Raw genomic sequence first — 124,749 nt, forward strand, 5'->3', positions numbered from 1 at the left:
GGCTGCCGGTGGACGGAGCCTACTGTTTGGAGTGTCTTCGAAATGCTGGGGAGAGCTGTCCTTCAGGACAGGTGTGGTGATCGGGTGGCGTAGGTACACGTGTGGTGGTGTCGGTTCTTAAGACGTGGCTTTTATGAAGAGGCCTGTGGAAGGAGTTAAGGACTGTGTGTGTGTCTTGGAGAAGGAGAGGGGCAGAAAGTTGTAATTTTCTTGCTGGGGTAGAGAGATCAGTCGGGAAGGGGCTTGGAGGATTTCGTAAGAATGGGAGACTCCCTCACCTGCTCCTTTCCAGACCTGCTTTCCCCTTGTTTATAGGAAGTAGGATTTTTGCGATGGAAGGGTGACCGCCCCGTCCTCGGGGCTTGGGTCTCGTTCCTTTTTCCCCCTGTCTGCCCTGGCCCGAAGTCCAAAGCCAGCTCCTTGTAGCTGGGGTGTGCCTCTCCCCTGGCGCTTCCATGCTTCCTGGCCCCTTGGAAAGCGAGTTCTAGAAAGCAGGCTCCCCGGGGAGCTAGGGGGTGGTCCTGCTAGCTGTCCTGTCACCGTGCCCCTACTCACACTCACGAGCTAGTCCCCGCCGAGTGAAGTCTGCGCCCGGCTGGCCCCGACTTTCTGCTGCTGCTGCAAGGTCTCCTGCTCTCTGCCAGAGGTTGGTGGCGAAGAGTGGGCGTGGGGCTAGTTCCCAGCAGGGGGCCTTGCCCGTTGACTCTGACCTGAAGTTGTAGTTGCGTCGAGGGAGCGCGCGCCTCACCTTGCTTCTTCTCTTTTGCCTGTGCAGCGACTCGGAAGAGGCAAAATGGAACAAGAAGACAGAGTCAGTGAAGAGAAGGCAGGAAAGGGGAGCTGGAAGCAGAAGCCGGAGGAAAAGGAAGCACACCTTGCACAGGAGGGCCTCCGTGTAGTGGGGAGACGGGACTCCCAGATAAGCTTCGTTCCCCCTTGTGGTGGCGGTAAAAAGGACCTCCCTGTAAACAGGGCTCAAGGTCCGCCCGTTGCTAAGCCAAATGCCTTTGGGCTCCTGTAGGGAGCTGTGGCTTGGAGACCCCCTCTTTAAGAAGGGTAGCGGTGTCCCTGAAGGTTTTGGCTCTTGAAAGGCCCGGTGCCGTTGACCTGTCCCCGTAAGAGGGGCGCAGGTCTCCCCTTTTTAGCCGGTCTCGGCCCACTGGCACTTGCCGGGCGAGGAGACCACCCTCTCCCGAGGGAATGGAGGTCTGTCATTTGGTCCCCGCTGGGCTCTGGCCCGTGCTTAACGACCGCCCGCCCGCCCGCGTAAGGCCGGTTTGGGTCGGCTGCGCCCTGCTGCTTTAGGCGCAGCTCACTTTGCCACGTCAAGCAAAAGGACTGCCCTGTAAACAGGGTGTAAGGTCTTTTTCCCTCTCCCGCCTAAAGTGGCGGAGCGTTGCCGCGCCTGTGGCTGAAGGACCCCCCCCTTTAAGAAGGGTAGTGGTCTCCTAGGCTTCAAGATGGCGTGTGGCGTTGACCTCTCCCCGTAAGAAGGGTTCAGGTCTGCCCTTTGTAGGCTGTTTGGGGCCACTGGCGCTTGCCGGGCAAAGCACGCCCCCCTCTACCGAGGGGAGCGGAGGTGTCTCCCTTGAAGCGCTTTTGTGTCTGGTCATGGGGCGGCTCAAGGAGCACCCTGTAAGAAGGGTTTGGGTCTCCTTTGCCAGGCCGGTTTAGCCACAGGTGACTTTGCGTTGGCAGGCAAAATAAGCACCCCGTCACCTGGGTGGAAGGCGCTCCCCCTCTGAAAGTAGCGGGCCCTTCACGGGCCTGTGGCCGAGGACCCCCCCGCTTTGGGAGGGGGCGAGAGTCTGCCTTTGCGTTAGCCCTGGGAAATGGCCCGAGGAATGAGTTGCACTTGGCTTTTTTGAAATTGGCGGTCCAATGGTATTGGTGAGCTCTTTGGCCGAAGCCGGGGTCTGATGCAATCTGGTGTGGCGCAGGGGCGGCTGTCAGGGGATTGGCGGAGGCCGTGCGAAATTCGACCCCTTTTCCGAAAAAGCCAGGAAGCCTCCCCAAAGGATGCAAAGGTTGCCAGGTCTGGAAAGGAGCGGGCGAGGCAGGGGGCTCCTTTCAGCTCCTCCCTTTCACGGCCTCCTTGCACAGTTCCTCATGCCCTGCCCAAGTGACACTGCCCCAGCAAGCAAAGCTTTGAGCCTTTGTTTTCTTGAGCGCAGCTGGAACCCCCGGCTGGCTGGAGTTGTGTGAATTGTGTGCACTGGGAAAGGTGCGTCGGTGGGGCCCCCGATCCAGGCCTTTTGTGTCTTGGCTGCCGGTGGACGGAGCCTACTGTTTGGAGTGTCTTTGAAATGCTGGGGAGAGCTGTCCTTCAGGACAGGTGTGGTGATCGGGTGGCGTAGGTACACGTGTGGTGGTGTCGGTTCTTAAGACGTGGCTTTTATGAAGAGGCCTGTGGAAGGAGTTAAGGACTGTGTGTGTGTCTTGGAGAAGGAGAGGGGCAGAAAGTTGTAATTTTCTTGCTGGGGTAGAGAGATCAGTCGGGAAGGGGCTTGGAGGATTTCGTAAGAATGGGAGACTCCCTCACCTGCTCCTTTCCAGACCTGCTTTCCCCTTGTTTATAGGAAGTAGGATTTTTGCGATGGAAGGGTGACCGCCCCGTCCTCGGGGCTTGGGTCTCGTTCCTTTTTCCCCCTGTCTGCCCTGGCCCGAAGTCCAAAGCCAGCTCCTTGTAGCTGGGGTGTGCCTCTCCCCTGGCGCTTCCATGCTTCCTGGCCCCTTGGAAAGCGAGTTCTAGAAAGCAGGCTCCCCGGGGAGCTAGGGGGTGGTCCTGCTAGCTGTCCTGTCACCGTGCCCCTACTCACACTCACGAGCTAGTCCCCGCCGAGTGAAGTCTGCGCCCGGCTGGCCCCGACTTTCTGCTGCTGCTGCAAGGTCTCCTGCTCTCTGCCAGAGGTTGGTGGCGAAGAGTGGGCGTGGGGCTAGTTCCCAGCAGGGGGCCTTGCCCGTTGACTCTGACCTGAAGTTGTAGTTGCGTCGAGGGAGCGCGCGCCTCACCTTGCTTCTTCTCTTTTGCCTGTGCAGTGACTTGGAAGAGGCAAAATGGAACAAGAAGACAGAGTCAGTGAAGAGAAGGCAGGAAAGGGGAGCTGGAAGCAGAAGCCGGAGGAAAAGGAAGCACACCTTGCACAGGAGGGCCTCCGTGTAGTCGGGAGACGGGACTCCCAGATAAGCTTCGTTCCCCCTTGTGGTGGCGGTAAAAAGGACCTCCCTGTAAACAGGGCTCAAGGTCCGCCCGTTGCTAAGCCAAATGCCTTTGGGCTCCTGTAGGGAGCTGTGGCTTGGAGACCCCCTCTTTAAGAAGGGTAGCGGTGTCCCTGAAGGTTTTGGCTCTTGAAAGGCCCGGTGCCGTTGACCTGTCCCCGTAAGAGGGGCGCAGGTCTCCCCTTTTTAGCCAGTCTCGGCCCACTGGCACTTGCCGGGCGAGGAGACCACCCTCTCCCGAGGGAATGGAGGTCTGTCGTTTGGTCCCCTCTGGGCTCTGGCCCGTGCTTAACGACCGACCGCCCGCCCGCCCGCGTAAGGCCGGTTTGGGTCGGCTGCGCCCTGCTGCTTTAGGCGCAGCTCACTTTGCCACGTCAAGCAAAAGGACTGCCCTGTAAACAGGGTGTAAGGTCTCTTTCCCTCTCCCGCCTAAAGTGGCGGAGCGTTGCCGCGCCTGTGGCTGAAGGACCCCCCCCTTTAAGAAGGGTAGTGGTCTCCTAGGCTTCAAGATGGCGTGTGGCGTTGACCTCTCCCCGTAAGAAGGGTTCAGGTCTGCCCTTTGTAGGCTGTTTGGGGCCACTGGCGCTTGCCGGGCAAAGCACGCCCCCCTCTACCGAGGGGAGCGGAGGTGTCTCCCTTGAAGCGCTTTTGTGTCTGGTCATGGGGCGGCTCAAGGAGCACCCTGTAAGAAGGGTTTGGGTCTCCTTTGCCAGGCCGGTTTAGCCACAGGTGACTTTGCGTTGGCAGGCAAAATAAGCACCCCGTCACCTGGGTGGAAGGCGCTCCCCCTCTGAAAGTAGCGGGCCCTTCATGGGCCTGCGGCCGAGGACCCCCCCGCTTTGGGAGGGGGCGAGAGTCTGCCTGTGCGTTAACCCTGGGAAATGGCCCGAGCAATAAGTTGCACTTGGCTTTTTTGAAATTGGCGGTCCAATGGTATTGGTGAGCTCTTTGGCCGAAGCCGGGGTCTGATGCAATCTGGTGTGGCGCAGGGGCGGCTGTCAGGGGATTGGCGGAGGCCGTGCGAAATTCGACCCCTTTTCCGAAAAAGCCAGGAAGCCTCCCCAAAGGATGCAAAGGTTGCCAGGTCTGGAAAGGAGCGGGCGAGGCAGGGGGCTCCTTTCAGCTCCTCCCTTTCACGGCCTCCTTGCACAGTTCCTCATGCCCTGCCCAAGTGACACTGCCCCAGCAAGCAAAGCTTTGAGCCTTTGTTTTCTTGAGCGCAGCTGGAACCCCCGGCTGGCTGGAGTTGCGTGAATTGTGTGCACTGGGAAAGGTGCGTCGGTGGGGCCCCCGATCCAGGCCTTTTGTGTCTTGGCTGCCGGTGGACGGAGCCTACTGTTTGGAGTGTCTTCGAAATGCTGGGGAGAGCTGTCCTTCAGGACAGGTGTGGTGATCGGGTGGCGTAGGTACACGTGTGGTGGTGTCGGTTCTTAAGACGTGGCTTTTATGAAGAGGCCTGTGGAAGGAGTTAAGGACTGTGTGTGTGTCTTGGAGAAGGAGAGGGGCAGAAAGTTGTAATTTTCTTGCTGGGGTAGAGAGATCAGTCGGGAAGGGGCTTGGAGGATTTCGTAAGAATGGGAGACTCCCTCACCTGCTCCTTTCCAGACCTGCTTTCCCCTTGTTTATAGGAAGTAGGATTTTTGCGATGGAAGGGTGACCGCCCCGTCCTCGGGGCTTGGGTCTCGTTCCTTTTTCCCCCTGTCTGCCCTGGCCCGAAGTCCAAAGCCAGCTCCTTGTAGCTGGGGTGTGCCTCTCCCCTGGCGCTTCCATGCTTCCTGGCCCCTTGGAAAGCGAGTTCTAGAAAGCAGGCTCCCCGGGGAGCTAGGGGGTGGTCCTGCTAGCTGTCCTGTCACCGTGCCCCTACTCACACTCACGAGCTAGTCCCCGCCGAGTGAAGTCTGCGCCCGGCTGGCCCCGACTTTCTGCTGCTGCTGCAAGGTCTCCTGCTCTCTGCCAGAGGTTGGTGGCAAAGAGTGGGCGTGGGGCTAGTTCCCAGCAGGGGGCCTTGCCCGTTGACTCTGACCTGAAGTTGTAGTTGCGTCGAGGGAGCGCGCGCCTCACCTTGCTTCTTCTCTTTTGCCTGTGCAGCGACTCGGAAGAGGCAAAATGGAACAAGAAGACAGAGTCAGTGAAGAGAAGGCAGGAAAGGGGAGCTGGAAGCAGAAGCCGGAGGAAAAGGAAGCACACCTTGCACAGGAGGGCCTCCGTGTAGTGGGGAGACAGGACTCCCAGATAAGCTTCGTTCCCCCTTGTGGTGGCGGTAAAAAGGACCTCCCTGTAAACAGGGCTCAAGGTCCGCCCGTTGCTAAGCCAAATGCCTTTGGGCTCCTGTAGGGAGCTGTGGCTTGGAGACCCCCTCTTTAAGAAGGGTAGCGGTGTCCCTGAAGGTTTTGGCTCTTGAAAGGCCCGGTGCCGTTGACCTGTCCCCGTAAGAGGGGCGCAGGTCTCCCCTTTTTAGCCGGTCTCGGCCCACTGGCACTTGCCGGGCGAGGAGACCACCCTCTCCCGAGGGAATGGAGGTCTGTCGTTTGGTCCCCGCTGGGCTCTGGCCCGTGCTTAACGACCGCCCGCCCGCCCGCGTAAGGCCGGTTTGGGTCGGCTGCGCCCTGCTGCTTTAGGCGCAGCTCACTTTGCCACGTCAAGCAAAAGGACTGCCCTGTAAACAGGGTGTAAGGTCTTTTTCCCTCTCCCGCCTAAAGTGGCGGAGCGTTGCCGCGCCTGTGGCTGAAGGACCCCCCCCTTTAAGAAGGGTAGTGGTCTCCTAGGCTTCAAGATGGCGTGTGGCGTTGACCTCTCCCCGTAAGAAGGGTTCAGGTCTGCCCTTTGTAGGCTGTTTGGGGCCACTGGCGCTTGCCGGGCAAAGCACGCCCCCCTCTACCGAGGGGAGCGGAGGTGTCTCCCTTGAAGCGCTTTTGTGTCTGGTCATGGGGCGGCTCAAGGAGCACCCTGTAAGAAGGGTTTGGGTCTCCTTTGCCAGGCCGGTTTAGCCACAGGTGACTTTGCGTTGGCAGGCAAAATAAGCACCCCGTCACCTGGGTGGAAGGCGCTCCCCCTCTGAAAGTAGCGGGCCCTTCACGGGCCTGCGGCCGAGGACCCCCCCGCTTTGGGAGGGGGCGAGAGTCTGCCTTTGCGTTAGCCCTGGGAAATGGCCCGAGGAATGAGTTGCACTTGGCTTTTTTGAAATTGGCGGTCCAATGGTATTGGTGAGCTCTTTGGCCGAAGCCGGGGTCTGATGCAATCTGGTGTGGCGCAGGGGCGGCTGTCAGGGGATTGGCGGAGGCCGTGCGAAATTCGACCCCTTTTCCGAAAAAGCCAGGAAGCCTCCCCAAAGGATGCAAAGGTTGCCAGGTCTGGAAAGGAGCGGGCGAGGCAGGGGGCTCCTTTCAGCTCCTCCCTTTCACGGCCTCCTTGCACAGTTCCTCATGCCCTGCCCAAGTGACACTGCCCCAGCAAGCAAAGCTTTGAGCCTTTGTTTTCTTGAGCGCAGCTGGAACCCCCGGCTGGCTGGAGTTGCGTGAATTGTGTGCACTGGGAAAGGTGCGTCGGTGGGGCCCCCGATCCAGGCCTTTTGTGTCTTGGCTGCCGGTGGACGGAGCCTACTGTTTGGAGTGTCTTTGAAATGCTGGGGAGAGCTGTCCTTCAGGACAGGTGTGGTGATCGGGTGGCGTAGGTACACGTGTGGTGGTGTCGGTTCTTAAGACGTGGCTTTTATGAAGAGGCCTGTGGAAGGAGTTAAGGACTGTGTGTGTGTCTTGGAGAAGGAGAGGGGCAGAAAGTTGTAATTTTCTTGCTGGGGTAGAGAGATCAGTCGGGAAGGGGCTTGGAGGATTTCGTAAGAATGGGAGACTCCCTCACCTGCTCCTTTCCAGACCTGCTTTCCCCTTGTTTATAGGAAGTAGGATTTTTGCGATGGAAGGGTGACCGCCCCGTCCTCGGGGCTTGGGTCTCGTTCCTTTTTCCCCCTGTCTGCCCTGGCCCGAAGTCCAAAGCCAGCTCCTTGTAGCTGGGGTGTGCCTCTCCCCTGGCGCTTCCATGCTTCCTGGCCCCTTGGAAAGCGAGTTCTAGAAAGCAGGCTCCCCGGGGAGCTAGGGGGTGGTCCTGCTAGCTGTCCTGTCACCGTGCCCCTACTCTCACTCACGAGCTAGTCCCCGCCGAGTGAAGTCTGCGCCCGGCTGGCCCCGACTTTCTGCTGCTGCTGCAAGGTCTCCTGCTCTCTGCCAGAGGTTGGTGGCGAAGAGTGGGCGTGGGGCTAGTTCCCAGCAGGGGGCCTTGCCCGTTGACTCTGACCTGAAGTTGTAGTTGCGTCGAGGGAGCGCGCGCCTCACCTTGCTTCTTCTCTTTTGCCTGTGCAGCGACTCGGAAGAGGCAAAATGGAACAAGAAGACAGAGTCAGTGAAGAGAAGGCAGGAAAGGGGAGCTGGAAGCAGAAGCCGGAGGAAAAGGAAGCACACCTTGCACAGGAGGGCCTCCGTGTAGTGGGGAGACGGGACTCCCAGATAAGCTTCGTTCCCCCTTGTGGTGGCGGTAAAAAGGACCTCCCTGTAAACAGGGCTCAAGGTCCGCCCGTTGCTAAGCCAAATGCCTTTGGGCTCCTGTAGGGAGCTGTGGCTTGGAGACCCCCTCTTTAAGAAGGGTAGCGGTGTCCCTGAAGGTTTTGGCTCTTGAAAGGCCCGGTGCCGTTGACCTGTCCCCGTAAGAGGGGCGCAGGTCTCCCCTTTTTAGCCGGTCTCGGCCCACTGGCACTTGCCGGGCGAGGAGACCACCCTCTCCCGAGGGAATGGAGGTCTGTCGTTTGGTCCCCGCTGGGCTCTGGCCCGTGCTTAACGACCGCCCGCCCGCCCGCGTAAGGCCGGTTTGGGTCGGCTGCGCCCTGCTGCTTTAGGCGCAGCTCACTTTGCCACGTCAAGCAAAAGGACTGCCCTGTAAACAGGGTGTAAGGTCTTTTTCCCTCTCCCGCCTAAAGTGGCGGAGCGTTGCCGCGCCTGTGGCTGAAGGACCCCCCCCTTTAAGAAGGGTAGTGGTCTCCTAGGCTTCAAGATGGCATGTGGCGTTGACCTCTCCCCGTAAGAAGGGTTCAGGTCTGCCCTTTGTAGGCTGTTTGGGGCCACTGGCGCTTGCCGGGCAAAGCACGCCCCCCTCTACCGAGGGGAGCGGAGGTGTCTCCCTTGAAGCGCTTTTGTGTCTGGTCATGGGGCGGCTCAAGGAGCACCCTGTAAGAAGGGTTTGGGTCTCCTTTGCCAGGCCGGTTTAGCCACAGGTGACTTTGCGTTGGCAGGCAAAATAAGCACCCCGTCACCTGGGTGGAAGGCGCTCCCCCTCTGAAAGTAGCGGGCCCTTCACGGGCCTGCGGCCGAGGACCCCCCCGCTTTGGGAGGGGGCGAGAGTCTGCCTTTGCGTTAGCCCTGGGAAATGGCCCGAGCAATGAGTTGCACTTGGCTTTTTTGAAATTGGCGGTCCAATGGTATTGGTGAGCTCTTTGGCCGAAGCCGGGGTCTGATGCAATCTGGTGTGGCGCAGGGGCGGCTGTCAGGGGATTGGCGGAGGCCGTGCGAAATTCGACCCCTTTTCCGAAAAAGCCAGGAAGCCTCCCCAAAGGATGCAAAGGTTGCCAGGTCTGGAAAGGAGCGGGCGAGGCAGGGGGCTCCTTTCAGCTCCTCCCTTTCACGGCCTCCTTGCACAGTTCCTCATGCCCTGCCCAAGTGACACTGCCCCAGCAAGCAAAGCTTTGAGCCTTTGTTTTCTTGAGCGCAGCTGGAACCCCCGGCTGGCTGGAGTTGCGTGAATTGTGTGCACTGGGAAAGGTGCGTCGGTGGGGCCCCCGATCCAGGCCTTTTGTGTCTTGGCTGCCGGTGGACGGAGCCTACTGTTTGGAGTGTCTTTGAAATGCTGGGGAGAGCTGTCCTTCAGGACAGGTGTGGTGATCGGGTGGCGTAGGTACACGTGTGGTGGTGTCGGTTCTTAAGACGTGGCTTTTATGAAGAGGCCTGTGGAAGGAGTTAAGGACTGTGTGTGTGTCTTGGAGAAGGAGAGGGGCAGAAAGTTGTAATTTTCTTGCTGGGGTAGAGAGATCAGTCGGGAAGGGGCTTGGAGGATTTCGTAAGAATGGGAGACTCCCTCACCTGCTCCTTTCCAGACCTGCTTTCCCCTTGTTTATAGGAAGTAGGATTTTTGCGATGGAAGGGTGACCGCCCCGTCCTCGGGGCTTGGGTCTCGTTCCTTTTTCCCCCTGTCTGCCCTGGCCCGAAGTCCAAAGCCAGCTCCTTGTAGCTGGGGTGTGCCTCTCCCCTGGCGCTTCCATGCTTCCTGGCCCCTTGGAAAGCGAGTTCTAGAAAGCAGGCTCCCCGGGGAGCTAGGGGGTGGTCCTGCTAGCTGTCCTGTCACCGTGCCCCTACTCTCACTCACGAGCTAGTCCCCGCCGAGTGAAGTCTGCGCCCGGCTGGCCCCGACTTTCTGCTGCTGCTGCAAGGTCTCCTGCTCTCTGCCAGAGGTTGGTGGCGAAGAGTGGGCGTGGGGCTAGTTCCCAGCAGGGGGCCTTGCCCGTTGACTCTGACCTGAAGTTGTAGTTGCGTCGAGGGAGCGCGCGCCTCACCTTGCTTCTTCTCTTTTGCCTGTGCAGCGACTCGGAAGAGGCAAAATGGAACAAGAAGACAGAGTCAGTGAAGAGAAGGCAGGAAAGGGGAGCTGGAAGCAGAAGCCGGAGGAAAAGGAAGCACACCTTGCACAGGAGGGCCTCCGTGTAGTGGGGAGACGGGACTCCCAGATAAGCTTCGTTCCCCCTTGTGGTGGCGGTAAAAAGGACCTCCCTGTAAACAGGGCTCAAGGTCCGCCCGTTGCTAAGCCAAATGCCTTTGGGCTCCTGTAGGGAGCTGTGGCTTGGAGACCCCCTCTTTAAGAAGGGTAGCGGTGTCCCTGAAGGTTTTGGCTCTTGAAAGGCCCGGTGCCGTTGACCTGTCCCCGTAAGAGGGGCGCAGGTCTCCCCTTTTTAGCCGGTCTCGGCCCACTGGCACTTGCCGGGCGAGGAGACCACCCTCTCCCGAGGGAATGGAGGTCTGTCGTTTGGTCCCCTCTGGGCTCTGGCCCGTGCTTAACGACCGACCGCCCGCCCGCCCGCCCGCCCGCATAAGGCCGGTTTGGGTCGGCTGCGCCCTGCTGCTTTAGGCGCAGCTCACTTTGCCACGTCAAGCAAAAGGACTGCCCTGTAAACAGGGTGTAAGGTCTTTTTCCCTCTCCCGCCTAAAGTGGCGGAGCGTTGCCGCGCCTGTGGCTGAAGGACCCCCCCCTTTAAGAAGGGTAGTGGTCTCCTAGGCTTCAAGATGGCGTGTGGCGTTGACCTCTCCCCGTAAGAAGGGTTCAGGTCTGCCCTTTGTAGGCTGTTGGGGGCCACTGGCGCTTGCCGGGCAAAGCACGCCCCCCTCTACCGAGGGGAGCGGAGGTGTCTCCCTTGAAGCGCTTTTGTGTCTGGTCATGGGGCGGCTCAAGGAGCACCCTGTAAGAAGGGTTTGGGTCTCCTTTGCCAGGCCGGTTTAGCCACAGGTGACTTTGCGTTGGCAGGCAAAATAAGCACCCCGTCACCTGGGTGGAAGGCGCTCCCCCTCTGAAAGTAGCGGGCCCTTCACGGGCCTGCGGCCGAGGACCCCCCCGCTTTGGGAGGGGGCGAGAGTCTGCCTGTGCGTTAGCCCTGGGAAATGGCCCGAGCAATGAGTTGCACTTGGCTTTTTTGAAATTGGCGGTCCAATGGTATTGGTGAGCTCTTTGGCCGAAGCCGGGGTCTGATGCAATCTGGTGTGGCGCAGGGGCGGCTGTCAGGGGATTGGCGGAGGCCGTGCGAAATTCGACCCCTTTTCCGAAAAAGCCAGGAAGCCTCCCCAAAGGATGCAAAGGTTGCCAGGTCTGGAAAGGAGCGGGCGAGGCAGGGGGCTCCTTTCAGCTCCTCCCTTTCACGGCCTCCTTGCACAGTTCCTCATGCCCTGCCCAAGTGACACTGCCCCAGCAAGCAAAGCTTTGAGCCTTTGTTTTCTTGAGCGCAGCTGGAACCCCCGGCTGGCTGGAGTTGCGTGAATTGTGTGCACTGGGAAAGGTGCGTCGGTGGGGCCCCCGATCCAGGCCTTTTGTGTCTTGGCTGCCGGTGGACGGAGCCTACTGTTTGGAGTGTCTTTGAAATGCTGGGGAGAGCTGTCCTTCAGGACAGGTGTGGTGATCGGGTGGCGTAGGTACACGTGTGGTGGTGTCGGTTCTTAAGACGTGGCTTTTATGAAGAGGCCTGTGGAAGGAGTTAAGGACTGTGTGTGTGTCTTGGAGAAGGAGAGGGGCAGAAAGTTGTAATTTTCTTGCTGGGGTAGAGAGATCAGTCGGGAAGGGGCTTGGAGGATTTCGTAAGAATGGGAGACTCCCTCACCTGCTCCTTTCCAGACCTGCTTTCCCCTTGTTTATAGGAAGTAGGATTTTTGCGATGGAAGGGTGACCGCCCCGTCCTCGGGGCTTGGGTCTCATTCCTTTTTCCCCCTGTCTGCCCTGGCCCGAAGTCCAAAGCCAGCTCCTTGTAGCTGGGGTGTGCCTCTCCCCTGGCGCTTCCATGCTTCCTGGCCCCTTGGAAAGCGAGTTCTAGAAAGCAGGCTCCCCGGGGAGCTAGGGGGTGGTCCTGCTAGCTGTCCTGTCACCGTGCCCCTACTCACACTCACGAGCTAGTCCCCGCCGAGTGAAGTCTGCGCCCGGCTGGCCCCGACTTTCTGCTGCTGCTGCAAGGTCTCCTGCTCTCTGCCAGAGGTTGGTGGCGAAGAGTGGGCGTGGGGCTAGTTCCCAGCAGGGGGCCTTGCCTGTTGACTCTGACCTGAAGTTGTAGTTGCGTCGAGGGAGCGCGCGCCTCACCTTGCTTCTTCTCTTTTGCCTGTGCAGCGACTCGGAAGAGGCAAAATGGAACAAGAAGACAGAGTCAGTGAAGAGAAGGCAGGAAAGGGGAGCTGGAAGCAGAAGCCGGAGGAAAAGGAAGCACACCTTGCACAGGAGGGCCTCCGTGTAGTGGGGAGACGGGACTCCCAGATAAGCTTCGTTCCCCCTTGTGGTGGCGGTAAAAAGGACCTCCCTGTAAACAGGGCTCAAGGTCCGCCCGTTGCTAAGCCAAATGCCTTTGGGCTCCTGTAGGGAGCTGTGGCTTGGAGACCCCCTCTTTAAGAAGGGTAGCGGTGTCCCTGAAGGTTTTGGCTCTTGAAAGGCCCGGTGCCGTTGACCTGTCCCCGTAAGAGGGGCGCAGGTCTCCCCTTTTTAGCCGGTCTCGGCCCACTGGCACTTGCCGGGCGAGGAGACCACCCTCTCCCGAGGGAATGGAGGTCTGTCGTTTGGTCCCCTCTGGGCTCTGGCCCGTGCTTAACGACCGACCGCCCGCCCGCCCGCCCGCATAAGGCCGGTTTGGGTCGGCTGCGCCCTGCTGCTTTAGGCGCAGCTCACTTTGCCACGTCAAGCAAAAGGACTGCCCTGTAAACAGGGTGTAAGGTCTCTTTCCCTCTCCCGCCTAAAGTGGCGGAGCGTTGCCGCGCCTGTGGCTGAAGGACCCCCCCCTTTAAGAAGGGTAGTGGTCTCCTAGGCTTCAAGATGGCGTGTGGCGTTGACCTCTCCCCGTAAGAAGGGTTCAGGTCTGCCCTTTGTAGGCTGTTTGGGGCCACTGGCGCTTGCCGGGCAAAGCACGCCCCCCTCTACCGAGGGGAGCGGAGGTGTCTCCCTTGAAGCGCTTTTGTGTCTGGTCATGGGGCGGCTCAAGGAGCACCCTGTAAGAAGGGTTTGGGTCTCCTTTGCCAGGCCGGTTTAGCCACAGGTGACTTTGCGTTGGCAGGCAAAATAAGCACCCCGTCACCTGGGTGGAAGGCGCTCCCCCTCTGAAAGTAGCGGGCCCTTCACGGGCCTGCGGCCGAGGACCCCCCCGCTTTGGGAGGGGGCGAGAGTCTGCCTGTGCGTTAGCCCTGGGAAATGGCCCGAGCAATGAGTTGCACTTGGCTTTTTTGAAATTGGCGGTCCAATGGTATTGGTGAGCTCTTTGGCCGAAGCCGGGGTCTGATGCAATCTGGTGTGGCGCAGGGGCGGCTGTCAGGGGATTGGCGGAGGCCGTGCGAAATTCGACCCCTTTTCCGAAAAAGCCAGGAAGCCTCCCCAAAGGATGCAAAGGTTGCCAGGTCTGGAAAGGAGCGGGCGAGGCAGGGGGCTCCTTTCAGCTCCTCCCTTTCACGGCCTCCTTGCACAGTTCCTCATGCCCTGCCCAAGTGACACTGCCCCAGCAAGCAAAGCTTTGAGCCTTTGTTTTCTTGAGCGCAGCTGGAACCCCCGGCTGGCTGGAGTTGCGTGAATTGTGTGCACTGGGAAAGGTGCGTCGGTGGGGCCCCCGATCCAGGCCTTTTGTGTCTTGGCTGCCGGTGGACGGAGCCTACTGTTTGGAGTGTCTTTGAAATGCTGGGGAGAGCTGTCCTTCAGGACAGGTGTGGTGATCGGGTGGCGTAGGTACACGTGTGGTGGTGTCGGTTCTTAAGACGTGGCTTTTATGAAGAGGCCTGTGGAAGGAGTTAAGGACTGTGTGTGTGTCTTGGAGAAGGAGAGGGGCAGAAAGTTGTAATTTTCTTGCTGGGGTAGAGAGATCAGTCGGGAAGGGGCTTGGAGGATTTCGTAAGAATGGGAGACTCCCTCACCTGCTCCTTTCCAGACCTGCTTTCCCCTTGTTTATAGGAAGTAGGATTTTTGCGATGGAAGGGTGACCGCCCCGTCCTCGGGGCTTGGGTCTCGTTCCTTTTTCCCCCTGTCTGCCCTGGCCCGAAGTCCAAAGCCAGCTCCTTGTAGCTGGGGTGTGCCTCTCCCCTGGCGCTTCCATGCTTCCTGGCCCCTTGGAAAGCGAGTTCTAGAAAGCAGGCTCCCCGGGGAGCTAGGGGGTGGTCCTGCTAGCTGTCCTGTCACCGTGCCCCTACTCACACTCACGAGCTAGTCCCCGCCGAGTGAAGTCTGCGCCCGGCTGGCCCCGACTTTCTGCTGCTGCTGCAAGGTCTCCTGCTCTCTGCCAGAGGTTGGTGGCGAAGAGTGGGCGTGGGGCTAGTTCCCAGCAGGGGGCCTTGCCTGTTGACTCTGACCTGAAGTTGTAGTTGCGTCGAGGGAGCGCGCGCCTCACCTTGCTTCTTCTCTTTTGCCTGTGCAGCGACTCGGAAGAGGCAAAATGGAACAAGAAGACAGAGTCAGTGAAGAGAAGGCAGGAAAGGGGAGCTGGAAGCAGAAGCCGGAGGAAAAGGAAGCACACCTTGCACAGGAGGGCCTCCGTGTAGTGGGGAGACGGGACTCCCAGATAAGCTTCGTTCCCCCTTGTGGTGGCGGTAAAAAGGACCTCCCTGTAAACAGGGCTCAAGGTCCGCCCGTTGCTAAGCCAAATGCCTTTGGGCTCCTGTAGGGAGCTGTGGCTTGGAGACCCCCTCTTTAAGAAGGGTAGCGGTGTCCCTGAAGGTTTTGGCTCTTGAAAGGCCCGGTGCCGTTGACCTGTCCCCGTAAGAGGGGCGCAGGTCTCCCCTTTTTAGCCGGTCTCGGCCCACTGGCACTTGCCGGGCGAGGAGACCACCCTCTCCCGAGGGAATGGAGGTCTGTCGTTTGGTCCCCTCTGGGCTCTGGCCCGTGCTTAACGACCGACCGCCCGCCCGCATAAGGCCGGTTTGGGTCGGCTGCGCCCTGCTGCTTTAGGCGCAGCTCACTTTGCCACGTCAAGCAAAAGGACTGCCCTGTAAACAGGGTGTAAGGTCTCTTTCCCTCTCCCGCCTAAAGTGGCGGAGCGTTGCCGCGCCTGTGGCTGAAGGACCCCCCCCTTTAAGAAGGGTAGTGGTCTCCTAGGCTTCAAGATGGCGTGTGGCGTTGACCTCTCCCCGTAAGAAGGGTTCAGGTCTGCCCTTTGTAGGCTGTTGGGGGCCACTGGCGCTTGCCGGGCAAAGCACGCCCCCCTCTACCGAGGGGAGCGGAGGTGTCTCCCTTGAAGCGCTTTTGTGTCTGGTCATGGGGCGGCTCAAGGAGCACCCTGTAAGAAGGGTTTGGGTCTCCTTTGCCAGGCCGGTTTAGCCACAGGTGACTTTGCGTTGGCAGGCAAAATAAGCACCCCGTCACCTGGGTGGAAGGCGCTCCCCCTCTGAAAGTAGCGGGCCCTTCACGGGCCTGCGGCCGAGGACCCCCCCGCTTTGGGAGGGGGCGAGAGTCTGCCTGTGCGTTAGCCCTGGGAAATGGCCCGAGCAATGAGTTGCACTTGGCTTTTTTGAAATTGGCGGTCCAATGGTATTGGTGAGCTCTTTGGCCGAAGCCGGGGTCTGATGCAATCTGGTGTGGCGCAGGGGCGGCTGTCAGGGGATTGGCGGAGGCCGTGCGAAATTCGACCCCTTTTCCGAAAAAGCCAGGAAGCCTCCCCAAAGGATGCAAAGGTTGCCAGGTCTGGAAAGGAGCGGGCGAGGCAGGGGGCTCCTTTCAGCTCCTCCCTTTCACGGCCTCCTTGCACAGTTCCTCATGCCCTGCCCAAGTGACACTGCCCCAGGAAGCAAAGCTTTGAGCCTTTGTTTTCTTGAGCGCAGCTGGAACCCCCGGCTGGCTGGAGTTGCGTGAATTGTGTGCACTGGGAAAGGTGCGTCGGTGGGGCCCCCGATCCAGGCCTTTTGTGTCTTGGCTGCCGGTGGACGGAGCCTACTGTTTGGAGTGTCTTTGAAATGCTGGGGAGAGCTGTCCTTCAGGACAGGTGTGGTGATCGGGTGGCGTAGGTACACGTGTGGTGGTGTCGGTTCTTAAGACGTGGCTTTTATGAAGAGGCCTGTGGAAGGAGTTAAGGACTGTGTGTGTGTCTTGGAGAAGGAGAGGGGCAGAAAGTTGTAATTTTCTTGCTGGGGTAGAGAGATCAGTCGGGAAGGGGCTTGGAGGATTTCGTAAGAATGGGAGACTCCCTCACCTGCTCCTTTCCAGACCTGCTTTCCCCTTGTTTATAGGAAGTAGGATTTTTGCGATGGAAGGGTGACCGCCCCGTCCTCGGGGCTTGGGTCTCATTCCTTTTTCCCCCTGTCTGCCCTGGCCCGAAGTCCAAAGCCAGCTCCTTGTAGCTGGGGTGTGCCTCTCCCCTGGCGCTTCCATGCTTCCTGGCCCCTTGGAAAGCGAGTTCTAGAAAGCAGGCTCCCCGGGGAGCTAGGGGGTGGTCCTGCTAGCTGTCCTGTCACCGTGCCCCTACTCACACTCACGAGCTAGTCCCCGCCGAGTGAAGTCTGCGCCCGGCTGGCCCCGACTTTCTGCTGCTGCTGCAAGGTCTCCTGCTCTCTGCCAGAGGTTGGTGGCGAAGAGTGGGCGTGGGGCTAGTTCCCAGCAGGGGGCCTTGCCCGTTGACTCTGACCTGAAGTTGTAGTTGCGTCGAGGGAGCGCGCGCCTCACCTTGCTTCTTCTCTTTTGCCTGTGCAGCGACTCGGAAGAGGCAAAATGGAACAAGAAGACAGAGTCAGTGAAGAGAAGGCAGGAAAGGGGAGCTGGAAGCAGAAGCCGGAGGAAAAGGAAGCACACCTTGCACAGGAGGGCCTCCGTGTAGTGGGGAGACGGGACTCCCAGATAAGCTTCGTTCCCCCTTGTGGTGGCGGTAAAAAGGACCTCCCTGTAAACAGGGCTCAAGGTCCGCCCGTTGCTAAGCCAAATGCCTTTGGGCTCCTGTAGGGAGCTGTGGCTTGGAGACCCCCTCTTTAAGAAGGGTAGCGGTGTCCCTGAAGGTTTTGGCTCTTGAAAGGCCCGGTGCCGTTGACCTGTCCCCGTAAGAGGGGCGCAGGTCTCCCCTTTTTAGCCGGTCTCGGCCCACTGGCACTTGCCGGGCGAGGAGACCACCCTCTCCCGAGGGAATGGAGGTCTGTCGTTTGGTCCCCTCTGGGCTCTGGCCCGTGCTTAACGACCGACCGCCCGCCCGCCCGCCCGCATAAGGCCGGTTTGGGTCGGCTGCGCCCTGCTGCTTTAGGCGCAGCTCACTTTGCCACGTCAAGCAAAAGGACTGCCCTGTAAACAGGGTGTAAGGTCTCTTTCCCTCTCCCGCCTAAAGTGGCGGAGCGTTGCCGCGCCTGTGGCTGAAGGACCCCCCCACTTTAAGAAGGGTAGTGGTCTCCTAGGCTTCAAGATGGCGTGTGGCGTTGACCTCTCCCCGTAAGAAGGGTTCAGGTCTGCCCTTTGTAGGCTGTTGGGGGCCACTGGCGCTTGCCGGGCAAAGCACGCCCCCCTCTACCGAGGGGAGCGGAGGTGTCTCCCTTGAAGCGCTTTTGTGTCTGGTCATGGGGCGGCTCAAGGAGCACCCTGTAAGAAGGGTTTGGGTCTCCTTTGCCAGGCCGGTTTAGCCACAGGTGACTTTGCGTTGGCAGGCAAAATAAGCACCCCGTCACCTGGGTGGAAGGCGCTCCCCCTCTGAAAGTAGCGGGCCCTTCACGGGCCTGCGGCCGAGGACCCCCCCGCTTTGGGAGGGGGCGAGAGTCTGCCTGTGCGTTAGCCCTGGGAAATGGCCCGAGCAATGAGTTGCACTTGGCTTTTTTGAAATTGGCGGTCCAATGGTATTGGTGAGCTCTTTGGCCGAAGCCGGGGTCTGATGCAATCTGGTGTGGCGCAGGGGCGGCTGTCAGGGGATTGGCGGAGGCCGTGCGAAATTCGACCCCTTTTCCGAAAAAGCCAGGAAGCCTCCCCAAAGGATGCAAAGGTTGCCAGGTCTGGAAAGGAGCGGGCGAGGCAGGGGGCTCCTTTCAGCTCCTCCCTTTCACGGCCTCCTTGCACAGTTCCTCATGCCCTGCCCAAGTGACACTGCCCCAGCAAGCAAAGCTTTGAGCCTTTGTTTTCTTGAGCGCAGCTGGAACCCCCGGCTGGCTGGAGTTGCGTGAATTGTGTGCACTGGGAAAGGTGCGTCGGTGGGGCCCCCGATCCAGGCCTTTTGTGTCTTGGCTGCCGGTGGACGGAGCCTACTGTTTGGAGTGTCTTTGAAATGCTGGGGAGAGCTGTCCTTCAGGACAGGTGTGGTGATCGGGTGGCGTAGGTACACGTGTGGTGGTGTCGGTTCTTAAGACGTGGCTTTTATGAAGAGGCCTGTGGAAGGAGTTAAGGACTGTGTGTGTGTCTTGGAGAAGGAGAGGGGCAGAAAGTTGTAATTTTCTTGCTGGGGTAGAGAGATCAGTCGGGAAGGGGCTTGGAGGATTTCGTAAGAATGGGAGACTCCCTCACCTGCTCCTTTCCAGACCTGCTTTCCCCTTGTTTATAGGAAGTAGGATTTTTGCGATGGAAGGGTGACCGCCCCGTCCTCGGGGCTTGGGTCTCATTCCTTTTTCCCCCTGTCTGCCCTGGCCCGAAGTCCAAAGCCAGCTCCTTGTAGCTGGGGTGTGCCTCTCCCCTGGCGCTTCCATGCTTCCTGGCCCCTTGGAAAGCGAGTTCTAGAAAGCAGGCTCCCCGGGGAGCTAGGGGGTGGTCCTGCTAGCTGTCCTGTCACCGTGCCCCTACTCACACTCACGAGCTAGTCCCCGCCGAGTGAAGTCTGCGCCCGGCTGGCCCCGACTTTCTGCTGCTGCTGCAAGGTCTCCTGCTCTCTGCCAGAGGTTGGTGGCGAAGAGTGGGCGTGGGGCTAGTTCCCAGCAGGGGGCCTTGCCTGTTGACTCTGACCTGAAGTTGTAGTTGCGTCGAGGGAGCGCGCGCCTCACCTTGCTTCTTCTCTTTTGCCTGTGCAGCGACTCGGAAGAGGCAAAATGGAACAAGAAGACAGAGTCAGTGAAGAGAAGGCAGGAAAGGGGAGCTGGAAGCAGAAGCCGGAGGAAAAGGAAGCACACCTTGCACAGGAGGGCCTCCGTGTAGTGGGGAGACGGGACTCCCAGATAAGCTTCGTTCCCCCTTGTGGTGGCGGTAAAAAGGACCTCCCTGTAAACAGGGCTCAAGGTCCGCCCGTTGCTAAGCCAAATGCCTTTGGGCTCCTGTAGGGAGCTGTGGCTTGGAGACCCCCTCTTTAAGAAGGGTAGCGGTGTCCCTGAAGGTTTTGGCTCTTGAAAGGCCCGGTGCCGTTGACCTGTCCCCGTAAGAGGGGCGCAGGTCTCCCCTTTTTAGCCGGTCTCGGCCCACTGGCACTTGCCGGGCGAGGAGACCACCCTCTCCCGAGGGAATGGAGGTCTGTCGTTTGGTCCCCTCTGGGCTCTGGCCCGTGCTTAACGACCGACCGCCCGCCCGCCCGCCCGCATAAGGCCGGTTTGGGTCGGCTGCGCCCTGCTGCTTTAGGCGCAGCTCACTTTGCCACGTCAAGCAAAAGGACTGCCCTGTAAACAGGGTGTAAGGTCTCTTTCCCTCTCCCGCCTAAAGTGGCGGAGCGTTGCCGCGCCTGTGGCTGAAGGACCCCCCCCTTTAAGAAGGGTAGTGGTCTCCTAGGCTTCAAGATGGCGTGTGGCGTTGACCTCTCCCCGTAAGAAGGGTTCAGGTCTGCCCTTTGTAGGCTGTTTGGGGCCACTGGCGCTTGCCGGGCAAAGCACGCCCCCCTCTACCGAGGGGAGCGGAGGTGTCTCCCTTGAAGCGCTTTTGTGTCTGGTCATGGGGCGGCTCAAGGAGCACCCTGTAAGAAGGGTTTGGGTCTCCTTTGCCAGGCCGGTTTAGCCACAGGTGACTTTGCGTTGGCAGGCAAAATAAGCACCCCGTCACCTGGGTGGAAGGCGCTCCCCCTCTGAAAGTAGCGGGCCCTTCACGGGCCTGCGGCCGAGGACCCCCCCGCTTTGGGAGGGGGCGAGAGTCTGCCTGTGCGTTAGCCCTGGGAAATGGCCCGAGCAATGAGTTGCACTTGGCTTTTTTGAAATTGGCGGTCCAATGGTATTGGTGAGCTCTTTGGCCGAAGCCGGGGTCTGATGCAATCTGGTGTGGCGCAGGGGCGGCTGTCAGGGGATTGGCGGAGGCCGTGCGAAATTCGACCCCTTTTCCGAAAAAGCCAGGAAGCCTCCCCAAAGGATGCAAAGGTTGCCAGGTCTGGAAAGGAGCGGGCGAGGCAGGGGGCTCCTTTCAGCTCCTCCCTTTCACGGCCTCCTTGCACAGTTCCTCATGCCCTGCCCAAGTGACACTGCCCCAGCAAGCAAAGCTTTGAGCCTTTGTTTTCTTGAGCGCAGCTGGAACCCCCGGCTGGCTGGAGTTGCGTGAATTGTGTGCACTGGGAAAGGTGCGTCGGTGGGGCCCCCGATCCAGGCCTTTTGTGTCTTGGCTGCCGGTGGACGGAGCCTACTGTTTGGAGTGTCTTTGAAATGCTGGGGAGAGCTGTCCTTCAGGACAGGTGTGGTGATCGGGTGGCGTAGGTACACGTGTGGTGGTGTCGGTTCTTAAGACGTGGCTTTTATGAAGAGGCCTGTGGAAGGAGTTAAGGACTGTGTGTGTGTCTTGGAGAAGGAGAGGGGCAGAAAGTTGTAATTTTCTTGCTGGGGTAGAGAGATCAGTCGGGAAGGGGCTTGGAGGATTTCGTAAGAATGGGAGACTCCCTCACCTGCTCCTTTCCAGACCTGCTTTCCCCTTGTTTATAGGAAGTAGGATTTTTGCGATGGAAGGGTGACCGCCCCGTCCTCGGGGCTTGGGTCTCGTTCCTTTTTCCCCCTGTCTGCCCTGGCCCGAAGTCCAAAGCCAGCTCCTTGTAGCTGGGGTGTGCCTCTCCCCTGGCGCTTCCATGCTTCCTGGCCCCTTGGAAAGCGAGTTCTAGAAAGCAGGCTCCCCGGGGAGCTAGGGGGTGGTCCTGCTAGCTGTCCTGTCACCGTGCCCCTACTCACACTCACGAGCTAGTCCCCGCCGAGTGAAGTCTGCGCCCGGCTGGCCCCGACTTTCTGCTGCTGCTGCAAGGTCTCCTGCTCTCTGCCAGAGGTTGGTGGCGAAGAGTGGGCGTGGGGCTAGTTCCCAGCAGGGGGCCTTGCCTGTTGACTCTGACCTGAAGTTGTAGTTGCGTCGAGGGAGCGCGCGCCTCACCTTGCTTCTTCTCTTTTGCCTGTGCAGCGACTCGGAAGAGGCAAAATGGAACAAGAAGACAGAGTCAGTGAAGAGAAGGCAGGAAAGGGGAGCTGGAAGCAGAAGCCGGAGGAAAAGGAAGCACACCTTGCACAGGAGGGCCTCCGTGTAGTGGGGAGACGGGACTCCCAGATAAGCTTCGTTCCCCCTTGTGGTGGCGGTAAAAAGGACCTCCCTGTAAACAGGGCTCAAGGTCCGCCCGTTGCTAAGCCAAATGCCTTTGGGCTCCTGTAGGGAGCTGTGGCTTGGAGACCCCCTCTTTAAGAAGGGTAGCGGTGTCCCTGAAGGTTTTGGCTCTTGAAAGGCCCGGTGCCGTTGACCTGTCCCCGTAAGAGGGGCGCAGGTCTCCCCTTTTTAGCCGGTCTCGGCCCACTGGCACTTGCCGGGCGAGGAGACCACCCTCTCCCGAGGGAATGGAGGTCTGTCGTTTGGTCCCCTCTGGGCTCTGGCCCGTGCTTAACGACCGACCGCCCGCCCGCATAAGGCCGGTTTGGGTCGGCTGCGCCCTGCTGCTTTAGGCGCAGCTCACTTTGCCACGTCAAGCAAAAGGACTGCCCTGTAAACAGGGTGTAAGGTCTCTTTCCCTCTCCCGCCTAAAGTGGCGGAGCGTTGCCGCGCCTGTGGCTGAAGGACCCCCCCCTTTAAGAAGGGTAGTGGTCTCCTAGGCTTCAAGATGGCGTGTGGCGTTGACCTCTCCCCGTAAGAAGGGTTCAGGTCTGCCCTTTGTAGGCTGTTGGGGGCCACTGGCGCTTGCCGGGCAAAGCACGCCCCCCTCTACCGAGGGGAGCGGAGGTGTCTCCCTTGAAGCGCTTTTGTGTCTGGTCATGGGGCGGCTCAAGGAGCACCCTGTAAGAAGGGTTTGGGTCTCCTTTGCCAGGCCGGTTTAGCCACAGGTGACTTTGCGTTGGCAGGCAAAATAAGCACCCCGTCACCTGGGTGGAAGGCGCTCCCCCTCTGAAAGTAGCGGGCCCTTCACGGGCCTGCGGCCGAGGACCCCCCCGCTTTGGGAGGGGGCGAGAGTCTGCCTGTGCGTTAGCCCTGGGAAATGGCCCGAGCAATGAGTTGCACTTGGCTTTTTTGAAATTGGCGGTCCAATGGTATTGGTGAGCTCTTTGGCCGAAGCCGGGGTCTGATGCAATCTGGTGTGGCGCAGGGGCGGCTGTCAGGGGATTGGCGGAGGCCGTGCGAAATTCGACCCCTTTTCCGAAAAAGCCAGGAAGCCTCCCCAAAGGATGCAAAGGTTGCCAGGTCTGGAAAGGAGCGGGCGAGGCAGGGGGCTCCTTTCAGCTCCTCCCTTTCACGGCCTCCTTGCACAGTTCCTCATGCCCTGCCCAAGTGACACTGCCCCAGGAAGCAAAGCTTTGAGCCTTTGTTTTCTTGAGCGCAGCTGGAACCCCCGGCTGGCTGGAGTTGCGTGAATTGTGTGCACTGGGAAAGGTGCGTCGGTGGGGCCCCCGATCCAGGCCTTTTGTGTCTTGGCTGCCGGTGGACGGAGCCTACTGTTTGGAGTGTCTTTGAAATGCTGGGGAGAGCTGTCCTTCAGGACAGGTGTGGTGATCGGGTGGCGTAGGTACACGTGTGGTGGTGTCGGTTCTTAAGACGTGGCTTTTATGAAGAGGCCTGTGGAAGGAGTTAAGGACTGTGTGTGTGTCTTGGAGAAGGAGAGGGGCAGAAAGTTGTAATTTTCTTGCTGGGGTAGAGAGATCAGTCGGGAAGGGGCTTGGAGGATTTCGTAAGAATGGGAGACTCCCTCACCTGCTCCTTTCCAGACCTGCTTTCCCCTTGTTTATAGGAAGTAGGATTTTTGCGATGGAAGGGTGACCGCCCCGTCCTCGGGGCTTGGGTCTCATTCCTTTTTCCCCCTGTCTGCCCTGGCCCGAAGTCCAAAGCCAGCTCCTTGTAGCTGGGGTGTGCCTCTCCCCTGGCGCTTCCATGCTTCCTGGCCCCTTGGAAAGCGAGTTCTAGAAAGCAGGCTCCCCGGGGAGCTAGGGGGTGGTCCTGCTAGCTGTCCTGTCACCGTGCCCCTACTCACACTCACGAGCTAGTCCCCGCCGAGTGAAGTCTGCGCCCGGCTGGCCCCGACTTTCTGCTGCTGCTGCAAGGTCTCCTGCTCTCTGCCAGAGGTTGGTGGCGAAGAGTGGGCGTGGGGCTAGTTCCCAGCAGGGGGCCTTGCCCGTTGACTCTGACCTGAAGTTGTAGTTGCGTCGAGGGAGCGCGCGCCTCACCTTGCTTCTTCTCTTTTGCCTGTGCAGCGACTCGGAAGAGGCAAAATGGAACAAGAAGACAGAGTCAGTGAAGAGAAGGCAGGAAAGGGGAGCTGGAAGCAGAAGCCGGAGGAAAAGGAAGCACACCTTGCACAGGAGGGCCTCCGTGTAGTGGGGAGACGGGACTCCCAGATAAGCTTCGTTCCCCCTTGTGGTGGCGGTAAAAAGGACCTCCCTGTAAACAGGGCTCAAGGTCCGCCCGTTGCTAAGCCAAATGCCTTTGGGCTCCTGTAGGGAGCTGTGGCTTGGAGACCCCCTCTTTAAGAAGGGTAGCGGTGTCCCTGAAGGTTTTGGCTCTTGAAAGGCCCGGTGCCGTTGACCTGTCCCCGTAAGAGGGGCGCAGGTCTCCCCTTTTTAGCCGGTCTCGGCCCACTGGCACTTGCCGGGCGAGGAGACCACCCTCTCCCGAGGGAATGGAGGTCTGTCGTTTGGTCCCCTCTGGGCTCTGGCCCGTGCTTAACGACCGACCGCCCGCCCGCCCGCCCGCATAAGGCCGGTTTGGGTCGGCTGCGCCCTGCTGCTTTAGGCGCAGCTCACTTTGCCACGTCAAGCAAAAGGACTGCCCTGTAAACAGGGTGTAAGGTCTCTTTCCCTCTCCCGCCTAAAGTGGCGGAGCGTTGCCGCGCCTGTGGCTGAAGGACCCCCCCACTTTAAGAAGGGTAGTGGTCTCCTAGGCTTCAAGATGGCGTGTGGCGTTGACCTCTCCCCGTAAGAAGGGTTCAGGTCTGCCCTTTGTAGGCTGTTGGGGGCCACTGGCGCTTGCCGGGCAAAGCACGCCCCCCTCTACCGAGGGGAGCGGAGGTGTCTCCCTTGAAGCGCTTTTGTGTCTGGTCATGGGGCGGCTCAAGGAGCACCCTGTAAGAAGGGTTTGGGTCTCCTTTGCCAGGCCGGTTTAGCCACAGGTGACTTTGCGTTGGCAGGCAAAATAAGCACCCCGTCACCTGGGTGGAAGGCGCTCCCCCTCTGAAAGTAGCGGGCCCTTCACGGGCCTGCGGCCGAGGACCCCCCCGCTTTGGGAGGGGGCGAGAGTCTGCCTGTGCGTTAGCCCTGGGAAATGGCCCGAGCAATGAGTTGCACTTGGCTTTTTTGAAATTGGCGGTCCAATGGTATTGGTGAGCTCTTTGGCCGAAGCCGGGGTCTGATGCAATCTGGTGTGGCGCAGGGGCGGCTGTCAGGGGATTGGCGGAGGCCGTGCGAAATTCGACCCCTTTTCCGAAAAAGCCAGGAAGCCTCCCCAAAGGATGCAAAGGTTGCCAGGTCTGGAAAGGAGCGGGCGAGGCAGGGGGCTCCTTTCAGCTCCTCCCTTTCACGGCCTCCTTGCACAGTTCCTCATGCCCTGCCCAAGTGACACTGCCCCAGCAAGCAAAGCTTTGAGCCTTTGTTTTCTTGAGCGCAGCTGGAACCCCCGGCTGGCTGGAGTTGCGTGAATTGTGTGCACTGGGAAAGGTGCGTCGGTGGGGCCCCCGATCCAGGCCTTTTGTGTCTTGGCTGCCGGTGGACGGAGCCTACTGTTTGGAGTGTCTTTGAAATGCTGGGGAGAGCTGTCCTTCAGGACAGGTGTGGTGATCGGGTGGCGTAGGTACACGTGTGGTGGTGTCGGTTCTTAAGACGTGGCTTTTATGAAGAGGCCTGTGGAAGGAGTTAAGGACTGTGTGTGTGTCTTGGAGAAGGAGAGGGGCAGAAAGTTGTAATTTTCTTGCTGGGGTAGAGAGATCAGTCGGGAAGGGGCTTGGAGGATTTCGTAAGAATGGGAGACTCCCTCACCTGCTCCTTTCCAGACCTGCTTTCCCCTTGTTTATAGGAAGTAGGATTTTTGCGATGGAAGGGTGACCGCCCCGTCCTCGGGGCTTGGGTCTCATTCCTTTTTCCCCCTGTCTGCCCTGGCCCGAAGTCCAAAGCCAGCTCCTTGTAGCTGGGGTGTGCCTCTCCCCTGGCGCTTCCATGCTTCCTGGCCCCTTGGAAAGCGAGTTCTAGAAAGCAGGCTCCCCGGGGAGCTAGGGGGTGGTCCTGCTAGCTGTCCTGTCACCGTGCCCCTACTCACACTCACGAGCTAGTCCCCGCCGAGTGAAGTCTGCGCCCGGCTGGCCCCGACTTTCTGCTGCTGCTGCAAGGTCTCCTGCTCTCTGCCAGAGGTTGGTGGCGAAGAGTGGGCGTGGGGCTAGTTCCCAGCAGGGGGCCTTGCCCGTTGACTCTGACCTGAAGTTGTAGTTGCGTCGAGGGAGCGCGCGCCTCACCTTGCTTCTTCTCTTTTGCCTGTGCAGCGACTCGGAAGAGGCAAAATGGAACAAGAAGACAGAGTCAGTGAAGAGAAGGCAGGAAAGGGAAGCTGGAAGCAGAAGCCGGAGGAAAAGGAAGCACACCTTGCACAGGAGGGCCTCCGTGTAGTGGGGAGACGGGACTCCCAGATAAGCTTCGTTCCCCCTTGTGGTGGCGGTAAAAAGGACCTCCCTGTAAACAGGGCTCAAGGTCCGCCCGTTGCTAAGCCAAATGCCTTTGGGCTCCTGTAGGGAGCTGTGGCTTGGAGACCCCCTCTTTAAGAAGGGTAGCGGTGTCCCTGAAGGTTTTGGCTCTTGAAAGGCCCGGTGCCGTTGACCTGTCCCCGTAAGAGGGGCGCAGGTCTCCCCTTTTTAGCCGGTCTCGGCCCACTGGCACTTGCCGGGCGAGGAGACCACCCTCTCCCGAGGGAATGGAGGTCTGTCGTTTGGTCCCCTCTGGGCTCTGGCCCGTGCTTAACGACCGACCGCCCGCCCGCCCGCCCGCCCGCATAAGGCCGGTTTGGGTCGGCTGCGCCCTGCTGCTTTAGGCGCAGCTCACTTTGCCACGTCAAGCAAAAGGACTGCCCTGTAAACAGGGTGTAAGGTCTTTTTCCCTCTCCCGCCTAAAGTGGCGGAGCGTTGCCGCGCCTGTGGCTGAAGGACCCCCCCCTTTAAGAAGGGTAGTGGTCTCCTAGGCTTCAAGATGGCGTGTGGCGTTGACCTCTCCCCGTAAGAAGGGTTCAGGTCTGCCCTTTGTAGGCTGTTTGGGGCCACTGGCGCTTGCCGGGCAAAGCACGCCCCCCTCTACCGAGGGGAGCGGAGGTGTCTCCCTTGAAGCGCTTTTGTGTCTGGTCATGGGGCGGCTCAAGGAGCACCCTGTAAGAAGGGTTTGGGTCTCCTTTGCCAGGCCGGTTTAGCCACAGGTGACTTTGCGTTGGCAGGCAAAATAAGCACCCCGTCACCTGGGTGGAAGGCGCTCCCCCTCTGAAAGTAGCGGGCCCTTCACGGGCCTGCGGCCGAGGACCCCCCCGCTTTGGGAGGGGGCGAGAGTCTGCCTGTGCGTTAGCCCTGGGAAATGGCCCGAGCAATGAGTTGCACTTGGCTTTTTTGAAATTGGCGGTCCAATGGTATTGGTGAGCTCTTTGGCCGAAGCCGGGGTCTGATGCAATCTGGTGTGGCGCAGGGGCGGCTGTCAGGGGATTGGCGGAGGCCGTGCGAAATTCGACCCCTTTTCCGAAAAAGCCAGGAAGCCTCCCCAAAGGATGCAAAGGTTGCCAGGTCTGGAAAGGAGCGGGCGAGGCAGGGGGCTCCTTTCAGCTCCTCCCTTTCACGGCCTCCTTGCACAGTTCCTCATGCCCTGCCCAAGTGACACTGCCCCAGCAAGCAAAGCTTTGAGCCTTTGTTTTCTTGAGCGCAGCTGGAACCCCCGGCTGGCTGGAGTTGCGTGAATTGTGTGCACTGGGAAAGGTGCGTCGGTGGGGCCCCCGATCCAGGCCTTTTGTGTCTTGGCTGCCGGTGGACGGAGCCTACTGTTTGGAGTGTCTTTGAAATGCTGGGGAGAGCTGTCCTTCAGGACAGGTGTGGTGATCGGGTGGCGTAGGTACACGTGTGGTGGTGTCGGTTCTTAAGACGTGGCATTTATGAAGAGGCCTGTGGAAGGAGTTAAGGACTGTGTGTGTGTCTTGGAGAAGGAGAGGGGCAGAAAGTTGTAATTTTCTTGCTGGGGTAGAGAGATCAGTCGGGAAGGGGCTTGGAGGATTTCGTAAGAATGGGAGACTCCCTCACCTGCTCCTTTCCAGACCTGCTTTCCCCTTGTTTATAGGAAGTAGGATTTTTGCGATGGAAGGGTGACCGCCCCGTCCTCGGGGCTTGGGTCTCATTCCTTTTTCCCCCTGTCTGCCCTGGCCCGAAGTCCAAAGCCAGCTCCTTGTAGCTGGGGTGTGCCTCTCCCCTGGCGCTTCCATGCTTCCTGGCCCCTTGGAAAGCGAGTTCTAGAAAGCAGGCTCCCCGGGGAGCTAGGGGGTGGTCCTGCTAGCTGTCCTGTCACCGTGCCCCTACTCACACTCACGAGCTAGTCCCCGCCGAGTGAAGTCTGCGCCCGGCTGGCCCCGACTTTCTGCTGCTGCTGCAAGGTCTCCTGCTCTCTGCCAGAGGTTGGTGGCGAAGAGTGGGCGTGGGGCTAGTTCCCAGCAGGGGGCCTTGCCCGTTGACTCTGACCTGAAGTTGTAGTTGCGTCGAGGGAGCGCGCGCCTCACCTTGCTTCTTCTCTTTTGCCTGTGCAGCGACTCGGAAGAGGCAAAATGGAACAAGAAGACAGAGTCAGTGAAGAGAAGGCAGGAAAGGGGAGCTGGAAGCAGAAGCCGGAGGAAAAGGAAGCACACCTTGCACAGGAGGGCCTCCGTGTAGTGGGGAGACGGGACTCCCAGATAAGCTTCGTTCCCCCTTGTGGTGGCGGTAAAAAGGACCTCCCTGTAAACAGGGCTCAAGGTCCGCCCGTTGCTAAGCCAAATGCCTTTGGGCTCCTGTAGGGAGCTGTGGCTTGGAGACCCCCTCTTTAAGAAGGGTAGCGGTGTCCCTGAAGGTTTTGGCTCTTGAAAGGCCCGGTGCCGTTGACCTGTCCCCGTAAGAGGGGCGCAGGTCTCCCCTTTTTAGCCGGTCTCGGCCCACTGGCACTTGCCGGGCAAGGAGACCACCCTCTCCCGAGGGAATGGAGGTCTGTCGTTTGGTCCCCTCTGGGCTCTGGCCCGTGCTTAACGACCGACCGCCCGCCCGCCCGCCCGCATAAGGCCGGTTTGGGTCGGCTGCGCCCTGCTGCTTTAGGCGCAGCTCACTTTGCCACGTCAAGCAAAAGGACTGCCCTGTAAACAGGGTGTAAGGTCTCTTTCCCTCTCCCGCCTAAAGTGGCGGAGCGTTGCCGCGCCTGTGGCTGAAGGACCCCCCCCTTTAAGAAGGGTAGTGGTCTCCTAGGCTTCAAGATGGCGTGTGGCGTTGACCTCTCCCCGTAAGAAGGGTTCAGGTCTGCCCTTTGTAGGCTGTTGGGGGCCACTGGCGCTTGCCGGGCAAAGCACGCCCCCCTCTACCGAGGGGAGCGGAGGTGTCTCCCTTGAAGCGCTTTTGTGTCTGGTCATGGGGCGGCTCAAGGAGCACCCTGTAAGAAGGGTTTGGGTCTCCTTTGCCAGGCCGGTTTAGCCACAGGTGACTTTGCGTTGGCAGGCAAAATAAGCACCCCGTCACCTGGGTGGAAGGCGCTCCCCCTCTGAAAGTAGCGGGCCCTTCACGGGCCTGCGGCCGAGGACCCCCCCGCTTTGGGAGGGGGCGAGAGTCTGCCTGTGCGTTAGCCCTGGGAAATGGCCCGAGCAATGAGTTGCACTTGGCTTTTTTGAAATTGGCGGTCCAATGGTATTGGTGAGCTCTTTGGCCGAAGCCGGGGTCTGATGCAATCTGGTGTGGCGCAGGGGCGGCTGTCAGGGGATTGGCGGAGGCCGTGCGAAATTCGACCCCTTTTCCGAAAAAGCCAGGAAGCCTCCCCAAAGGATGCAAAGGTTGCCAGGTCTGGAAAGGAGCGGGCGAGGCAGGGGGCTCCTTTCAGCTCCTCCCTTTCACGGCCTCCTTGCACAGTTCCTCATGCCCTGCCCAAGTGACACTGCCCCAGCAAGCAAAGCTTTGAGCCTTTGTTTTCTTGAGCGCAGCTGGAACCCCCGGCTGGCTGGAGTTGCGTGAATTGTGTGCACTGGGAAAGGTGCGTCGGTGGGGCCCCCGATCCAGGCCTTTTGTGTCTTGGCTGCCGGTGGACGGAGCCTACTGTTTGGAGTGTCTTTGAAATGCTGGGGAGAGCTGTCCTTCAGGACAGGTGTGGTGATCGGGTGGCGTAGGTACACGTGTGGTGGTGTCGGTTCTTAAGACGTGGCTTTTATGAAGAGGCCTGTGGAAGGAGTTAAGGACTGTGTGTGTGTCTTGGAGAAGGAGAGGGGCAGAAAGTTGTAATTTTCTTGCTGGGGTAGAGAGATCAGTCGGGAAGGGGCTTGGAGGATTTCGTAAGAATGGGAGACTCCCTCACCTGCTCCTTTCCAGACCTGCTTTCCCCTTGTTTATAGGAAGTAGGATTTTTGCGATGGAAGGGTGACCGCCCCGTCCTCGGGGCTTGGGTCTCGTTCCTTTTTCCCCCTGTCTGCCCTGGCCCGAAGTCCAAAGCCAGCTCCTTGTAGCTGGGGTGTGCCTCTCCCCTGGCGCTTCCATGCTTCCTGGCCCCTTGGAAAGCGAGTTCTAGAAAGCAGGCTCCCCGGGGAGCTAGGGGGTGGTCCTGCTAGCTGTCCTGTCACCGTGCCCCTACTCACACTCACGAGCTAGTCCCCGCCGAGTGAAGTCTGCGCCCGGCTGGCCCCGACTTTCTGCTGCTGCTGCAAGGTCTCCTGCTCTCTGCCAGAGGTTGGTGGCGAAGAGTGGGCGTGGGGCTAGTTCCCAGCAGGGGGCCTTGCCCGTTGACTCTGACCTGAAGTTGTAGTTGCGTCGAGGGAGCGCGCGCCTCACCTTGCTTCTTCTCTTTTGCCTGTGCAGCGACTCGGAAGAGGCAAAATGGAACAAGAAGACAGAGTCAGTGAAGAGAAGGCAGGAAAGGGGAGCTGGAAGCAGAAGCCGGAGGAAAAGGAAGCACACCTTGCACAGGAGGGCCTCCGTGTAGTGGGGAGACGGGACTCCCAGATAAGCTTCGTTCCCCCTTGTGGTGGCGGTAAAAAGGACCTCCCTGTAAACAGGGCTCAAGGTCCGCCCGTTGCTAAGCCAAATGCCTTTGGGCTCCTGTAGGGAGCTGTGGCTTGGAGACCCCCTCTTTAAGAAGGGTAGCGGTGTCCCTGAAGGTTTTGGCTCTTGAAAGGCCCGGTGCCGTTGACCTGTCCCCGTAAGAGGGGCGCAGGTCTCCCCTTTTTAGCCGGTCTCGGCCCACTGGCACTTGCCGGGTGAGGAGACCACCCTCTCCCGAGGGAATGGAGGTCTGTCGTTTGGTCCCCTCTGGGCTCTGGCCCGTGCTTAACGACCGACCGCCCGCCCGCCCGCCCGCATAAGGCCGGTTTGGGTCGGCTGCGCCCTGCTGCTTTAGGCGCAGCTCACTTTGCCACGTCAAGCAAAAGGACTGCCCTGTAAACAGGGTGTAAGGTCTTTTTCCCTCTCCCGCCTAAAGTGGCGGAGCGTTGCCGCGCCTGTGGCTGAAGGACCCCCCCCTTTAAGAAGGGTAGTGGTCTCCTAGGCTTCAAGACGGCGTGTGGCGTTGACCTCTCCCCGTAAGAAGGGTTCAGGTCTGCCCTTTGTAGGCTGTTTGGGGCCACTGGCGCTTGCCGGGCAAAGCACGCCCCCCTCTACCGAGGGGAGCGGAGGTGTCTCCCTTGAAGCGCTTTTGTGTCTGGTCATGGGGCGGCTCAAGGAGCACCCTGTAAGAAGGGTTTGGGTCTCCTTTGCCAGGCCGGTTTAGCCACAGGTGACTTTGCGTTGGCAGGCAAAATAAGCACCCCGTCACCTGGGTGGAAGGCGCTCCCCCTCTGAAAGTAGCGGGCCCTTCACGGGCCTGCGGCCGAGGACCCCCCCGCTTTGGGAGGGGGCGAGAGTCTGCCTTTGCGTTAGCCCTGGGAAATGGCCCGAGGAATGAGTTGCACTTGGCTTTTTTGAAACTGGCGGTCCAATGGTATTGGTGAGCTCTTTGGCCGAAGCCGGGGTCTGATGCAATCTGGTGTGGCGCAGGGGCGGCTGTCAGGGGATTGGCGGAGGCCGTGCGAAATTCGACCCCTTTTCCGAAAAAGCCAGGAACCCTCCCCAAAGGATGCAAAGGTTGCCAGGTCTGGAAAGGAGCGGGCGAGGCAGGGGGCTCCTTTCAGCTCCTCCCTTTCACGGCCTCCTTGCACAGTTCCTCATGCCCTGCCCAAGTGACACTGCCCCAGCAAGCAAAGCTTTGAGCCTTTGTTTTCTTGAGCGCAGCTGGAACCCCCGGCTGGCTGGAGTTGCGTGAATTGTGTGCACTGGGAAAGGTGCGTCGGTGGGGCCCCCGATCCAGGCCTTTTGTGTCTTGGCTGCCGGTGGACGGAGCCTACTGTTTGGAGTGTCTTTGAAATGCTGGGGAGAGCTGTCCTTCAGGACAGGTGTGGTGATCGGGTGGCGTAGGTACACGTGTGGTGGTGTCGGTTCTTAAGACGTGGCTTTTATGAAGAGGCCTGTGGAAGGAGTTAAGGACTGTGTGTGTGTCTTGGAGAAGGAGAGGGGCAGAAAGTTGTAATTTTCTTGCTGGGGTAGAGAGATCAGTCGGGAAGGGGCTTGGAGGATTTCGTAAGAATGGGAGACTCCCTCACCTGCTCCTTGCCAGACCTGCTTTCCCCTTGTTTATAGGAAGTAGGATTTTTGCGATGGAAGGGTGACCGCCCCGTCCTCGGGGCTTGGGTCTCGTTCCTTTTTCCCCCTGTCTGCCCTGGCCCGAAGTCCAAAGCCAGCTCCTTGTAGCTGGGGTGTGCCTCTCCCCTGGCGCTTCCATGCTTCCTGGCCCCTTGGAAAGCGAGTTCTAGAAAGCAGGCTCCCCGGGGAGCTAGGGGGTGGTCCTGCTAGCTGTCCTGTCACCGTGCCCCTACTCACACTCACGAGCTAGTCCCCGCCGAGTGAAGTCTGCGCCCGGCTGGCCCCGACTTTCTGCTGCTGCTGCAAGGTCTCCTGCTCTCTGCCAGAGGTTGGTGGCGAAGAGTGGGCGTGGGGCTAGTTCCCAGCAGGGGGCCTTGCCCGTTGACTCTGACCTGAAGTTGTAGTTGCGTCGAGGGAGCGCGCGCCTCACCTTGCTTCTTCTCTTTTGCCTGTGCAGCGACTCGGAAGAGGCAAAATGGAACAAGAAGACAGAGTCAGTGAAGAGAAGGCAGGAAAGGGGAGCTGGAAGCAGAAGCCGGAGGAAAAGGAAGCACACCTTGCACAGGAGGGCCTCCGTGTAGTGGGGAGACGGGACTCCCAGATAAGCTTCGTTCCCCCTTGTGGTGGCGGTAAAAAGGACCTCCCTGTAAACAGGGCTCAAGGTCCGCCCGTTGCTAAGCCAAATGCCTTTGGGCTCCTGTAGGGAGCTGTGGCTTGGAGACCCCCTCTTTAAGAAGGGTAGCGGTGTCCCTGAAGGTTTTGGCTCTTGAAAGGCCCGGTGCCGTTGACCTGTCCCCGTAAGAGGGGCGCAGGTCTCCCCTTTTTAGCCGGTCTCGGCCCACTGGCACTTGCCGGGCGAGGAGACCACCCTCTCCCGAGGGAATGGAGGTCTGTCGTTTGGTCCCCTCTGGGCTCTGGCCCGTGCTTAACGACCGACCGCCCGCCCGCCCGCCCGCATAAGGCCGGTTTGGGTCGGCTGCGCCCTGCTGCTTTAGGCGCAGCTCACTTTGCCACGTCAAGCAAAAGGACTGCCCTGTAAACAGGGTGTAAGGTCTTTTTCCCTCTCCCGCCTAAAGTGGCGGAGCGTTGCCGCGCCTGTGGCTGAAGGACCCCCCCCTTTAAGAAGGGTAGTGGTCTCCTAGGCTTCAAGATGGCGTGTGGCGTTGACCTCTCCCCGTAAGAAGGGTTCAGGTCTGCCCTTTGTAGGCTGTTGGGGGCCACTGGCGCTTGCCGGGCAAAGCACGCCCCCCTCTACCGAGGGGAGCGGAGGTGTCTCCCTTGAAGCGCTTTTGTGTCTGGTCATGGGGCGGCTCAAGGAGCACCCTGTAAGAAGGGTTTGGGTCTCCTTTGCCAGGCCGGTTTAGCCACAGGTGACTTTGCGTTGGCAGGCAAAATAAGCACCCCGTCACCTGGGTGGAAGGCGCTCCCCCTCTGAAAGTAGCGGGCCCTTCACGGGCCTGCGGCCGAGGACCCCCCCGCTTTGGGAGGGGGCGAGAGTCTGCCTGTGCGTTAGCCCTGGGAAATGGCCCGAGCAATGAGTTGCACTTGGCTTTTTTGAAATTGGCGGTCCAATGGTATTGGTGAGCTCTTTGGCCGAAGCCGGGGTCTGATGCAATCTGGTGTGGCGCAGGGGCGGCTGTCAGGGGATTGGCGGAGGCCGTGCGAAATTCGACCCCTTTTCCGAAAAAGCCAGGAAGCCTCCCCAAAGGATGCAAAGGTTGCCAGGTCTGGAAAGGAGCGGGCGAGGCAGGGGGCTCCTTTCAGCTCCTCCCTTTCACGGCCTCCTTGCACAGTTCCTCATGCCCTGCCCAAGTGACACTGCCCCAGCAAGCAAAGCTTTGAGCCTTTGTTTTCTTGAGCGCAGCTGGAACCCCCGGCTGGCTGGAGTTGCGTGAATTGTGTGCACTGGGAAAGGTGCGTCGGTGGGGCCCCCGATCCAGGCCTTTTGTGTCTTGGCTGCCGGTGGACGGAGCCTACTGTTTGGAGTGTCTTTGAAATGCTGGGGAGAGCTGTCCTTCAGGACAGGTGTGGTGATCGGGTGGCGTAGGTACACGTGTGGTGGTGTCGGTTCTTTAAACATGGCTGTTATGGCAGTGAGTCTTACCCAGTGGTTCAGCAATATTCACTTCTGTTGTTGACTCATGTGAAATGTGGAAATGTGCACTCTTGATAGGGTATGAATTTCCATAAAAGTGTGTTGTACTCTCAGGTGCTGGTTTTCCGTCTCACTAATGTTGTACGTAAGAATATTTTAACATATTTCACTCTTTGTATTATGTGTATTCACATGTATATACCAATTAATAACTTTTTTATGTACAACATTCTTTTTTTTTTCATGTACTCAATAGTTTTTTTTGTGAACCTAACCGAAATTTCCATTTATTTGGAGTGAACTGAGTCGGTTGTGGGGGTGTTGGTAATTTGAGGGATGGAAAATGGGGCCTGATTTTAAAAGTTTGCTCACCCTGAGTTCTAGGACTGTGTGCTCTCCGCTGCACTCATTAAGAGTTTCAAGTCTCATGAAGCTGACACCTGATTCTCTTTAGTCCTTCTCCTCAGGATGGAAGCAGTTAAAGTGACAAAGTGGTGTCACACCTGAGCTCCCTTTAAAGGAGATGATCTCACTGAGACCCCAAGACATTGTCTCTGTGTTTTAAGTTAAAAGTGTAAAATAGTTAAATGACAATGCAAATCATTTATTTTTAAACAGCCACCTTGTGTTTAGCACTGTATATAGCACAGTTAAGGACTCAGTTGCTGATCTGAAATAGATAGAAGTGGGAGAATTAAGAGGAGGAAATGTTTGGTATAGAAAGAGAGTTGGATGAGATTAATAATAAGTAAAGGCCAAATACTACTTCCTTCTTCTCAAACAACCATTCAAACGTGTATTGTGAGCAGCATAGTCACCTTGAATATATTTTCCTGAGAAAGAGGAATGATACTAAAACTTGTCATGTCATGAGCTATGATTGAGTAGATAGTATTAGAACTGTAACCCTTCTGCTGGAAGGAGTTGGCAGCAATCAGGGCCAGGTTCAACATCTAGGGGTTCCTTTTCATCCATCTCACACAGAACCAGCTCAAGCCCCCACACAGTAGCCTGCATAAGTCGCACACCCTTGGGTGCCTTGGAGAGGCGGTGCTTCTCCACTCGCTAGCACAGAGTCTGAGTGTAGAAAAGAACATTTTGTAAACGAGGCAGAAAGGTGAATTAGCATAAGCTTGGGAAAATACCACACCCACAGTTCATAACCAATCCTCAAGTAATTCTCCCAGCTCAAATGTATTGAGCAATGTCCTTTGCCTCTCAGACTCACCAGTCCAATATTGTAAACAGCCAATCCACACACCCAACTTCTTCCGCACCCCCAGTTCAAATGCCCCACTTACAACTTGGCCCAGTCTGTGTGGACACTGATACTTCATGCTGATGAACTCCCTCATGCAACCTTAGACAATGCCATGTTTGTGGTGGTTCGGCATTCTACTTGCTCCTACCCGCTGTCTGCCAGTCACGCCATCCAGCCGGCCAGCCGCTGGTTGCACCATCCGTCCGCTGCTGCTCCTTCTACAAGCCATCCACTGGTCGCGCCACCCGCTGCTCCTTCTTCCTGCCGTCCACTGGTCATGGTGTCTGTCCACTGCTGCTCCTTCTACCGGCCGTCCACTGGTTGTGCCATCTGTCCGCCACTGCTCCTCCTACTTGCCGTCCACCGGTCGCACCATCCGTCCATCTGCTGTGGGTTTGGCCCGAGGTAAAACCCTGTGATTTCAACTCTTAGCAGCCGCTTTGTGGCCTCAGCTGCCACCCTGTGATTTCAGCTCTTAATATCCACCAAAGTGGAGTCTCATAAAAACCACTAGTATCCAGCTCTATCTTTTAACAGATGGGGGAGGGCTAGTCAAACCCGGTTTATCGCTATATGGCCAAGGCTTAGGCAGGGCCAAGCACTCACCTAGCTGGTTCAACCTCTTTCCCCGCCTTTCTCTTTACAATGCTTTAAACCAGGGAGCCCTGTGTAATCCATGTTTTATGCACTTATCATGATTGCCCTGTCCCCCACAATGACTTGGAGCATTGGTGAGATTTCACAATTCTTATATTGAGTGTCAGCATAAATTGTGATTTTACAACAGTGTGTTTACAATAAACAAAATCTCATTGCTTCCTTTCTACCTATCAGTCTTTGTTTGCAAGGTATCACATATGCACACCTTTGCATTCTCATGCAGATGATCTCTGGGGGAGACATTCCTCCCTGGGTTCAGCAGCATTGAGTTCCTGCTGGCACATTCCTTACAGAACCATTAAAATATTGGTTGGCCTGATATGCATTATATGTTTGAAGTTGCAGGAAAATAGGGAAGTCTCTGCAAAAATCTATGCCATAACCACATCTCTGTGTCCCTGATCGGTATGGACTCTGATTTTAACGTTCAAAGCGTCCTGTTTTTCTGCAACCTTATATTGTTCTTTGTGAAAGAGAGGAGAGTAAAATGTGATCTATTCATTTTTTAAAAAATTAAACAAACAATGAAGAAAGCATCTGAACAGATGAGAGAGACAACATGTTTTAGAATGCTCAGGTGTAAGGATCAGGAAGTTGAATGGGATATGATCAAAGGGTCCACTAGAGAAAGGGAAGTGAGGGCTCTTGGGTGTTTTGTGGCTGGCAGGGAAAGCACTGCTGCCAGCAGAGTTACTCCTGCAGCTCAGCATGCCTGCAGCAAAAGCATGTTACTGCATCGCTGACAATAATCTGCAGAGGCCGCTGACTGGAGGCAGGTTGAGAGCAAGGGAGTGGGGGATACACAAGAAAGCCTTTATATAATCTCTTTTGACATAGACCATCTTTCTTGTCCATTACCATTGATTTTTGTTTAAAAGTATTTAAAAATATTTTAAATGTATTTAATACAAATCCACTTTTCAAGTTTTCATCGGTGTGGAGCTGTGTGGATGAATACACACCAGACACACAAGCTTGAAATCTTTGAATAGCTGTGTGTGTTGGACCTGTGATCTGCATATCTCCTCTTTGCAGATTAGGGTTTAAACCATACATCAATTCCCTTCTCCTAGGAGCAAGTCAGAACCAGGCTGTGTCTGCTTACTATCCTTAACACATTCTCCAAACCTAATTTTATCTAGTTAGGAAAAAATGCTCGATTTCTCTCACGCACCCTTTCACATCCCCCTTTTTAACAAAACACTCACCATATTTTCTCTCAGAACTCTGCACCAAAATCCATTAAATATAGACTTAAGGTAGGGGTGGCCAACCAGTTAGAGACCAAAAGCCAAACTAGCTGTGGCTTGAGTACGAAGAGCCATGCATTATATATTTATTTTTATATCTATATAGATATTTTAGATATAGTACACAAAATATCGTGATAAACATTACTGGACACGAACATGGAGAGGAACCCTTCAGCCTGGTCACCATCTGGAATTAGGCTGCCCTTCCTCCCACCTTCTCTGTGCGTGCTCCTGCACCTGCCTGTGCAGGGACTCATTCAGTCATCCTGTCCACCAGTCCTGCCAGAGGCGCCCTGCTAGCCATGCCCTGGGCCCACGTAGCATCACTCCCTCTCCCAAAACCCCCCATGCTGCTGCTCCTTCACTGGTGGGGTAAGAAGTGATGGGAAAGGATGGGACAGCAATTTCTGCATCCTAGGCACGTGACCCACCCAACATCTCTCCAGCCCAGACCACCCTGAGGCCTAACATAGTCATCCTCCGGAAGCAGGAGCCAGGACGGGTCCAGCCTCCCACTCCACACCTTCCACCTCTCCCAACCTCATCCCAGTAGCTTAGGGGAAGTGGAGACCTTCCCCCAGTAACAGCACCGGTACCACTGCAGCCCCGGAGGCAAGGGAGAAGCAGGGACTTGGATTCCAGTCTGCAGCCCAGCCTGGAGTCCTGACTCTTCTGTGGCAGCACAACCCACAGCTGCTTCAGCCCCCGTGTCCCGGTGGAAGGGATTGATGGTGGAGAGAGAGAAATCTGAGAGCCCTAGGGTTGGACCTGGAGTTCACCGCATCTGCACCAGGTACTGTCCACAATGCAAGTTTGATTGTGCACTCACTGAATTCACTCGCAAAGTTTCCCTTTTCTTCAGTGAAAGTAAGGTCTAGTGGTGTCAAAGTTTCAATCTGAATGGACGATTCAGTCCTTGGCTTTTCCTGAAGTTGCCAACTGTGTTAACTAGAAGTGTGAGAAGGTGAACAATTTAATTAATTATTCATCCATTTTATTTCACCTGTTTTCAGCACTTCATAATTTGGAGACATGCTTTGCTCCAGACACACCTTCATATCATATTCCACACGCTGTGTCAGAAATTCTGTTCAGGTTTCTTATGTTCTTTCACCTTGGGTCAGCAGCTAAGGGAGAGCCCACTCACTGACTAGGAAACTACCCTGTACATTCAGATGTGCCACATACTTTACACTGCCAATGGCATGTTGGTAAACAATTGATTACTTTCTAAATAAAGAACATTGGAAATAGAACTATAATTTTAAACCCTTACAATTTGACCAATCAAAGTGGGTTTTCACAAGGTCCCCCCATGCATGTGTGTTATTTAAGAACATTTTCCTGCCAATATTTCATGTTTGCACCACAAAGCAATGAGGTGCTAAACTTTATAAAAATGCTTACAAACAATTTTTATATCTATACAGATATGTGTATTTTTGTCATAATATCTCTTGCAATTTGAAAATAAATTGGTTATTATTTTTAAAGCATCCTCAGAAAGACAGCAGACAGGAGAATTTCAGTCCCAAAGGGAAAGCAGATAACTAAAACAGAATGGAAACTCAACCCTTAATTAAGAAAGGAAAAAAAAAAAGCAATTTTTGCCTTTTATGATCTGAGATATGTTACTTTAGCTCCTTAGTTCTGGTGTTTCCACAAAGTTAAGAGTTCACCACTTATTTCATTTCTCTTTTAATTTTGTGGAGAAGGCAGAGTCAGTGATAATTCTTTCAAAATTGTTAACCAAGCAATTAATGCTGAAGAATCTCATCAAGGTGCTGATATGTATATGCCTATATACTGTAATGTTTGTTCTGCAATGTACTGTCCTTACTTTGATAGTTCTTTGGGGAAGGAAAACTTAATTTTATCATATAGTGATCACAATGCATACCCACATCAACCTAAAAGTAAGAATGCAAATTCAGGTTTATCGAACATTTCCCAATCTCTAGGTATGGTATCATTGTCCTATGAACAACTGAAATTTATGGCCACATCCTGTTTACTTCCATGTTCAGAGCTTCCAGTATTGATGGTGGAAAGGCAAGGTGCAGAATAATAGATCCAGGGGACAATAAGGTAGCTGATTATATTCTCCTGTGGACATGTATATATAAATCTGCACAGAAGGAGGGAAAAGACATCCTTAATGTATGTAAGTTCTCCACGTATTGGGAATATCCATTTGATGCAGTTGATTTTACCCTGAGCACACATTAGCCTTCTATATTTGCTGCTGGAGAGCTGAGGATCCTCCTATTTTAAATCATTCCCACTTCAGATGCTGAGTTGAAGCCAAGCACACTACAGTACCTTTAGCACATTTCCAGCACCTCCTCAGCCCCAGGTTAAGAAATGAAATAAGCCTATTTCTAAAACAGCTTTGTAAAACTGGATAAACAAATACCACTGCCTACAGAAAGTCTTGCCTACCTTTTCCAATAGTTATCGATCCAACTACAGTAATAGCATCTTATTTGCCCATCCAAAGCTCTCCTTGGTGAGTAGAATTTGCAACAATGTTCTAAGGCAATCATTCTACCATAGTTTGGTGCAGATTCTTATTCCTGACTTTTTTTCTTAAAAAAGTCAAAGAACCCTGGTAGAATAATACAACCTCCCTTTATAATGACATATACTTCAAACTTTGGTTGCCCTTGCACTTCTGGTGACTGAGATCGAATACTGACATAGGTCACCAGTGACAAGGACATACATGATTTGTTGTGGGTATCTGCCAACCACAAAATATCATCCCAGTCTAGCACATATAAGTTATCATCAGTGGTTTCTGTTCAGGTATGCCAAATGGAAATGCAGTTCAGAAGCAGAACCGTGTGTGTAAGAGTGCATAGCCAGTGGGATTGTTTCTCTGATAAGGTTCTCTGCTACATTATGGCCCTGTGTCACCCTAGTGTTGAGACCTAAAGTAATTCCAATTAAGGTAGATCTATATTGCTGTAAAAACAGTGAGAAATATGAATCATGTTCTTGGTCTTAGATTTTCTTGTGTGGCAAATGTAACTTCTGCTACCAAAAAATAAGGGGAAATTTTGATGGCAAATCATTAATTCATTTGTTGTTTATTTCAATGAGTTGAGCAGAAATAATTATTTTTAGTATCAATGTGAAGTCTGCTTTCAGTAAGGCTGGGTCTACACGTGACCCTTCCTTTTGAAAGGGGCATGTTAATGAGCTTTCGAAAACTTGGGGGGGGGTCCTTTCGGAAGGTCCCATCTCTACGGGCAGCGCATGATTTGAAAAGCCACACTTTCAAATCACTGTGGCTGCCATTATGCTAATGAGGCACTGCATATTCATTGCAGTGCCTCATTAGCATCTTTCGAACCCGCTCATTAACGTGCCCCTTTCGAAAGGAAGGGGCACGTGTAGACGCAGGGTAAGTGTATTATTATTTCGATGTGCTATCTATGAAAGATGATCCTATTAAGACTCATTTTCATGTGTCTTTCTCATGGCAATCCAACAGGTCTCCACAAAAACAAACACAGGTTGAATCTCTCCCATCTGGCATCCTTGGGATCTGACCAGTGCCAGACAAGAGAATTTTCCAGACCACGGGAGGCCATATTGTCTAACAGCATTACCAACATTTCCACTGCTTACTGGGCTCTTAGAAGACATTTAGAGCTAAATAACAGCACAGAACATAGAGATCCAGGACTGATGGCTGGAAACAAACTTTATGGGACCACAGGAAACATAGCCACACCCATGATAAGTGGTCATCCAGCTAACTAAAATCTTGCTGGATTACAGAGTTTGCGAAAGAGAGTTCAGGATTAGAGTGGTTCAGCCAGTATCCTTCTTTCTACATGAACCTGATGTCACCGATGTTTCCCTTTCCTCAGAATCGTGGAATGGTATCATGGGACTGTACCCATACACCAAGCAGGAAGATGTCAGTGGGTAAATAAACAGTTCAGAGATTTCTAATGTGTAAATAAACTACTGTCTCAGTGAATTGTGCAATTTTATGATATTACATTAAGAAAGTAAACAGGTAAGGGGCCATTTAATGCCAACAGTTTTTATACTGAACTCCAGAATCAGTGCAGAGTAAAATTGATGGGATGATGTTCTCTGCTAAATACAAAATCTAATTTTGGCTCTTCGAATACTGCATTCCTGAATTCCCACCAACTAAACTCTGCAAAGAATACAAAATTATTTATTTTCCTCCTGGGCTTTGTTTTGCTGTCATCACTGTATCTAGTTCTTCATAAATATTAAGAAATTCATCTTCACAGCTGTCCGATGAGATGACATTTATGGCAAACATTGCAATGCCATGCAGTATCTTTGGGGATTAACGTATTAAAATGTACGTGTGCATGACTGTGTTCTGCTCCCTGGGGAAGGATTATTATGGCTTCTCCAGGAATTAAAAACAGGGGAGGATAATAATGGAGAAACCAAGCCTAAAAAACTTCAGAGAGCTAACCAGCCCCTGTGGTACTTTGCATATACTGGTTCAAAGAGGGTTGCCGTAGACCAAGAGACAAAGAAAGAACTTGGAATATGAAAAAGTTGACGTTAAACAGATTTTGGGCCCTCATTTGGAGAGAGAAAACAGGAATGATGTTTTGTCCCAGAAGTGGAGACCACCACTCTTGCTCGCTGGGTGGAATGACTTTGGACAAAAGGGCCGACAGTTCAGATGAGCATCTTTTGTTTCTAAAAAATGTAAGTGTATAGGTCCTTTTTTGGAGATAAGTATATCTCATAGAGCTGGAAGGTATCTCAAGAGGTCATCAAGTCCCCTGCCCTTCTGGTAGGATCAAGCACCATCTCTGACATTTAAAAAAAAAAAAAACAACTGCTTGCCTCACACCCTTAAAATGGCTTCCTAAAAGGATTGAAGTCACAACCCTAGGTTTAAAAGACCAATGCACAAACCACTGAACTAGGTTCGAGAATAACAAGAAGTTGGGTGGCACCTTATAGACTAACAGATATTTTCAAGCATAGGTTTTCACAGGCAAAGACCAGGTCTTTGCCCACGAAAGCCTATGCTCCAGAATATCTATTAGTCAACAAGGTGCCACAAGACTTCTTGTTGTTCTCAAAGATACAAACGAACACAGCTACCTTTCTGAACTCGGTTCTATGATTGTTTATAGTATTTTCTCTACATAATTTTTAATCCTGAATAAATGCATTTTGTTGAAAAAGAACTGTGTGGTAAGCTGTTAGATACGGACTTGCTAAACTTGGCTCATGATCACACTTACTCAATCCTGACTAGACAAATGTGGTTAAACAAGTCTATCCTAAACAAATGAATGTGTGTTTACCTCAAATTACATATAAATAGTAAGCAAAGTTCTTGAGACAGCAAGAGGGAGACAAGGCAAATCTGCATTTTCGCATACAGTATGAAACCTCTTTCACCACAGGACTTCTCTGTCCTCCCAGTGGAGGACAAATGGAAACTGGGGTAAAATGCGGGGGAGATGGGAGTTGAAAACATCCCAAGGGAGATCTCCCTAACCCTATCTCTTGCTTTCACTTAAGGCGGGGTGGTGGAAGAAAAGAAAATTAAAATGTGCTATTGGACTTAAAGAGCAAATCCTGGCCTGAGACTTTGGTCAGCAATGTAACTGGGAACATGGGAAGGGATTTTGGGTTGAATCAAGTCCAGTTTAAGCTGTAGCCCTAGGAAGCATTTTAAGATTAAAGTATAGTATATGTATACATATTATTGTGCTAGTCTTTTTGTAAGCACATGAACACCAACCTTTTACAGTCACAACTTTCATACAACCTGTTTAGTCTGTAATATCTTTGGGATAGAACCGCTGTCCTACTAAATACAGTAAACCCTCGTGTTACGTGGGGGTTGTGTTTCTGCAATCCCAACATAACTCGAATTTTCGTGCAACTCAAGGGAAGACGGGAACCAGGCTGCTGCCTGGTTCTCGGCTGTCCTGGGATTGCAGGAGCCAGGAAACTGACCAAGGCTACTGCCCTGCTCAGTTTCCTGGCTCTGCAAGCGGAGGGGATCCAGGATTCCGCCTGATTCCCAGCTGTCTGCCACTGTTGGGACTGGGAAACTGCTCCTGTCAGGGATGGCAGCCTGGCTTGCAGCTGCTGTCCATTACAGGAGCAGGAAACCTCTTCTGCCAGGAGCGGCAAGGGTCAGGTTTCCTTACTATTGTCAGGGTTGGCAGTCTGACTCTTGGCTGCCGTCCCTGACAAGACTGGTTTCCAGCTCCTGTCACATAGCTGGACTTTTATATTGGGTCTGGAAACCATTTATTTGCCTAGTGTGGCTATTTACCCCACCTATTGTGCTGTGGGGGCCATGTGAGGTGTCAAATGACAGCTGAGGATGCCCTCAATCTATGTTTGCTACTTGTGTGTTTGTATCAGTATGTATGTAAAGCTATAGATTTTTAGCTCTGCAGCTGCATGAGAAATGTTTTAGGCTGAGGTTCATCTCTCTACCCCAGCCAGGACAATAGACTGAGCAAAGGTCCAGATGGCCAACACCCATTTTGTGATGGCGGGGTTTTCTTATTGGGACTGCAACAAATGGAAAGTCAGCACAGTGACCCACCTGGTCAGGTGGTAATCCAAGGCCTATGGGGAAGAATGGAATTTTCCCTCCACATTTGAAAAGCTATAAGATGGGCCCTGGCAGGTACTTTCTTTAGTCTTCAGTCCTCATGAGGTAAGCCTGTCTGGATTGGGGCCCATCCCGCATAGGGATGAAGTGGATTAGCAGTGTCCATATTGGATCTTTTGTCTCGTGGTTTCTGAGGGTCCATGTCCCAACATGTGGACGCCAGTGGGCTGGATCTACAATGCTCCAATACCTGAATCTATGTAACCTGAGATGAACTTTCAGAAACTTTCAAGAATCAGCAAATAACATCGCTGGCCTGCAGCAGTAGTTATGACTGATGTATCTGAAGTATTGCTTTAAAAATTCTTCTTTCTAATGCTGCTCTTTCTTTTGTATTAATACATCTTTAGGTATGAGATGTAAAGAATTGGTGATCATGTTATTTGGGTAATATCCAAATAATTATTGTCCAGGGGCTGGGGGTGTGCCCTCTGGGGTATGGAAGAATCTGTGTGATGTTTAGTGAACTCGGCTTAAAAGCTTCTCACCTGAAGTTGGGGGTTGTTAGTCTGGGCTGGTAGAGCAGCTGAGAAGTCTGTGGGTTTGCTTGTGTGCCTTCTGCCTGGCCAATGGGGCTGGCAGAGGTGCTGTTTGTGGCTGGTTGGATCTGGCTTAGTGAGAGGGAAATCCCAGCCTGGGGCTGTCCAGTGGCTCAGATTTTAAGTAAAGGTACTCAGGATGGGGTTTCTGGGCACAGCTAGAGAAATCAATCGAATTACAGAGTATCTCGAGGGTTTACTGTATCTCAGATTTAGTCTGCAGCTTCACAAAGAAGTCTTTAAGGTGCTACAGGACTGCTTATTATTTACTAACCAATCTAGCACATAGGATGTGCAGTCCCTTAGTCCTATTACAATTATAATCGTGGAACTATTTGTTGCAACTCCACAGTTCAGCGTGTATTTTGCACTTAAATCAAGGAGTCACTCTTTTTTCTTTTATATGAACAATATACATCTTTCCCAAACTTACAGCACTTACTCTTTCAACAAATCCCAACTCTAGAGTAAACCCAACCTCTTTTCAGTTGTGACTCTGAAAAAAGATCTGTGGGTTGTGGTGAATGACCAGCTGAACGTGAGCTCTCAGTACAACACACTGGCCAAAACAGTTAATGAGCTCTTGGGCTACGTAAACAGGAAATCTGAAATGAGAATAGAGGAGTTCATTATCTCTGTAATTGGAACTGAACTGAATGGCTGTGGGCACACTAGCACTGAATTTTGAAAGGGGAAACCCTAACTAACAATTTCGAAATGTTACCTTTCGAAACGGAGCGACTACACACAAAAAGCGGATTGATATTGTGATCCGCAGTTTCGACAGGGATCCCCATCCTTTCAAAAGGGAACAACGACACAGCCCAGAGCTTCCTTTTCGAAATAAAGGGGCAGAAAGGGTTGACTGGCCGACAAGCCCTTCTGGGAGCACATGCCAGCTGCTCCCGTATGGGGCCCCTTCTAAACACCCTCCCCATACACCTGTTGAGGGCTCAGGCTGCATGCAGCATGTGTCCTCCAGCCCAGCAACAGCAGAGCCCTGCTCAGCCCTGACACTGCACCGCACCATGGATCTGCAGCAGCTCCAGGACGAGAACGTTCTGCGGCTCGTGGACAGCCTGTTGGATGTATACGCAGCTGTCCAGCCACAGCTCCAGGCGGCCTACTATGTGTCTGGCTTCTTGCGGGCCACTCCCATGATGCAACTGGAGCACTTCCTTCCCTGGGTCTGCCATAGCCTCTGGTGGTTCCTCAGCCCCCCGCGGGAATGGTGGAACCACATAGTTATGCAGGAGTAGGACGATGAGTGGTGGCTCCACAGTTTTTGGATGATGATAGGCCACCTTTCTGGAGCTGTGCCAGTGGCTGGCACTCAGCCTGAAGCACCAGGATATGCAAATGCAGCCTGCGCTGCCTCTCAAGAAAAGGGTGGCCATTGCGTTGTGGAAGCTGGCCACCCAGGACAGCAACCGTTTGGTCGGCCACAAATTCGGGCTGGGGAAGGCCACTGTTGGGGTTGTCCTCCTTGAAGTAAGTCACCCTGGGTCATCCACCCACTACAGGTCTGGGAAAAGGGAAACAGGGAGGGGTCCTGGGTGTCCCTATGCATCCTGCCACATGCTCAGGGGCACTTCTGCCCTCCATCTCCTGCTGGTCATCGCTGCTATCAACAGCATCCTCCTGCACTGGCTCATCTGCGTGGGGGATCTGGATGCTGCCATGACCAGCTTTTCAGCAGCTGGTGTTCCCCAATTGTTTTGGTGCCTTGGATGGAACAACGCTTTCGAAATGTCCACCTTGTTGTTTGGAAATTAATTTCAAAAGGAGCAATTTGTGTGTAGTTGGTCTGCTGCGAATTTCAAAATGTTCCCTCATTTGCAAATTAATTTCAAAATTAAATCCTAGTGTCGTCAGAGCCAATGAGTTGAAGTAACTGCATGATTCACTGGGAGTATTATGGTTTGCAGTGGAGCTAACACAGGACTTAGGAGCCTAAACCTCAACCATAGACACCTAAGTCTAGGGTTTAGGCTCACAAACTACCTTTGTAGATCCTACCTTATTCCAATTAGTTTCAATTCAGCAAAGCCCTTACCTAATATGGTTACATACCACAGTCTGATACTAATGCAAACATAACTAACCTCCTAATTGAAAGACTAATCTGAGAGAGAGCTTTGGGAGCAGGAAGAAAAAGAGAGAAACCTTGTTTGACCTGTGAAGCCTGATGACATGAGAAACAAATGTAGCAGTACAAGTGATGAATGAAGTAAAATTAATGACACGTAAACTGACACCAGTGTGATTATGCAGTTGTAAGAAAAAGCCAAGCCAAACCCTGATGAAAGGGAAAAGGATTATCCAAATGGACAGATAGACAGGTAGTTTCAGAGAGTTAGTCGTCTTAATCTGTTTCAGCAAAAACAAGAGAGTCCTTTGGCACCTTAAACACAAACAAATTTGACCCTTGAGTAACACAAGGGCTGCATTCCTATGCACACTCGCATAACTTGAATTTTTAGAAGGTAAGTTCTGGGGTTGTGGGGCAGTTGTGGAGGGTTAAGTCTGGTGGTGGCCTGGGACCATGGGAGGGGTGGCAGAGGGCTTAGCCTGGGGTGGGTTAGGTTGCAGAGGGGTGAGAGGTGGAGATGAGCCAGAGCCAAGTGCAGGGGTTTGAAGTGGCCAGGGCTTGAACCAGAGCCGCACGTGGGGGTGATGAGCCAGAGTCACATGCGGCTGATGAGCTGGGCTGCCAGAGGTTTGAACGGAGGCGGGGGTGGTGAGCTGGTGCTGCAGATGGAGGCGGTGAGCCAGGCCAGGGGGAGTTTGAACATAAGAACAGCCATACTGGGTCAGACCAAAGGTCCATCTAGCCTAGTATCCTGTCTGCCAACAGTAGCCAATGCCAGGTGTCCCAGAGGAGGTGAACCGAAGACAATGATCAAGTGATTTGTCTCCTGCCATCCATCTCCCGCCTTCGACAAAAGGCTAGAGGCACCATACCTTACCCCTTGCTAATAGCCATCTATGGACCTAACCTCCAAATATTTATAGAGCTCTTTCTTAAACTCTGTTAGAGTCCTGGCTTTCACAGCGTCCTCTGGCAAGGAGTTCCACAGGTTGACTGTGCACTGTGTGAAGAAAAACTTTCTTTTATTAGTTTTGAACCTGCTACCCATTAATTTCATTTGGTGTTCTCCAGTTCTTATATTATGGGAACAAGTAAATAACTTTTCTGTATTCACTTTCTCCACACCATTCATGAGTTTATATATCTCTATCATATTGCCCCTCAGTCTCCTCTTTTATAGACTGACAAGTCCCAGTCTCTCTAGCCTCTCCTCATATGGGACCCATTCCAAACCCTTAATCATTTTAGTTGCCCTTTTCTGAACCTTTTCTAACGCCAATATATCCTTTTTGAGGTGAGGAGACCACATCTGCACGCAGTACTCAAGATGTGGGCGTACCATAGTTTTACATAGGGAAGTAAGATATTCGTCTTATTTTCTATCCCTTTCTTAATTATTCCTAATATCCTATTTGCTTTACTGACTGCCGCTGCACACTGCGTGGATGTTTTCAGAGAACTATCCACTATAATTCCAAGATCCCTTTCCTGATCTGTTGTAGCTAAATTTGCCCCCATCATATTATATGTATAATTAGGGTTATTTTTCCCAAAGTGCATTACCTTACACTTACCCACATTAAATTTAATTTGCCATTTTGCTGCCCAATCACTCAGTTTGCTGAGATCTTTTTCACTGTGCATTACTTTGTATTTATCAGTATTAAATTTAATCTGCCACTTTGCTGCACAGTCCAGTTTGGTGCAGTCCCTTTGTGACTCTTTACAGTCAGCTTTGTATTTAATTATCTTGAGTAACTTTATGTAGCTGGCAAACTTTGCCATTTCGCTATTTCCCTTGATTTCTAGACCATTTACAAATGTATTGAACAGCACTGGGCCCAGTACGTATCCTTAGTGGACACAACTGTTTACTTCTTCACTGTGAAAACTGGCCTTTTATTCCTACCCTTTGTGTCCTATCTTTTAACCAATTATTGAGGACCTTTCATATTCTCCCACGATTATTTACATTGCTTAAGAGACTTTGGTGAATACCTAATCAAAGGCTTTTTGAACATCCAAGTACACTGTATCAGCTGCATCACCCTTGTCCACATTTGTTGACAAATAGTTTTAATAGATTGGTGAAACATAATTTTCCTTTTAAAAATCCATGTAGATTCTTTCTCAACATAACACGTTCATCCATGTGTCTGATAAGATAAAGAATGACTGATATGTAGGAATCTCCCTCACATTTTCTGCAGTAAAGACAGAAGCAAAGAATCTATTTCTATTATCCACAAAAACCTTGTCTTCCCTGAGGCTACAACTACACTATGAGCTAAACTAAAATTTATTTATATTGATTTTCTAATTCTGGAATTTTGTAAGTTTGAATTTGACCATCCCTGCTTCCCGCGTTTCTCAAAAAGTCAACTCACGGCTGCCACACTCAAATTGGCAAACATTGACTGTTGCAGCACTACATTGTGGAAACCTATCCCACGTTTCCCTCATCCCCACAGCATTCTGGGTATGCTTGTTGGTCTTTGACATTATCTTCATACATTGCATTTTCTTCATTCCCCTCCCATGCTAAACAAACCTCCATTTTTCCCATTGAAAGGAAGAAAAGGTAGGACATACACACAGATGGCAAAAATGTGTACAGAAAGGTCAGTCTTCTGTAGCTAAATTCTGAACTGGCTATCCACTGAGCGTGCCCCTCCTGTGATTGCATCCAATACCTGAAAACATGTTGATCCCTGGAAATAATACAGGGACCCTGAATGTATTTTCAAAATTAGAAGAAAGAGGATAAAAAAGTCTAAGAAAAAAGATTTTTGACTTTATTGAAAATAATACAAGGACCCCAGAAAGCACAAAGAAGGAGAAGATAGGAAAGTTTTTCAGAAAAGAGAGTTGCTGACGGGGAGAGTGTTTGGCTTTCCAGTGCACTATAAGGCTTCTATGCAACAACTGTGTTCTCAACTTGCCATCACTGAATGTCCCACCTCCCATCATTGCAAGTGATTCTTGAAAATAACACAGGGGCCCTAACTGTATTCTAAAGTTAGGAGAAAGAGGATAGAAAAGCTTAGGAAAAAAAGAATTTTTGGTTTCACCCCTCTTTATATTGCAAACATGGATGCAACTACTGTGTTCGCAACTGGCCATGCACTGAGTGTCCCACCTCCCACCATTGCATGCGATCTCTGAAAATAATACAGGGGCCTGGAAAAAACGTGAAGAAAGAGAAGATAGGAAAACTTTTCCGAAAAGAGAGTTGCTGATGGGGAGAGTCTTTGGCTTTCCAGTGTCTTATAAGGCTTCTGTGCAATGACTGTCCCAGCTCCCATTATTGCCTGTGATCCCTGAAAATAATACAAGGGCCCTGACTGTGTTCTAAAGTTAGAAGAAAAGAGATGTCTAGGAAAAAGAATTTTTTACTTTCCCCTTCACTACACAGATATTGCCAACATGGGTGATGTTAGTGAAATATCATATGCTGAACTTACAACGCAAACAGGGATCAGGGATCTCAACTAGCCTTCCCGCCCCCCTCCCCATTTCTGAGGGGGTCAGATCATGAAGACAGATAGCAGATATTAGCAAAAAGATTTTATAACTGAAATATAAAACCAGCAGGTGTTTGCAATTGACAGCAAGCTCCCAAAAATATTTTTGGCGGGGTGTGGGGGGATGCTGTTGTCTGTGGCCACAAGAGTAGCTGAAGTAGTTCCCCCCGTCGACTATCTTAGCTGTTGGGGGAAACTTCCCCCTGGCAGCGGCAGCAGCAAGCCCCAGTCGTCCCATGCTATGGGCATAGGTGGTTCAGTGAGGGGCCAGTTGAAGTGGTCTTCCCCAAATATCTTAGCTGCTAGGGGAGACTTCCCCCGCCCAGCGGTAGCAAACCCCTGAACATTTTAGCTGCCAGGGGAGACTTTCCCTGTGCGACGGCAATCCCCAGTGGTCTCATGCTATGGGCACTGGGGGCAGGGTTCAATGGGGGAGCAGTTGAGGTGGTCCTCCCCAAATATCTTAGCTGCCAGAGGAGACTTCTCTACAGCGGCAGCAAGCCTCCAAGTATCTTTCCCACCCTTGAAGGTCAAAACCTGGGCAATCTATGACATTGGGCTGCCTGGCAGCATGGTCAGCACCGAATGGCAGGCACATCCTTTTATTGGGTTTGGGGCTACACATGTGATATGGCAGATCATGGGAAAGACCCAGACTGCGTGGCACCTGTGGGGGAGGGAAGGGGATTTGCACACAGATGTAAACCACAGGGAAGAAGTTTCTCCATGTCTTATGCAATCACAACCCCCGCAACAGCCTTGTTGCCATGTGGTGTGGCAGGGCAGTGGCTAGGCACCACAGAAAAAAACACCAAGTGTAAAGACAAATACACAAACACCCTGCAGGGACTATTTGTAATGGGTAGATGTGCTCACAGCACTAATAGCAAAGAAAGACATTTCTCAGGCTCTCATACAAACATGTCACAGTCACAGGCTTGCTGTTCCCACTTTGAAACTGTCACAGTCTTCCTGATACTGGAGAGCAACGGGCAGAGCAGTGAGGAGCATTTTGGGTTACATATGGAAGACCCCTGAAGGCTAATAAATCCAATTTTAAGACGTGGCGCTTCCAAACTGGCCTTTAATCAAACTTCTGAATTTGACCTTGATGCTATACGAGTGACATAACTGTGATTTTGTAATCTTGATATTAGTGCTCCCTAAATCAAGCTCATGGTATTTACAGTGAAGACAGTCACATGGTAATATTGAGCTAACTGCCTTAAATTCAAATTTATCTAATGGTGTAGACGAAGCCTGCTCATTCCTTTATTTAGCACCTCAGTTGTCCAGTGGCCAGTGATTGTCTGGCAAACTTTCTTCTTCTGATGTACTTACTTTTTTGTGTGTTAGTTTTTGTGTCATTTGCTATTTGCTCTTCAAATTTTATTTTGGTTTTTGCCTAATTATATTTTTACTCTTGATTTACCAGACCTTAAGCTTTTTTATTTTTCTCATTGAGCTCTGACTTCTGCTTTATAAAGAATGTCTTTTTGCCTGTAACTACCTCTTTTATTATGTTGTTTAACGATGGTGGCATTTTTAGTACTCTTACGGCTTTTAGTTCTTTTTTTAATTTTTATTCAGCGTATACCTACATTTGGAGACTACATTATGATGTTTTAAATGGTTTCCTTGCAACTTGCAGGCACTTCACTCATGTGGCTGTTCAATTTAACTTCTGTTTAACTAGCTTCCTCATTTTTGTGTACTTTCCCTTTTTATTTTAAATGTTTCTGTGGTGGATTTCTTTGGTATTTCCCACCCTCAAAGAACAGAACTCATCAAAAAATGCCATAAGTTTGTCCCTATTTTGCATAAGTTTTTTGCTCCTCTGTTCTCCGTTACATATATTATGAAAAGACACTCTCAACAAGCAGAATCTTACCCATTTTTTAATAGTACTGAAAATATTATTGGTAATGTTATCAAATTGGTTATTGACACTGAAACATAAGTGGTCAATAAACCAAAAATGTTGATAACAATTTAGATAACATAATTAGTAACATTTTTGATAACGATTACAAATGTCAGGTTTTCCACACAAAAAATTGTAAGTTTCAAAAATGGTTAATTTTCTAGAATTTTTAAATATGTATTTTGCCAAAAAACACACAAATCCTGTTTATCTGACATATTTCAACCAACTATCGGGCTGAGTTTATATCTTGGCTTGTGACCCGTTTAGTTGAACTAGAACAGTCTGTGGATTACAATGGCAAGGTGCTGTTATGAATACAATTTACAATTGGAAAGCTTTTTGCTCAGTGTGGAATTTCTACTACATCAGAAGTCTGACAATGGGAATTCTAATAATATTTTCTCCTTGTGGTGATTACGAGAGAACAGTAATTTTAATCAAAACTGTCTTTTAGTGTGTATTCTCTCCTTTAAGAAGCATTCAGTTAATAAAAAATCTAACTGGGTATCTCAGGCACTTCCCCTCAGATCATATGCTCAGATTTACTTACGGACAAAAATTCACAATAAATATTTGTCCAAAATCAGATTTCTTATTAATGCACATCTCATCCTGAAAAAAAGCAAGATATGGAGGAATTCTAACAACAAGAAGTAGCATAAGATTCAGCAAAGAAGTCAATTTTCCTTGAAGAGGTATTTCCTTTGTGTACGAGGATGAGAAGTCACTTTTTAAAATTTTCTATTGTCCAATTATTTATCAAAAATATAACAGTGGAAAGGCTCACTAGGACCTCAGCAAAAAGGAAAAAAGTATTGTTCTTTGAGTGGTCTCCGTGGGTGCTCCACATTAGTTCCACATTGGCTGCGTCTACACGTGCACGCTACTTCGAAGTAGCGGCAGTAACTTCGAAATAGCGCCCGTCACGTCTACACGTGTTGGGCGCTATTTCGAAGTTGAAATCGACGTTAGGCGGCGAGACGTCGAAGTCGCTAACCCCACGAGCGGATGGGAATAGCGCCCTACTTCGACGTTCAACATCGAAATAGGGATGTGTAGACGATCCGCGTCCCGCAACATCGAAGTAGTGGGGTCCTCCATGGCGGCCATCAGCTGGGGGGTTGAGAGATACTCTCTCTCCAGCCCTTGCGGGGCTCTGTGGTCACCGTGGGCAGCAGCCCTTAGCCCAGGGCTTCTGGCTGCTGCTGCTGCAGCTGGGGGTCCGTGCTGCATATACAGGGTCTGCAACTAGTTGTTGGCTCTGTGTATCTTGCACTGTTTAATGAAAGTGTGTCTGGGAGGGGCCCTTTAAGGGAGCGACTTGCTGTTGAGTCCGCCCCGTGACCCTGTCTGCAGCTGTGCCTGGCTCCCTTATTTCGATGTGTGCTACTTTGGCGTGTAGACGTTCCCTCGCTGTGCCTATTTCGATGTTGGGCTGAGCAACGTCGAAGTTGAACATCGACGTTGCCAGCCCTGGAGGACGTGTAGACGTTATTCATCGAAATAGACTATTTCGATTTCGCAACATCGAAATAAGCTATTTCGAAGTTGGGTGCACGTGTAGACGTAGCCATTAGGTGTCGGGCTCGCCCCGGCGCCGCAGATCAGAGATTTCCAGCTGTATCTCATTCGGTTGCGCATGCGCCGATGTGTGTCGGTCCTTCATGTGCTTTCGGTCACGTGTGCGATCCGGTTCACGCCAGTTCCTCTCAACTGCCAATGGCTGCAGATGGAATTCAGTCTGGCTCCAATGCCTGAGACAGATAAATTCATTATAATATAGTTACTATTTTGTTTTCTCTCGTTTTCTAAGACTGTTAAAGTTGTTTCTTGTATATAGTTAAAAAGAAGGGGGGTGGGGGGGAGAAAGAATAAGAAAAGGTGGCAGCCGCCTCCAGTGGTCCGCTATCTTAGAGACTGTACATGTTACCTGCTTGTTAGCTGTTAATAGCCATTAACTGCCTTACTTAATATTGAAAGGAGTTAACCACCCTGAAAGAGATGTGTTCGCCGGGGTTTAAGAAACGTGAATCGTGCCGTGAGACCATGCCTGCCTCCAATGGCCATAGTAAATGCATTCACTGTCTGGGAGAGGCCCATGTTCCCCAGAAATGTCCTCACTGCTCTAAACTAATGGCCAGAGCAAGGAAGGACAGGGAAATGAGATTAAAAATGATCTTGTTTGACATTTCAGGGCTGCATAAGAGGAAGGCAACCTCCTTAACCTCCTCTATGCATAAGAAAAAGAAGGTATCCCCAACACGATCCTTGCCAGTGGTACCTGTGGGCAGGACAAGCAAGGCACAGGACCATGAACTGCTGGCGGCTCAAAGCAGCGAGAAGGCTGCCCAATACAGAACAGTGCCAGGGGCTCCGACCAGTAAACAGTCAGCACTGAGGATCCTGTAGGCACTGGAGGCTACGGCACCAAGTCTCGCGGCACCGAGAGCAGCGGAACCAGAGTCCCCAGTATGGGATCCAACGGTGCCGGAGGCAGCTACTCTCACGGAACCGTGTGTAGCGGCACCGGGCGTGGCACCGACAGCCGCACCAAAGTCCCCAGCATCAGAGATAACGGCACCCACCTTTCAGATGCACAGGCTGGGCAAGGCAAGATCCAAGACCCGGCACTGTAGTCCATCCCCTGACATTCTTGGGATGCCACTTTCTCTGAGCTCTCCTCCTGAGGTGGGTAGGCCAGAATGGGCGGCAACACCACCAGCCTTCCTGAGACCTCCATCTCCATTTCTTCAACCACTCTCTCCCTGGCTCAGACATCCTTCACCGGTCTCCATAATGGAACTGCATGAGTGCTTCTATTGTGCATCCCCGCCGTTTTCAACATCATCAAAGCGATTACACTCCTCTCGGCGCTATACATACAGACATTGGTCATGGTCTAGATCTCCATCACCGGGACCCTGCCCCTGCTGTTACGGCGCTCATATCACGGCGAACATTATCAGCACTGGGGCTCAAGATCGAGGGGCAGATCCCCGCCTCAACCTTCAGTGCATGCCTACATCCCTCTTCTCCCTTTGAAAAGAACACAGGCCTCTCCAGTGGGGACGGGTCCAGAGTTGTTGGACCTCCCCCTAGAACTCTCAAGGGAATGGACACACGAGGTGTCTGAGGAACCAGAGGAGGTTTACCACAGCGACACTTCTTCGTCCTCCCCAGATGAGGTGGTTGTCCCTGGGGATATCTCTCCCCCAGACAATCTCAAACAATTCCAAGAGCTTTTCAACAGGGTGGCGCACACTCAGGACATACAAATTGCGGAAGTGCAGGAGAAACATCACAAAATTCTCAAAAACCTAAGACCCCCCGCATCATCTAAGATAGCCATCCCACTAGATGAAGCCATTATGGAAGCTGTCACGAATATACGGCAGACCCCTGCCTCCATTCCACCTACGAACAAAAGGGCAGACAAGAAGTACTTTGTACCATCCAAGGGCATGGAATCTCTGTTTAACCACCCCCACCCAAATTCCCTAATAGTCGAATCTTCGCAGCACAGATCAAAGGCACCACAATACAAGTCTGCGGGGTCCAACAAGGACGCAAAAATACTGGACTTATTTGGAAGGAAGGTTTACTCCTCCTCCACGTTATTACTGCAAATGGCCAACTACATCCCATTTGTCAAATCATAACTTCGACAACTACACTAGACTTTCTCCCAGATGACAAGAAACCAGTCTTGAAGGCAATAGTCCAGGAGGGCTATGCAGCTTCATGAACAGGCGTGCAGATCGCCCTGGACATAGTGGATACAGCGGCATGCTCCACAGCCACAGGAGTGGTGATGCGTAGAGAGTCGTGGCTCCAGACATCTGACATCCCCAAAGATCTGCAAACAAAAATCGCAGATCTCCCATTTGATGAGGAAAAGCTATTCGCTGACTCCACTGATTCGGTCCTACATTCCCGTAAGGATTCGAGGACCACACTCAGAACACTGGGGATGTACACCCCACCCTACAGGAGAAAGAAATTTTACCCTCAATGAAGGTGTTACGCCTACCAACCCCAGCGCTCGCAATATCAGCGGGGTTACAATCAGGGACGCCGCCACCACCACCACAGGGCATCCAGGCCACATCCACAACAAGGGCGTACATCACCAGGGCAAGCCCCAAGACAGCAAGTTTGACCTCATGTCGAGGACTAAAATACCAAGACCATCCCTCACTTCCAATCACAGCATTTGTTCCACCACCGACTCAAACCGTTTTATCCTCAATGGCAAAGCATCACGACAGACAAATGGGTGTTGGAAATTACAGCCAAAGGATACACCATCCCTTTCCCATCCCGACCAACACCAAAACCCCCTACCCAGTCCCTCCCCAGGGACCCCTCTCACAAGATGAGGTTAAAGCAAGAGGTAGACGACCTCATATTTATAGGGGCGATGGAGAGAGTCCCGGACAAATTCCAAGGGAAAGGTTTCTACTCCTGATACTTTCTAACAGAGAAAAAAACAGGAGGCTGGAGGCCAATCCTGGACTTACGGGTTCTCAACTGGTATTTGTGCAAACAATGCTTCAAGACGACTACAATCGCCTCCATAGTCACGGCACTGGATGATGGGGATTGGTTTGCAGCCCTCGACTAACAGGATGTGTATTTCCATATAACAATCCATCTGGCACACAGGCGCTTTCTTCGCTTCAAAGTGGGCATGGAGCACTTCCAATACAGGGTCCTTCCATTCGGTCTTTCTTCAGCGCCCAGAGTCTTTACCAAAATGCTCGTGGTAGTGTCAGCTTACCAACGCCGGCAGGGCATGTTCATTTTTCTGTATCTGGATGACTGCCTTCTGAAAGGGGTCTCAAGGGCAGATGTCATGCACATGATAGACATCACTACAAGGACCTCTCTCTCGCTGGGCCTAGTCATCAATTTCCAGAAATTGATGATGGAGCCCATGCAAAACATAGAGTTCATAGGGGCACGCCTAGACTCTACTACGTCGAGAGTATATCTGCCCAATGCCCATTTTCGTGCTATCAAAGCCTTGGTGCAGGTGTTGACATACAGCCCCACAGTGCCAATCCTAACTTGCTTACAGCTCCAGGGGCACATGGCTGCCACCACGTTCGTGGTACACAGAATGCCAGACTACATATGCAAGGCCTACAGCACTGGTTGGTGAGCGTGTACAGGCCAATGATTCATACCATTCACAAAATGCTATTGCCCACAATGGAGGTGCGAAAGTCACTGGCATGGTGGGCAGACCCCAAGAACTTACTATTAGGGGTGCCATTCCACCAACCGCAAATCGCGGTTTTTGTCACGATGAACGCATCCCACATAGGATGGGGAGCGCAAATGGGCAACAAAGTGACACAGGGGCAATGGTCCCCTGCAGAGACGGCGATGCACATAAACGTACTGGAACTCAGAGCAGTGTTCAATGCATGCAGGCGCTTCTGAAAATACCTGCAGGACAAAGTAGTTGGAGTCAATACTGACAACACCTCCACAATGTTCTATATCAATTGCCAAGGCGGGGTCAGATCTCTTGCGCTATGCACAGAGGCGGTCCGACTGTGGAATTGGTGCATTGCAAACAACATAACGCTCAAAGCCTCATACCTGCCGGGTGTCCACAACGTGAAAGCGGACCAACTAAGCAGACACTTTGTTCTCACACACGAGTGGCAAATCCACTCCAATCTGCTCTGCGCAGTATTTCACAGATGGGGGTTTCCCCAGATCGACTTGTTTGCCACCTACATCAACTAGAAATGCCCGCAATATTGTTCCAGAGCAGGCATTGGGCAAGGTTCACTGGGGGATGCCTTCATGCTCTCATGGAAGGGTCCCCTGTTGTATGCATTTCCTCGCACAAAGCTCATTCACAAGGCCCTAGAAAAAGCCAGAAGGGAGGAGGCACGCATAATACTTATAGCCTCAACATGGGATTGACAGCAATGGTTTCCCTTGCTCCTACACATGTCCTGCTGCCCGCCACTCCCCCTCCAGATAGTGCTGGACCTTCTCACGCAGAGTCAGGGGTCCATAGCGCACCCCCATCCTCGAATGCTCTGCCTACAAGCATGGCTAATCCATGGCTCAGCGCCTTAGAGAGAACATGCTCAGAAGGAGTAAAAGAGGTCCTGGAGTGCAGTCGGCAGGTCTCCACCAGGAGGACTTATGCACATAAATGGAAAAGTTTTATATCCTGGTGTTCATCCAAGCAATTGACTCCTCTGGACGTTTCCATTCCCACAATCCTAGAGTACTTACTGGAATTGAAACAAGGTGGACTCACTCCATCATCATTAAAGGTCCACGTTGTGGCTATATCAGCGTTCCGACATGTGGAGGAGGGGCCAACCATATTTGTACATCTCATTACCACACGGTTTCTAAAGGGGCTCTCAAACCTATACCCCCCGCGGAAACCGTTATTGCCTTCATGGAGCTTGGACTTGGTCCTCGACACACTGTCTAGGACCACTGGCCTTTCAACCACTGGCTACGGTACTCCTCTGGCTACTTACCATAAAAGCAACTTTTCTTCTCGCAATTACATCAGCCCGCAGGGTGAGTAAACTCACAGCAATAATGGCAATGCCACCCTATACGATTTTTTCAAAGGAGGCGGTGATTTTACGATTACACCCGGCCTTCATTCCAAAGATTGCCTCAGAGTTCCATATTAATGAACTAATAGTTTTACCTTCATTTTACCCAAAACCGCATACTTCAAGTAAGGAAGTGCAACTGCATTCACTCGATGTGAAAAGGGCACTGGCCTTTTACAAAGACAGAACTAAGCCCTTCCGGAAAACAGACAGACTCCTGGTATCTCTTGCACCCAGATCAAAAGGGGAAGGCCTGTCCTCACAAAGAATTTCAAACAACATCGTATCCTGCATAAAACTGTGCTATGAGCTCCGTAAAACCCCTCTGCTAGCTCCGCCCAGGGCTCACTCCACTAGAGAAATGGTGACGTCGACAGCCTTCTTCAAAGGAGTTGCGTTAAAGGACATCTGCAGAGCGGCGACATGGTCATCCTATGATACCTTCGCCAAGCACTATGCGATGCACCGGGTGTTGGATGAGGATACGCGTCTATCGACAGCAGTCCTTTCAAGGGCAAGCTGCTCATATATCTGGTACCCACCTCCATTTTTGGGGCCACTGCTGGGTAGACCCCTAATGTGGAGCACCCACAGGGACCACTTAAAGAAGAAAGAGAAGTTACTCACTTGTGTAGTAATGATGGGTCTTCGAGATGTGTCCCCGTCGGTGCTTCACTACCCTCCCATTCCTCCCCACTTCGGAGTTCTGCTTTGTGTCTTTCACGAGCATCCAGCGTGGTTGACTGAGGAACTGGTGTGGACCAGACTGCACACATGACCGAAAGCGCGCAAAGGACTGACGTGCATCAGCACATGCGCGACCCGACGAGATACAGCTGGAAATCTCAGATCTGTGGTGCCGGGGTGAGCCTGACACCTAATGTGGAGCACCCACAGGGACACATCTCGAAGGACCATCATTACTACACAAGTGAGTAACTTCTCTATGTTTGAACCAATGGAATAATTGACCCTATCTGGTCACTTAGAGTTCAGAGACAAACTATAAATCCCAGTTCTGAAAATAGTTGCAGTATCTCCCCTTTACTTATGGCCACCAACAGGTGCTACCACTTGAATATCAAAATCTGGAACTGTGTTCAGTCCTTCCACAAACAAAATTCTCCCTTTGGATCAGGGTCCTGATCACAAAATCTTCCCACTGAAGTTTTGCTTGAATGTGGATTGCAGAATTAGGAGTCTGACTTGGCTGATGGTTGGCAATTCATAATTGCTAGAAAGTAATGATAATGCAACAGTACTAAGCATTTGGCCTTATTCAGCAGCTTTTAGCCAAAGATCTCAAAGTACTTTAATTCCTCCTGCAAGGTAATGTTTGTAATGAGTCAGATTTCATAAGATGCAGAAACGACATAACTGCCCACGGTTGTGCAATTCCATGTGTGATATTTTTGCAACTTCCACATACTACTTGTGCACGTTACTTAATAAACTATACTACATATCTGTATGTCCCAACCCGGGCTTCATCTTAACGTCCACACCGTCTTCCGTTGGCGTGGTAGGGGCAGGACCTTGAGCAGTACAAGCCTGTCGGCTGTGGCAGGTGCGTGCATGGTGAAGGGCACCAAGGAAGGGGCAGGGAGAGAAAGCCGGGTTTACGAGGAGGAGGGGGCTGGCCGCGGCCGCTGGCAGAGAGGAGATGATGGGAGCGATGTGAGTGCTGTGTGCGGGAAGCGGCCTTCGCGGGGGGCCGGGGGGGACCTGGACAGCTCGGCGGAGAAGCGAGATTCGCTGGTTGTCGGCGTCGTTTCAGGCGACGTGATGTGGGAAAAGGCGGAAGCGGCCAGGAGGGACACGGGCCGGGGGGACCAGGGCCCCTGGCATTACCGCAGCAGAAGCCTTGGCGCGGGTCAGAGATGCGGCTCCCGCGAGCGCCTCCTGGCCCCCAACCGACACCAACGACTCGGCCTGTAGGCTGCGGTGTGTGATTGGGGGGCGGGGATTTGCGGCGACCAGCGCTTTGGGCCGGCAGGGAGGGCAGCAGGCCGCGCTTGCGCACTGTGAGCTGTCTGACGGCTTTGGGAGCGGCAGTGTTCCCTGAGGTGCGGGCTCAGTTGTGGCAGGCAGCACGAGTCAATCGCCGATCTCCGTCCGGTGACGGAGCGCCGCTTCGCAACCACCCGGTTGCAGCTTCCCGGCGCATGCGCTATAGGGCCGTGTGGATCCTCTCACGGTCACTGTCACCAGACCCGAGCGAGGTTGCCGCCGCAGCAGCCCTGGGGGCGTGGAGGAGGGGGGGGACGAGCGCGCGCAGGTGTGTGCGAGAGAGAGAGAGCGAGCGAGCGAGTCGCGCGGGCGTTGAGGGGAGGCAGCGCGCGCTGCCGCGCGGGAGGTGAGGAGTAAGGGGGCGCGTCCCGTGGGTGTCGCGCAGGCCGCGAGGGGTGTCAACATGTCAGGCGGGGGGGCTGGTTCCTGCGCCTCGGGCTCCGGGGCCTGTGGCGGGGGGGCCGTTGCCGCCTCCTCCTCCCCGGGCGGGGGGGTGTCCATGTTCCGCTGGCTGGAGGTGTTGGAGAAGGAGTTCGATAAGGCCTTCGTGGACGTGGACTTGCTGTTGGGGGAGATCGACCCCGACCAGGCGGACATCACCTACGAGGGGCGGCAGAAAATGACCAGCCTCAGTTCCTGCTTCGCCCAGCTCTGCCACAAGGCGCAGACAGTGTCCCAGATCAACCACAAGCTGGAGGTGAGGGCGTGTGTGTGTCTTGGAGGGGCATGAAGGGGTTGGGGAGGAGGAGGAGGAGGAGGGGGGGGAGCGAGGGCTGAGTTGTTGAGGAAGGTGCGGAGTAAAAAAGCTTGCCCTGATTACTGCACTGCTCCCTCATTGGCCGAACTGGGATACAAGGGGTCTGTACTGCTGTAGGAGATTTTCTCTGCACTTGGTTCTAACTAGCTGGACATCTCTCCCTCTGCTTAGCCGTAGCTTGGCTTCCCATGGCAGCTGTGGGCTAGTCTAACGAATGATCAGTGCAAACCCACACAGCTTGTTTCGTAGAATATTTTCTCACAACTCAGAAAACAAAAAGCCACCTAATCAGATGAATAAGTTCAAGAAACCATAACCAAAAAGCACTCTTCTCTTAGGGAAAGAATGGGGAAGAAGAGTATGCTTTTCAAATTAGGGGCTCTCAGACAATTATGGTTACATGGACAGTGTAAGAACCTGGGTGGGTAGTTAGAACACTGTGTGTGGCTTTTTCATTATTCTGTGATTCATAAGTAACTTAAAATTGCCTTTTATATGATTCCCCCACCCCACCCATTAACCTAGCTGGAGCATGGCCTCTTTGAAGAAATAGTTGACTGTAGGAAGAAAACACCTTGCTTTTGATTTTAGTCCCATTTGTTTTGACCATCAAGATATGGGTGTGCAAAATATATCTTGAGCATTAATAAACCAGTAGCCAACATGGAGAATATTTAAAACTAGAGTTCAAATTAATTCAGGGGATGTTGGTTTGTCTTCCTTATATTTTCCAGTTCTTTCCAGAGTGATGTTTGTTGTAGTGGTTATATGTGTGTTTCTGTATAGTAGCTCAGTGGTTCCCAACCTTTTCAGTAACATGGTACACTTCTATAGGACATTTCCGTGGCACACCCACTTTTTTCAGGTGAATTGATTGCTCATAAACATAACGTTTACTTACATTTGCTATGGTTACGGTCTTACTAAAGAGAGTTGCAACATAGTAATGCATACTAAGCTGTGCAAGCTAAACAAGGATCAAATATGTTCATGTTTCAAATCCGCCACACAATATGCCATCTTTGACAGCAAGCAAAAACACATTTTCAAAATCTGTACAACTCAACTATTTCTAACTAGTCGTAGCCCTACATCTGTTCCACGTGCAGCATTCAGTTCAGGTGTCTGAATTTCATATTTGTAACAATATTTTAAAAATACAATTTTATTAAATAATTGAACCAATAAATAATTGAAATTAAAGGATCAGAGGAAAATGCAAAGTAAATGGCAACTTACTTGACTAGTGGGAAACCTGGGCCTGCCAATGTGCCAAAAGGTGGGCAAGTGTGTGTGTGGGGGGAGGTGAGGTGGCTGTAGAGAGCAGGCTCCCCTCTATGCCAGCTCATTGGAGCTGGGGTATGGCATTTAAACCACATTCCAGCTCCAACAGGCTCCCTGCCCTCCATCTGTCCCCACTTGCCACAGCGGGGATCAGAGAGGGTGGACTCCTTGCCAGCTTGTTCAAACTGGGAAGCAGTATTTTAGCAAAACAAACACCTTGCAGGGAAATTGACCAACCCTCTGCTAGCTGGGACCGAGGCAGCCTTGCTACTTGAGACCCACCTGGCACAAGATTATCAATTCCTGCCATCTGGCCATGGTGTCTCTTCAAAGAGCCAAAGTGAGAGGAAATGGTTGGAATTTCATGGAACACTTCAGTAGTTCTCACAGAACACCAATGGGTCACAGCACATTGGTGATAACCACTGCCTTAGATATGACAAGGTTCCTGCTTGACAAATTTCATGCATATAGCCACAATATGGTGGTCTAATTTTAGTTACCATAGGCAAAATCATCATGGATAGCATAAATAGATAGATAAATTTAGTTTTATTGTACCTTGCGAAACAGTTGGGTTTTATGAGCTGTTTGAAGGGGAAGGAATATTCACGGCAAATATTGACTTAGAAAGTTTTTCCATGTGTACTTACTGGGGAAAACAGGCATTACGTCTTGAATGAGGGAAGAGGAAAAGGGGACAGTTTAAAGAGCTGCTTCAGTGGAGTACATGGAGTGGGACTGAGACTGGTTGTATAAGAAACAATGAAATCTGAACATGGTATTGAAATTGTGGAGTGAGCAGAGACAAAGGTAACTCTGGATAGTGGAGGCACAATTTAAAGCAGTGTTTTTTAAACTTTTGGAACTGAGCCCTCTTTTTAGTTATTTGGTTGTACCTCTTCTGCCAACACAGACAAAATTATGTTAGTGAAGGGGTAGAGGTAGTGTTCCCTCCCAAACACATGGGTCTGAAGCCTGAGCACCTATACAATGCTTCTCACCCCCTGGAACTTTTCTTTGTAGCCCTCAGTTTGAAAACCTGATTTAAAGGTTCTGGTGTTATACAGTGTTGTTCAGGCCAGGATACATAAACCCTAACAGAAATATGGGCATGCACATGACTCTGCATACACCCTTACATACACACTGCTCACTTCTGGGAGTGAGTGCTTGTAAAGTGAGGACAAACTTCATAATTTTAGTTACATAATTTTCTATCGAGCAATTATTTTCACTATACCTTTGGTATATACAGTTGCAAGGTTTGGGTGGGGGTATTTTGTCTTTATCGTTTTAACGTAGCCCTTTGGTTATTTTCTGCTTTGTAGTTTTCATGATATCAGTTTTGGGAAACCTTACCTATCAGAGGCATAAATTTGAAATGGGACTTGCTTAAGATACAGTTACAAGCTATGCTGTGTTTGTCTTTAGTAAAGACCTTTAATCAAAAGACCCGATGCTCAACATAAAGGATACAATTTCAAAATTTGGAACAACTCATTTGGTTCAGTATTGGTACTTGGGAACTGATTGGTAGACTCAGTGCAGTTTAATATTCATGTTATTCTGTGGCAGGGGTTGGCAACCTGCATACATACACATACACGTGTGCACATTCATATGTGCGCGTGTATCGTAGAGTCATAGAATACTAGAACTGGATGGGACCTTAAGAGGTCAGCCAGTCCCCCTCGTCTCACAGCAGAACCAAGCATTGTCTCTATCATCCCTGTTGGATATTTATCCAACCTATTCTTAAATATCTGCAATGACCGAGATTTTAACCCACTGTAGGCCATTTATTCCAGTGTTTAATCTTTCGGACAGTTAGAAATTTGTTTTTAATGTCCAGCCTAAACCTCCCTAGTTGCAATTTAAGCCCATTGCTTCTTGTCCTGTCTTCAGAAGCTAAGGAGAATAATTTGTCTCCTTCCTCCTGGTAACACCCTTTTAGGTACTTGAAAGCTGCTGTCATGTCCTGTCTCAGCCTTCTCTTTTCCAAGCTAAACAAACCCAGTTCTTTTAATTTTCCCTCATAGGTCATATTTTCTAGACCTTTAATCATTTTAGTTGCCCTTCTCTGGACCCTGTCTAGTTTCTCCCCATCTGTCCTAAAATGTGGTGCCCAGAAGTGGACATAATACTTCAACTGAGGCTTAGTCAGCGCAGAATAGAGAAGACTTACTTCTCCTGTCTTCTGTTAACAACACTTCTGTTAATGCATCCTGGAATCACATTTGCTCTTTTTGCAACAGTGTCACGCTGTTGGCTCATACTTAGCTTGTGGTCCACTATGACCCTTAGATCCCTTTCTGCAGTACTCAATCCTAGGAAGTCCCTTCCCATTTTTGTGTGTGAAACTGATTGTTCCTCCTGAAGTGGATTACTTTGCCCTTGTACTTATTGAACTATTTTCCTCAGATGATTTCTCCAGTTTGCCCAGATTATTTTGAATTCTGGCCCCGTTCTCAAAAGCAGTTGCAACCCCAACAAGCTTCTTATCATCTGCAAACTTGACAAGCATACTCTCTGTGCTATTTTCTAAATCACTGATGAAGATACTAAACAGGACTGACCTCCTGTGAAACCCCACTTGTTTTTCCCTTTCAGCATGACTGTAAACCATTAATAACTATTCTCTGTGAACACTTATCCAACCGGTTATACACCCTTATGCATATTATCTACTGTATACACATATATATGCTATACATTCAGATTTTAAATCTGGAATTTAAATATAATTGCAGCCTTCATTGAAAAAGCTGAAGAATGACCAAATTAAATATGAGTGAAATAAAAGAAATTTCAAATTATCTGGGGAGTGGGGGGATGCGCCTGGACAGGTGCTGCTTCAGCCCAACTGGAACATCCCTGCCCACAGTGCACCCAGGACCACCGAGGATGGGGACTGCTCTGGCCCAGCTGGAGCACCCTGTCCTGCGGCACACCCAGGCTGCTGCGGACGAGAGCTGTTCTGGCCAGGTGGCGGCACTCTCAGGCTGAACTGCTGCAGGTGGGGGTTGCTCTGGCCGCATTGGAGTGCCCTCTACTCTCAGCGATGCCGCAGGCAGGGACTCTCCAGCTGGGCCAGAGCTGCCTTGGTTCTTAGTGTGCTGCGAGCAGGGGCACCCCAGCCCCTCCCTATTGAACCAGTTAATTGGTTAAATGCTAATGCTAACTGTTACAGTAAACTCTTTCATATTTGCCACTGTAACATCCAGAACTCTCAAATAACTGGCATTTTAACCATAAGTAAGCCTTAGTTAAATTTCCCATAAGTACTATATAGTAAAAGTAAATACAAATAAATACAGCAAATACAGTGTAAGTTTACAGCGTACAATACACCTGCTGTTGGTAAATAAAGTACTCTGCATACATTTTTGTTTGTTTATGAATGTCTAATCTTGTTTTCCTTTAGTTTTATGCATTGCTAGGTATATATCTCTCTTATCCTGAAAACTTGAATATCCAGCAATCCCCTGGTCCCACGGCTGCTGGATATGAAAGAGTTTACTGTAAATAGGATTTTTCATCCCTAGTCTGGGTGGGAAGTAGAGTGCTGGAAAAGGTTGGGAGGGGTGTTTGGCCAGGTGGGAGGGTGCAGAAGTGTGGGTGAGTTCAAGAGCCGACTGAGAGTGGGAGAACTGGGTGGGAGGGGAGCGTAGGAGCTGACAGGGCTGGGATTGCTTGGTGGGACTGTGGAGTGAAGGACAGGGATGCAGAGACTGGCCATGGGGAGGGGAAAGCATTTACCTGGATCTGTACTTCCTGCCACTCCCAAGAACTGTCCTTCACTGCTCTGACTGGCCAAAATCTGTCCGATAGGAGCAGTGGGGAAACTTTCTCATGGGCAGTTCCAGCACTGTGTTCCCCCAGCCGATGTAAGGGTGAGTGGTAATGTGCAGCACCACAACTTCTTTTCCTCCACAATCCTGATCCAGCTCACGAGGATTGGGGTCCCCCACCCCATGCATAGATACTGTTTTTGAATGAAAAAATGTTGAAAAAGCCTTTTAAAAGATAGATTGTTGTCAGAGCCATTGTGCTTGTTGATTGGCTAAAACACACTCACAGGCAAAAAGCATCCAATCATCATGCAGTGATTTTTTTTTTTTAAAAGAAAATAACCAATCAGAATGTTGGCTTGCGCAAGTATCAATGGTGTGATAGAAGTAGCAAGTAACTAAGCACGTCTGGAAATGGTAGAAGAGTAAAAAGTATAATATTTTATTTAAAAACTACTTGACTAGAAGTTGAAGTATTGAAAAAATAAATTACAAAAGTCAAGTACAAATATTGGGGCTGGGGGCAGGAAACATACGTATTTCTACTTAGTGGCAGAGAGAAAGCCGTGCTAGTCTATATACTATCAAAACAAAAAAGCAGTGACGTAGCACTTGAAAGACTAACAAAATAATTTATTAGCTGAGCTTTCGTGGGACAGATCCACTTCTTCAGACCATAGCCACACCAGAACAGGCTCAATATTTAAGGCATAGAGAACCAAAAACAGTAATCCATGGTTGACAAATCAGAAAAAAAAAATTACCAAGATGAGCAAATCAGAGAGTGGAGGGGCCGGGGGTGGGGGAAGAGTCAAGAATTAGATTAAGCCAAGTATGCAAAAGAGCCCCTATCATGACCCAGAAAATTCACATCCTGGTTCAAACCACGTGTTAATGTGTTGAATATGAATTTTTTGTTTCGATATTTTTACTTAGTTACTTTCCACCTCTGGTTTTCAAAGCATTTTTACATGTATGTGTTTTTAAAAATTATCTTGAAATGTCAGTACTATAACATTGCATCTTAAATAAAGATCAGAAGTCTATTTGCATACTATTTTACAAAGTATAAGCAAATAAATAATCTATGCATATATCATGTTCTTGTTTGTTTTTAATAAGAATTCCTCTATAGAGCTGTAGTGGTCACCTTACTGCATTGCAGATTGGCAAAATGAAGAGCACTGTTGAGTTAAGTGTAAAGAGTTGCTTGGCCAATTAAATACAGTTTTTCTTCTTTTTGTAGTTGTCCTTGAAGGCCACAGTTTAGTGCCTCAGGAGCTGTGGATTGGACACTTCTGCTCTAAGGAGTTTGGTATTTAAAAATATTTTTATATTGCTGGCACTTAAATATTGCTCCAGTGAAGGGACAGCAATATAAAATGTTTATATACAAATTTAAGGGTAAAAAACAGTCCAGGAACTTTATAATTAACCCTAAAATAGATATTACAGACCCAGGAAATTCAGATTATGCTTGGACTAGAGGAGTTACCCAGCACTGCTTAGGTCCTTGTAGGGGCTCAGGGCGGAGAGGTGTGGGGGGCAGAAGCATGAGGGAGAGGCTCACTGGAGCCACCCGTGTCAGTGAGGGTGGATCCCTGAGCCACCCATGACTGTGCTGCTTGGGTGGAGGTGGGCATGCATGCCACCCTCCATTTGATCCACATGAGTGGCTGCATGAATGGCCCTTCACCTCTGTGGGCTGCAGGAGACCATGACCCACTGAGGTTCCACTTACAGCCCCCCTCCCCATGCACCTCTCATGTACTGTAGAAGAGCATTTATCTACACCTGCCCCTCCCTCCCAGCACTTTCACAGTGCTGCAAATCACCTGATTTGCACTCTGTTCTGGCTCCTTCCCTTCCTTTACAGAGCTGGAACAGCTGCAAACAGCTGGGAGAGAGCCTAAGAAGAGGGATGCAGCATGAATCAGGGATTCACATATTCCAAAAGCCCTGGACTTGGGAGCCCCAGTACAGGAGAGGTGTGTAGAGAAGGCGGGCAGGCAGGGGGTCCGTGGGCTGCAGTTGGAGCCCCAGGGGCCACATGTCACCCACCAGTGCCCTAGATCTTACTTTTTGGGAGGACAAAAACAGCAGCCCTACAGGACTGCTTTCTTTGGTTTGTGAAGATATAGACTAACATGGCTACCTCTGTGAGACTGTTGAGGTGGAGTTCTTGAACAGAGTCGCTCACAGACGGATACATGGACACACAAACTCTCTAAAATATATAGTAGATTTAAAAGAAATCCAAATGAAGGTACATGAACAGTTAAGACAGCAGATACTTTTAACTCTTCACTGTAGTTAAAAATTACAATACTTTAAATTAGTCCATATTAGTGTTTGTAATCCCACATTATTTTTAATCTGATTTGTAAAGACATTGCTTTCATTACAGTACACCCCGACTTACCTGGGGGCTGCATTCTCATAACCCTGGCATAAGTTAAATTTCCTGTGCAACGTGGGGGAGCCAGGAATCTGACCAGTGATGTGCTGGTCAGTTTCCTGGCTCCTGGGAGTGGAGGAGAAGCAGGGACCAGGCAGCAACCTGACCTTCAGCTCCCCTCTGATGGTGGGAGCTGGGAAACTGACCAGCACATGGTTGGTCAGTTTCCTGGCTCCAGCCAATGGGGAGCCAGGTGCGGCTTCTCCCAACTGGGGGAAGCTGGGGAGCAGCCACAGCAGTATGGCTGTCTGTCTGCCCGGATTCCCCCAGCTGAGAGAAGCTGCACCAGGCAGACAGCTACAGTACGATTTCTTCCAGATACGGGGAAGCCAGGGACAAGCAGTAACAGTGCGGCTATCTTCCTCCCCGGCTTCCCCCACCTGGGAGAAGCTGTGCCAGGTACACAGCTGTGGCAGTGCAGCTTCTCCCAGCTGAGGGAAGCTGGGGAGAAGCCACACTGCCACAGCTGCCTGTCCAGCTTCCCTCATCTGGGGGAGCCAGGCAGGCAAGCAGACAGCTGCAGAGCAGCTTCAAGTTGCACTTAATTTGTGTTAATACAAGTTAAGCACAAATCAAAGTCATGTATTTCAGGGGTTTAATGTATTTTAATTCATGTCACTACAGAGTAGAGTTCAGGTTAAGCAGATTAAGTAAACCTCACATGGTGCAGGGACCAACATCTTCCCAAAAGTCATCCTGGATTCACTCTTGTTGGGAAAGGGCCAAAACAGGGCCCTGAGGCACTAAACAGTGACCCTCAAGGGCAACTTCCTTAGGAATAAATTAGGGTGATTTTTGAAAGAGGGTAATTTGACTGTCAGTGTGTGGGTCCTCAGGCCCTTTGAGAACAACAGGAGATGACAGCCATTTTGAAATAGTTCTTCATGAAATTTGCTTTAGTATGTGATTTATCAGTCTCTTCTAATGAAGAAATTCTTAAGAAACATAGGCCCCGTATACACGGGCACTTAGCACATTGCTGCTGCCGGCATAAAGGGCTGGTGACAGAGGGGGTTTAGCTGGCAGAGGCACCTCTACACGGCATCTGTATTGTTGGCACTCGCCTGTTCTGAGCATGAAATCTTGCGCGGCTATGGTAATTTGCTACGTGAGTTGTAATTTCCAGAAACCTCATTAGCATAGTGCTGCCAGCAGCAGCGCTGTGCTAAGTGCCCATGTAGATGTGGCCATAATAGGGGAGGGGAGAATGACCATTAATCATTTAAATAAAAAACAATAAAAAAACCCTCCACTTTTGCTGTAGTCTGTGCATGAAAATTGAGTGACTTTTAGCTTTTAGGAAATTGCAAGGTTACATTAATCCACTGTTAATATCACTATGGATATAAAGTGGTCTGAGATAGGGTGTTATATTTGTTAAAGGATCTTTGTTTAATTCGGTTAACAGATTTATTTATCAAGTCTCTGTACTCAGAGTAGGTGCTACATTTTTGGAGGTAATGGCCTCTTCCTTATACATAACAGTGTTTGAATACCTGTGCTTCCAGTACAAAACTGAACTTATCCTTAACTATGGGACTGTCACTAGCACATTTATTAACTGTCAGGCCATACTAAAACTTCTAGGATGTGTCTACACTACAGCTCCATTTTGAAAGGTCGGCTTTTGAAATTGAACGTTGGAAGACAGCCTTTCAAAATGGAGCATCCGCACGTGCAAATGGGGACCAAAGGTTCAACCCATCCTTTCGAAAGGACCCTCAGTGCACTTTCGAAAGAGCATCCACATGTCTCAGGGCGCTCTTTCAAAAGAACAGGGGCAGGAAACACCATGGGCAGGGTCGCATGGTGGACAAGCCCTTCTGGGCTCACTGCCTGTTGTCCCTTTAAAGGGCCCGCCAACTTCAAGCCTCAGCCTGCACACACAGGGAGAGGGAGTGGAGGAGACATCCTGGGCCCCCATGGTCTCTGAGCAGCTGCCCCCCAGCCCTGCATCAAGGCCATGGCCGGCACACTAGTCGTGGTCCTGGCTGCTGTGCACCAGCGGCTCCGGATGGCCACCATGCTAGCCACCCTCATGGAAGCTGTCCTCAGGGTGTAACATCTCTATCCAGTCCTCCCGGTCATCCGCTGCATGTGGGGCTTCCCCACAAGCAGTGACTGGTGGGACTGGCTGGTGCTGGAGGAGTGGGGCAACCACGGGTAGCTACAGAACTTCAGGATGACCAAGGGGACATTCCTGGTCATCTGCCACTGGCTCGCCTCAACTCTCCAGCACTGTAACACCCTCCTGAGGCTGGCACTCCCACTCCAGAAAGGAGTGGCCATCGCCCTCTGGAAGGTGGCCACACTGGACAGTCACTGATCCATCAGCTACCAGTTTGGGGTGGGCAGGGCCACCATTGGGGCCAGCCTCAACAAGGCAGGCTGTGCCTGGGGCACATTTAGACTGCATGCAGGGGGTGGGGGATACCCTGGAAAGGGGCACCATTGGGAACTTGGGGGACAGCCCCTGCTAGGGATGGGGCAGGGGCAGAGATGGGCAGGCACACAGGGCAAGGAGCGGGGACGAGAGGGTATGCCACACCCCACCCCACACTCACAAGTGCACCCCCTCCATGCCTGCAGTCATCAACAAGGTGCTCCTGAGGCAGCTGGTCTGCTTCGGGGACTTGGACAACACCATCCAGGGCTTTGAGGAGTTGGGCTTCCCAGACTGCTTTGGGGCCCTAGACAGCACACACATCACCATCCAGGGCCAAAAGCACAGGCGCAGGGCCTACATACGCCTCAAGGGCTACCACTTTGTGGTCCTGCAGGCGCTTGTTGACGCCAACAGTTGCTTCCAGAACATCTGCATGGGCTGGTCCAGCCGTGCCCACGATACCCGGGTGTTCTGGAACTTGGGGCTGGGATGCCACATGGCTAAGGGGACCTTCATCCCCGGTGGGAACTCGCCATCGGGGACACCACAATGCCACCCTGCATTGTGACGGACGTGGCCTACCCCCTGCAAGCCTGGTTGATGAGGCCATACACAGGTGACACACACCCTAGCCACAATGTGCTTCATGAGCAGCTGAACTGGGCCTGCAATATGGTGTTCGGCCGCCTGAAAGGGTGTTTTAAATGCCTTCACACCAGGCTGGAGGTGGGCCTCCCCAATGTCCCGGCAGTGTTCGGGGCCTGCTGCACCTTGCACAACCTGGTGGAGGCGAAGCACAAGCCCTTCATGCAAGGGTGGGCCTCCAAGGTGGGGCGCGGGTATGAACAGCCCCCTGCTGCCCCATGCCACCAGGATGGGCTGCAGGTACAGGAGGCTATGCACCAGGCCTTTGAGCAGGGGCCATGGTGACCCCCCCCCACCCTGCACACACACACCCCACTCGAAACCCTACACCCACCATCAGCACCCTGCACACACACATCCACCACCAGCTCCCTGCACATACCCCCACACCCACCACCACACATGCACGGGGACATGGTAAAAATGAACAATAAACCTTTTACTGGAACTTAATTGTGCCTCTCAATGATCAAGGAAACTGTGTATGGGCAGGAGGGGGAACAGCTAATGAGGGGTCAACGGGAACTATTTACAGGGACATAGTGGTCCTGAGTGGGCACTCTATGGGTTCTGGGGGGCCGGGGTCAAGGTGGGGAGCCTTACCCCTCAACGGTGCTCAATGGCCAGGATCCCTGTCGCCAACACCCGCCCCTTCCTCCCTGTGTCTGGGTCCCCGCTGGGGCCGGTGGCACAGGGAGGTAGGGGTGTGGCTGGGGCACAGCCCCCGCATCCTCATCGGGGTTGGCATGGGGGATGCGGGGGGCAAGACAGACGTCTCGCTGGCCCTGGCCAGTAATGGTTGGGCCAGGTGAACAAGGCTGGTGGGGGAGGTGGGGTACCACCAAGGACTCGAGGTCGGGCTCATGGGGGGGTGCTGCTGTAGGGGGAGTGTGATGGGGGTTCAGGGTCGGGGGGGAGAGGGGATGGGCAGGTAACGGGGGCACGGGGGACGGTGGGGTGATGGGGGTGGGAGGGGCAGGTGTGGGAGTGGCACACTGGGGCAGTGGCCCGGGCCAGGTGGCTGACCACAGCCTGGGTCAGAGCATCTGGGTTGACCACCACTTGGTCCCAGTCCTGCCATTCCATGGCAAGGCACTACTGCAGCAGGTCCCTCAGGTCTACTGTGTGGGCTGCGTCCCCTGCCTGCCCTGGTGGCACTGATGGGTGGCCTGGCAGCGGCGGTTGGGGTCCGGGCTGCTCCCCCAGCCCTCTGTGTTCAGGCTCCCCAGGATTGTCGCAAGGCTGGTCTGGCTGCTGACTCCTGGAGCTGTGGAGACATAAGCGGTGGAGGAATGAGCCAATAGTCCCTAGCAAAGGCCTCCATAAGCTCCCCCTCCCCTCCCTGTCCCATCCCAGGGACCCTGCAGGGACCTCATCCCAGGGTTCTCCATCTGGGTGCCAGGAGTGCCAGCTCCCCTCAGACCCCTGGTACTGTCCTGGTTGCATGGAGCTGAGTGCCGCACATCGGCCCTCCGAGGCCAGGGGAGCAGGGCCGCCTGGCCTGCCTGTGCCCTGGGGCCGACGGCTGTGTGGGTGGGCTGCGGCCACCCTGGGCAGGACTCCTGCCCCCTCCATGAGCTCTGCGGTGAGTGGCATGCCTGACACATACCCTTGAGTCCCTCAAGGCACAGTTGGAGGGGGCCAGGCTGGATGGGCCAGATGGGACGTTGATGACAAGGGCCCCCTTGTTTGAGCCCTCGTTATCACTAGTGGTCCAAAGCCTCCACTGCACCTGGTGGTGGCCGCTGGTCCCAGGTGGTCCTCCTTGGTCCCTGTCTTGGGCTCTGGGTCATTTCCAGGGTCCACTGTGTCGAGGATCATGGCCAGGGGTCCCACCTCCTTGAGCCCCAGGAGGCGGTCCACCTCCTTAAAGTAGGGTCAGCTGGTAGTTGCTGCCCCTGACTGCCTGGCCGTGTACCGGGCCCTGCAGTAGCCCTGATGCAGCTCCTTCACCTTGGACCTCACCTGGTCCGGGGTGCAGGTGGGGTTACCCCAGCCGGTGAGGCCCTTGTCAAGGTGCTTGAACCCTGCCACGTTCCTGTGCCAGACCCCCGTCTGGTGCAGGACCTCCTTGTCTTCCCAGAGGGTGAGGAGGTCCCACAGCTTGGCCTTCATCCACCAGGGGGCCCGGAGCTTCAGTGCCTGTCTCCCCTCCTGGGAGGGCTCCTCAGCATTCTTGGGGGGGGCCTGGTGTGGGTGGAGGTCCAGGGTGTTGGCCGTGCGGCCGGGGAACAAGGCAGGCTGGCTATTGCCTCGCAGCTGCCAGTGTGCTGGAGATCAGGTGGTCTCCCTGCTGCTTGCACGCTCTCAACTTCTTGCCTGGGGCTTTGTGGGAACCTGTGTTTTTAAAGGCGGCCAGATGCTGGAGCCATAGAGCTCCGCTTGTGCAGTGAGTGGAGCCGCCGCCTGCTGACTGATCACCACTGTGAAGGACTCCTGCTTTTGAAACAGTGGGCCACGGAGTGTCTATGCTTTCTCTCTTTTGAAATAATCTTTCGCAAGGGGGTGCTCTTCCCACCGCGGGAACGGAGGACCAACTTCAGAAGAGCAGACACGTTCTTTGGAAGTTACTTTCAAATGTTTGCGGAGTGTGTGCAGATGCTCCGCGGGTTGTTTTGAAAGATGGCCATCTTTCAACCTCACTTTCAAATGCACTTGCTAGTGTAGACACACCCCTAAGGTCCTCTGACAATCAATTGTACTTAAAGTTACAGAGGCCCCAATTCAGAAAAAAAAAAAAACCACAAGTATTTGTTTAACTTTAAATATATCAGTAGCTTCCTGTTTATACTCATAGGCTTAAGTACTTTGCTTAATCAGGCCCGTAATAATAAATGCCCAGCACCCTTAAATACTCATATGCAGGTAACTTGTTAACTCACCCAGCCAGGAGTATTAAATAATCATATATAAGTAACACTAAGGTTTCTGTTTTATCAAACGCTCTCCCCAAACAAACAAACATATAGGTGGAACCCTGTATCCTTATGGAGTCCTGTTGATTTCTGTAGAAATGCAGCGATCAGCTCAAGATTAAGTTACAGGTTTGGGGCCTTATTCAAGGAACTCTGTTTGCGATATTCATCTTTGTATTTTCTTTGCAATCTAATAAAGAATCTAAAAATGTTGGCAGCATACATTATTGTTTGCATTGTCTTTCTAAATATTGTCATTATTTACAGAGATCATTTTAGATAAATCAGCACTTGGCTTTACTCCTAGATTTCTTTGTATGTTGACATGGAAGTATTGATACTAATGCGATGTAGTCTTTTGAAGCATTGACTGATCAGTCTTAGTCAAGTTAACTTTATAGCCAGGGATGTGACCGTATTTTGTGATGTGATAAGTGGAGGTTAACGTATGTCTTAATTCTTAAATATCATCTATAAACATTAAATCCAGTTTCATAAGAGTCATCAGCAGTTTGTATGCTTTAGTTAGGAGATTCTCACCCAACATAATGCCTTGTGTGAATGGATTTGCTACACTTAATCCAAGTTCGTGTGGTTCTGAAATCCTGGAATTTTGTCGCAGAAGTTTTGATTGCCTGATTTGTGCTTCAGAAAACAATCTTGTATAAAAGCTGTCTTTAGAAGGAAAAAAAGGTTGAACTTCCAAAGGGTAAATAAGGAGCTAGGATTTAACATTTTATTCACTGAATTACAAGATCTGTGTAGTTAATAATGCTGTTAAAATAATGACATCAACAGTAAAGGAGGAGCAGTTTGGAAACTATGGATACGCTTGGTACACAATTAAAAAAGTATAAACAACTGGAAAAAATACTTCTGTGATACAGCCATAATATTGAAATTGCCAGCAAGAGTCACAGTTGATAAAGGAATTCTATGCTGCGTTTTTATAAATAAATATATATAATATAATACGATCAAGTCCAAAGTAAAACTGCAATTATGTACAAAACAATAGCACAAATCAGTACATAAAACAAAATAAAAACACAACGATAATAGCTTGCAGCAGGAACAGGTATTTCCATTCTAAAAGTGGAAACGAAAAGTATGTGTTATAAATATGAATATTAATTTGTTTCTTATATCTAAAGGAAACAATTCCTTGTGATATTTATCATTAGTTTGTTAGTTATTCGTACACTGGACGGGGAAAATATTGCAAACTTGCAAAAAGTCCTGTATCCAGAATGGGCTTCGGCTCAACAGACAAAGCTGGAGGTGTGTCTGTCTTATAGTCCGGCTGCCAGTGTTTCAGCACATTTCATCAGGACTTCTTATGGTGCACAGTTACTACAGATCTTTCAGCTGGATCTGAGGAACAGCAAATCATTACTACTTGTGGATAACATTTTTTCATTGTAACAGAGAGAAAGCTGTGCTAGTTTATATACTATCAAAACAAAAAGCCAGTAAAGTAACACTTTAAAGACTAAAAAAATAATTTATTAGGTGAGGTTCCGTGGGACAGGCCCACTTCTTCAGACCATAGCCATACCAGAACAGACTCAATATTTAAGGCACAGAGAACCAAAAATAGTAATCAAGGTTGACAAATCAGAAAAAAAAATATTAAGGTGAGCAAATCAGAGAGTAGAGGGGTAAGTAAATTGGCTTAATCTAATTCTTAACTCCCCCCCCACTGCCCCTCTACTCTCTGATTTGCTTACCTTGATAATTATTTTTTCTGATTTGTCAACTTTGACTACTATTTTTGGTTCTCTGTGCCTTAAATATTGAGTCTGTTCTGGTTTGGCTATGGTCTGAAGAAGTGGGTCTGTCCCACGAAAGCTCACCTAATAAACTATTTTGTTAGTCTTTAAATGGCTACTTTATTGCTTTTTTGTTTTGATTTTTCATTGTGTATGAAGGTGTACTTAAATTGGGTCAAAGTGAGTCAGAAAGTAAGCATGTGTTCACTACCATCTGCTGTATTTGTATGAATTGCTTTTATTTAAATATTATTAAAGTTAAGGAACAGTTAATTCAACTTTACCTTTGTTTTTGTTTGGATTATAGTAATAGTTTAGGTCTTTACTACTTAGCAGCAGTGATCTAAAATATTACAGCTGTTTGTATAGTCACATGTATAGTCCAGGGATGAGCAAAGTGGGAGGCTTTCCTCCCTGGTGGCATGAAATTTCATAAGGAGGGGTGCAGCATGTTCAGCTGCTGGGTCTCAGGATCATCTATCTAATTTAAAAAATTGAACTAGGTTACTGTGTTTGTGTATTCACATTTATATACCAATTAATAGTTTTTACATTCTACAAACTTATTTTCTTACATGTGCCAAAAGCGGTTTTTCTGTAGGAGCATAACCAAAATTTTCATCAGTTTGGATTACATTAGACAGGTGGAGTGCTGGGGACAGGGCTAATTCAGGGATGAAAAGTGTGTCCCAACGTAAAAAGTTTGCTCACCCTGTCATAGTTTGTTCTTTATGTTGTTTTCGGGGTTACAAGAATCCTGTATGAAACTTTAACTGAATGTTTTAACAGCTTGAAATTACTGAAACAATATAAAAATAAAGCATGTTCTGTTCTTTTATGTGATTATGATAATCAGGACAAAAATGTTATTTTAAATGTCATAATATTGTGTAAATCAGACCTTGAAAAAAATCCACTCACTCATTCACCTTACGCATTTTAATGTATTGTGACACATGTCTGGTTGGGTTGACACTCCTTATGATGCCCAGTTACTACCACAGGGTCCCAGTCCAGACTCTAGCCTCTCACTCCTTGCAGTGAGCCAAGCCTCATGAGCCTGCAAAAGTTCAGACTCTGCAGAGAGCAAGGCCTTCCTGGGGAGAACAAAAAGGTCAATGGCACCACCTTTCTTCAGGGTTGCTTGCCTAACAGCTTTAATTGGCTCCTTATAAGCCAATTACTAAAAATAAATTCTGATCAGTTAAATGAATCCTGAAAAACAAACTGTAGACAGTGCTTTAAGGTGTCTTTTTTTCCCCACATTCCAAAAGACAATGCTGTGTATCAATTCAAATTGGTTTGTGTTTGGAGGATATAGTTTCTAACTGCCAGATTAGAAATATTCTTAAATGAAAGCTTAGTTTCTACAGAAATTGGTGGGTGAAACCCCACCCTTCACTTTCAGGGAAAAGTTTAATTCCTGCTCTTGGGAATTGGAATAGAGGATTTGTCAAGCTATGCTAATATTAAGGGTGAACAATAAGCACCCCCAGGGCTGGATGCAGTTCACCAGGGTTAGCTCCTGAGAGGCTGCTAGAGGCTTTATTTACCTATGTGTCTGCAGGTACAGCTGCTTGCATCTTCCCTTGGCCACGGATCACCATTCCCAGCCAAAGGGAGCAGTGTCGCAGTCCGTGTTGCTTCCTATGGTCCCCATTGTGCGTGAATGATGAACAATGGCCAATGGAAGCTGTGAGTGGCCATACCTGCAGGCATGCAGATAAATAAAAGGTCCGGCAGCCCAAGAGGGGTGAACCCTGTCCAGCCTGCAGGCCACTTGCTGCTTATCCCTTGCTTATATAAATGCTAGTTTTTAGTAAAATACAAGTACAGTAGTGTCATCAGCCTGCAGGCCAGAAAACGAATAGCTAAAATCAGGTGTGGATTTGTAAGCTGTGTATTAGTGAAGCTAATGGAGGCTTTATATAAGTTACATGAGGGGAGGTTGCTGAGGAAAAATGGTAGCTCTTCCTTTTTCCCTCTGCCCACACACACATCCCGTAAGTGTTTAATGCCATTCCAGTAGCTTTGTGTCATGATCCTGCCAAGAGGTCTGTATCTGCATGAAGCACTATTGAAGTAATATATGGTGACTTTTCATACAAGGCAAAGCACACTATTAATGTTTAATAATAAAAATAAATTTTTGATCTGATCAAGATCTCATTTATCCAGTAAAAGTTTTTCCTTTTTAAATATATTATTTATTTTATTTTCCTACTGGCTTCCTCTTCTCAGTGATGTCAAAAATAAGTTGCTCGTGAACATTTTCATGGCCCATTAGAGTCACTCCCTTTCCTACTATCTCATTTGGTCTTGAGCTATTAACCCACCTTTCCTCCATTTCCCATATTTTAAATTTTCTAACAGATACCCGTTTGTTTTTTTCCATGCTGTCCCTCACACTTATGAGGCACCTCCCGTAAATATCCTAATAGCTATCTCTTTTTCCTCCTTAAAACTCCTTTGGTGTGATGTCTGCTGGGCTATGTCTACATGTGGATGTTATTTCAGGATACAGTGGTATCCTAATATCGATTCCCATGTCTAAGAAACTCACCGGTTGTCTCAAAACAGTTTTTGAGTTAAAGGGCACGCTCTTCTGACATCCCTGTACACCTCATTACGGGGGTGCCTCAAATGTCACTTTATTTCGGCATGTGGTACCATTTAGACAGGGCCACATGCCCAAATAGCCTATTTCAAGATCTATGAGATTAGGGTGTCATGCAGACATAGCCCTGGTGTCCTGAGACCACTGTATATCATGATGATGATCAGTATTGTTTCTTTGTTTTCTTGTACTTTGCTGTTCAGTGTTGATCTGTTTTCTCTTATTTAATGGTGAGGCCAGATGTACACTGAAAAGTTAGGTGACCCAGGCACATTGCTTTGGCGTACGAAGAATCTGTACCCCTGAGTTCTGTAGCTAAATCAGCCTAACTCCTGATATCAACAGCGTTAGGTTGATGGAAGAATTTGGGAGTTGTATGAACTACAACAATGGGAAAATCCCTCCCTTTGCTGTAATGAGTGTCTACTTTGAAGCACTACAGCAGTGCAACTGCTGCAGTAGTTGTTTTAGTATAAACATTTTCTTAGATTATACATTCTCTCAGTCTTTGTATTCTTTCTACAGCATCCAGAACAATGGGGATTTGTTCATAACGAGGGCTTCCACCTTCTATAATAATGCAAATAAATAATTATTTTCAATCAAGCTTCGTTATTTTGACACTTACCTTGCTAGTGAAAAGTGAATCGGTGGACTGGATGTGTTGCACCAAAAGATCTCCTGAGAGGTCTAGATGTGAGGTGTTGAAATGGGATTTCTGTGTAGCATTAAATAAAATAAATAAAGAATTGCAGAATTGACTGTATAATGCTAGCTTTTTTTTATAAAGCCCCACCTCTTTTCCCATGAAATGCTTATGGAACTATACAACAACTGCAGATATAATCATCACAGTAATTAAAATTAATTAGAACATTGGTAGCTTAACTATTTTCCCATGTCAGAAAATACAGTTTATACTAAGATGATTTGTTGACGAAAGAAACCCATTTAATAAAAAATAGACAGATTTCTATCAGGATTGTTTTGTCATGTTTTAAATATTAAGAGTATATTCAGTGAGGTAAGTTTTCATTCCTATAGCTGTAAATGCCATTTTAAGAAATGCCTAAATTTCTTGCAAGCAGTTTCTGGTATGTGTGGGGGGGTTGAAGTGGTTGGTGTACTTTTACTATTTTTTTCTTCTTCTGGGTTATTGCTTTGTTGTGGAGTTGTTTAGACCAGTTCCCAAACTGTATTTTGGGACCTCCAGATTGTGTTAGTACTAGGGATGTAAAAACCTATTAAAATAGTTAAGCAATTAAACAAGGAAGATTATATTGTTTCACTGCTTAAACGCAACCGGCTGGGAGCTGCTCTGCACCACCACAGGGTCCTGCCTGCCAAGTCTGCTGTGCCATGGGAAGGGCTGCTCTGCCCCATCAGAGGAAGGATGTGCTCCGCCTTGCTGTGCTGTGGATCCTGCCAGCCAGGATTGCTGTAGCGCTGGTGGGAAGCTGCTCTGGCCTTGCCTGCTCCAGCCCAACCTGCTGCAGATGGGATCCTGCTGGCTGGGCTTGCCACACTGCAGCCAAGAGTCTGCTCCAGCCAAGCCTGCCATGCCACCACTGGGGAGTTGCTCCAGTCCAGTCTGCTATCAGAGGGGTCCTTCTGGCTGGGCCCACGGTGATGCGGGTGGGGGACCACTCCAGCTGAGGTGGTTACTGTGTAAGGAGGCCAGTAAGCCTAATGTTTACTGGGTGACTAACCTCTTACGGCCCTAGTCAAGATCCCATTTTAATGGCTGATTTAGATTTGGTAGGGCTCAAGGTCAAAGTTTGAGCCCTGTTGCTCAAATTCCTATTTTGGTTGGGTATATTCCTGGAGATTTCATCACATGACATCATCATTAATTCCTGGAGCTTCCAGGCCAGTTGTGGGGGGTTGGCAATCGCCAGGGCTGAAGCAAAAGTCTGAGGGTTTCAGCCCTGGGCAATAGAGCCTTCCTCCCCACTGCCTGATGCTAAAGACCTTAGGCTTTCCACCACTCTCGCCAAGGGTGGGGAGCCTTGGTTGGGCTCAGTCTCTAGCCCCCTCACATGGGGTTGCGTAGTAATTTTTTTTTTTTTTTGTACGAAAAGGATAGTGGTGCAATGAAGTTTGAGAACCTCTGATTCAGATAATTCCGTTGTTGATTATACTGATTATGTGGACCTGCAGTTTAACTAAAATAAGATTCTTGCTTTTCCTAGTTAGAAAATAACTTGATGTTGGTCAAAGCCATGACAGTAATTAAAGCAGTAACTCATTCTGAAAGCGAATGTTGCTCACTGATGCTTTAGAAAGCTGTAACTGGGGAGAGGTGTAATTTTTCATGATAGCAGTTAGTGACTATGCAAAGGGTTATACGTGGTATAGGGAATAAAAGGAGATGAAGTAAAATGTGAATATATGTGGTAAAAAGCTCACTTTTTTGGAGACCCTTACTTGATAGAACAAATGCACATTGGGGAAAAAAGGGTTTTTTTGTTGGTTGTCTTCCTTCTGAGGGTATGTCTATACTACACAGCTCTTGCCTTGGCAGAGCTTTAGTCATTGGGGGGGCGAGGGGGTGGGAGTTAAGCACCTGTGAACGACAAAAGCTTTGTTGATCAATTGCCAGTGTAGACAAAGCCTTACTCATTTCCACTGGTAGTTATAATTTCACAATATATTCTTTCAGAAGTGACTCTCAGACGGAAAAACATACAATATTAATAGATCAGAAATCTTCCTTATTTGCTGTTGGCAGATGTTCTTCCTCCCTGAGTCCTGAAATGTCAACTCTGTCAATATTAACAACAGTATACTTAGTCCTTCTATTTCTACCCGTGGATTTTAACGTACTTCAGGAAAAGTGTGTAAGGGGTATCATTCACATTTTGAAATTGGGGAAGCCAGAGCACAAATAGGCGAAAGGCTTCATGCATCACCCACTTAAGTAAATGAGTCATTTTGATTGATTTTTCAATGAAGCCAAAATATCTTATCGAAGTTTACCCGGTGAGTCAATAGCAGAGCTGAGAACAAATCCGCAAGTGATATTTTTTTTTTAAATTTTTCAAAAGAGCACAGCATTTGACATAACTTGCTTCTTATTGAAGGCAGTGGTAAAACTGCCATTGACTTCACTGGCTGCCAAGTTAGGCCAATAAATAAGTGTTCAGTGCCCAGTCCAATAGACCATTATTTCTGAAGTCTGTTAAATTGAGGTCCATTAAATCGAGGGCTTACTGTAAAACTTGTTACCATTTTAGTTTTTATTGACTGTCACGAGTATTGCTGGATTGCAGCACTATACTCACTTGTTTCTCAGCTGGATCAGCAATATTAGACCTCTAAATATTTTTTCCAGTTTGTTTAGTTCCTTGTAATATGAATATATTTGATTTTTTTCTTACTAATAATTGTTGAGACCTAAGCTGCCTGACTACCTTGATAATAGCTTCAGTATACTCATGTTGCATTTAGTAAGGTTAAATAATAAAAATCTTAGTACGCTTTAAGAAGGTTTTATTTCCTGTCCAATAAGTTGTATATTTGCAGGCAGTGTGTTTGTTGAGCGTGACAGTGATACCAAGGGGAAAAAAATGCTTAGCCATGCGTGTTTGCTTTTAGAGGTGTGCTCTCCATTTCCTGAGCAATTACCAATATATTGTTGCCTTGTAATCTTTTAAGGCTATGGTATGTCCATGTTGTGCCATAGTGTACTTTTTTTAAGTATATTCCTAAATTTACCTGAGGTTACAGATGTACTTCAGAGAGAGGAAATGACAACTATTCTCACTATGACAGTTTGAAAGAAGTTTAATGAACATAAGATAGGTTTATTCCTGTAAGTACTTCAGTTAGAAAATATGCAGGAGGATATTTGTTAATACAGTAAACCCTCGAGTTAACAGACTGATAAAGGGGAAGGGGTGGCCGTTAATGCTGAAAGTCCATTATATCGGAATGGTTATACTGTAGATGATGCACTGACCTTCCCAGCCAATCACTCACTCCTGTCCTCCACCCCTCACTTCCCATCATACCCCCATCTCCCTCTCCCAATTACCAGGAGAGTAGCTGAATGTTGGTCTGGCTTCCTCCACCTCCTGCAGCTCTCAGTGCTGTGGCTCCTCCAGGGCTCCAAGCTGCCAACACGAAGGTAGAGTGTGGCTGTTGCTAGCGGGCAGCATCCTCCAACACCATGGCTGCAGCTCAGCACCACTGCAGGCAGTGGTGGCCAGGCACCGACCTGCTCCACACACACAGGGCTGAGGGAGGGGAGCTCCCGCACGCTGCCACAGCCTTCCCCACACCTAGCTCTTCTGGCCTTGGTGGCCCCAGCTGCTGCGGTTGCCTTGGTGGCCTCCAGCTGCAGCGGTGCCAGCCACTCCAGCAGTTCCTCCAGCCCCAGCAGCAGTTTTGGTGAGTCTCCAGCATTTATTTTTGGGGAGGGTGCAGGAGGGGATTATTGGACAATGTCCGTTATTTCCAAAGTCCATTATATCAGGGTCTGTTAAATCAAGGGTTTACTGTATATCAAAATTTGGGTACTTAATGCCTATCATTAACTCCATTGTGCAAGGAAGCTAGTAAGAGTTCTTGATGTGTAAAATTACTCTCTAATTGCAGTAACTCTATAGTGTAAGGAAAATAAAGATTTGGAAGGGGAATTTCCGGTTATTTAGAGGTCTTCCCTGTGTCTTCTTATGACCGAATCAGTAGGTTACATAAGCTGCATGACATCATGAATAAATACTTAAAGTAACCCCCTCAGTTGTGACTCCATGATCAAACCCGCCATTATACCATTGCAGTTGTCCAAACGGCTTCACCCAAACTGTTTTGATCTTAAAATTAAACATTCTGTTTGTCATCCAATACAGGCTGTGTTTTTGTTGCAGCTATTGCTGATTGGTTCCTCTGAAAATTCCATAACAGTTATGGGTGACCCTCATAACATGACATTTTCCTTTGAGATGTAATTTGTAATATACATTTTTTAAATATTAAAAGATTTATGTGTGTGCATGTAAGCTTAATTTAGCCCCGTTGTGTATGGATTCTCATACAGCCTGTAAGTACAAGGTCATTGCAAATTCAGCATAACTGCACTTGTATTCTTCCTCTATGACGTACCAAGGACATGTTTCTCTTCCTCTTGATCAGGGTTTTTGGTGGCTACCCAATTCCCTTGCATTGTGTTAATTCCACTGAACCGTATGGTCTAAACACCCTGCATCTGCACTTTACTTTCTGCTTACAGGCTAAAAACAGTGTAATTGCCCTCTGTTATAAATTAATATACAACCCCTTCTAAGCAAGCAAATTTATTCGTATAAATTAACACACCACGCCTTCTAAGCAAGCAAATTTAAGCTAAAAGCATTATAGAGAAGACGTATTAAAAACAATAAAAGAACCTAGCAAATAATAAACTTATCAGAGATCATCCCCAGCTCCAAGAGGGATTTTGGTAAGCATTCAGTTCTTTAGATTCCATGCGGGAGATTTTCTGTGGTTACAAGTTTATAATAAGAACATGCACGAATAAGGCAGTTTGTTCTTTATACAGCTTTGCCATTTGATTTTCAGGTGCTGGGAAGAGATAATGGGTTCTCTCCCCATGGTGTAGCTTTAAAAGGTTGAACCTGGAGGTGGGAATTTGAAATTGCCTCTCTCTAGGTATTTCATAGAAACCCACTGAATCTGACCACAAAATTCCTTCTTGTTGGGAACGCTGTTTAAAATAGCCCTTTGAAACTCAGAACTGTTCCTAAAGTTTCTATTGGCCAAGAAGTTACCTCCAGACCTTCAGTAATAAATACGTTTTGCATTCAGTGGAATGGACTCCCAAAGTTTCTTAAACTTAATTCCACAAAGTTTCTCAACAATATTGTGAGGAATTGATCTATTTATCAGAATGATTGCATTCTGTTTTTCTGTGGAACCCTATCCACATTGGGATGAACAGTGAACATTGAATAGATAGTTATTTAATATTTTTTTATCCTTTTCATTCAGTGTGTGGTCATGTGTTATTTAGTGCCTTTTATCCAGACACTGCCCTGAATACAGAATTATTAATTTCTTTATGGGATCTTCAGTTGTGGTCTTGTAATATTGTGGGAGTTGGCAATGCTTTGTGCAAAGGGCACTAACTAAGGCTAATATATATAGTTAAGTGGCAAAAAAAAAACAACCCTACATTAACACAAATTTAAGGTTTGGGGTGGTCCTCTACCAGAACACTGAGGTGAGCAAAACAAGGAAATGCACAATTAAGGTTGTCCATGTCATACTAATTTTGTCTCTTTCATCAATGTCTCAATATGCCCCTTTAATGTGTATACCTTTATTCTGCTAGTCCCTCTTCACCTCTTTTCAAATTCATTCATACTCATCTCTAGAGTGGGGCATTGTGTACAGTTTCTGAAAGGCAGTAACAGTTGATGTAAGCAACACAGTATTTACACTGAAATGGCATCTGCAGCTCATAGAAGTTGAGTTACTACGTTAGTGTAGTGGGTGAGTTAAATTGGTAAGAACTACATTTTAGTGTAGATACTTACGAAATTAGGCCAATGTAAGATGTGTTAGATTTTCCCAGATCTGTAATGTAAATGTTGGAGGTAATACTGGGCTTGTTTGGAAAAGGGGTTTTTTGATATGAGGCCATATGTGGGTTGTTTCAGGGTATGTTACAGAGCTGTGGTTATGATATGAGAAGATCTATGTTTTGCACCCTCTGTGTGAGTGCAAAAGAAAAGAGTATGCAGTACTCATCATTGTAATAAAGAATTGTGTAGGTTACGTCAGGGGTAAGGCATAGGGCTGTTACTACAAAGGACATCATCAGTAGTGAGCTTGAATTTGAGAAGATTCCAGTACGTTAAGTGAAAGTGTAGTTGGGTAAAGTGTCCTGTGAGTAGTGTAAATTGGGTTGAGCAAACTTTTTACGTCAGGCCCCACTTTTTGTCCCTGCAATTAGCCAGGGCCTCCTGACCTGAAACTGATACGCCGCACTCCCTTGGCAATGGTAGCTGCAGGGAAGGGAGTGGGGAGGCGGAGGAGGCTAGTGGAGCATCATTACCGAATAAATACATTTATTAGTCTTTAACATGCTACAGGAATGCTTGTTTTTTTTGTGATTGCCTATGTAAAAGTTGTCGAATAAAGAAACCTAAATGACAAGGCTGGAGTTGAACTGAGTTGTTTGGGAATTGAATGGTTTGCTGAGATAGGGGCTGTTATTTGAAGAGCTTGCCCTACCACCTTCCCCAGCCTGCCCAGGCAACCCTTAAAACAGAACGTTCATGCTTAAAGAACTCACCCAGCTAGGTCTCCAGCCATCCCAAGTAGTTCCAGGTATCCCTTTAAAGATCAAAAGATCAACATAAGTGCATTAAAAAAAAAGCCTATAGTCTCTCTGGGAATCAGAAACAAGGGGTTGTCCCAGTAAAACTTGCCCCCACTCACCTGCCTCAGTAAAACATGAGTCCCAGCTTGCTTCTCCTGGGAAATCCTGACAATATGTATGGAATATTCCAGTGCTCCCAGGGACAGTGGACTCCTAAGGGAGCTGGAGGGATAGCAGTACACGTCAGGGGAGGCTATGAGGGAGGCAGCAGAGGCCCCTATGGGGGAGGATGGAACCAGAAATGATGCCGACCCTCTGGCAACAGCAGAGTCTGCAGGGGCAGGGAAGTAGTGCAGCACACAAGCACTGCACAGCTGTGCATAGAAGCTACAGGGAGGCAGTGGAGAGCCCCCCAGTTTGTGCACCTCAGGTGTAAAGTATAGTAATTGTAAAAGACTGTGAAATGGTTCTTAAGTTGTATGCATGTGGTATTGTTTCTGGGGAGCTGGCTAAGTTGATTCCAAATGTAGTTCACTAACATTATCCTGCACTTTCCTGAAGCACACTAATATCAAAGGAATATAGCTGATATGAAATTTTTCATAGAATCACAGACTACTAGGACTGGAAGGGACCTTGAGAGGGCATCGAGTGCAGCTCCCTGCCCCAATGGCAGGACCAAGTACTGTCTAAACCATCCCTGATAGACACCTATCTAACCTGTTCTTAAATATCTCCAGCCATGGAGATTCCACAACCTCCCTTGGCAATTTATTCCACTGTTTGACCACCCTGACAGTTGGGAACTTTTTCCTAATGTCCAACCTAAACGTCCCTTGCTGCAGTTTAAGTCCATATTTTCTTGTTCTATCCTCAGAGGCCAAGAAGAACAAGTTTTCTCCCTCTTACTTATGACACCCTTTTAGATACCTGAAAACCGCTATCATGTCACCCCTCAATCTTCTCTTTTCCAAACTAAACAAGCCCAGTTCTTCCAGCCTTTCTTCATAGGTCACATTCTCTAGACCTTTAATCATTCTTGTCGCTCTTTTCTGAACCCTCTCTAATTTTTCCACAACTTTCTTGAACTGCGGTGCCCAGAACTGGACACAATACTCCAGCTGAGGCCTAACTAGCGCAGAGTAGAGCGGAAGAATGACTTCTCATGTCTTGTTCACAACACACCTGTTAATGCATCCCAGAATCATGTTTGCTTTTTTTGCAACAGCGTCACACTGTTGACTCTCATTTAGCTTGTGGTCCACCGCTAGATCCCTTTCTGCTGTAGTCATTCCTAGACAGTCTCTCCCCATTCTGTATGTGTGAAACTGATTGTTCCTTCCCAAGTGAAGCACTTTGCATTTGTCCTTATTAAACTTCATCCTGTTAACCTCAGACCATTTCTCCAGTTTATACAGATCATTTTGAATTATGACCCTATCCTCCAAAGCAGTTGCAACCCCTCCTGGCTTGGTATCATCTGCAGACATAATAAGCATACTTTCTATGCCAATATTTGAACAGAACTGGTCCTAAAACAGACCCCTGCAGAACCCCACTTGTTATACTTTTCCAGCAGGATTGAGAACCATTAAGAACTACTCTCTGAGTACGGTTATCCAGCCAGTTATGCACCCACCTTATAGTGGTCTCATCTAAATTGTATTTGCCTCGTTTTTTGATAAGAGTATCACGTCAGACCGTATCAAATGCTTTACTAAAGTCTAGGTATACCACATTTAGCGCTTCTCCTCTATCCACAAGGCTTATTATCCTATCAAAGAAAGCTATTGGATTAGTTTGACATGATTTGTTCTTTACAAATCCATGCTGGCTGTTTCCTATTACCTTACCACCTTCCAAGTGCTTGCAGATGATTTCTTTAATTACCTGCTCCATTATCTTTCCTGGCACAGAAGTTAATCTGACTGGCCTGTACTTTCCTGGGTTATTCTTATTTCCCTTTTTATAGATGGGCACTATATTTGCCCTTTTCCATTCTTCTGGAATCTCTCCTGTCTCCCATGATTTTCCAAAGATGATAGATAAAGGCTCAGATATCTCCTCTATCAGCTCCTTGAGTATTCTAGGATGCATTTCATCAGTCCCTGGTGACTTGCAGACATCTAATTTTTTAAGTGATTTTTAACTTTGTTCTTTTTTTATTGAAACTTCTAATCCTACCCCTTTCCCACTAGCATTCACTATATTGGGCATTCCTTCATCAGACTTCTCAGTGAAGACTGAAACAAAGAAGTCATTACGCATCTCTGCCATTTCCAAGTTCCCTGTTACTGTTTCTCCCTCCTCACTGAGCAATGGCTCTACCCTGTCCCTGGTCTTTCTTTTGTTTCTAATATATTTATAAGAGCCTATATCTATATGATGCTGTGATTTTCTTCTTTTTGAATAAACAAGACTTCAGTCTTAGAGTTAAATTCACAAGAATATTAAACAAATAAATTCTGCAACATTAGCAGTTGGAATTCATTAAAAAGAAATAGGCAACTGTCACTGGGTAAAGCTGAATTCAGCTTCTCTGGGACTATGCCAAAATTGTGAGGGCAGCTACAGTGGGCTCTTAGATGCTAAGGAAAAGAAATCATCTGCTCATTAGTGAGCCACCTTTAGTGCTGGTGGTGTCTTTTAAATACCTGTTCAACTTTTATATTTTCTCTTTCAGACTAGAGTATCCACAACAGAGACATCAATAATGTCTAATTATTAGACAAGATGGTAAAGTTTTACAAATAAACCATAAACTTTTTACTTAGAAATAATTAAAGGATTTTAAATACTAGTTCACTGTAAAATTAAATTCTTTTGTAGAGGCCTGTAAGTGGTTCCCTCTGATGGCAGGGTGGCCTAATGGCTAGCCCCTTGTGGAGCCTAGAGGCCTGGGGTGTAGGTCTACAGCCCACCCCTAAAGCCTGTAGACTTAGTGTGGGGTGTCGCCGCAAGACTCTAGCTTCCCCTCTGCAGGGGTTCTCCCCCACTCTCTGCCTGGAGAAGGGTTCGGACGCTCCCTCCTCCAGCGGCCGACCTGGTGGCAGCTCTGACTCAGGCACTGCATGCACCTGAGCCAGCTCCTGCCTCTTGGCTGGTCAGCCCCAGTCTGGGCTATCTCCTTCTCTTTTATACCGCCTCCAAGTCTGATGCTGGCTGCAGGTGAACTGGTGTGGGGCTGATTGGGCAAAGAGGCTCTGTTTAATCCCTGGCCTGCCCGGCCTTCCTCTCGCTCCCTTACAAGGCCTATTCCTTCTAAACAATTTTGTAAAAATATTCTATTTTTCTTGACATTTAGGGGAAATCCTGGCTTAATTTATCAACACAAATATATTCTGTTGAAAGCAGGGAGGCTGTGATTCTTCCTGTAATTTGAAATTTTCAGTAGCCAAAGAAATCTGTATAGTTTTATTAAGAGTTCTGTGAATATGTGCTTTTAATTCATGAGAGTCTGTACAGGAATTTATGTAGAGGCTCCATTTTCTTTATTAGCAGCTTGTAATGGATTATGAAGCTCCATCCACTCAGAAGAGTGGTTGTATGTAGTTGAGTGCTGGCGGCGGAAGGATAGGTTTTGTAAATGGAGGAATCCTTAGAGGGATATAAGAGACCCATGGAAGGAGCCCAAGTCCATTGTTACTTTATTAAAAACTATCTAGCCATTATTTATGTCTGAAACCTTTTAGAATAGAATACGATTACATGTTATAATATTGAGAAACCAAATTTTAAAAATTGCCTTGATTGTTGGACTTGTGATATCTTCCAGGCGCAGCTGGTGGATCTGAAATCTGAACTGACAGAAACTCAGGCTGAGAAAGCAGTATTGGAAAAAGAAGTGCATGATCAGCTTTTACAACTCCATGCCATTCAACTTCAGCTGCATGCCAAAACTGGTCAGAGTGTTGATTCTGGTGCAATTAAAGCAAAACTGGTGAGTGTCAAGTTAAAGGAAAAGTTCTAACTACAGCTTTGTTTTATTCTGTAGGCAGTGAAATGTTAATGTTGCTGTTACAAACTTACTAGGACACCAGCTTTGAAATGAATATGTTATCTAACTTTCTTATACTGTTGCTAGTGAAGATTGCTAAAATGATGAGTTAATAACTAACTAGCCGCAGCAGTACAGCAGAGAGGAAAAAGAGGAATTCCAAAAAGATATCTATCAGCATTCAGGGCTCTAGGCTATTTGCTTTGAAGTATGTATGTGATTATTTCAAAGAAATTAAAGTTCTGCAATAAGAAAAATTAAATGTACAAACTACAAAGGCTAAAGATCTTAGCAAGCAAAGCTGGAGCTACTTATATGACAAAAAACATTGAAAATCTTGAGTTTTAGGTTGGAAAAAGAGCTTTAGTGGTCACCTTCTAGCTGTCTGAATTCCCCAAGGGAAACATTTTGAAAGGAGATGGTGTCAACAAAATGTGTAACTGGAAAATAAAATGCTGCATATGTTAACTTCCCTCCTCTGTGTCCAGAATACAAATTTTCTCCTAAAATCATGGGAGAAGGTTGATATGCAGCTTAGTTGACAAACTCCAGACTTATGCAAAACGTTGGTGAATTTAAATAAATTTAAATGCTTGAGGTTGTTAAACAGGATAACTACATACGGTTTACTCTGCAGTATGGGTGGGCAAAATCCATCTGGTGGGCCACCATGCTGCAGCCCAGGGGGAGCCTAAGGCAGGCTTTTTGATTACTAGGCACCCACATGCCACTCAAGGTAGACAGCTGCAGGGGCCATGTGTTCTCTGCATGCCACGGGCCTTTGGGGGGTGGTTTCATGCTGCTCCCACCCCCATCACAATCCTGCAGCTACCATTGGCCAGAAGCCAGCCCGTGGGAACTGCCTGGTCCATGCGACATAGACAGCATGTGGGAGGACCCCTGCCCCCAGAGGTATGTGGCATGCAGAGACTACATGGTAGCCACAGCTGGCTGCTTTGAGTTGTGTGTGGGGACACAACAGGCAGGGAGCCTGCTTGAGGGTCTCACTCGGTGGCTGACCAGAAGCCACTGAAGGTAAGCACCTCATGGCTAGGGCTACATCTGGGACTTTGTCCACTCCCCACCCTCCCCCAGTCACATACCAAACCCTCTGTCACAACCCAAGGTCTCAAATCCCCTTCCAGATCCTGCACCCCCACACACACCAAAAATGTGAAAATCTTTCTAGCAATCTTACAGTATTTCAAGCATTTGTAGATCTTCCACATCCTTTTTTTCATAATGAAATGAATGTATATCACTAACAAAGAACTTCCTAACAAAGAATTTTAATGATTTGTTCCTTACAATATATACTGCAGTGTAGAAATTGGTGCAAAATGAGCATTTTTTGTTTAATACTGTACTTATTTTTGTGTCCTTTAATAAAAGTAGTAAATATCAATAATATTCTGACAGAATAACACTGATCTTTACATTTATTGTATGGCATTTTCTGAAAGTTACTTTGCCATAGTTACCCAGTTTTTCTGATTATGGAATTGTTTTCTTCTTTCTTAAGTCTATCCTTTCTGTGGATGAGTTGGTAAGTGTGCTAGTTGCCTTTTCTGTATATAAGGCAATGCTTTTGTTTTGCCTGGCAGTTTATGTATTGGCTTTTGAGACTTGAAAAACAGATCTGGATAGTTTTCCCCGCTCACACACCTTCCCAGTTGGTCACAAATCTGATATTAACAATTTTTGGGTTTGATGCCTTTCTTCCCAAGGCTGTGCATGTCTGTATTTGTTTTTTTCTGGTTGTTGCAACTATTTTGGGATGATATGGTCTGGTAGCTTATGAAATTCTGAAGATTGTCTTTCCTTGCCAAATAGAAATAAAATCTGACATTGTTTTAAGAATGTATTTAAAAATAATATGCAGCATATTATAAGCAATAATATTTATACATTATCAGTTTTATCAGATAAGGTATCAGTTTTTATATATTCCTCACTCTTCTCAATTCCTTTTTTGTGAGTTTGTTGTTTTTAATATAACTTTGCTATTTGTTAACAGTCCGTTAGTTTAAAACATGTAAACTTAATAGTGTGCTTATGGAGGTGTGTTTAGTGGTGGTTCGGACTGGAGATTTTCATCCCATAAACTGTGTAAGGGTAAATCTATATTAGGGAAATAAGTCTATTGCAGATAGGCAGTTCTAGGTACGGCATTTTCATAGCTAGATTTGACGTATCAGAATTGACTTACTTCTCTAGTGAAGTCTTAGCCTCTGTAGTCTCACGTTGACATCTCTTACTCCACCCGATAGTGTGGACTACAGGGGTCGACAGTCAAGCCCAGAGAGGTCAATTTTGCTGTGTCTTCACAGACTTGCAAAATCAAAATCTGGAAGAATGACCGCCAGTGCGTCGATCTTCCAGTAGGTATAGACAAGCCCAAAGTTATTGTTAAAGATTTTAATAAAATTAATATCCATATGTCATAGAGTTATGTATCTTATGCCTGCTATTAAAATTTGTTTTTATCTGTGGAAAATTGTTAAGTAATTGAACCTGAGAACAGCCACAGGGGGTCAGACCAAAGGGTCATCCAGCCCAGTATCCTGTCTGCCGACAGTGGCCAATGCCAGATGCCCAGAGGGAGTGAACAGAGCAGGCAGTCACTGAGTGATCCTTCTCCTGCTGTCCATTGCCAGCCTCTGACAAACAGGCCAGAGACGCTGTTCCCACCCATCCTAGCTAATAAATATCAATAGAGCTAACCTCCATGGACTGATCTAGCTCTTTTTGAACCCTATTCAAGTCCTGGTCTTCACAACACCCTCTGGCAAAAAGTTCCACAGATTGACTGTGCACCTTTGTTTTATTTGTTTTTAAACCTGCTTCATTTGTTGCTTTGTTTTAAACCTGACTATTAATTTCATTTGATGACCCCTCCCCCCACCCCAGGTCTTATGTTATGAGAATAAGTAAATAACTTTTTCTTTATTCACTTTCTCCATAGCTGTCATGATTTTATAGACCTCTTTCATATTCCCCCTTAGTCTTCTCTTTTCTACACTGAAAGGTCCCATTCTTTTTAATCTTTTCTTATAGCAGCCTTTCCAGCCCCTAATAATTTTGTTGCCCTTTTTTGAACCTTTTCCAATGCCGATATATCGTTTTTGACAACGTCTTTATGCAGTCTTCAAGATATGGGTGTGCCATGGATTTATACAGAGACAATGAGATATTCTTTGTTGTATTCGCTATCCCCTTTTTAATGATTCCTAACGTTGTTTTTTTTTTTTGTTTGTTTACTGTGCAGCACATTGAGTAGATGCTTTCAGAGAACTATCCACAGTGACTCCAAGATCCCTCTCTTGAGTGGTTATGCTTAAATTAGTCCCCATCATTTTGTATATATAGTTGGGTTATTTTTTCCAATGTGCATTACTTTGCATTTATCACCATTAAATTCATTTGCATTTTGTTGCCTAATCACCTAATTTTGTGAGAACCTTTTGAAGCTTTTTACAGTCTGCTTTGTTCTTAACTATCTTGAGAAGTTAAGTATCATCAGTAAATTTTGCCACCTCACTTTTACCGCTTTCTCCAGATCATTTACAAATATGTTAACTAGGATTGGTGTCAGTATGGACCTTGCGGGACACCATTAGTTACCACTCTCCATTCTGAAAACTTACCATTTATTCCTACCCTTTGTTTCCTGTCTTTTAACCGGTTATCAGTCCATGAGAAGACCTTCCCTCTTATCCCATGACAGCTTACTTTACTGAAGAGCCTTTGCTGGAGGATCTTGTCAAAGGCATTTTGGACAGCAAAGTACACCACATTCAGTTTTTCTGCAATGACCTTATCATCTTTGGTTACTCCTATAGCATAGTGATCATCTGGTGGTCTCACTGGTGGTTTAGCAGGCTCCCTGCTTCTGGTGCACTATTACTTTTTCAATTTTTGGCTAGCTGTTCATCAAACTCCTTTTTGGCTTCCATATTATATTTTTATGTTTAATTTGATGAAGTTTATGCATCTGTTCTTCTTCAAGTGTCCCCGTGGGTGCTCCACATTAGGTGTCGGGCTCGCCCGGCGCCGCAGATCGGATCTTCCAAGCAGTTTCTGCCGGACCGCACATGCGCCGGTGCGCGCCGCTCCCTTGCGCGCTCCTGGCCACGTGCGCGATCCGGTCACCGCCAGTTCCTCTTAACCACCGTCGGCTGCAGACGGAATCCGACTAGGCTATGGCCAAGTCAGCGTATTCAATGGTTTTTAGCTGTTTTTCTTTAAACTTTTCAAGTTCTTAGTCTATTCTTAAGTTAGCCAGTTGTTATTTTCAAAAAAAAAAAAAAAAAACAACAAGAAACAACAAGCAGGACGGAATTCAGTCCAGTCCTAGTAACAAGCGGAGCACCGGAGGCCAGGAGCCTAGGGCCATTAGTTCTCCTGCTGCAGCAGGCTATCCAAGAGGGGGAAAACAGCACAGAGAAGGTGCTAAGTACCCCATTAACAACTAAAAGACTCACCAACAATGTCCTCTTCAGGATTCAAGAAATGTGAGTCTTGCCGAGAGGCAATGCCAGCGTCTGATGGGCACAGTCACTGTATAAGGTGCCTTGGGGAGTCCCATGTCATGCAGAAATGCTCCTTCTGCGCAAAATTAACAGCCAGAGCAAGGAAGGACAGGGAGATGCGGCTTAAAATGCTGCTATTCGACAAGGCCCTCCAGCGAGACGTGCCGGAGCGGCCACAGCGGGAGGGACCCTCCGGGGCCCATAAAAGGAAAGCTGCCTCCCTCATCCCATCAGCGCAAAAACGGAGGAAAGTCTCCCCAACCCGATCCCTGCCGGCAGCAACAGCGAGTGGGATGGGAGGAGCGCACAGCCCCCAGCCGCAGCAACAGCTGATCGGCGGCGGCACGGAGGGCCACGTGGAGGCGGCTCAGCCTCCGATGATCAAACAGCCACCCCGCACCGCAGGCAGGGCGTTGGCTAAACATGCGCCGGTACCGGCGGCACCGCAGGCAGCGGCACCGACACCCGGGGAACCGGCGGTGCAGAGCGTGCAGGCACGCAGCCTGCAGGCACCGGAGGACACCGCCCGCGTGGCACCGCCCAAGAGCGTGCCGAGCGCGGCGCGGACGGGGCCGAGATCCCCTGCACGTCAGGGGGCGGAGCCACCCCCTCAAGGGAGGGGGAAGGCTGCACAGAAAACAAGGCACGGCAGCCCCTCTCCAGACAGGGCTGCAGAGTTGCTTTCTCTCAGCCCTCCGCTCATGCTGCGGACTCCAACTAGAAGGCAGGGGTCCCCCCTAGCCTACCCGGAGCCCCCGTGTCCATTTTTACAACCAGCCTCGCCCTGGCTGGGACCGCCCTCACCCTTTTTGGGGTTTGAGCTGCTGGAGTACTATCACAAATCGCTCTCTTCAGTGTCCCATGTCTCTCGACGATCTCGCTCCCCCAGACGCAGGGGGTACGCACAAAGGGAGTGGTCCAGGTCACCTTCCCAAGAACAGTGCCCATGCTGCCATGGTCGTCCCTATCACGCGGGGCATAGACACCACCGGCATTCTACCAGGGAAAGATCCCCACAGACGGTCCTGTATCCCCGAGGGCAATTGCGAACGGGGACAGAGACTCAAGTATCTCAGGGGTACTGTTTACGGAACCCCGAGATTTTCCCTCGCAAACTTCCAGCGAGCGGATGTACCATCGCCAACAGGAACTGGAAGGGTTCAGAGAGGCGTATCCGAGTGGTTCCTCGCTGTCCTCCCCGGATGAGGCTACGGCCCCGGGGGCCATCCATCCTCCGGACGATCTCAAACAGTTTCAAGAGCTGTTTAGAGAGTGGCCTTCACGCAAGGCATCCAGACAGCAGAGGTGCAAGAGAAACACCATAAGCTCCTCAAAAAATCTGAGACCTCCGGCCTCCTCCAAAATAGCAATACCACTTGACGAAGCAATCTTGGAGTCCGCCACTACGATATGGCAGACCCCTGCGACTATTCCACCTGTCCACAAGAGAGCAGACAAGAAATACTTCGTGCCAGCGAAGGGCATGGAGTTCCTGTTCAGCCACCCGCAACCAAATTCCTTGGTGGTAGAGTCGTCGCAACAAAGATCTAAGACATCTCAATTCAAGAGGGGGAACAGACAAAGATGCCAAGAAGCTAGAGCTGTTTGGCAGAAAAGTCTACTCCTCCTCCACACTACTGTTGCGAATGGCAAATTACGCAGCGCATCTAGCAAACCACAATTTCGACAACTACACTAGGTTAACCTCCCTCATGGACTCGCTTCCAGAGGACAAGAAACCGGTGGTCAAGGCCATCGTGCAAGAAGGCTACGCGGCCTCGAGGACGGGAGTTCAGATCGCCCTGGATGTTGCGGACACAGCAGCACGGTCCACAGCTACGGCAGTGGTGATGCGAAGGGAGTCCTGGCTCCAGACTTCGGGTATACCGAGGGATCTGCAGGCAAAGATCGTCGATCTTCCCTTTGACTCGCAGAAGCTGTTTGCTGAATCAACTGACCCGGTCCTTCATTCTAGTAAAGATTCAAGAGCCACACTTAGGACCCTGGGGATTTACACCCCTCCATACAGAAAGAAAAAGTACTACCCTCAACAAAGACGGTACCAGTACCAGCCACAGCGTCCCCAGTACCACAGGGGTTACAAGCAAGGGCGACATCAACAGCACCAGCAGTACAGAACTCCCAGGCGACATTCCCAACAGAGCCATGCGTCCTCGGGGCAGGGCCAAAGGCCACAAGTTTGACACACAGATCCAGGGCTGCGCCATCACTACCATCGCACAAGGTCATCCGAAGCTGTTGTTCCACCATCTCCTCCGACCATTCTACGACCAGTGGCAAAGGATCACCACAGACAAATGGATGCTGGAGATCATAGCCACGGGGTACGCCATCCCCTTCCAGTCGCTCCCACCGCCACGACCTCCACCCAGGCCCCACCTCCAGGAGGCCTCCCATGTAGCGAGGCTCAAGCAGGAGGTAGACCATCTCATGCTCATAGGGGCAGTGGAAAGAGTGCCGGAGCAACTGCAAGGGAAAGGGTTCTACTCGAGGTACTTCCTCACGGAGAAAAAGACAGGAGGCTGGAGGCCCATCTTAGATCTTCGAGGCCTCAACCGATACCTGTGCAAGCAACGCTTTCGGATGATCACAGTCGCCTCCATCCTTACGGCACTGGACGATGGAGATTGGTTCGCAGTGCTCGACTTACAAGACGCGTATTTTCACATAACTATCCATCCGGCTCACCGACGATTCCTCCGGTTCATGGTAGGCAAAGAACATTTTCAATACAAGGTCCTACCGTTTGGCCTCTCCTCGGCCCCCAGAGTCTTCACCAAGACCTTGGCAGTGGTGTCAGCCTACCTGCACAGACAGGGGGTATTTATATCCCCGTATCTGGATGACTGCGTACTCAAAGGGGCCTTGAAGGAAGAGGTACTACGCATGATACGCGTCACAGCAGGCACGTTCTCTTTGCTCGGCCTGGTTATCAATCTGGCAAAATCAAAGATAGACCCCCACAGGACATAGAGTTCATAGGGGCACGCATAAATTCTATTACAGCGAGAGTGTATCTACCAGAGACATGCTTTCGGGCCATCAGCTCCCTTGTGCAAGTCATCAACTTCAGCCCTACGGTGCCGGTTCTGACGTGCTTACAGCTGCTGGGCCACATGGCAGCAGCGACGTTCGTAGTACAGAACGCCAGGTTACACAGGCGCAGCATGCAGCACTGGCTGGCGAGCGTATACAAACCGGCAGCACACACCGTTCACAGGGTGGTGTCGCCCACGACAGAGGTGCACAAATCCCTGCAACGGTGGGTAAACCCCACGAACATGCTAACAGGGGTACCCTTCCACCAACCACAAATATCGGTTTTTCTTGCTACAGATGCCTCCCACATAGGATGGGGAACACACATGGGCGAAGAGGTGACGCAAGGACTGTGGTCCTCCACGGAACAGTTACTGCACATAAATATACTGGAGCTCAGAGCAGTGTTCAACGCCTGCAAACACTTTCGAGACCATATACAAGGCAAAATAGTCGGGATCAGTACAGACAATACCTCCACCATGTTTTATATAAATCGACAAGGAGGAGCTCGGTCCCGTGCCTTATGTGCGTAAGCAGTCCGGTTGTGGAACTGGTGCATCGCCAACAATATAACCTTGACAACCTCGTACTTACCAGGCGCTCACAGTGTGAAGGCAGACCAGCTGAGCAGGTGTTTCACACTCACGCACAAGTGGCAGATCCGTCCTGATCTGCTACGACCAATTTTCCACGCATGGGGCTTTCCCCAGATAGACCCGTTTGCCACTCAACACAACAAGAAGTGCCCACGATTCTGCTCCAGGGCAGGACTGGGACGGGGGTCCCTGGGGGACGCATTCGCGATCTCCTGGAGGGGCCCCCTGCTTTACGCTTTTCCTCCCACAGTGCTGATCCACAAAGTCTTGCAGAAAGCCAGGAGGGAAGGAGCCCGAATGATCCTGATAGTCCCAACGTGGGATCGACAACAATGGTTCCCCCTACTCCTGCGCATGTTGGACCATCCACTGATGCCCCTTCTGGTGGTGCTGGATCTGCTCACGCAAGCCCAGGGGTCCATAATGCATCCGCACCCCCAAGGCCTGCGACTACAAGCGTGGTTAATCCATGGCTCAGCTCCCTAGAGAGCACATGTACAGAGGAAGTGCAACAAGTCCTAGAAAGTAGCAGGAGGACTTCCACCAGGAAGACGTACAAGCAGAAATGGACTCGCTTCACAGCATGGTGTTCTACCAAACAGCTAGCCCCCTTTTCGGTGCCTGTACCTGTAATATTAGAGTATTTACTGGACCTCAAGAGAGGAGGACTCTCACTATCCTCGTTAAAGGTCCACCTTGCCGCCATTTCGGCGTTCAGACACGAAGAGGAAGGGCACACGGTGTTCGCCCATCCCATGGTTACCAGGTTCCTCAAAGGGTTGGTAAACCTATACCCCCCTCAGAAACCGCTTCCACCTTCGTGGAACTTGGACCTGGTGCTTAATGCGCTAACGGGACCACCGTTCGAGCCTTTAGCCACGGTTTCCCTCCGCCTCCTTACGATAAAGACGACCTTCCTTCTCGCAATCACGTCAGCTCGCAGGGTGAGCGAGCTTGCGGCAGTTATGGCAACGCCACCCTGCACAGTATTTTCCACGGAGGCGGTAACCATACGGCTGCATCCAGCCTTTGTTCCTAAGGTTTCTTCAGAGTTTCATATTAACGAACCTATTGTTTTACCCTCGTTTTATCCAAAGCCTCATAACTCTAACAAAGAGGCGCGCCTCCACCTCCTGGATGTGAGGAGGGCGCTAGCCTTCTATATAGATAGGACCAAGTCCTTCCGGAAAACGGATAGACTCCTCGTGTCTCTTGCTCCCAAATCGAAAGGAGAAGGTCTCTCTTCGCAGAGAATCTCGAAGCACGTCGTATCCTGCATAAAAATGTGCTACGAACTCAAGAAGACTCCTTTACTGGCCACGCCCAGGGCTCACTCCACTAGGGCGGTGGCGGCATCAACAGCCTTTTTCAAGGGCGTTGCGCTAAAAGACATTTGCAGAACGGCGACCTGGTCATCCTATGACACCTTCGCCAAGCATTATGCCCTACACGGGGTATTCCAAGAGGATACCCAGCTCTCGACAGCGGTCCTCTCGGGGACAAGCTGTACATGATCCGACTACCCACCTCCTATCTTGGGTTACTGCTGGGTAGTCACCTAATGTGGAGCACCCGCGGGGACTCTCGAAGAAGAAAGAAAGTTTACTCACTGTAGTAACAGTGGTTCTTCGAGATGTGTCCCCGTGGGTGCTCCACTACCCGCCCATCCTCCCCGCTTCGGATCTCTGTTTAGTGTTTTGCAGGTGCATCTGAGGCAGTTGGTCAAGGAACTGGCGGGGACCGGATCGCGCATGTGGCCAGGAGCACGCAAGGGAGCAGCGCACACCGTCGCATGCGCGGTCCGGCAGAAACTGCTTGGAAGATCCGATCTGCGGTGCTGGGCGAGCCCAACACCTAATGTGGAGCACCCACGGGGACACATCTCGAAGAACCACCGTTACTACGGTGAGTAACCTTTCTTTCTCCTCACTAGGACTTACCATCCATTTTTTGAATGCCTTTTATCTCTCACTGCATCATTTACTTGATTGTTAATCCATGTTGGCACTTTTTTGGTTCTCTGACTGTGTTTTTTTCTATTTGGGGTATACAGTAAACTCTTGCTTTACGCGTCTTCAGGTTTTGCACAACTTGCTTTAACGTGAGTTTCACACAGCTTGATGCGTGGCTGTCAGTCTGCCTAGCTGCCTGCAGCAATGGGCAGCTAGGCAGGCTAACAGCCCCTTTCCCCTGCCTTCCCAGAGCAGCACTAGGCACTGCCCTTGGAAGGTAGTGGGAAGGCTTTTAGCTCACCTATCTGCCTGCCACTGCGGGCAGCCAGGCAAGCCTAAAACCCCCTTCCCGGAGTGGCACTGCTGTCAAGCTGATAGTAGTGCTACTCTGGGAAGGTAGGAAGAAGGATTTTAGCCTCCCCTAGCTGCCCACTGCTGCAGGCAGCTAGGGGTGCTAGAACCTCCTTACCCTCCCCAGGATCAGCCCCCCCTGCTACGGCCTGACTTACCTGAAATTTGGGATAAGTGAGGGTTTCATGGAACATATCCCTCGCATATCCTGAGGGACTACTGTACAGTTGTGCCTCTATTATGGTGTCTTTGAAAAGTTTCCATGCAGCTTGCAGGGATTTCACATTTGGCACTGTACCATTTTGTTTTTGTTTAAGCTCCTCATTTTTGTGTAGTTCCCCTTTCTGAAATTAAATGCCACCGTGTTGGGCTGCTGTGGTATTTTTCTCATCACACGGATGTTGAATTGTATTACATTATGGTTACTATTTCTAAGCAATCCAGTTATGTTTACCTCTTGGATTAGATACTGCAGTCCACTTTGGCCTAAATCAGGAATTGCCTCTCCTCTTGTGGGGTATAGAGCCAGCTGCTCCGAGAAGCAGTCATTTAAGTTATCAAGAAACTTTATCTCTGCCTCCTCTCCTGGGCTGGCATGTACATGGTCAATATTGGGATAGTAGAAATCCCTCGTTATTATTGACTTTTTTATTTTTACAGCTTCTCTGATCTCCCTTCGCATTTCATATTCGCAATCACCATCCTGATCAGGTGGTCCCTTTGCTATAGTCTTATTATTAGAGCATGGAATTAGCTTTGTTCCTGTACCTCAGTGGTGGGGAACCCCCAGGCTGTGGTCCAGATCTGGACTGTGGCTTGTCTGGGTTGGGAACCCTAGGCTTGGCACTACCCTCCCCAGCTTCTGGCCTGTGGCAGGGAGGTGGGCTGGGGAGCCTCGCAGGCTGGATCAGCCATGCTGGGGCTGGATCTCGCCCATGGGCTCTGACAGGGCATGTAGGGGGGCAGCAGTCGTGCTGCCACTGCTCCCCCTTCCCCTCCCGGGGCTGGGGGAATGGCAGCTCAGTGTTGTCTGCAGAGAGGCTTCGCCTGCTGCTCTGATTGGCTGGAATTGCAGTTAGAGCAGCGGGGCGGGGGTGGAGTGTGCCTGGTAGAGGTGGGAAGCTCCTGGGAGTGGCTTCTCTCTTGATGGTGCCATTTCCCTACCAGGGCGGCGGGGGAGGCAGCATGTGGAGGTAAGCTCCTCCAGTCCCTCTCATGTGCTCCTCCTGCTCAGACCTCTCTTCCACCCAGGCCTCTCCACCCCCACCCTGCATCTGCACCTCTTCCCACACAGACCCCCACCTCAACCTGCTCCTGTTCCCACCCTCCGTCCCACCCAGACCCCAAACACTGCCCACAGCCCGCTCCTGCACCCTCCCTCCTGGACCCCACACCTGCTCCCCTGCAGTCCCCTACCACACCCTGAACCCCCCCATTTCTGGCTTGAGCCCAGATCCCCAGAAGATTTAATCTGAACTGGAGGAAGCACTGAACCTTAGTCCCCGACTTCCCTACCCGCCTGCCTGTGTGGCTAGAGAGTGAGGGGAGTGAGGTGTCACAGTCAGGGCCCACATAGGTAAGGTTTTTGTGGGTGGAGTGGGTTTTTTCTCACTTTTATGTGACCTCCAATTGATTTTTCTGTGGGTCAGTGGCCCCAGACCTGAAGAAGTTTTTCCACTCCTACAGTTGTACCTCAACAACTGGCTGATCATGGCTCCACATAGAAGCTCAACTCAGGTTCATCAGAGCCATCATTCACAATCTGTGTCTTCTCAGGAATGAAGTGAAATCCACTGTGTTCCCTCTTCGGAGGATAAACTTTGATAAACTCTTCTGGGGACCCCAGCTTGGACCAACAATGGAGGGATTCAAGATTCAGTGTGTGGGAGTTTCCCAACACCACGGCACGGATCTACCTGCAGCTTCTGGATTACATGGCTTACATGTGCCTACGTGGTACAACATGTCAGACTCAGACCTCTTCAGTTATGGCTGGCATCAACATATTGTCTGGCCTGGGACACCTTGGACAGAATTGTGACCCTGCCTTGTGTGGTGCTCCACTCCATGGTCTGATCAGTGGTCATTTCACTGAACTGTCTCTGTCACTAGTGTCAAATGCTTTAGTCCTGGGACAGGAGTGCTTCTCTGGGAGACCTCAGGATTCGAGGTCTTTGGTCTCAGGCTGATCTGGCTCCACATCAGCGTCAAAGATCTGAGGGTGCTGTGCCTGGCCTGCCAGACCTTTCAGTTCTGACAGACATTAAAACAGCAATGGAGGTGCATGCTCCTTTCCCCTGTGCTATGGCACTTGTGTGCAGAACGTTCAATACACCTGCAAGCATTGTACCTCCCCAGAGTACAGAATGAGCTGGTGGCCAGCTTAGCAGATTGTTTCCTGGCCACAAGTGGTCCCTTCATCTAGACATCATGAATTCAGTCTTCTGAAGGTTGGGCTTTCGCTAGCCAGACCTATTTGCCAAATGACGCAACAGGAAGTGTCTACGGTTCTGCTTTCCGACACTGACATCAGTGCAGCTCATTCTTTACCATCTCCTCCCTCTAAAGCAGCAAGGGCTTTCAGCTTTGTCTGTAAGGGTTTATTTAGCTGCTATATTGGTATTCCATCTGAGTGCTGGAACTGCATGGTGTTTGAGAACGGCATGGTCAGTCATTTCTTAAAAGGATTCAACAGACCTTATCCATAGGACCACCAATCCATCCTTGATTGGGACCTCAACCTGCTCATTTCTAGCTTAATGGGACCACCATTTGAACCATTAGCAAACATACTTTTCTTTTAAGATGGCATTCCAGACAGCAATACCTTGGAGGTGGGTATCTGAGTTCAGGGCCTTAACACTGGAATCCCCCTACATCATAGTCTTTAAATATTTGGAGCAGTGGTGGCAGCAGCTCCCGGAGCCTCAAATTATTTCTTCAAGAGCCACAAGTTGCTGAACCCTGCCCTAGCTATGCTCCCTTACACAATCTGAAACAATTGGTATAACCTTGTTGTAGTGCATCATTTCTACCCCAAAGAAGTACAGTATGCAGGCACAGTCTTCACATAGCCTTTATGCTGGCTTTAGGGTTTCTGTGCATTACCAGGATGGCACAAAGGAACCACAACACTCCTCAACTTCTGAGCTATTAAATGTCTGCTGCCTATACAATTTATTTTCAATGTTTAAGATTTCCTGTATATTTATCACATGTCACACAGAGGTCATACTTTAAAGCTTATGCATAAAGGAACAGATTACAGCTTAAATATTCTGCCTTCACTCTGCATTATTCTGAACGTTTGTTTTTCTAAGGCGCAGATGTTGAACAATGAGAGTTATTGCCTCTCCCATCTTATTTCTCTAATATCATGGGACTGACCCAGTTACAACCATACTGGATACAACTGCATTACCTGACATTTTCCTTTATTTTCTGAACCCTAACTTTGTACTAACGGTGTTGTTGTTCATGTCTATTCCAGTCAGGTGTGTGTGCACACGTGTGCACGGTTGACAGAAGATTTCCCACCGAAGTACAGGTGTGGGAAAGATACAACTCATGGGCCAGATCCTGCCCACCAAGCCTTTTAATCATTCCCATGGCCAGCCCATAGGGCTGTGGAGAGAGGAAAGCTGGCCAATGGGACCTGAAAGATTTTGCTTGGGGTGGTGGTAGTGCAGCCTAATTTCTGTGCTCTCAGTGGCCAGTTTCTCTCTCTTCCTCTTAGGCTAAGTCTCCACTGGCTGCGAAAGATTGAACTCTTAGGTTTGATCTTCTGGGGCACAGTTTTGCACATGTGCAAAATGGTACATTCTGGGGTCAATGTCGACCCCGGAACTCCTTGCAAGCCATAAGGATTAAGGAATGTCTATTGAAGGAGCACTCCGATGGACATTCTGCAGTAAGGACAGGGACCAGCGTCAATGGCTACAAAATCAGTTTTACGCACACAGTTGGCATACCTAAAATTGCGTAGCAGCTGTTGACATTCCTGGTAAACGTAGATGTAGACTAAATTGCAGAGTCCTTTTCTTTTAGTTCTGTGATACTACAATGGGGTCCTGATCCATGATTATGTCCATTTAAATAACAAATACTAAAATGTAGTATGTTATTGCCATTGAAAATTAAATTCTAAATAATTTCCAAAAGCAAGGCTGATCCTAACTCTGGCAAGGCATGACAACCAATTCCTTTCAGAGATATTGTCACATGTTTATCAAATATTTTGAAGGCTATGTGCAACAGTCTCTTAAATTTATCACACATTTGGTAGCAAACAGATAATCTGATGTTAATGAAGTGGTAACTAATTTTATTTTTAATGTTTTGTTTTAAATAATGACTGTATTACGTAATGTTTTGTCTGGGAATCTTTTGCATTAATGAGGTTTAAGGAGAAGACTTTCAAAGGCACAAATACAAATTGGGTGCCCAACTCATACTTATTTTCAGTAGTGTTGAGCATATAATATAATTGCCTTTTGCACTTTTTTGAAACTTTCCCCTGGACCTCCCCCCCACAATAAAGGACAGGGATTCTAGGATGAAGGAAATTAATCCCAATAATGACAATTTTATGGCTCTTTTGTAAGCGTCTTTTCAATAAAGGGAGTTTTCAATGCCTCATTATTGTAGGGGGACTAACGCATTACGTAATGCTGCAATTATTTCATATTTATTTTGCAGAAATGTTTAACATTGTTCCTGAAATAACTTAAACAAAAACAACCATTTTTTTCTTCATTTTTATAGGAGAGGGAGCTTGAAGCCAACAAGAAGGAAAAGGTGAAAGAAGCTCAACTTGAAGCTGAGGTGAAATTACTGAGGAAGGAGAATGAGGCACTTCGTCGACACATAGCTGTTCTTCAGGCTGAGGTTTATGGGGCAAGACTGGCAGCCAAATACTTAGATAAAGAACTAGCTGGAAGGTTTGTACGAGTATTTTCAGGTCTACACCATGAGAATTTTGCCTGTTTGGGATAGCTATCTTTTTGCTCCTTTTCTACAATGCTTAGAGCAGTGGATTGCTGGTCCATGACTGGAGCTCATAGGTGCTACAGTAATACAAATAACAATAATAAATTGTGTATAAAAGTCAGAATTCTGGAAGGGTTAGGATATGTGTAAACTTAGATCCCGTTACTTCTACTATGGAAAATAAATCAGGCTTTCATTATGTCCATTGCTGACTGTAAACAGCAGCTTGGAATCATCTTTTAGGACTAAACATAATTCTGCTTAAACATTGGGCTGACTGTTTCAGGCCAGGTTTGTGCACCATGTAAGATAAGCAAACATTTGTTCTTCGGGAAGAGAGGAGATGGGGAAAACCTTTTGTCTGTCCCCATAGAACAAAAGTTTGTCTTCCTTAGTTCCATGAATCATCTGATGTGACTACCTCAAAAATAGCCTAATTCCAAAAGTATGTTTAAAGAACGAATATTTGTTCCAAACTAAAAAGGGAATTTAAATGTAAAATGAGAGCATATTATATTGTGGTAAAATGTAAAGGCTCCACTTAGGTACAAGACCCCATTTTGTTTATTCCTGGGCAAGCATATAGGAAGACACTGTCCCTAGTTTAAAGAGCTTGAAATCTAAAAAGACAAAAATCCAGTGAAAGGGGTGGGAAGAGTATTACACAGATAAACAATAGTGCGAGTGATGATAGGTACGCATTGATAGTTCTCTTTTTATTTCAAAATGTGTAAAAACTTTCACTAACTACCCCTCTACACAGTTATTGTTAGTTTTCTTTTTTGCACTTTATTTTTTATCCCGTCTGTTTTTATTTCTCCAGTTGCTTATTTTGAAAAGGAAATTGCCTTATCCACTATGCCAAATTACCACTTTGCAATGATTTCACCCACTGTGCATTCAAACAGTCCTCCAAAGCTGCCCTCAGGAACAATTTTGGCCTCTTGGGTTTCAGGAGAAGGCCAGAGAGCATATCTTTCTGCCAGTATTGCAGCTCTAGCAGTTGTCAGATCATGTTTCTTGTCCAAAAAAAAGGGAAATAGTTAGGGGTTTCTAACCAAAATGATTTATCAGATGGAGGTGTGGGCATCTTGAGGCAGGATGCAGAATTGAAGGGATTGGGAGAAAGAGAGGCTTTCACTAGATAAGGAAAAAATTGCATTTACAGTTGACTTAACCCAAAACTTACAAGCCACTTGCATCTACTTCAAAGGAGCTGTGCTCGGTAATGTGCTAGGTACAGCAATCCACAGGTCCTGGAACTTTCAGGGAGTGGTGTGTGTGTGTGTACGTGTACGTGTATGTGTACGTGTACGTGTACATGCTCATCAGTGTTGCAGTTGTGCTGGTTCAAGCACATAGGTGAAAATTACAACACTGCACTACAGTAGAGCAGATAAATGGTGAGTACTGGAACACCTCAATTTTCAGTTGTAAGGTATAGTACACACTCTTTTTCTTCCTATACTTTATTTTGCAGAGTCCAGCAGATTCAGTTACTGGGTCGAGATATGAAGGGGCCTGCTCATGATAAACTTTGGAACCAGCTGGAAGCAGAAATACACCTGCATCGTCACAAAACTGTTATTAGAGCATGTCGGGGTCGTAATGACCTGAAACGTCCAATGCAAGCACCACCAGGGCATGTAAGATGAACTTTGATATTTATCTTAGTGAGCCTGCCTTCCCCTATTTTCAATGCCAGTCATTCACAGCTTTTCAGGAAAAAATTAATATGTGTAATACTCCGTTTTCTTGATTGTCCTGATGTAGAGTGTATATTCCCATATATATATGAAATCATAAGCTGAGTTGTCAAGGTGTTACCTATATTGCAGATTAAAGTACGATTCTGTCCTAAATAGTGACTGTTCTGTTGTGCACTTGCAGCTTTTATTGACTTCTGAAAATAGACTACTTTGTTTAGGTGTTTATTTATGGATTTAGGAACTTAACTTCAGACACATAGGTTACAAATGTTGGGTTTGTCAAAACATCTTTTTTAAAAAGGCTGACTAACAAATTTAATTTGTGTAAGGTCTGACTCAAATTTATGATCAAAATTTTCAAAAGTGGCTAGAGATGTTTTGTGCCCCAAGTGAATACACCTTAATAAATTATTATTTTTTTTTATAGAAAATGCTTTTTGAGATAAAGCCTCTTTTAAAAGCATCTCAGCTGAGTCACCTAAAACCATTTATTACTTACAAAAAATCTATGGGGCCCAATATTTTTATAAAATTATTTTATTGCTTATGTGTGATAGCAACAACAAATGTTATAACGGGAAGAAATATATTACTTTCATAAGATTTTGAACTTGAATGACATTTTTTGTTTCTTATATCCCACTGGAATAAATTATCAGAAATGCTTGAAACTGTATACTTAATGCATTGAGTGCACTACTGTAGTTAAGGTATGTTTTTTTTCTTTTAAATTTCACCTCTGGTCAAATACAGTTTCTAATATTGAGTGCTAGAGGCAAACCTTTCCTTTCCAAATGTAACTTTTGTATGGTCTGCGTCTTGTTTCTGGGACTGACTTCTGTCTCATCCATCTCTTGCTACCACAGGAACATTATCACTAACCAGGAGTGCAAGATGAATAGCCTTTTTGGTTTCCATCATCTTCACAGTTTTTTCTGGCAAGGAGTATGCAACATTTGGGTTGGCTTGTACTAATGTAGCTTATCTGCTACGTTGTATAGAGCAAAACCCTGACATATGCTCAAGTTGTGTTCCTGGGCAACTGTCCGTAAATCAAGTTTTGTGCAAGTTGAGGGGGTATTAGAACGCCTGCCAGCTCCAGCCTTGAGGAGCCACCTGGCCAGGGGGAATCCCCAGCAGCAAAGTAGCTGTGAACTGGCCGGGCGCTGCAGCGCTCTGCCTTCTGGCTCCAGCCCCCAGCTTCCTCAGCTGGGAAAAGCCAGGGAGCAGCCATGCCACCCCACCGGTGGGCCCCCTGGCTCCCACCCAGCCATGGTGGCTCCTTGGCGCTGGAGCTGAGGCAGAGTGCTGTGCCCTGCCAACCTCTTTGCCCCATTAGTACAGGAGATTTCCTCTGGCCACGGCAGCTCCTTGGGGCTGGAGCTGGGGTGGAGCCCTGTGCCCTGCCCAGATCCCAGCTGCATTGCTGCCGGGGATTCCTCCCCAGCCATGGTGGCTCCTTGGGCCGGAGTTGAGGTGGAGCACTGCTCCCCAGCTTCCCCCAGCTAGGGGTACTGGAGGGGGGGCTGGATCGGCATGGCGGTGTGACTGCTCCCTGGCTCCCCCCAGCTGGGGGGAACCAGTGGTGGGCTGGCAGGGTGGTGTGGCTGCTCTCTGGCTTCCCCCAGCTGGGGGAGCCAGAGGCTGGAGCTGGCAGGCAGAGTGCTGGACTACCTAGCTTACTCACAGCTGCTTTGCAGGGATTTCCCCCTGCCACGGCGGCTCCTTGGAATTGGGACGGAGTGCTGCACTCCAGCCAGCTCTCAGCCCCCATTGCTGCAGGGGATTTCCCACCCCCTGCCCTGGCCAGGTGGCTTCCTGGAGGTGGAGCTGGCAGCAGAACTGGCAGCAGATCTGTGTTCTGACCAGCCCCCAGCCTCTGTTGCTGCTGGGAATCCCAGGAGCGCATGTTCACATATATATGCAAATGATGCACATCTGGGTTTCCTCTTTAACAGTCACTTGTTCATTTTGACTCATGTTAGCCCAATAAATATGTAAGTTGAAACTGCGTAAATCGGGGTTTTGCTGCATTCTCCTTCTGTATTTGAAAAAAAAAAGTATTTTCTAGTTCATATGTTTATACTTACTCTTGATTTTGTTAAACTAGGAACCAGACTCCTTAAAGAAGAGTCAAGGTGTTGGTCCAATCAGAAAAGTTCTCCTTGTTAAAGAAGACCACGAAGGACTTGGCATTTCAATCACAGTAATAAATTCTTTAAAACTATTTTTCACTTTGTCCTCATTGACAGTTAACTCGTAGTTCTTTCCTATAACTGAGGGAGAATAGTTTGGATAACACTGTAGCAGGCAGTAAAGCCAATTTTTGACTAAATAGAAGTGGTGTTGTATACTTTTTTGTTTATGAACAATAAAAAATAGCTTTTACCATCACCATCAAGATATTATTCAATGTAAGATTGCTGCAGGAAGTGCAGAGAAATATTAACTTGAAACCTGAAGATGTTAACTTTAACAGGGTTATTTTTATAAAATATAAAGAAAATTACTCTGCTGCTTTTAGTATCATCTCATGTGCATTAGACTGCATGTATAAACTAATGGAGCTCAATTTGAATTCCAGACTCTGCAAAATTGCTGAAATCTCTAATTTTTTTAAAACTTGGAATTCTAGAAACATTCATTTAAAAACATAATATTGTATTTCTGGACTCAAGCATTACATGCATATTAGTGGTGAATTCTGACAATCAGGGAGTATAATCTGGGCAAGCAGAGAGAAGAATGAAGGCTTATAACAGAAATGCTTCTCCAGAATCTTGACAAGAAGACAGCTTCTTCAGATTTTCTAATTGACTCCTTATATCCAATCATTAGTCCGCAGATTTTACAAAACCTAACTGAGTGCCTAGTATCTTTGAAATTCAGATCACTTTAATATAGATATCTAACTTTTAAGCAATTGAGCTTGAAAATTGTGTCCATAATGCCTTTATTTTATTGCATCTGATAAGTAGCTGCTAAGTAACAAGCATGGTGTCTGAGGCTAACAGCATTTAATTACTTTAAAGTCTTGCTTAATTAATTTTATATCTGATTTAAATATTCTGTTTTATGTTAATTTATCAGAATTACTGCCATTCATTCTGGCTATATCTATACTGGAAGCATCTGTCTACAGAAGTTACGGTCGGAAGAGATGTTCCGAAAAAATTTCTGTCAACAGATCGCGTCTACACGTAGAAGTGGATCAATTTTGTGATTCCCTTTGTCAACAAAAGGGTCCCCCGGACTGTCTACGCAGCTTTTTTGTCTACAGTTTCTGTCAACAAAAGGCATTTTGTGTGTAGATGATCCATGAGTTTGTCAACAAAACCCACTATTGTAGACGCAGTCTCTGAGTACATAGCTCAGATTTGTTCACTTGGCTATGGAGGAAAAACAAATTAAAGGAAGCACTAAATTAATTCTTTTCACCATAACTATACTGCCTGGTTTTCTGTTGTAAAAACTGGAAAAAGGAAGGAAAAAAAAAACTTAACTATCTAGACATTGCTTTCCTACTACTAAGTACATGTTGAACCTCTGTAGTTCAGCACCCTGGCAACATAATCACTATCAGACTAGAGAATTTGCTGAACTACGAGAGGTCAGTACCAACACTTCCACTGCTTACTGGGCCCATAGAAGACATTTAGGGGTAAATAACAGCACAGAACACTGAGAGCCAGGACTGGTGGCTGTTAAACAAACTTTATGGGATCATGGGAAAGTTGGGCACACCCCTGCAAAGTGGGCATCCAGCTAATTAAAATCATGCCACACAAAAGTGTGCCAGACTAGAGCGGGTCAACCTGTATTTAAAAATACATCTCTTTTTCTTTTTTCTGTTGGTAGGGTGGGAAGGAGCACGGTGTTCCAATATTAATCTCTGAAATCCACCCCGGTCAACCTGCCGATCGATGTGGAGGTCTGCATGTTGGAGATGCTATTCTGGCAGTAAATGGAGTCAATCTGAGAGATGCCAAACACAAAGAAGCAGTAACCATTCTTTCCCAGCAGGTACCTTATATGATTCATCAATATATGCATGTTTCCTTTCTTCTTGTCTGTTGAGTTGCTAGGCATTTTTTAATTTTCTTTCAACCCCAGCACTTAGGTTTAGATATAGTATTTCATGCAGCTCTATCACCTTATGTTTTGATGTTCTTAGATATTGCTTTGATGCTCTTAGAGATGCTGGGTCAATACTTAGAGTGGACCCTTCTGTCTAAATGTGTAGAGTATTATTGATTATTCTTCCCTCAGTGTGTACTAAACTGTTAAAACCCAAAGGAGGACCTGGTACTCAGCTGACTCCCTATCCCCCCTCTCCCAGCCAATTCCATGGTTTGGCTGCAGGCTGAACTCATTTTGTCCAAAACCTGAATATTACTTTTATTATCTGACACAATGTCTCATGAAAACTGAAGGTTAGTTGCCTCATTTCTCTATTCTCTGAGGGCTGTACTCCCATGATGCACCATTGCCTTGATGTACTTGACTTTCCTCTGCAAATAATGAACAGATTTAAATTCACTAAGCAGAAGTTTTGCAAATGTGGGGATGATACACTGTATTATCCATGCATAGCAAAGATGTTTAATTGCTGTCTTAGTGCACATTTCAATTCAACCTATGTTACACAGCTATTATTGCACTCATTGGCTACATCTACACGAGAGAGCTTTGTCGACAAAGTTCACAGAACATCCACATTACAAAGGCGTTCTGTTGACAGTAAATCAGCAGAATGCAGCACTTCTGTCAACAGCCTTCTGCCTTTTCCCCTGAGGCAGAATGCCTTTCTCAACAGAATATGTCGACAGAAAGGCAATGTGGATGCTCTGGGGCCGGGCGGTTCTTCTGTCTACAGATAAGTCCTCCAGGGTGCCAGCCAGCTGCCGTGGGGAAGTGCCCTGTCCACAGCAATCACAGCTCTATGCTCCCTGCCTCCAGCCAGTCTTAAAGGCACAAGGAGCCCCAAAACCCGGGGCAGGAAGTGGTGAGTGGGGAAGCAGCCGTACAGCATGTTGCCCCACTCATCACTCCCACAGACACACCCTCCTGCTCTGTAGTGTGATGGTGACCCAGCCACTGAGCCAGCCCCTGGTTCCCCCTGCAATGCCCTGGGGCCCTCCGGGGAGACACAGGAGGGGTCCCAGGAGCCGCACCCTCCCAAACCTAAGGCATAAAATACCAGTCCCAGTCTATGAGTGAGCCTGAGATACAGAACCTCCTCAGCCTCTGGGCCAAGGAGGAGATCCCCTTGAGCCCTACAGCTAAGAGACCCAATGCCCCGTCCTATGTCCCTCTGGCCACTGCCCTTGTGGACCATGGCCACCCTGCTGACACCTTGGAGCAAGTGCGGATGACCGTAAAGGAGCTATATCAGGGGTACGCTCGGGACTGGGACTCTGCCAAGAGATCAGGGGCAGCATCCTACTTCGATGAGCTCCACCACCTACTGAGGAGTGAGGACTGCACCCTCCCCAACAGCTGCTATGGACACAGCTGAGGAGTCCCCTCCACACCCACCCGCCCACCGCTGCCGGAGCCCCAGGAGGAGGAGCAGCAGCTGCAGCCTGGGACTGAGCCAGAGATGGACATGGGTTCTGAGGCCAGTGGGGGTGTGCTCATCATCGTCCTGGACTCGGACCTCTCCAGCCAGCCCACATCCAGGGTGTCCACAGGCCTCTTTGAGGGTCCCTCTGGTAAGTACCCTGAGTGTCGCACACCCCAGAGCATGAGGGGTGGGTGCAGATGGGGCATGCCGTGAGCATTGCCAGGCTGGCTCCGGCAGGAGCTCATGCTGCAGTCCCAGTACATGCAACCATGTGCAAAGCAGTGTGTCCCATCCGGACCCAGCAGGCAGCCAGCCTCACAGGAGGCCAGATACGCCCTGGGGGCTGGAGGGGGAGGAGGCTGCCAGCCCCTGCCACGTCTGGAAGCAGACCGGGCACGTGGGTGATGGCCAGACCCCAGCCAAACCACCAAGGAGTGCAGCAGACGGTGCTGCAAGCTGCACGTGTGAGGAACCCAGGGGGAGTGCGAGGCTGCACCTGGCCTATCTGCTACCCATGTGGAGATCCCTCTCTTGGTGGACTCACCCCTCCAACCTTGGCCTCTAGGCCACTTGGGGTTGGGAGGCAGCACAGCGATCAGTCCCCGTGCGGCAAGGCCCGCCATGCAGGGCACACATGCTTGTGCTTCCAGGAGATCCCTGTCCCTTAGCTTGTGGGGTGGTGGCTGCTGCTAATGGTGGGTGGGGAGCAGGGCCTTAGGGGCTGTGTTGTGGGAATGACTCACCATCTCCCCTCTTTGTCTTCCTTACAGCTTCACCATCTGAGGGCAGAATCAATCCCACCTCCCCACCAGGGCCAGCCAACCCCATCCCCGCACCAGAGCAAGCCAGCTTGAAACCAGGACCAGTGCTAGCTGGCACATCTCCCTCCCCCCACTGCAGGGGCAGGCCCTCTGGAGGCTCGCTGACTTCCTGGAGCAGCGGCTGCAGGACAACCGGCAGTGGCAGGCGTGGGAATGGGAGTGGTGGACACAGGCCTGGGACCAGCTGACGCACCTCTGCAATGCCACCACTGGTATCAGGCAGGCCCTGTTGACCTTGGCACCCATGACTGCTGCTCCCATTCCCCCCCCGCCGCCCCCACTGCTGCTGCTGCCCTCGTCCCTGCCTTCCCCCATGGCCCTGCCCCCAGGCATGCTGCAGCAGCTGCAATGGGCGATGACCTGGGCCAGCCTCCCATGCTACCCAGGCCCCCCCTGCCATGCCAAACCCCACCACAGCCTTACCGCCTTCATATATCCCCATGCTTCTGGCCCCAACTCAGTCCTGGCAGGGACTCCAAACCTGGGGCAGGAGGGGATCCTGAAGCCAAACGCACTCGGGGTCCCACTCCCTCACATGGTCATGGCCCCTACTCCCTCCTTGGACTTATGCCCCACCCCACTCCCTATCCCAGGTCCCCCCAGCCAAGTGCAGATCCTCCCACTCCCTGTTCCAAGCTGCCCCTCCCCCCACCATATATAGTTACATGTCATTGAGCTTCGTAAATAATTTTTGATGTCACCATTTATTTTTCACATATTTTTATATGTTACGGTAAAAGCGTTGTTGGTTCACCACCCCCAAGTCCCTCTTCACTGGGGAGGATTGGGGATGGGTGAGGGAGTGAAGGGAGGTGTTGTGGTGGGGATGGGATAGGGCTGTGGGTCTGAGGCCCCCGCTGAGGGTGCTCTGGGGAGGGTCATTGGGGGCTGTGGGAGAAGCTCTCCCATAGGGCCTCCTGGATTTGCACCCTTTCCCGTCGAGCTTGGCAGACCTGGCTGTTCACAGATGCACCCGGCGGCTGCCCTGCACCCCAGGAAGAAGCCCATGAGTCCTGTCTGTGGAGGGTGGGGGAGCTTTGCAGTAGCTATGCTTCCCTTGTGGAGGAAGGCAAGCCTCAGCATGAGCAGGGAATGGGTGTCTGGGAGGGACCCTTTAAGGGTGTGCCTCACCAGGGCTCCCGGAAAGGCTTGCCGGCCAAGCGACCCTATGTGTCAGGGTTCCAGGGCCCATTCTGTTGACAAAGCAGCCGGCCAGTCTGGCTGCTCTCTTGTCAACAGAGCAGATCGACAGAGTGATGTGCTTTTCTGTGTGGATGTGATCTGTCGACAGAGGTTTTGTTGGATGATATCTTGCAACAATGACTCCTGTCAGTAGCTCGCTGTAGTGTAGATGTAGCCATGGAGTAAGTGGTAAATTCAGATATTTTCCCTATGTATTGCAGTTATTTAACAAAGTGTGTTTCTTAATAGTTAGTTTAACCCTAGTCATTACCTGTGGGGGGAAAAAAAAGTAATATGCTCACCTTTATTGTATTCTAGAGAGGGGAGATTGAATTTGAAGTGGTGTATGTTGCTCCAGAGGTAGACTCAGATGATGAAAATGTAGAATATGAGGATGAAAGTGGACATCGCTATCGCTTGTATCTCGATGAATTGGAGGAAGGTGGAAATTCAGGTTCTAATAGGAAGGATAAAAATGCAGATGTCAAACCATCAGAAGGTACGTCCTTTTGCCTAAATAGTAAAAGCTGAAACTTCATTATATAAACATGTTTGACTGGAAATAATAATTTTAATGAATTTCATCTGCAATCATGCAGCCAACTCATCCGGCTTTGCTGGGTCCCCCATGCAGTCATCTTGGCTGATCTAGTAAAATCTGGACCACCTGCAGATTTTCGCTTCTCCTTAATCAGTTCCCAACTGAAAATTGACTATTCTTAATATTTGTTTTCTGACTTGTACCAGTCCTAATACCTGGACAGTTGGTCTTTCTCACCTGTTTTGTAGATGTGATCAAATAATCCTTATAGATTAGAGAAGCATATTTTTCCTTTACAGAAGCAGTACACAACTTTCTAATCATATCATATTTGTCTAGAAGTCTTTCTAGTTTTACTTCTTAGTTATTTGAATGAGTATTTGGGTTTCAGAAGTAAAGCTCATTGGTCTGTCATTCCTCAGATCACCTCAGTGCCTGTTTAAAAATGTTTTTAATTTGCAGTGTTTGATAAGAAACCAAGTGTTGATGGACATGAAAACGGAGACCTAGGAAATTCAGTTCAAACTCCTTTAGAAGAGACTGCACCAAAACTAGCTGATTCTTCTGAGTCCTTGTCCTAAAGAACTGGACTGACCTGATCACTTCTCCAAGAAAGATTGCTAATCAGTATAGACTGTTCCAAATTTTATATACCATAGTAGGTTGTAAAAGGACTATTTAAAAAAATCAAAGGAAACCTGTATTACTGTGCCTGCAAAAGTGGCGGTTACCTCAGGGCTTCTTTGTGAGCAATTCCTGACATGTAAAACGCTGTCTGTCTGTGACACGCAATAGTGAACACGTTGCATGTAAAATGGATTTTCCTTGAACTGTAAACACTAAAGCATGTGGTTTTTAAAGGATAATGCATTCAACTTTGGATCCTGTTCATGTTCTTGAAGGGTGTGGAATAAAACTGTAACCAGGTTTATTTTGTTCCTTTGTCACTGAGTAAAAGTGAAGAATTAAAAGCACATGGATCTGGACCAACCATTAACTGTTAAAAAGGAGAGAAGCGAATATTTGCCATTGCAACCCTGAATTTTCCATTTAGATTTTTTGAGCTTCACTTAAAAAAAAAAAAAAAAAAAAGGCTGGGGACAAAAATGTCATGATTCAGATTTTCACAGAATAGCAGAATGCAATGTTTTAATTTAGAGACAAAAGTGGAAAGAACAGCTGTTAAGTGTTGTGAATTCTGATCTCCCAATCCATGATCATTTCATCTGTGAGGAGATTTTCAGCATTATTTAATTTCCTTAAACAGTTTATTGCCAATCAATGCTGCACTTAAAATATTCTCCACAAGTATTTAAACGGAACACTGTTCTGTTTTTCTTATGCAAAATTAGTGTAAAATGGCATAATGCTTCAGAATTATGTCTGGCCTTGTGCATTATATCTGAACATTATACTGTCAGTGTTCATTATTGAATGGATACTGTTAGAACTTACAGTTTTATATAGTGAGTTGTTCATCATGGGCTTGATCCTATGAGATGCTGAATACTTTTGGATGGTACTGAACACACTCAGTTCTTATTAAAATCATCTTCAGATCAAAGGGAGTTGAAGACATGCCATACCTCACAGCAGGTGCTCAGGGTCATGCAGTATCTGGCTCAGAATGTGTTGTATGACAGTCTTGTTAACCTATAGCATTCTAATTTTTGCTGTTGAAATGAAATACTGTTGCCTTCCAAGATCAGTTATATCCTAAAATAGCTGCTAATTGATGTACATCTAAAGGCCCAAGGCATGTTTGGAAAATGGTGAAGTTATTCAAGGTGGCTTTCTTGGCTGGTTTCTCATACTGTATCTATAGATGTTTTAGTGAACCATAATATGCTATGTATGCAAACTGTAAGAAGTGTAGTAGCTTTTATTAATCCAGGGCAAAGCATGAAATGCCTGCTCTCCTGTTTGCTGCTCTGCAGACTGTTAAACTGTAAGGTGAAAAGATGAGATTTTGTATTTTTAGAGTGGAACTAATGTGAAATGACAGCTTTGCACACATTACGGTATTGATGTACATAGAGAAAAAAAATCTCAAAGGCCTTTAGAGGAATATCAATTAAACTAAGGTTTAATGTTCAAAACCTTTGAACACAGTTACTTATCCCTGTTAGGAGCACTATATATATGTTTATATATATATCTTTAAAATGTATATACTTTATTCAAAGATTTTGCTATTTATAAAACCTTTAACTGTTGCTCTTTTCATGAATTTTTGTGCATGGTTCTATTCACTGAAAAAGCTGTTCCATTTACAAACAATTTTTTTGGTAAAGCCTATAAAATACTCAATATTGCCTCTAAGCATAAGTTAATATTTTAAAATAGAGCTGAATGACTCAAAAGCATATCACCAGTTGCTCATAAAAGCATCTTAATGCATCTTAAGCTCCATGTGTCACATGAAATGTTCAGGTGCATTTTAGCAGGTGATTTCATTGCTGTAATGTATCCACACATTGACTGTGTCACATCTTCTGTCATTCCAGTAAGGTGTAGTCTGAGGCTGAGTGTAGCCTAGAGCTCATCGTGTGTGTGAGGCAGAGAAGGCCGTTCAATCTTCACTTTTTTGGAATTCCCTCTGTTTGAAGGTATTAGTTATGTGCATCTTACATGTTTAAAGGGTTTCATATCTCTAAGAAAACACTAGGTAAGCTGCACAGGGATATTTATCTGTGTGAAGAGGAAGTTCCTTGTCCCTTCACCACTCTTGAAGGACCTAGCATTTCCCATGTCAAATACCTTTGGCTGCTTTCAGTTTGAGGTTTTGATCATCCTGTATGTGAGACTGGTGATCTAAGTAGTTACTGGCCAGGAAGGTGTCCAGCCCTGACAAATTAATGCCAATATTTGCCCCATGTAAGTTGTTCTGACCTTTGTTTAGGAGGCCTTAAGTCAATGTTGCCGGAACTTTCTGTGAAAGGATAGTGTGACTACTCCATAGTTTCTGCAGATTTACTGTTGCGATAAAGAAACTATTTGTAGTTCATTTTTAAGCTGGCAGTAGTTTAACAAGATTTTGCAATATCTAAATGCAATGTATAACTACATGTTACTGTTTTGCCAATAACCGTAACACTCAGACTCACTGATTCCCAGGGGTTGAATGAGTTACACACAAAGTGTTTCCAAGGATACTAAGATTTTAATTTTTATTTAAAAAATGGTTTACTTGTACATATTTTACTTCAGATAATAAAACAAAGCTCTCAAGAATGTAGAGTGCAGCTTTGTGTGGATAATTCCTTTGCCATAATTTAAAATCTCCAGTGGAATAGTTATCTCCCACTTTTTTAAAGGTGGCTGGAGTTTGAAGAGAGGTGGACCACTGCTAACTAAGAAACAAGCTTGATGGCAGTAAATTAATTTGTGTCATAAATTGTTCCATATTTCCTCAGTAGAAGTGTGTTTACTGCAGTGGAGAGGATTTGTATCTATTGCAGACTTACTACAGATGTGTTGATAATGAATATGGTAAGGAATACTCTGATATTATGTATTCTATAATCTCTCCAAAAATCCTTCCATCTTGTTTGGTCTCATATCTGTGGCAGGTTTAACATTTTGCAACAAATGTATTATATCTAGTCCAGCTGAGTTTCTTATTTTTTTATTAGCCTGTAAATAAAGATGGGGTCTTATGCATTGCAAGGGTTTTTGTTCCTAATTTACAATTAAGATTTCAGGTATTCTTTGCTTTATGAATGAAATGTGAGTAGGCAGGAAACAGAGTTTGCTTCTGCTACATCTGTTGTAGGTTCAAATACAGAATATCAAACAGAAGAGGCATTGTACTAAACCCTGGCAATTGTGACAAAAACCATACTGCTTAACATAATGATTAAAGCTAATCCAATCTTAGTGAGTGAGATATAACATCAAATTAAAGAAAAAGGGAGATGGAGGTGTAGGCAGCATCTCAAAAATATACTCATCTTTTGCTGTATGAGCACAATTGGTTCCCAACTTTGTGCTCGTAGGTGAAAAAGCATGAGAGGGACACTAAATAAACCTTAGGTTGGGAAATGGGGTTGGAGAGGGTTAAAGGCTGGGGGTAGTTTGGGGCCATGAGCGGGAGGGAGGATTAAGACCTAGTGGCGGGTTGGGTCTGTGGGGCGGATGGGGGGCATTAAGGCTGCGGTGGGTTGGGTCCGTGGGGTGAGTTGGGAAGTTAAGGCTGCAGCAAGTTAGGTCTGTGGGCCAGTGCGGGGGACAGGGGGTTCAGAGGGTCGGGGCTGCGGAGCTGGTGGGGTGGGGGGGGTCAGGCTGCAGCAGGTTGGGTCCGTGGGGCTGGTGGGTGTTGGCTGCGGCAGGTTGTAGCTGTGGTGAGGGGAGTAAGGCTCGTATTGGGGCGGAGGGAATTCACTTGTCTAGAGAACAAAGGTAAGTATATGTATCCCTTGTTTTAGCGATTACTTGTAAGTAAAGTACTTGTTTAATGAGGGATGAGTGTAATTAAATTTCTGGAATGCTTCTTTTTGCATTTTTTCTATATGGGAATGGGGCAGGGGGGACAATCTCATAAACGCAAGGGCTGTGTCTACACTAGCACGTTCTTTCAGAAAATCCAGACCTTTTTCGAAAGAACACGCAGAGCATCTACACACAAAATGTGCTCTTTTGATCTGAAATCGAAAGAATGCGGCCCTTCTTCTGGAAGCCCTCTTGCACTCATGGATCCAGGAGAGTACCTCCTTTCAAAAGCTTCTTTAGAAAAAAATGTATGTGCTCTGTGGGTCTTTCTTTTGACAGAGCAGTCCTCATGGCACCAGATTTTTCGATTGCTGGACCGTTCTTTTGAAAGAGCAGAGGCTGTATGAATGCTCTCTGTATGAAGCAAAGATAGGTCTTTCGATCATCCCTTTTGTGTGTGGATGTGATCTTTCGAAAGAAGTTTTTTCAGAAGAGATCTTCCGGAAGAACTTCTTTCGAAAGATCACTGTAGTGTAGACGTAGCCAAGGTGTTTTGGATTATAATGCTATAAAAATCTCATAGCCATCAGCCAAAAAGAACTACAAAGATCCACCTCATTGAAAAGTAGTCAAAGGACTAAATCTTTGGGCACCATCAAAAGCATGAGTATATCCTTTTTTCTGTTTGATGTGACAAAAAATAGTAAGTGTGCTGTGTATATGTATTTCTGGTTTTTACACCACATGGATACAGTATGTACCATCTCTTGGAATGTTGGTAATTTCTAATAATAGTATGGCTGTTCTTTTGTTCCTACAAAAAGGTTTAATACAAATTAATTTTAAGCTGAGTCAGATCAAAGGTCCACCTAGCCCAGTATCCTGTCTTCCAACAGCAGCCAATGCCAAGTGTCCCAGAGGGAATGAACAGAGCAGGTAATCCTCAAGTGATCCATCCCCTGTCACCCAGTCCCAGCCTTGACAAATAAAGGTGAGGGATGCCATCCCTTCCCAACCAGGCCAATAGCCATTGATGGACCTATCCTCTGTGCATTGATTTAGCTCTCTTCTGGGCCCTGTTAAAGTCCTGGCCTTCACAACTTTCTCTGGCAAGGAGTTCTACAAGTTGACTCTGTGTTGTGTGAAGAAGTACACCATTTATTTGTTGTAAACCTGCTACCTATTAATTTCATTAGGTGACCCCTAGTTCTTGTGTTAGAGGAAGGAATAAATAACTTTTTGTTTGTGATTTTCTCCAGACCAGTCATAATTTTATAGACCTCTATTGTATCCTCCCTTACTAATCTCTTTTCCAAGCTGAAAAGTCCTAGTCTTATTTATTATCTTACCACAGCTGTCCCATCCCCCAATCATATTGGAAAAGGGTCGCAAAAGGACACAAATATCTTTTAGAGATGAGGTGACCACATCTGTACAGTATTCAAGAGGTGGGCATACCAAGGAATCATACAGAGGCAATATGGTATTTTCTGTCTTCTTATATATCCCTTTCTTAATGATTCACAACATTGTTTGCTTTTTGGACTGCTGAGGCACATTGGATGTTTGTGGAGAACTACCCTCAGTGAATTCAAGATCTCTCTAATACTTCCACTGCTTACTGGGCCCTTAGAAGACATTTAGGGTCAGGCCTGTTAACTGGGGAAGCAAACAGGCAATTGTCCCTGGGCCCAGCATTTCAAAGGGGTGTGGAGCTTTGCTGCAGTCCATAGAACTATGCCAGCCTTATTCACAGAACACTGAGGACAAGGGTACCTGTTCTCAGTGAATTGCACTGATGAAAAGCAGCACAGAAGCTAGTATTTGTAAGACTATTCACAGGACATGCAAAAGGGGTGTCTGCCGTCCCTACTGAAATATGTGATGAAATAATGCAATTATGGTAAAATGTTTTTAAAAACACCCTCACAAATGGATGATGTGTATCAGAGACTGTACTCGGGTCCTCACCTCTCCTGTCACACTTACAGATATATTGGAGCATAAGCTTTTGCAGGCAAAGGCCCACTTCCTTGGAATGCATCTGATGAAGTGGGTCTTTGTCCATGAATGCTTACACTCCAAAATACCTGTATCTGCAAAAATGAGAAGTCCTGCAGCACCTTATAGACTAACACAGCTACCCCTCTGATACTTCCCACCACATTGATTCTCTTCACAGCTGAGTCACGTCCTTTCTTGTGCCTTCTTTCTGTCCCCATCAAGTCTGTAACCCAGCCCTCCAATTTTGTTCAACCTCTTTCTAGCCTTGTAACCAGTTTTGCTTGCCTACCTCCTCACTGCAGTCACTTCCAGATCACTGCTGGTTCACTTCAAAATCACATGGCCATAAGCTCTCAGCTGTTTGCCAGCTGCTGGTTCTCTGCCAACAGGTTAACACCCCGCAGTGAGAAAGCAGAGCCTTTTTTATAAGTATTTGTGTAAGTTATTACAAAGGAACTCCAGTGTTTCAACAAACACCGTTTGATCAATCAAAGTAAGTGCCAGGAATCAGGGAGGATCTTTCTTGGTAGGGAGACATCTGGTGACTTGCCTGTTTAACAAAGGTTAGCAAACGTTGCCAAATATATCTGTAAATCTTGGCTGATGCTTATTGGATTAAATTGTAGTCTTCCTGGTAATGACATATTAGTGAGTGCATGTAACTTAATGTCAGGATGGGGGTGTCCTGTGAAGGTTAATGTGTCAGAGTGCTTCCCTTTTCACTGGCTAAGCTTTTGTATGTTTTCAGGATCAGTTTGTCTAAGGGAAGAGAAACGTTAACCTTGAGGACATGAGTAGGTTTGTCATCAGCCCTCTGTATTTAGGAGCATATTTGCCTTGGTAACTCCTCTCCTGCCATGAGGCTTGCTCCAGTTCACTCCCTCTTGAGACCCCCTTTGGTGAGTGTTTGCAGTTACCTGTCCCTCCTGCCCATCAAGGGTGGATGGGTTTTGGTTGGTTTGTTTTTTACATGCCCTACTTTGCTTCCTGCTAGCTACTACTGCGTGCCTCAGTTTTTTGTTGGTGACACAACTGCCTCCTCCCTCTTACGGCTAGCCAGAACAGAAAGATTTGTCCTCAGGAATAGAGGGGCGTGGATGATCTCAAGTCAAAGACACCCAGAAACTCTCTTCTCCCTGTCACATCATCTACTGAACACCAGCTGACATCCACCCCAGGGATTAGCTAGTCTTGTAAAGGTTGAGACACTATATATGGTGTATTTAATTGTTCAGGCTATCAGTGGGCTGAAAAATATATCCCATGTTGTCCCGTAGCTACACAAAGAAGACTGAGGTGATTTCTTGATACATTCTACAGGATGCACCTCTCAAAAACGGTTCTCTCTCATCCAGCCTCAGCCAGGACTAGAGTACTGGGTGCGGCTGTGTCCCATGCAGGTGTCCCACCTGCCCTACAGCAGCAGAGCCAGAGCTGGAACCCTTCCTGCCCTGTGGCAGCTGAGAGGAGCAGGAACCCCTCCTCACCCCACGGACACCTTCTCTGCCAGGGCCAGGAACAGGGCCAGAGTCCTCTGGCTGCCCCGCAGCTGCTGGGGGGCAGGGGCTGGAGCCCCATGGCAGCCCCTGGGAGCCTAGGCTGGGGTCAGAGCAACCTGAGGAATATAGGGCTGGCTGGGGGCAGAAGCCCTGGGCCTACCCTGGTCCTGCAAATTCTCTTGTTTGGAGCCTGTCAGATGCAGACCTTGCCAGACAAAGGAGGTGTAACCTGCAGTTACCACATTCATATTTTTTGCATTCCTAGATGCTGCAATGATGAGTGTCATTGAAACAGCTACAAACAAATAATTGTGGGTGCATCTCAGATTATGAACATGAAAGATAAAATTCCTTCCAGACTTGGAGGTGATGCTACAATGCATCCATCCATGGGTGATAAGTACCAATGCATTCAGCGTGTGGGCCCTGATCTTCCAATCAGCTTCACACAGGTGCAAGGAACTACCTAAGTGGTGGAACCAATTGTAGGATCAGGGCCTCGGTACTTAACACTAGTAGTCTGGGCTGTGATAATATGCACACGGTGGACTGTCTTAGAACCATGGTGTCCCATATGTTTGCCACATGTGGTGAAATAGGACACTATTGTGAATACAGGGGTGGCCAACTTGCAGCTCTCGAGAAGCATGTGGCTCCTGAGAGCTGCACAGGGAGAGTGCTATCCACCCGCTCTGTGCACACGCCCCACTGCTTTGTGGGAGAAGCGCGTGGTGGCCTTGGCAGTGGCTGCAGCAGCCGCTCCAGCAGAGGCTCTGACAGTTCTGGTCAGTCACCGGCATTGAATAAGAACGGGGGGCTGAGGGTGCCTGTCTGTTGGAGAG

General features: G+C 49.2%; 1 protein-coding gene across 2 annotated transcripts; it reads left to right on the top strand.

Moving 5' to 3' along the window:
• Nucleotides 1–60,985: 60,985 nt before the first annotated feature.
• GOPC (golgi associated PDZ and coiled-coil motif containing) lies at nucleotides 60,986–120,013 on the top strand. 2 transcript variants are annotated; one of them, XM_074990685.1, is made up of 9 exons: nucleotides 60,986–61,416; nucleotides 90,450–90,614; nucleotides 92,194–92,217; nucleotides 105,930–106,105; nucleotides 107,635–107,800; nucleotides 109,974–110,069; nucleotides 111,722–111,886; nucleotides 115,751–115,931; nucleotides 116,436–120,013. In XM_074990685.1, exons 1-9 carry the CDS (start codon nucleotides 61,123–61,125, stop codon nucleotides 116,552–116,554), a joined length of 1,386 nt encoding a protein of 461 aa, XP_074846786.1. In that variant the 5' UTR covers nucleotides 60,986–61,122; the 3' UTR covers nucleotides 116,555–120,013. The 2 variants fall into 2 exon arrangements, with proteins under 2 accessions (XP_074846786.1, XP_074846787.1); XM_074990686.1 differs by lacking the exon at nucleotides 92,194–92,217.
• Nucleotides 120,014–124,749: the final 4,736 nt, after the last annotated feature.

The sequence above is a fragment of the Carettochelys insculpta genome, chromosome 3 (assembly GCF_033958435.1).
Source record: "Carettochelys insculpta isolate YL-2023 chromosome 3, ASM3395843v1, whole genome shotgun sequence".
In the NCBI taxonomy this organism is placed as follows: domain Eukaryota; kingdom Metazoa; phylum Chordata; order Testudines; family Carettochelyidae; genus Carettochelys; species Carettochelys insculpta.

Coding starts and splice junctions, on each gene's coding strand:
- GOPC (XM_074990685.1), top strand. CDS start 61,123: ATGTCAGGCGGGGGGGCTGGTTCCTGCGCCTCGGGCTCCGGGGCCTGT. Junction 90,615..92,193: donor GTGCAATTAAAGCAAAACTG/GTGAGTGTCAAG, acceptor TTCTTTCTTAAG/TCTATCCTTTCTGTGGATGA. Junction 106,106..107,634: donor GATAAAGAACTAGCTGGAAG/GTTTGTACGAGT, acceptor TTTATTTTGCAG/AGTCCAGCAGATTCAGTTAC.